Here is a 144,179-nt window from a genome sequence, read left to right as displayed (position 1 = left end):
CACAGTCAGCACAATAGCAGACCTGCAGACATCCACCCTAGTCACCACTTCTACAGCCACCACAACCACCGACACACCCACATGCAGCATATCTACCGTACCTGCAGTCACCACCCCAACAGACATCCAGCATTGCATTTCTGAGCACCTCCTCCCCCTTCCTCCCAAAACATATAAAAGCCCACACTCACCCACCCAGCAGACACCCACCACCTACAAGCATTCATCGAATACACTTGCACCCAAGACATTCACACCAACCCCTCTTACAACCATTCCCTCTCCCTCCACTCCCAAACCCTTTTGCCATGAACGCCTGCGTATGTCTAAAAAGCATTTCCTCTCTGAGTTTTCCATGTTCCCTACTCCTCTCCCACCCGTGATACCCCAAAAAGGTCTGTGTCCCTCCCCAAGTCCAGTCCTTCCACCTCCCCTGCACCCCCTGCTAGTACCCATACCCCTCCCCCTGCTAAGAAGTCGACCCCTCCCAAGCCCAAGGAACCCCCTCCCAAGCCCAAACTCAAAGAACCCCCCTCCCAAACCCCCTCCACTAACCCCCTATAGGAAGCTGGCCTGGTGCGTGGTGGGTACCTAAGGTACTAACACCTTATACCAGGTCCAGGCATCCCCTCTTAGTGAAATGTAGGCAGTGTCTAGAAGCCAAGCTCTCTAGAGGTAGCTGTGGATGAGCAGCCAAGGCTTATCTAGAAGACATGCAAAGCTCATGCAAAACCACTGTAGTCACACAGCACTTTCACACATGAAAGAAAACACTCAGTTGTACAAAAATAAAGGTACTTTATTTTTGGAACACAATACTACAAAATACTAGAAGGGCAACCATCCAATAGGAGGTAAGTAATACACTAAATATATACACTAGTAATCAGAAATAGGCATAGAAAAGGTTAGAAAACAGTGCAAATAGCAATAACCAATAGTGACCCTAGGGGGAGCCCAAACCATATACAAAAAAATGGAATACGAACACAGGACCCCCATCTAGGTAAATGGAATGTGTAGAGGGGAGCTGGGAGTACTAGAAAACCACAGAGGTAAGTAATACAGTACCCCCTAGCGACCAGGAAACCAGGAGTAAATCTCTGGAATTTCCCCAAACCACCCAAAAAGAGTAAAAGAAGAAAAAGAAGACACCCAGAGAAGACTGCAAGAAACCAGCAGTGGATTCCTTGGGAAGAAGACCTGTGGCGAGAGGGGACCAAGTCCAAGAGTCACAGTGGAGTCCAGCTGTACTTGCAGGAGTTGGTCGATGGTGATGAAGAACAGGTCAGCACTGCAGCCCTGGAGCAAGAGAAGAGTTCCTGATGGATGCAGAAGCTTTCCAACGCTGGAGTGAAGATTTCAGACGGGTATCGGCTCAGGAATTCCACGAACAAGCCTAGGAACAGGCAAACGACCCAGGAGGGGGAGTCACAGGGGACCCTCAGCGTCACAGAGAGTCCACAGGAGCAGAGGCAGCACCCACAGAAGTCCCACAGGACGGAGACACAGGAGTCGCAGAAGTAGCCCACGCAGCACTATAAAAACAAATCCCACACTGCCGGGGAACCATGCAGAAGGCTTTGCAGGAAGAAGTGCTGGGGGCTGGAGCTGCATGTAGCCTGAAGATCCCTTGTAGGAGGTGCCAACAAGCCTTGGCAGCTGCAAAAGACGTGGTGCACAGGGGTACTGTCCTGAGTGGGATGAGAAAGGCTTACCTCCACCAAAGTTGGACAGCTGGCAGAGAGGAACAAGAGGACAACTCCAGCCCACCACCCATGATGCAAGATTCACGCAGCTCAGGATGAGGGGAGATCCACGCGGCCAGTCGTTGTTTGCTGTAGGTGCTTGCGGTTGCAGGGGAGTGACTCCTTCACTTCAATGGAGATTCCTTCTTCTTCTTGTGCAGGCTGAAGAGTTGCTGCCTTCTGAGGATGCAGGGCTGGGGAAATGTTGCAAAGCTGGCAGGAGTCGTGGAAACAAAGTTGCAGAAGAGTCTTCTTCGTTCATTGCAGCGTTGTCAGTTCCTCTAGGGTCCAGTTGCAGTTCCAGTGGCCAGAAGTTAAGTGGAGATTGCAGAGGAATCCTGCTGGAGTCTTGCAAGCTGAATCTGAGATCCCACCCAAGAGAGAGACCTTAAATAGCCCTGAAAGGGGGATTGGTCACCTAGCCAGGTAAGCACCTATCAGGAGGGGGCTCTGATGTCACCTGTCTGGACTGGCCACTCAGATGCTCCCAGAGTTCCCTGCCAACGTTGGAACCAAGATGGCAGAACCCAGGGACCCTCAGGAGTAGTTCTGAGCACCACCCCGGGGGTGGTGATGGACAGGGTTGTGGTCACTCCCCTTTCCATTGTCCAGTTTCGTGCCAGAGCAGGGACTGGGGGTCCTTGAACCAGTGTGGACTGGTTTATGCATGGAGGACACCAAATGTGCCCTTCAAAGCATACCAGTGGCTTGGGGAGGCTACCACTCCCAAACCAGTCACACCTATTTCCAAAGGAAGAGGGTGTGACCTCCCTCTCTCACAGAAATCCTTTGTTTTGCCTTCCTGGGTAGAAACCTGTCTGAGGGGTGGCAGCAGCTTGGGCTGCCGGTAAAACCCTATAAGACTGGTGATAGCAATGCTGGGGGTCCTCTAAGGAGGCCTCCAGAGTGCATGGAACCATACTTCCAATACTTGCAACAGTATTGGGGTATGATTCTGACATGTTTGATACCAAACGTGTCCAGGTTCGGAGTTAATAATATGTAGCTGGACATAGGTAGTAACCTCTGTCGAGTACATGCGTAAAATGGCATCCCTGCACGCACAAAGTCCAGGAAAATGTATCTGGAGTTTGTGGGGCATCTCTGCTAGTGCAGGGATGCCCTCACACACAGGTGCCTGCACCCTGCCCTCTTGGCTGAGAGGGCCTACAATAGGGGTGACTTATAGTGATCTGGTTCAGTGACCTGTAGTGAAAATGGGTGCAGGCACTTGTTTCAAGCAGACCTGCAGAACCCTTTTCATGGGCTCCCTATGGGTGGCAGAATAACTGCTACAGCCCATAGGGATCCCCTGGAACCCCAATGCCCTAGGTACCTAGGTACTATATACTAGGGACTTTCATGGGTGTACCAGTATGCCTATTGTGGGAAGAAAAAGGTACAGTTACCAAGTTAGAAAGGAGAGAGCATAATCACTGGGGTCCTGGTCGGCAGGATCCTAGTGAACACAGTCAAACACACTGACAAACAGGCAAAAAATGTGGGTAATCATGCTAGGAAGAGGCTGCTTCCCTACACCCCCCAACCTCTGAGGTGCCTGCCTGCCTACTTAATGCCCCTACCCTGTGGAGGTCATTTGGCAATCCGTAGTCAGGTAGGGTCCCACAGAGGTGCCATTCGTGCCTTTGGCAATTTGGACATTGGACTGCCCTATGAGCTGATATTTGTACGTAGTTATTTATTTTCTTGCCATACAAATGCTTTTAATACATCTGGCCAAACTTGGTGTTGGCTTCGATGGTAACATACTTGTATAGCCTTTCTTTCTACATGGTTGTATTGAATTTGGCGCCTTTTGTTTGTTTGTGTGTGACATGTGTGTTTGTGTGGGTTGTGCTAGCTGTAGTGTCTGGCCTGCGTGTGTGTGGCCCTGGCTTTTGTGACTCTATGTGATGGCTGTGTACTGTGTGTAGGATATGGTTGTGTTTGGTACATTCATGTGTGTAGATAAATTGTTTGTGTTGAGATGTGTAATGGTGTTGTTGTGTGTTCTTGTATGGGTGTTATGTGTGCATGTGTGTGTGTATGGTGATGGATATGTTAGAAGCGTTGTGTGTTTTGTTAGCGTGATATGATGTATGCTTCGTTGTATGGCTGTGTGATTGTGTATATTGTATGTCAGGTGTTGTTACGTGTTGTAGTATGTATGTGGTGTCGTGTGGAGGTGTGTACTGAAAGCGCTAGATGAAGCATTCATGTAGTTTCAGTTGTGATGTCGTTGTGTGAATCGGTGCTGTTGTGTACGAATGTGCCGGTGCTGTGTATCTGCGAGTTGCTGTGTGTCTTGCACATGTGTTTTGGCTGTGGTGTGTGTAGTATGGGTGTGGGTGTGGGTGTGTGTCTGTAGGTGTGTGTATGTGCACATGGGTATGTGGTTACATGCATGTGTCGCCGTCGTCTGCCGCCCTGGATGTGAATGTTCTGTATGCGTGTGTACTTTGGCTTTTCCCTAGAGGTTCAGGTAGATGTGTATGCTCACAGTTGTCTTTGTCGCCGCTGCTGGTTCAGGAGTCGTTGTGCGAGCAGGAACAGTGGGGGGGACTTTCAGTCCGGGTTTCATGGTGGCTCCAGACTGGTATGTGTTCCTGAAGGTGAGTGTCTCCTTTTATAGAGTTGATTTCTACCAGGGTTTTCATGGTGGTTCTACCACAGCGGAAACCTTGGCGGTGTGCAATCTCGTAATGTGTCCGGCAAGAACATGCTCCCCACCAGCCTGAAGGTGTCTATCACCGTCCGTGGTGGCTTGACCACACTGGCGGTACTGGCAGTAGTTTGGCTGGCTTCTGTTGAGAAGACCACCATGCTCATAATTGGGCGGTCTTCTCCGCCAGCCCGTTGGCAGTACGACCGCCAATATGGCGGTCATGGAACCGCCAAAAATGTAATGACCCTCATTGTGTTTTCCCTCACTTAGTACCCCTACGAATCCACAATCCTTGCCTGTTTCCACTGCCTCTCATGCCCCTCCCATGCACCCTGCTTGTTGTATAATGTATTTAAACATAATATGCCAGACAATCTGAAGCTCACCCCCCCCAATCTTACTGACCAAGCTACGCCCTTGTTGATTATGTGTGATGTTTCGATGGCTTCTGTGGACCTCTGAGTGACATTCTGCTGCTAAATGGGTGACATTTCAAGTGACTCTTTCTAGCAAGTAAAACCAAGCAATGGGGCTGGTAACTGGATGCCACGCCACCAAGGCCACCTGCATGTAGGAGGCTGGACTGGCTTGTAGTGAGTACCAAGGGGTACTTACACCTTGCACCTGGCCCAGGTATCCCTTATTAGTGTATAGGGTGTCTAGCAGCTTAGGCTGATAGATAATGGTAGCTTAGCAGAGCAGCTTAAGCTGAACTAGGAGACGTGTGAAGCTACTACAGTACCACAAGTGTCACTTGCACAATATCATAAGAAAACACAATACACAGTTATACTAAAAATAAAGGTACTTTATTTTTATGACAATATGGCAAAGTATCTCGGAGTGTATCCTCAGAGTGAGGATAGCAAATATACACAAGTTATATGTACACAGTACTAAAAATATGCAGTATAGAATTAGAAAACAGTGCAAACAATGTATAGTTACAATAGGATGCAATGGAGACACATAGGGATAGGGGCAACACAAACCATATACTCCAAAAGTGAAATGCGAACCACGAATGGACCCCAAACCTATGTGACCTTGTAGAGGGTCGCTGGGACTATTAGAAAATAGTGAGGGTTAGAAAAATAGCCCACCCCAAGACCCTAAAAAGTGAGTGCAAAGTGCACTAAAGTTCCCCCAAGGACAAAGAAGTCGTGATAGAGGAATAATGCAGGAAAGACACAAACCAGCAATGCAACAACAATGGATTTCCAGTCGAGGGTACCTGTGGAACACGGGGACCAAGTCCAAAAGTCACAAGCAAGTCGGAGATGGGCAGATGCCCAGGAAATGCCAGCTGTGGGTGCAAAGAAGCTTCTACTGGACAGAAGAAGCTGAGGATTCTGCAGGAACAAAAAGGGCTAGAGACTTCCCCTTTGGTGGATGGATCCCGCTCGCCGTGAAAGTCGCGCAGAAGTGTTTTCCCGCCGAAAAAGCGCCAGCAAGCCTTGCTAGCTGCAAATCGTGCAGTTAGCGTTTTTGGATGCTGCTGTGGCCCAGGAGGGACCAGGAGGTCGCAAATTGGACCAGGAGGTAGAGGGGACGTCAAGCAAGACACAGAGCCCTCTTAGCAGCAGATAGCACCCGGAGAAGTGCCACAAACAGGCACTACGAGGATGCGTGAAACAGTGCTCACCCGAAGTTACACAAAGGAGTCGCCGGAGACCAACTTAGAAAGTTGTGCAATGCAGGTTAGAGTGCTGTGGACCCAGGCTTGGCTGTGCACAAAGGATTTCCACCGGAAGTGCACAGGGGCCGGAGTAGTTGCAAAAGTCATGGTTACCAGCAATGCAGTCTGGCGTGGGGAGGCAAGGACTTACCTCCACCAAACTTGGACTGAAGAGTCACTGGACTGTGGGAGTCACTTGGACAGAGTTGCTGGATTCAAGGGACCTCGCTCGTCGTGCTGAGAGGAGACCCAAGGGACCGGTAATGCAGCTTTTTGGTGCCTGCGATTGCAGGGGGAAGATTCCGTCGACCCACGGGAGATTTCTTCGGAGCTTCTAGTGCAGAGAGGAGGAAGACTACCCCCACAGCATGCACCACCAGGAAAACAGTCGAGAAGGCGACAGGATCAGCGTTACAGAGTTGCAGTAGTCATTTTAGCTACTTTGTTGCAGTTTTGCAGGCTTCCAGCGCGGTCAGCAGTCGATTCCTTGGCAGAAGGTGAAGAGAGAGATGCAGAGGAACTCTGATGAGCTCTTGCATTCGTTACCTAAAGTTTCCCCAGAGACAGAGACCCTAAATAGCCAGAAAAGAGGGTTTGGCTACCTAGGAGAGAGGATAGGCTAGCAACACCTGAAGGAGCCTATCAGAAGGAGTCTCTGACGTCACCTGGTGGCACTGGCCACTCAGAGCAGTCCAGTGTGCCAGCAGCACCTCTGTTTCCAAGATGGCAGAGGTCTGGAGCACACTGGAGGAGCTCTGGACACATCCCAGGGGAGGTGCAGGTCGGGGGAGTGGTCACTCCCCTTTTCTTTGTCCAGTTTCGTGCCAGAGCAGGGCTAAGGGGTCCCTGAACCGGTGTAGACTGGCTTATGCAGAAATGGGCACCAAATGTGCCCATGAAAGCATTTCCAGAGGCTGGGGGAGGCTACTCCTCCCCTGCCTTCACACCATTTTCCAAAGGGAGAGGGTGTAACACCCTCTCTCAGAGGAAGTCCTTTGTTCTGCCATCCTGGGACAAGCCTGGCTTGACCCCAGGAGGGCAGAAACCTGTCTGAGGGGTTGGCAGCAGCAGCAGCTGCAGTGAAACCCCAGGAAAGGCAGTTTGGCAGTACCAGGGTCTGTGCTACAGACCACTGGGATCATGGGATTGTGCCAACTATGCCAGGATGGCATAGAGGGGGCAATTCCATGATCATAGACATGTTACATGGCCATATTCGGAGTTACCATTGTGAAGCTACATATAGGTAGTGACCTATATGTAGTGCACGCGTGTAATGGTGTCCCCGCACTCACAAAGTCCGGGGAATTGGCCCTGAACAATGTGGGGGCACCTTGGCTAGTGCCAGGGTGCCCTCACACTAAGTAACTTTGCACCTAACCTTTACCAGGTAAAGGTTAGACATATAGGTGACTTATAAGTTACTTAAGTGCAGTGTAAAATGGCTGTGAAATAACGTGGACGTTATTTCACTCAGGCTGCAGTGGCAGGCCTGTGTAAGAATTGTCAGAGCTCCCTATGGGTGGCAAAAGAAATGCTGCAGCCCATAGGGATCTCCTGGAACCCCAATACCCTGGGTACCTCAGTACCATATACTAGGGAATTATAAGGGTGTTCCAGTAAGCCAATGTAAATTGGTAAAATTGGTCACTAGCCTGTTAGTGACAATTTGAAAGAAATGAGCGAGCATAACCACTGAGGTTCTGGTTAGCAGAGCCTCAGTGAGACAGTTAGGCACCACACAGGGAACACATACATATAGGCCACAAACTTATGAGCACTGGGGTCCTGACTAGCAGGGTCCCAGTGACACATAACAAACATACTGAAAACATAGGGTTTTCACTATGAGCACTGGGCCCTGGCTAGCAGGATCCCAGTGAGACAGTGAAAACACCCTGACATCCACTCACAAACAGGCCAAAAGTGGGGGTAACAAGGCTAGAAAGAGGCTACTTTCTCACACAACCCCCCCCCCCCCCAAACGAAGGACAATAAGGCTAACCTTGGCCAGTTGAGACTTTATTGTCTAAGTGGTGATAAGTAGAGAGTAGCTCTGCAATAGACTGGTTACTCCCTTTATCATCCACTATATGGTTACTTCCCTGTGGGGATGTAAACCACCCTGTTTGAAGTTTTTTAGCTAAGCAACAATGTGAAGATGTATTTTCAGAGTTTCTATCAGTAAGTTTTAGCTTAGAGCAGTGGGAATTGTCCACTGAACCTATTTGTAGTGATGGAAATGCCAGACAGGGATGCTGTCTCAATAAAGCCATAGCTGGGCAAACACTTTGTCCATATGGCTGGAAGAGAGAACAGGGATGCTGTTTCTCTTTAGTTGGAGCAGGGCAGGGATGCTGTCCTATGAGCTCCACACTATGGTAGGGATGCTGTCCTAAGTGTTGTGAGGCAGTGCAGGGTTTCTGCACTAAAGTTTCCCTGGGAGGGTTGGAGGGATGCTCCGTGTTAACTAAAATGGTGCTCTTTTTCTCACCAATGTTAGTTATCCCACAGAGAGGTACTTCTACCTCAGGGAGTACAGTTTTGCCAACTGATGAGTCCCTTGGAACAGGTGCCACCCCAGGAGAGGTTTCTCCCACCAGAGGAATGGTATCCTGAATGGTAGGGTGGTTAGGGGATACTGTGATACCCCTTTTACCTGTTGTTGGAGAGGGATCCTGAGTTTTCAGGCCTTCTCTCCTTTGCTTTTTCATTTCAGTAGAAATGAGAGGGAACAATTCCTCTGGGATGCCCAGCATGGCTGCATGGGCATAAAACTCTACATCAGCCCAACCTGAGGCCTCTAGGTCATTACCTAAGAGACAGTCTACAGGTAAGCTAGGTGATACCACCACCTGCTTAGGGCCAGTAACTCCACCCCAACTAAACTGAATCATAGCTAAGGGAAGAAACTTAGTGGAGTTATGGACATCAATAATTTTATACTGTTGTCCAATGATGTGTTGTTCAGGAGCCATTAGGTTTTCAGTCACCAAAGTGATACTGGCACCTGTGTCCCTGTAGGCCAAGGCCTCAACACCATTTATTGAAACTGTCTGCCTGTACTTATCCATTGTAAGGGGACAAGCAGCCAGTGTGGCAAGGCCAATGCCACTAGGTGTGACAGAAACTGTCTTGGGACTGACTACCCCAGTTTCTACTATGGACCCATAAGTGAACCCAACTACACCCTTAACTTGACTGTTGCCAGCAGTCCCACCACTAGTACCACAACTGCTAGGGGCACTAGAGCTTGATGTATTAGTGGTGGTAGGCTCAGGGGGTTTACCTGGACAGGACTTATCCCCTGGCCTATGGCCTCTATTTTTACACACAAAGCACCAAGGCTTTTTAAATTGTGTAGGTTGAGAAGAAGAGGAAAAATTTGTTTTATTCCCACCCCCTGAAGAGTGTTTAAGATTTGAAGTGGGATCTTTGGTTTTACCCTTATCCCCATGCTTATCTTGAGATTTTTCACCATCTTTCTTCTTATTGTTCTCTTTGTCACCCCCTGTATGAACTTTTCTGTTCACCCTTGTTCAGACCCATTTGTCTGCCTTCTTTCCCAATTCTTGGGGAGAGGTCAGATCAGAGTCCACCAAGTACTGGTGCAACAAATCAGACACACAATTATTAAGAATATGCTCTCTCAGGATCAAGTTATACAGGCTGTCATAATCAGTAACTTTACTGCCATGTAACCACCCCTCCAAGGCCTTCACTGAATGGTCAATGAAATCAACCCAGTCTTGTGAAGACTCCTTTTTGGTCTCTCTGAACTTTATCCTGTATTGTTCAGTGGTTAAGCCATAACCATCCAGGAGTGCATTCTTAAGAACTGTAAAATTATTGGCATCACTTTCTTTCACAGTAAGGAGCCTATCCCTACCTTTTCCACTAAATGATAGCCATAGGATAGCAGCCCACTGCCTTTGAGGGACATCCTGTACAACACAGGCCCTCTCAAGTGCAGCAAACCACTTGTTAATGTCATCCCCTCCTTATAAGGGGCAACTATCTTGTACAGATTCCTGGAATCATGCTCTTTTACAGGATGACTATGGGGAATACTGCTGCTGCCACCCTGGGTATCTAAACCCAACTTCTGTCTTTCCTTCTCTAGTTCTAAAGACTGTCTATCCAAATCTAGCTGTTGCTTTTTAAGCTTCAGTCTGGTTTGTTCCACTCTCAAGTTGTTGAGTTCCCTTTCTAACATTCTGTCATCAGGGTTGGTGGGAGGGACATTCCTAGACACAGAAGAATGATGAGAATGGACAGAAGAAGACCTGTCCCTTACAGAGGACACCCTAACAGCTTGGCTAACAGAAACATCACTTCTACTGTGGTGAGAATGAATGCTCTTGCTATGATGTGAGACAACACTATTTGTATGGTGTGACTCTTCATCATTACCAACTATGCTAGACTGTCTAGTAATGGGCAGGCTGGGAACTTTCTTTCCTGAATCCTTTCCTGGGGGAGTCCCTGGATCAGATTGGGAACCATTTGCTACTTTTTCAACAGATGTGGCCCCTTTGGCCTTATCTTGTTCTCTAAGCATATTAAGCAACAATTCCAAGGAAGGATTCTTCCCTGCACTCAAACCTCTCTCTACACAGAGACTCCTTGCTCCTTTCCAGCTAAGGTGGTCATATGCAAGTTTGGACAGATCAACATTTTGGCCTGTGCCAGACATTTTTAGAGAGAGTTAGAGTGATAGAAAAAGAGAAAAAAGTTTTCAGAACTTTTTAGAAAGACAGAAAAAAACTTTTTAAACTTTTAAAAACTTTTTGAAAGTTTAGAAGTACTTTTCAGCACTTTAGAAAAGAGTGAACAGAGGAAATGCAAAACTTTTTAGCTATGTGTACACACACTGAACTTGTTTTGTATATTTTTCTCTTATGAAAAGTACAATGACAAGATTGGTAAGTAGTCTCAAAGCACTTATCCCACCGCTGCAGAACCAATGTAGGAGGCTGGACTGGCTTGTAGTGAGTACCAAGGGGTACTTACACCTTGCACCAGGCCCAGGTATCCCTTATTAGTGTATAGGGTGTCTAGCAGCTTAGGCTGATAGATACTTGTAGCTTAGCAGAGCAGCTTAGGCTGAACTAGGAGACGTGTGAAGCTACTACAGTACCACAATTGTCACTTGCACAATATCATAAGAAAACACAATACACAGTTATACTAAAAATAAAGGTACTTTATTTTTATGACAATATGCCAAAGTATCTCAGAGTGTATCCTCAGAGTGAGGATAGCAAATATACACAAGTTATATGTACACAGTACTAAAAATATGCAGTATAGTCTTAGAAAACAGTGCAAACAATGTATAGTTACAATAGGATGCAATGGAGACACATAGGGATAGGGGCAACACAAACCATATACTCCAAAAGTGGAATGCGAACCACGAATGGACCCCAAACCTATGTGACCTTGTAGAGGGTCGCTGGGACTATTAGAAAATAGTGAGGGTTAGAAAAATAGCCCACCCCAAGACCCTGAAAAGTGAGTGCAAAGTGCACTAAAGTTCCCCCAAGGACAAAGAAGTCGTGATAGAGGAATAATGCAGGAAAGACACAAACCAGCAATGCAACAACAATGGATTTCCAGTCGAGGGTACCTGTGGAACAAGGGGACCAAGTCCAAAAGTCACAAGCAAGTCGGAGATGGGCAGATGCCCAGGAAATGCCAGCTGTGGGTGCAAAGAAGCTTCGACTGGACAGAAGAAGCTGAGGATTCTGCAGGAACGAAAAGGGCTAGAGACTTCCCCTTTGGTGGACGGATCCCTCTCGCTGTGGAAAGTTGCGCAGAAGTATTTTCCCGCCGAAAGAGTGCCAACAAGCCTTGCTAGCTGCAAATTGTGCAGTTAGCGTTTTTGGACACTGCTGTGGCCCAGGAGGGACCAGGAGGTCGCAAATTGGACCAGGAGGTAGAGGGGACGTCGAGCAAGACAAGGAGCCCTCTTAGCAGCAGATAGCACCCGGAGAAGTGCCAGAAACAGACACTACGAGGATGCATGAAACGGTGCTCACCCGAAGTTACACAAAGGAGTCCCACGTCGCCGGAGACCAACTTAGAAAGTCGTGCAATGCAGGTTAGAGTGCTGTGGACCCAGGCTTGGCTGTGCACAAAGGATTTCCGCCGGAAGTGCACAGGGGCCGGAGTAGTTGCAAAAGTCACGGTTACCAGCAATGCAGTCTGGCGTGGGGAGGCAAGGACTTACCTCTACCAAACTTGGACTGAAGAGTCACTGGACTGTGGGAGTCACTTGGACAGAGTTGCTGGATTCAAGGGACCTCGCTCGTTGTGCTGAGAGGAGACCCAAGGGACCGGTAATGCAGCTTTTTGGTGCCTGCGGTTGCAGGGGGAAGATTCCGTCGACCCACGGGAGATTTCTTCGGAGCTTCTAGTGCAGAGAGGAGGCAGACTACCCCCACAGCATGCACCACCAGGAAAACAGTCGAGAAGGCGACAGGATCAGCGTTACAGAGTTTCAGCAGTCGTCTTAGCTACTTTGTTGCAGTTTTGCAGGCTTCCAGCGCGGTCAGCAGTCGATTCCTTGGCAGAAGGTGAAGAGAGAGATGCAGAGGAACTCTGATGAGCTCTTGCATTCGTTACCTAAAGTTTCCCCAGAGACAGAGACCCTAAATAGCCAGAAAAGAGGGTTTGGCTACCTAGGAGAGGGGATAGGCTAGCAACACCTGAAGGAGCCTATCAGAAGGAGTCTCTGACGTCACCTGGTGGCACTGGCCACTCAGAGCAGTCCAGTGTGCCAGCAGCACCTCTGTTTCCAAGATGGCAGAGGTCTGGAGCACACTGGAGGAGCTCTGGACACCTCCCAGGGAAGGTGCAGGTCAGGGGAGGTGTCACTCCCCTTTCCTTTGTCCAGTTTCGCGCCAGAGCAGGGCTAAGGGGTCCCTGAACCGGTGTAGACTGGCTTATGCAGAAATGGGCACCAAATGTGCCCATGAAAGCATTTTCAGAGGCTGGGGGAGGCTACTCCTCCCCTGCCTTCACACCATTTTCCAAAGGGAGAGGGTGTAACACCCTCTCTCAGAGGAAATCCTTTGTTCTGCCTTCCTGGGCCAGGGCTGCCTGGACCCCAGGAGGGCAGAAACCTGTCTGAGGGGTTGGCAGCAGCAGCAGCTGCAGTGGAGACCCCGGAAAGGCAGTTTGGCAGTACCCGGGTTCTGTGCTAGAGACCCAGGGGGTCATGGAATTGTCTCCCCACAGTGTCAGGGTGCCCACACACTAAGTAACTTTGCGCCCAACCTTCACCAAGTGAAGGTTAGACATATAGGTGACTTATAAGTTACTTAAGTGCAGTGGTAAATGGCTGTGAAATAACGTGGACGTTATGTCACTCAGGCTGCACTGACAGGCCTGTGTAAGAATTGTGAGATCTCCCTATGGGTGGCAAAAGAAATGCTTCAGCCCATAGGTATCTCCTGGAACCCCAATACCCTGGGTACCTCAGTACCATATACTAGGGAATTATATGGGTGTTCCAGTATGCCAATGTGAATTGGTGAAATTGGTCACTAGCCTGTTAGTGACAATTTGGAAAGCAGAGAGAGCATAACCACTAAGGTTCTGGTTAGCAGAGCCTCAGTGAGACAGTTAGTCATCACACAGGGAGCACATACAGGGCACATACTTATGAGCACTGGGGCCCTGCCGTGCAGGGTCCCAGTGACACATAGACTAAAACAACATATATACAGTGAAATATGGGGGTAACATGCCAGGCAAGATGGTACTTTCCTACATCCGCCCACCCCGCTTCACACTTGGTAAAAGGGTGCAGTATGCTCTTGTGTACCTACAAACACATGGGCCACGTGGCCTTGTCCATGCCTGTTGTCATACCTGTCCGTTTCATGGTTTTAAAAACGGGCTATGTGACCCCCTCATTCTCACTATGTCTGATGCAGGAAGGAGTGGGGGCATACCGTGGCTTACAGTGAAGAAAGTCCGCCCATCCCACGCAAGAGCAACATTTAAAAATACCAGCCTTAAGACGCACATCTTCTGCAACTCAGACACAGTCCTAGAGAATGGAAAGTGAAGCTCTCTAATGCCCGACGTCTTCCAGGGGGCACAGCCCAGATCATTCTCACGGTTTGAATATTTATTACGTTCTTCATGTTCACAACACACATTTTTCTGGGTGTTGGCTTCCCATCTCGATTAGATTTTTGCTGCTCTAACAGAGGTTTGTACTTCTTGGAATGAAGAAAGGTTATGCGACTGCATTGACACAGTTGTCCTATGAAGCTTGGAAAGGTACACATCAATGATTATAAGTCCATGCTAATTTGGGGGGTAGCACAGCTATGTGTCTATGTTGGCGGGTAGAGTTTGAGACTTTGGGCTACTTTGGCGTGCAGTACTCCTAGGCAACTTTGGGGTGCAACGTGTCTATGTTGGCTAGCAGAAGCCGAGACTTTGTGCTGCTTTGGGGTGCAGTACAGACATGTGTCTATGTTGGTGGGCAGAGGTTCAGTCTCCGTGCTACTTTGGGGTACAGTACAGACACCTGTCTCCTTCCCTGAGGTCACCAGTGCACGGTGAGTGCTTCAGGGTACAGTACAGACACCTGTCTCCTTCCCTGAGATCATTAGTGCACCGTGAGTGCTTCAGGGTACAGTACAGACACCTGTCTCCTTCCCTGAGGTCATCAGTGCACGGTGAGTGCTTCAGCCTCCTTGCTCTCGCTGGGGCGAGTCTCTGTGCTACTTTGGGGTGCAGTACAGACACCTGTCTCCTTCCCTGAGGTCATCAGTGCACGGTGAGTGCTTCAGGGTACAGTACAGACACCTGTCTCCTTCCCTGAGGCCATCAGTGCACGGTGAGTGCTTCAGCCTCCTTGCTGTCATGGGTAAGTCTCCGTGCTACTTTGGGGTGCAGTACAGACACCTGTCTCCTTCCCTGAGGTCATCAGTGCACGGTGAGTGCTTCAGCCTCCTTGCTCTCACTGGGCCGAGTCTCCGTGCTACTTTGGGGTGCAGTACAGACACCTGTCTCCTTCCCTGAGGTCATCAGTGCACAGTGAGTGCTTCAGGATACAGTACAGCAGACACCTGTCTCCTTTCCTGAGGTCATCAGTGCACAGTGAGTGCTTCAGGGTACAGTACAGACACCTGTCTCCTTCCCTGAGGTCATCAGTGCACGGTGAGTGCTTCAGCCTCCTTGCTCTCACAGGGCGAGTCTCTGTGCTACTTTGGGGTGCAGTACAGACACCTGTCTCCTTCCCTGAGGTCATCAGTGCACGGTGAGTGCTTCAGGGTACAGTACAGACACCTGTCTCGTACCCTGCGGTCATCAGTGCACGGTTAGTGCTTCAGGGTGCAGTACAGACACCTGTCTCCTTCCCTGAGGTCATCAGTGCACAGTGAGTGCTTAAGCCTCCTTGCTCCCACTGGGGCGAGTCTCCGTGCTACTTTGGGGTACAGTACAGACACCTGTCTCCTTCCCTGAGATCATCAGTGCACAGTGAGTGCTTCAGCCTCCGTGCTCTCACTGGGGCGATTCTCCGTGCTACTTTGGGGTACAGTACAGACACCTGTCTCCTTCCCTGAGGTCATCAGTGCACAGTGAGTGCTTCAGCCTCCTTGATGTCACGGGTGAGTCTCCGTGCTACTTTGGGGTGCAGTACAGACACCTGTCTCCTTCCCTGAGGTCATCAGTGCACGGTGAGTGCTTCAGCCTCTTTGCTCTCACTGGGGCGAGTCTCCGTGCTACTTTGGGGTGCAGTACAGACACCTGTCTCCTTCCGTAAGTCATCAGTGCACAGTGAGTTCTTCAGGGTACAGTACAGACACCTCTCTCCTTCCCTGAGGTCATCAGTGCACGGTTAGTGCTTCAGGGTACAGTACAGACACCTGTCTCCTCCCCTGAGGTCATCAGTGCACGGTTAGTGCTTCAGGGTACAGTACAGACACCTACCTCCTTCCCTGAGGTCATCAGTGCACAATGAGTGCTCAGCCTTCTTGCTCTCACTGGGGCGAGTCTCCGTGCTACTTTGGGGTGCAGTACAGACACCTGTCTCCTTCCCTGAGGTCATCAGTGCACGGTGAGTGCTTCAGGGTGCAGTACAGACACCTGTCTCCTTCCCTGAAGTCACCAGTGCACCGTGAGTGCTTCAGGGTGCAGTACAGACACCTGTCTCCTTCCTGAGGTCATCAGTGCATGGTGAGTGCTTCAGGGTGCAGTACAGACACCTGTCTCCTTCCCTGAGGTCATCAGTGCACGGTGAGTGATTCAGCCTCCTTGCTCTCACTGGGGTGAGTCTCCCTGCTACTTTGGGGTACAGTACAGACACCTGTATCCTTCCCTGAGGTCATCAGTGCACGGTGAGTGCTTCAGGGTACAGTACAGACACCTGTCTCCTTCCCTGAGGTCATCAGTGCACGGTGAGTGCTTCAGGGTACAGTACAGACACCTGTCTCCTTCCCTGAGGTCATCAGTGCACGGTGAGTGCTTCAGCCTCCTTGCTGTCACGGGTGAGTCTCCGTGCTACTTTGGGGTACAGTACAGACACCTGTCTCCTTCCCTGAGGTCATCAGTGCACGGTGAGTGCTTCAGGGTACAGTACAGACACCTGTCTCCTTCCCTGAGGTCATCAGTGCACGATGAGTGCTTCAGTCTCCTTGCTCTCACTGGGGCGAGTCTCTGTGCTACTTTGGGGTGCAGTACAGACACCTGTCTCCTTCCCTGAGGTCATCAGTGCACAGTGAGTGCTTCAGGGTACAGTACAGACACCTGTCTCCTTCCCTGAGGTCATCAGTGCACGGTGAGTGCTTCAGCCTCCTTGCTCTCACTGGGACATTTGCTCCCCAGCGCCAGTACATAATTACCTAAACATTTAAGACACACAAAAGGTAGCTTTGCAAGTTTTGGGCATTATGCACATTAGGTTTAAGTCCTTTGACTGTCCCTATTGTTTTTAAATGTTTTTTGTAATTGGCAGCTTAAAATATACAAAGATTCACATGCAGGGACTCATCTTTGTTCTCCAAACACCGCAGTGGAGCAAAGCACCAGTGCATGCAGGCGCCAGCGACTCTCCGCCAAGTCTGCCTGAGAGCTGCCAGGGCCTCCTGAACAATGACGACTAACCTGAGCTCCGTGACATGTTCCACTCGGTGCCTGACTGCTCAGGTGACATGTTCCACTCGGCTCCTGACTGCTCAGGTGACATGTTCCACTCGGCGCCTGACTGCTCAGTGACATGTTCCACTCGGCGCCTGACTGCTCAGGTGACATGTTCCACTCGGCTCCTGACGGCTCAGTGACATGTTCCACTCGGCGCCTGACTGCTCAGGTGACATGTTCCACTCGGTGCCTGACTGCTCAGGTGACATGTTCCACTCGGCTCCTGACGGCTCAGTGACATGTTCCACTCGGCGCCTGACTGCTCAGGTGACATGTTCCACTCGGTGCCTGACTGCTCAGGTGACATGTTCCACTCGGCGCCTGACTGCTCAGGTGACATGTTCCACTCGGCTCCTGACTGCTCAGGTGACATGTTCCACTCGGCGCCTGACTGCTCAGTGACATGTTCCACTCGGCGCCTGACTGCTCAGGTGACATGTTCCACTCGGCTCCTGACGGCTCAGTGACATGTTCCACTCGGCGCCTGACTGCTCAGGTGACATGTTCCACTCGGTGCCTGACTGCTCAGGTGACATGTTCCACTCGGCTCCTGACGGCTCAGTGACATGTTCCACTCGGCTCCTGACTGCTCAGGTGACATGTTCCACTCGGTGCCTGACTGCTCATGGACAAGGGGTCACCTGCTGAAGAGCACAGCAGAGCAGATGAGTCATGACTCTGTGCACAGAAGCTATACGTGCATTGTCACGTGGGAGAGGCCCTCTCCTCTGTTTAACAAGCGCCTTCTGCAAATGACTGAAACTTTAAACTCGACAGCAGGTAGTGGCCACCAGACCTAAGAGACATGAAGTACTGCAGCTGTGAGGGGGCATGAAAGATAGGCCATTCACCGCACTTGCTGCCCACGTGCCTGCCTGCGTTTCCCTTCTCACACAGAGCCCATGTGGACTCCTGGTCTTAGGGCCTGATTTAGAGTTTGGCAGATGGGTTACTCATCACAACTGTGACACATCTCCCCTCCTCCTTGTTGTAAGTGTTTGCATCCTGCGGCACTTGTAATGAGGCAGACAGGATATCCGTCACACTTATGGCAGAGAACCTGTCCACAGACCCGAAATCGGGCCCGTAGTCTGGATCTGTGACATGGCATTTCTACCTCCTGCGGATTGGAAAAAGAGATGAATACTCGAGGAATGCCTCGCCAAATGAGAGTTCCTTTTTCTGAGCAGTGAGGAATTCTTTTGCACCCAGCAGTGTCTTTTCACTCAACCTACCTACCCTGGGCAGGACTAGGCGCGTGTACCTGCTGAGCGCCAGGACACCCTCGAGGGTGACATGGAGCTTTACAAATACACATAACAAGAACATTATACACTAATATTGCATCCAAAATACTGAAGACAAAAATGTCAAAAAGTATGTGACGTATAGATTTACTTCTTGAGAACTGGCAACTTGTGAAGCACCCAGGAGCTGATTATAAAAAAATAAGGTTTCGAAAGGTCTGAAGACCCATCTCTACTGATCAACCTACATCTAAAATTCATCCTTCTTTTGAGTCTTCTTTGAGACTTTGTTGTAATGCACCTAGGTTTGGTGAAGTGCTTTATACCAGTTGGAGCCTGTCCCATATCCGATGCATGGTCCTAGGTGTCCTTTTCAGGCTTATCCATCCTACCTACAGCTATCAACTGAAGTTCCACAAGCAGATGGCAGCGGGCGGCTTCCTTACCTTCATTCAGGAAAAGTGCAGCCTTCCAGTTAAAAGGGGAGACATTGTGATGTGTTTTTCAGAGATCTACTGCAGATATAACTTACATTAGAATCAAAGATTTAATAGATATCAAGAATGTTATATGATACATTGTGTACATTCGTCATTTTGCTGTGTATTATATATTAATATTAACCGCAGAGAATTCCTTTAAGTGACCCTGACACAGATTGCTGGCTCTCTGCGCTCTCACAAACCGGTCTTTGTTGCAGTCATGCCTCGCAGCACAAGGTAATAGTCAGAGGGGGTCCAAACTCACTGGCCCATCACCAACCCCACCACCATCCCAGACCGTGCGTCACAGCTGCAGTATTTTAGGTGCATGGTTCATTGCCCAGGAAACATTTTTGCATTGTGCTGAGGTTCATGTTGTTTCATTACCTCACTTGCGTGGGTAGGCGTAGTGCCCACAACACGACACGTCCCAAAACACAACATGGACACATCACATTGTTACACTTTTTACACTGAAAACAAATGCATTTTTTGCAAAGCGCCTAGCTGTGGATTTTGGGCTCTAGCTCAGCTGGCAGTTAGGATACCTAGCAAACCTGTACTTTTTTGAAAACTTGACACTTAGGGGAATCTAGAATGGCGTGACATGTGGGGCTTTCACCAGGTTCTGTCTCCCAGAATCCTTTGCAAACCTCCAAATTTTGCTAAAAAACACCTTTTCCGCACATTGATGGAAAGTTCTGGAATCTGAGGGGAGCCACAAGCTTCCTTCCACCCAGCATTTTCCCAGGTCCCCTGATAAAAATGTTACCTCACTGGTATGGGAAGGCCAAGTGCCCGCTCCTGGGAATATCCCAAAACGGATTGTGGCCATAATGATGACTAAGGAGAGTGTACTAATTAGTCCTGGGATCGGGAACCATTTAGGGAAATCTACCAAACCTAGACATTTCTGAAAGGTAGACATCAATGGCAGATATCGCTTGTGAGGATTCCCCAAAGTTATTTTCCCAAGAATGCCCTGCAGAGGTAAAACGTTGAATAAAAGCACAATTTTTCCTTGCATTTCTGTGATGTAAATACATGACTCTCTCTCTCTCTCTCTCTCTCTCTCTCCCTCTCTCTCTCTCTCTCTCTCCCTCTCTCTCTCTCTCCCTCTCTCTCCCCCTCTCTCTCTCTCCCTCTCTCTCTCTCCCTCTCCCTCTCCCTCTCTCTCTCTCTCTCTCTCTCTCTCTCCCTCTCTCTCTCTCTCCCTCTCTCTCTCCCTCTCTCTCTCTCTCCCTCTCTCTCTCCCTCTCTCTCTCCCTCTCCCTCTCTCTCTCTATATATATTTATATATTTATTGGAGGAGGCTGGCCTGGTTTGTGGTGGGTACCTAAGTTACTTACACCTTATACCAGGTCCAGTTATCCCTTATTAGTGAATTGTAGACAGTTTCTAGAAGCCAGGCTCTCTAGGGGTAGCTGCGGATGAGCAGCCAATGCCTAACTATGAGACATGCAAAGCTCATGCAATACCACTGTAGTCACACAGTACTCACACATTAAAGAAAATACTCAGGCCCTCATTATGACATTGGCGGTAAATGCCACTTACCCCCATGGTGACAGCCGCCAACATACCGCGGCAGCGGTGAATATCTGCCATATTAAGACACACACACACCAATCCGACAGAATACAGCCACATACACAAATCCGCCAGCCCAAAGGTCAGTGGAAAAGTGTCAGTTCCCAACACCCACACCGTTATGCCAACAAAACAACGACCATCACATTATGACCCACGAATCACCACGGCGGACATTCAACGGCGGTAAACCATTGGCAGTACATACCACCGCACTGAGAATGGATACCCACATACAAAACAACACTACATTGGCCAATATGAAAAACACACACTTGACACTCATACACACACCACTTCCACACACCCACAGCACTATAAAACACCCACCCACATTACCCACAACCCTTTACGAATACAATTTGTTGCCACAAAACTGACACCAAGACCACTGTGACAACTAGACACACACCACTTACACCCATACATCCCTCACGCATCTCACATCACACACCCCATCACATTACGCAACACACTCTCATCAACACACACCACACAACACTCATGTCCCCACAAAGGCACCCCCGTTTCACTGATGAGGAGTTAAGGGTCATGGTGTAGGAAATTGTCAGGGTAGAGCCACAGCTGTTCGGAGCACAGGTACAGCAGATATGCATTACCAGGAAGATGGAGCTATGGCAGAGAATTGTGGACAGGGTGAACGCCATGGGACAGCACCCAAGAACAAGGGACGACATCATGAAGAGGTGGAACTACCTACGGAGGAAGGTACATTCCATAGCAGCAAGGCAACAGCTCACCATACAGAGGACTGGCGGTGGACCCCACCTCCTCCCCCACAGCATGGGAGGAGCAAGTCTTGGCAATTCTGCATCCTGTGGGACTCGCTGGAGTAGTAAGAGGATTGGCTACTGGTAAGTCATCATTTACTACTTATCATCCCCCAAACCTGCCATCTCACACCCTCACCCTCACTCCCATCACTCCACACCATCCAACACACTGCACCTACACATATGACTAACCCCAATGCCAAGCCCTGCATGCCATACCAATGCACGGACAGCCCTCCCAGCCCTGCATTGACACCATCACCAAAGCATGCACAGCATAGGGGTAATAACAATCCCACAATACATCACCACACACAAGCAAAAGGTGGCAGGGCAACACCAGAGAAAGAGGGGAAGCAAGAGATGTACAATATGTCACACACATGAAGCATAACACATCACTTACATCCCCACAGGTACCCCAGCCAATGGCGGCGGAGAGGAGGTGCCATGACTATCCAGTCCCCCAACAGAAGATGCCCCCAGTGATGACAGTAACTCTGGACTTCAGGATCTGGATGACCTACCTGGCCCATCAGGGACCACTGCACAGCAAGTCACCCAAGCCCACTCGCAGTCCACCACAGAACCTCTCCTTCAGTATCCAACACCACAGAACCCACCCAGTGTATCAACACCTCTGTCCCCAAGACATGTCAATCAGCAGTGTGCCCACCTGTACAGGGACCCCAGGCCACACTCATACCCAAGACCATCAGGGATCAGTGGCAGTCAGTGGTAGTGGGCACACCATTCAGGGGACAGAGGCACAGGCCATAAGGGACACTGGGAGGACTGCTGTATGCCAGGGGCAGGACAGGACCAGGGAACCGACTCTCCAGGAGGCACTATCCAAGATCCTAGGAGCCTACCAACATTCCCAGGACACGATGGGCCAGATCCTTGACAAGGTGCAGGAGAACAGGCGGCTGTAGGAGCGACAATATCAGGGGATCAGGGAGGACTTGCAGGCCATCAACACCACCCTGATCTCCATAGCAGGGGTGCTGGCAGACATGGCCAACATCATGAGGGAGGCAACAGCACACCAGCGGGCCCCAACCACTAGCCAGTCCATTGACCAGCCCTCCACCTCCGCTGCAGCTACTGGGCAGGAGGCCTGCCACAGGCCACCAGCACCCCTCCCCCTGCAAAAGGTGAACCACCCCACAAACGTTCCCTGCAAACCAGACAGAAACCAGAGACACTTGCCAAGACCCCCCCCCAGGAAATGAGACTCTCCTGATTGTCCCCCTTGTGTCCTAATCAGTCACCTTGTCCACTTTGAACTGCTGTTGCTCCCCTTCCTATGGCCCCTTAGACACTCCACCTGTGCTACAAACAGACTGGGACCATACCCTGGACTTTCCTCCATCATCACCCCCTTTCCTTGCACTTTCCCCTCAATTTATTAGCACTACAATACGCACCCTTGAACACATAGGGGGTAATTACAACATTGGCGGTAAAAGCCGCTTACCGCCGTGCAGAAGACTGCCAACACACTGCTGCGGCTGCGGAACTCCACCACAGTCATTATGACCCACAGCTCGGAATCCGCCAAAATCCAGACACCCACACAAGTCCGCCACACCAAAGGTCAGTGATAAACTGGCGATAACAAAACCTCCACCGTCACGCCAACAGGAATACGCCCACACTATCACGACCCACGAATCCACGCGGTGGTCTTTCAACCGCGGTATTCCATTGGCGGTACACACCGCCACACTCAAAATACACACACATTTACAAAACACAACCACATTGGACATTTCCAAATACACACACCTGATACACATACACACACCACTCCCACACACCCAATACAATATAAAACACACACCCACATCACCCACAAACCCTTACGACCACAATTGTGACAGAAGGCCAGAGAGAGACCACCAGAAAGAACAATAGCATCCACAGGCACCCTACACCATCACTCACACAACATGCACGCACCTCACACAACACACCTCTAAATATCACCCCACACATCACCCACACCACCCCATGGCCCTGCAAAGACACCCCAGGTTCTCTGAGGAGGAGCTCAGGGTCATGGTGGAGGAAATCATCCAGGTAGAGCCACAGCTATTCGGATCACAGGTGCAGCACACCACCATAGCTAGGAAGATGTAGCTATGGCGCAGAATCGTGGACAGGGTCAACGCAGTGGGACAGTACCCAAGAACTAGAGATGACATCAGGAAGAGGTGGAACGACCTACGGGGGAAGGTGCGTTCTGTGGTCTCAAGACACCACATCGCGGTATAGAGGACTGGCGGCAGACCCCCACCTCCTCCCCCAGAACTAACAACATGGGAGGAGCAGGTCTTGGCTATACTGCATCCTGAGGGCCTCGCAGGAGTAGCTGGAGGAATGGACTCTGGTAAGTCAAATCTTTCATTACTTCATCCCCCACCCACCTGCATGCTATCACATACCCCCACCCTCGCCCTTACCCCCACTCCTCACGTATGTACCAATATCACAAACCATACATCCCAAACCCAAGCCCTGCATGTAACACCAAAGCATGGACACCCATCACCAAACCATGGCCACTGCACATACCCATACACCCCCCTAAACCATTATCACAAAGGTCCTACACAAGAATGCAAGCACTGGGGTACAGGGTCACCCACCCAGTGCACACCATGGCACACACCAATGCAATAATTATGCCTTTACACCCCTACAGGACCCCTACCCAACGTCACCGAACAGGAGGGTCCAGACATGTCCACTCCACCCACAGAAGAGGCCCACAGTGATGACAGCAGCTCTGTCCAACTGGATCTAGATGACCAGCCCGCCCCATCTGGGACCGCGGGACAGTCAGTTCCCCTCACACTGGCACAGGCCACCACAGGGACTCCCCCCACTGGAAACACCAGCACAGCACCCACCCAGCGGGCCCATACCTCTGTCCCCAGGACACGTCAATCAGCAGTGTGTCCACCACTACAGGGAACCCAGGCTAACCCACCACCCTAACAACACCAGGGACCTGGGGGCAGTGGCAGTGAGCACATGGTTCAGGGGACAGAGGCCCAGGGAAACAGGGGAACTGGGAGGGCTGCTGTGCGACAGGGGGAGGACAGGCCCAGGGAACCCACTCTCCACGAGTCCCTCTCCAACATCACGGGAGCCTATCACCATTCCCAGGAGACGATGGCAACAGTACTGGCCAAGTTTCAGGAGACCCAGCGGCTGCAGGAGGAACAGTATTTGGGGTTCAGGGAGGAACTCAAATCCATCAATTCCACCCTGGGCACCATTGTAGGGGTGCTGAAGGAACTCGTCAACACCAGGAGGGACACTGTGCACAACAAGGGGCCCCTGACACTAGCCTGGACGATGAACTGCCCACCACCTCCGCCGGTGGTAGTGGACAGGAAACACCGCCACAGGACCACCACACCAGCACCCCACCCCCTGCAGATGGAGAACCACCCCGCAAGCGGTCCCTGAGATGTCTACTTGAGCCCCCTCGCCGACATCGTACGCAAGCACGACATCATCATCACCTCCTACGCCGACGACACCCAACTTATACTCTCCCTCACCAAGGACCCCGCCAGCGCCAAGACCAACCTACAAGAGGGCATGAAGGACGTCGCAGATTGGATGAGGCTCAGCCGCCTAAAGCTGAACTCTGCCAAAACGGAAGTCCTCATCCTCGGCAACACCCCGTCCGCTTGGGACGACTCCTGGTGGTCCACGGCCCTCGGCACCGCACCGACCCCCGCAGACCACGCCCGCAACCTCGGCTTCATCTTGGACCCTCTTCTCACCATGACCAAGCAAGTCAATGCCGTGTCCTCCGCCTGCTTCCTCACCCTCCGCATGCTCCGCAAGATCTTCCGCTGGTTCCCCTCCGACACTAGAAAAACCGTGACCCACGCCCTCGTCACGAGCCGCCTGGACTACGGCAACACCCTCTATGCTGGGACCACCGCCAAACTCCAAAAACGCCTGCAACGTATTCAAAACGCCTCGGCCCGCCTCATCCTCGACGTACCCCGCAACAGCCACATCTCCGCACACCTGAGGCACCTGCATTGGCTCCCAGTCAGCAAAAGGATCACCTTCCGACTTCTCACCCACGCACACAAAGACCTCCACAACAAGGGACCGGAATACCTCAACCGTCGCCTCAGCTTCTATGCCCCCACCCGTCTCCTCCGTTCCTCTGGCCTCGCGCTCGCTGCCGTCCCTTGCATCCGCCGCTCCACGGCGGGTGGGAGGTCCTTCTCCTTCCCGGCAGCCAAGACCTGGAACACCCTCCCCACCAGCCTCAGGACCACCCAGGACCACTCCGCATTCCGGAGACTCCTCAAAACCTGGCTTTTCGAGCAGCAGTAACCCCCCCTTCCCCCTAGCGCCTTGAGACCCGCACGGGTGAGTAGCGCGCTTTATAAATGTTAATGATTTGATTTGATTTGAGATCCAGGACAAAGACAGAGAACAATGCCAAGACCCCCGCCAAGAAATTACACCGCCCTGATTGTCATCCTTCTGTCCCACTTTGTCACCCTGTCCATCCTTAAACTGCCCCAGCTCCACTTCCTCTGCCCCTTTGGACAATGCATCTGTGAGACTAATAGACTGGACTCTGCCATGGACATTCCTCCACTATCACCCCTGACCATTTTACAACCCCCTCCACTATTTAGCACTTAAATAAACACCCTTAAATCACAAAACTATCTGGAGTCAGTCTGTGCTTACGAAAATGCGTATTTGCAATAACTGTGGAAAAATGCTATATCCATTGTATTGTCAACATACCTATGTCACACAGTTCTAGTCCATGAGGAAACAAAGCAGATGCCACACAGTGGGACCCACATCTGTGAAATCGAAAGGGAAAGTGACAACTCAGGGTCCATACACTGTGCGAAAATGACAGACAGATGAGAGGTAGAAGTATCAAACAGATGTAGCAGGCAGTGTTGTCTTCTTACCTGTGTCTCACTGGAAGTATTGTTGGATCACCATGTTCCTGTTGTCTATGTCCTCTTCTTCTGCTTCCTCGTCTTCACTGTCCACAGGCTCCACAGCTGCCACAACACCTCCACCTGGACCATCCTCCTGCAGAAAAAGCACCTGTCGTCGCAAAGCCAAGTTGTGAAGCATACAGCAGGCCACGATGATCTGGCACACCTTCTTTGGTGAGTAGAATAGGGAACCACCTGTCATATGAAGGCACCTGAACCTGGCCTTCAGGAGGCTGAAGGTCCTCTCTATAATCCTCCTAGTTTGACCATGTGCCTCATTGTAGCGTTCCTCTGCCCTTGTCCTGGGATTCCTCACTGGGGTCAGTAGCCATGACAGGTTGGGATAACCAGAGTCACCTGCAAATATCAAGGGACAACTGTTAGACACACACTAACTCTTAGGGACATCCCCAGACCCAGACACCTAGTCACACTGTATTGGGTCCATGTCCTCACCTAATAGCCACACACAGTGCATTTGGAGTTGCCCCATCACATAAGGGATGCTGCTATTCCTCAGAATGTAAGCGACATGCACTGAGCCAGGAAATTTGGCATTCACATGGGAGATGTACTAGTCTGCCAAACACACCATCTGCACATTCATCAAATGGTAACTCTTCCGGTTTCTGTACACCTGTTCACTCCTGCGAGGAGGGGCCAAGGCCACATGTGTCCCATCAATGGCACCTATGATGTTAGGGGTATGTCCCAGGGCATAGAAGTCACCTTTCACTATAGGCAAATCCTCCACCTGAGACAAAACGATGTAGCTCTGCATGTGTTTCAGCAGGGCAGACACCACTCTGGCCAACACGTTGGAAAACATAGGCTGGGACATCCCTGATGCTATGGCCACTGTTGTTTGAAAAGACCCACTTGCCAGGAAATGGAGTACTGACAGGACCTGCACTAGAGGAGGGATTCCTGTGGGATGGCGGATAGCTGACATCAGGTCTGGCTCCAACTGGGCAAACAGTTCCTGGATTGTGGCACGATCAAGTCTGTAGGTGATGATCACATGTCACTCCTCCATTGTCGACAGGTCCACCAGCGGTCTGTACACCGGAGGATGCCGCCATCTCCTCACCTGCCCCAGCGGACGTGCTCTATGGAGGAGAACAGCGAGCAGAGAGTCAACCAACACTGAGGTACGTAAACACAACTTTATATGAAAATTGTCAAAATCGAATGTATGTAATCAAGGCCTATATATGTGTGACGCATTTAAAATTAATGCCATGTGGCCCCCTGAAATGGCGGCTGCCTGGCCTGTAAGGTGGGACAAGGGGATATGAGGTATTTGCGCTGGTGATGTACACCGTCGCCGTAGGCGGTCGAAGACCGCAGCACAAACATGCATTGGTTAACATTGGACCCTATGGGTCCCAGGAGCCAATGACGATGTACGCTGGCGGTGACAGTACGTACAGCCACGGACGTGACCGCCATTTTCTCTCTGTTCAATCAGTTGATACCTGATCTTCGACAGGAGAGGACCTACACTGCAAGAGCTGCTTTGACCTCAGTCTGGAAGAGACAATGGCTTGTGTGTCTGGGGAAAGGGCCCCTGCCTTCAGCACGGGGGAGTTGGAGAAACTAGTGGATGGGGTCCTCCCCCAGTACACGGTACTCTGCGGTCCTCCAGACAAACAGGTGAGTACACTCTGAGCATGCTGTATGGGCAATAGCTTTTTGGAGTGGTGTGGATGAAAAATGGGGGGGGAGAATGAGGCGTGCGAAATGGCAAGGGTAGGGATGCGGGCCAATGACTGTGAGGGTGCGGGCGCTTATATCTTTTCCTTTTCCCCTGTACTATTCGTGTAGGTCAGCACCCACCAGAAGAAGGATATTTCGCGTGCCATCGCCAAGGAAGTCCGGACCCTGGGGGTCTACCACAGAAGGAGCACCCACTGCTGGAAAAGATGGGAGGACATTCGCCACTGGAGCAAGAAGACGGCAGAGGCCCAGCTGGGGATGGCCTCCCAACGTGGGAGGGATGCCCGTCGCACCATAACCCCTCTGATGTTCCGGATCCTGGCGGTGGCGTACCCGGAGTTGGATGGGCGCTTGAGGGCATCACAGCAGCCACAAGGGGGTGAGTACATGCACATTCAGCTGATTCAGCGCGCAATGGAGGTGTCTGGGTGGGGGAGGTGGGCTGTGGGTTCCACTAGGCCAGGGCGAGTTTAGTAGGCAGGGTCCCTTCTTAAGGCAGGTCCTGTGGCACCCCACCCCACTTGTGTACAGTGCCAAGCACACCTAGTCAGGCCCCTGTGTCATCCATGTGTGCTGATGTCGTCCATAGCCTTGTAGGCCATTTCCCAGGGATTGAACAGTGGAGGCCAAGTGCGCGGCGTAGTGCAGGGGGCTTCTGTGTCTGTCGTGTCCGCCAACGGTAGCAGTAATGCATGTACTCAGCATGTCTTTCTTCTGTCGTTCCCCCCCTTTTTGTGGTCTCCCTGTTCTTGTGTGCATTAGCATCATCAGGCGGAGGAGCAGTGGCACCGGAGCAGGAAGGAGCTGCATCCCACACGGCCCTGGAGGGTGAGACAACGGAGTCAGAAGCCACCAGTGGGACAGAGGGCGAGGGGAGCTCCACGGCAGGTACAGGAGCTGAGACCAGCGATACGGACTCCTCCTCTGATGGGAGCTTCCTTGCGGTGGCAGCCCCTCTGTGCCCCTCGCATCTACAGGTACAGCCGCCACCCCCCCTACCAGCACCGCCCTCCCAGCAGCCCCTCAGCGTTTGCCCTGTGGCCGCTCACCCAGGAGGGTGGGCATCACCTTCGCCCCGGGCACCTCAGCCCCTGCCCCTGTCACCCCCGCTGCCCTCAGTGAGGAGGCCATTGACCTCCTCAGGTCCCTCACTGTTGGGCAGTCTACCATTTTGAATGCCATCCAGGGTGTAGAGAGGCAGTTGCAACAAACCAATGCATACCTGGAGGGCATTCATTCTGGTCAGGCAGCCCATCAGCGAGCTTTTCAGACTCTGGCCTCTGCACTGATGGCAGCCATTGTCCCTGTCTCTAGCCTCCCCCCTCCAACTTCCTCCACCCAGACCCAAACCCCTGTACCTCAGCCTATCCCAAGCACACCCTCAGACCAGCATACACACACCTCAACACACAAGGGAAGCTCAGGAAAACATAAGCACCACACATCCCACAGGCACTCACGCAAGCATCATACACATGCAGACATACCAACAGCCGCTGCCTCCACTGTGTCCCCCTCCTCCTCGTCTCCCTCCTCCCTCCCAGTCTTGTCTCCACTCACACCTGCATGCACTACATCGTCAGCGACTACCTCCATCACCAGCACACCCACCACCACACCCCGCTCACGTGCAGTCACCACCCCCACTACCATTCACACATCCCCTGTGTCCTCTCCCAGTGTGTCTGTGACCCACCTCCCAAGGTACACAAACGCAGCCACACACCCACCCAACAGCCATCCACCTCACGACCGCCTCCAGCCCATGCACCTTCACCCAAAGTCTCCAAACGTACACCTCCTACAACTACTACCACTTCCTCCACTCCCAAACCCCCTCTATCTACCCGTCCCAGTGTGTCCAAAAAACGTTTCCTGGCCAACCTTGACCTCTTCCCCTCACCTCCCCTATCCCTTCAGTCTCCTAAAGCCCGCCTCTCCAGGTCCCAACCCAGCGCCTCAGCCACAACATCAGCGGGAGCAGTGGTGCCCGTAGTGACCGGCTTCTGGAGTGTGCCAGGCAGCAGGGCAGCCAGTGTGCCAAGGAGCCAGAGCACGGACAGTCCCCCACCTCAAAAACACCAAAAGTTGGCCAGTGCCCGACGGGAGAGAGGAAAAAAATCTTCAAACAAAGCCGCTCCCAGGGGTACAGGTGGGAGTGTGGATCCAGCTGCACCACCATCCAAGGTAGGGAAGGGGCACACTAAAACTGGCAAGTCTGGGAAAACCTGCACAGCGGACAAGACCGCCACAAGCACCGCTGCCAAGGACACCGCCGCCACCAGACCGCTGCCAAGGACACCGCTGCCAAGGACACCGCCGCCACCAGCACCGCTGCCAAGGACACCGCCGCCACCAGCACCGCTGAACAGGACACCGCCACCACCAGCACCGCTGCCAAGGACACCGCCGCCACCAGCACTGCTGCCAAGGACACCGCCACCACCAGCACCGCTGAACAGGACACCGCCGCCACCAGCACCGCAGGCCACTGAGCGCCAAAGATTCCAACGCTACTGAGGCCGCCACGAGCGGGTGAAGCATTCTGGGCACCAAGCCCCCTCCAGAACCAGTGGAGAATGAAATCCACTACCTCTGTCCTTGGCAGGGTAAAGCACTCTGGGCACAAAGCCCCCTCCAGAACCAGTGGAGAGATACATCCACTACCTCTGTCCTTGGCAGGATGACGCACTCTGGGCACAAAGCCCCCTCCAGAACCAGTGGAGAAAGACATCCACTACCTCTGTCCTTGGCAGGATGAAGCACCCTGGGCACAAAGCCCCCTCCAGAACCAGTGGAGAATGACATCCACCACCTCAGTCCTCGGCAGGATGAAGCACTCTGGGCACAAAGCCCCCTCTAGAACCAGTGGAAAATGACGTCCACTAACTCAGTCCTCGGCAGGATGAAGCACTCTGGGCACAAAGCCCCCTCCAGAACCAGTGGAGAGATACATCCACTACCTCTGTCCTTGGCAGGATGAAGCACTCTGGGCACAAAGCCCCCTCCAGAACCAGTGGAGAATGACATCCACTACCTCTGTCCTTGGTAGGATGAAGCACTCTGGGCACAAAGCCCCCTCCAGAACCAGTGGAGACTGTTATACACTTGAGAGACTGTGGCTTTGCACTCCCCAGGATAAAGCAGTGGACAACCCACCCACTGTAGAGACTTGAGAGACTGTAGCTTTGCACTCCCCAGGATGCAGCAGTGGGCAAACCACCCATTGTAGAGACTTGAGAGACTGTGGCTTTGCACTCCCCAGGATGCAGCAGTGGGCAAACCACCCACTGTAGAGACTTGAGAGACTGTGGTTTTGCACTCACCAGGATAAAGCAGTGGGCAAACCACCCACTGTAGAGACTTGAGAGACTGCAGCTTTGCACTCCCCAGGAAGCAGCAGTGGGCAAACCACCCACTGTAGAGACTTGAGAGACTGTGGCTTTGCACTCCCCATGATACATCAATGGGCATGGAGCCCCCTCGTGGATCTGGCGTTGTGCACACATCCGGCTGAGGTGCCCCCTCCTCCCTTCCCCCTGAGGTGCCTGTATTATTTCTATCCGATGCCCCAGCAGTGTTCTCTCCATCTTGTTTGGGTATCTTGTGTGGGCCTCCCCCATGCATTTTGGGCCCAGTGGCCCACGGACTATGATGGTGGAATCCCTTGGACTTGTATTCTTGGTGTATATATTTGTTTATAGTGTGAATATCTTTATATATGTATATATTTTTGATTCATGTCTTTGAATATATTACAATCATTCAACTCATTTCCCTTTGTCCTTGCATTCTTCCAGGGGGATTGGGAGGGTGTAACTGTACTGTATCATGATGTATTAGTGTGTGTGTTGTAGTGGGTGAGGGTGGGGGTGGGGGTGTTGCGTGTTGCGTGTGAGTGTCACTCTCTTTTCCCTCCTCCCTCCTCTGTGTCGTAGGTGCAGTACTCACTGTGGTCTTCGCCGCCGGCGTTTGTGCTCCTGGTAGAGGAGCAGGAAGACAAAGGCAGGGAGAATCTGAAGTTCTGGTTCCATGGTGTCCTGGTTCCTCATGGGGTGTGTAGAGGTGAGCGTTTTCCCTTCCAAGTCCTGTTTCCACTGTGTTTTTGTTTGCGGTGAATCCACCCCGGAAAAGGTGGCGGATTGGACTGTTGTAATTCTGTGGGCAGTACATTGTCCTCCGCCTGTCTGTTGGCAGTTACCGCCGCGGTGTTTGTTTGTACTGCCTTGGCGGTCGGAGTGTTAAAGTGGCTGTCTATGTTGGCGGTTTCCGCCATGGTCGTGATTCCAATTTTTTCTCCGCCGGCCTGTTGGCGGTTTTACCGCCGCTTTAACACCGACCGCCAGGGTTGTAATGACCACCATAGTTTTTTTTATGTAGTGCAAATGTATATTTATGGAAACAGTCACATCTAGTGCAAATGAACTGTACCCTGTGAGAGCATAGAAATAATGACCTGTAGCTGGCTTTAGTCAGCACATGGTACACAGTTGTTATATCACCAACATCTGTAAAATGATAAACCATAGGTGACAGTAAGTTGAGATAATAAGGAAGTTAATGCCATCATGCTTCAGCCACACAGAATACACCAATAGGCATAAAAATGTGCAGCTGCACTGTCTTACCTGTGTGTCATTGGAAGTACTGACGGATAACTTATGTTCTGTTGTCCTCATCCTCATCCTCAGCCTCTTCATCCTCAATGTCATCAGGGTCTACTGCTGCCACAGGGGCATCTCCAGTCTCCTCCTCCTGCAGAAAAGGTACATGGCGTCTGAGGGCCAGGTTGTGCAACATGCAGCATGCCACTACTATCTGGCAGACCTTCTCGGGTGAATAGCACAGGGAACCACCTGTCAGATAGAGGCACCTGAACCTGGCCTTCAGGAGGCCGAAGGTACATTCTATTATCCGCCCGGTTCACCCATGTGCCTCATTATAACGTTCTTCTGCCCTGGTATTCCTCATAGGGGTCAGCAGCCATGACAGGTTTGGGTAACCAGAGTCACCTGCAAATATTGAGGGACAACATTTAGCCACACAATATCCTATATTTCCAACACCATAGGCATACACCAACATATACTTGGTGGGAACCATTACTCACCTATTAGCCACATCCTGTGCCTCTGTAGTTGGGACATCACATTTGGGATGCTGCTATTCCTCAGCACAAAGGCACCATGCACCGATCCTTGATACTTAGCATTGACGTGGGCGATGTACTGGTCCACCAAGCACACCATCTGCACATTCATGAAGTGGAAACTCTTACGATTCCTGTACACCTGTTTATTCTGGCTGGTTTTTTTTTATTTTTTCTTCTATGTTAGTAGTAGACACTGGGGTTAAGAAGGCTATTGGTGTGGTGTTTAGCACAATAGATATTGTAAAGGCTACATATCCCAGAATGCCATCCATGAGGATGAGTATAAACAGTGCATAAAATGGATTGATGAATTACCGTGATCAAGATCGGGAAGGTCGAAACTTTTTGGTGTTAGTTTGTTGGGGGTCTTTTCATGTAATAAAAGAAGTCTGACGGAATCCTGTGAGTGCTGCATCTTTGACTTAACTGTTAAACTGGTGTGAAGAAAAAAAAAAAAAATATATATATACACACTATCTGGGCTATCAAATCATCACACAAAACCGTATAGGCAAGAGAGGAGGTGGACTAGCAATAATATTCAAACAAGCAATACATCTCAGTAAAACAGACAACATTTCCATGCAAGGTTGTGAAGCCCTCCTCACCAGATGCCACCCTACTCCAACTTCCTCCTGTAACTTTCTCCTCCTTTACAGACCTCCACCTAACAACTCAACATTCCTAGACACTTTTCTAGATACAGTCTCAAACCTTATTACATTATTCTCAAACCTGTGCATTCTTGGGGGCCTAAATATTTAAATATACAAACCCAATATGCCCCATCCAAAAGCTATCACCACTGGCCTAGTGGCATTGAACCTCCATCAGATTGTTCACAATCCCACACACATCCCTGGACACATCATAGATGTCATTTTTTGCTAAGCCTGAACTAGTTACCGTTAATAGCATCACGCAGTCATCTGGTTAGGCCACCATTTGACATAAAACACCACAAATCCACACACCCCACAACTACTTACATACATGCACCTATCGACCATGGAGCAAACTCAATTTTGATGAGTTAGAAACACAACTAACAGTCAACACAGATCTAGATACAATTAATTATGTTAGAAAACATTATGAGTGGCTACAGGAAGCTTTTGACATCCTAATGCCACTCAGAAAAACTAAACAGAACAAAAGAAAACCAACACCTTGGAGAAACACAGAACTTAAAAAGGTAAAGCAACAAATCAGAAGGTTGCAGCGGACCTGGCTCAAAACAAACAACAGTCAAGACAAACTGCAGTTACACAAACTTAACAAAATATACAAATCATCAATCAAAAAAGCTAAAAAAGCTACTACTCAGACATAATACAAAATGCTAAATCTGCAACCAAAGAATTTGATAAAATTCTCAATTAATTTCGAAAACCTAAATGCATGGAAGGAAGTCAACCCACTACTCAAGATTTCACAAACAAACTTGCAACTCATTACACAACCAAGGCAGACACAGTGGACCCCTATTTAAAACAGACAAAAACCATCAGCACCAACCCCTTTCCTAAAATCCCCTCTAAGAATAAACCAACCCACCCTCTATAGTCCTTCAAACAAATATCATGAGGTGAATTTATGGATTTGGTCAAAGCAAGCAGGCCTTCCGGTTGCCTTTCTGACCCTTGTCCACCACACATCTTCAAGAACATTCTTTTATCTACTTCTGCTGCCACACCTGTAAGAAGAATCATCAACAACTCTTTAACTACAATAACATTTTCTGAAGACCTGAAAAAGGCATACATATGTCCTTTATTAAAGAAAACAAACCTAGACCCCCAGGACTCAAACAACTACAGACCAATCACAAATGGACCTTTCCTGGACAAACTGATAGAAAGAGCAGCATTCGCCCGGATGTCACAATTCATTGAAGACAATTCCATACTTTCAGACTACCAAACTGGATTCCGCTCAGGAAGAGGCACTGAATCGGCAATCATAGCAATCTAGGATGATCTTAAAAACACAGGTGACCGAAATGGAGTTGCTGCACTACTTCTCTTGGACCTCTCAGCTGCCTTTGATATTGTTGACCATGACACCCTAATTCAAAGACTCCAAGAAACCGGCATAGAAGGAACTACTATTGACTGGATTACATGCTACCTTCAAAACAGAACTAATATTATCTATTCTCATCCCTTCTCGTCCACGTTATTTCACAGCCATTTACCACTGCACTTAAGTAACTTATAAGTCACCTATATGTCTAACCTTTACCTGGTAAAGGTTGGGTGCTAAGTTACTTAGTGTGTGGGCACCCTGGCACTAGCCAAGGTGCTCCCACATTGTTCAGGGCAAATTCCCCGGACTTTGTGAGTGCGGGGACACCATTACACGCGTGCACTATACATATGTCACGACATATGTATAGCGTCACAATGGTAACTCCGAACATGGCCATGTAATATGTCTAAGATCATGGAAATGTCACCCCAATGCCATTCTGGCATTGGGGAGACAATTCCATGATCCCCCGAGTCTCTAGCTCAGACCCGGGTACTGCCAAACTACCTTTCCCGGGGTTTCACTGCAGCTGCTGCTGCTGCCAACCCCTCAGACAGGTTTCTGCCCTCCTGGGGTGCAGCCAGGCATGGCCCAGGAAGGCAGAACAAAGGACTTTCTCAGAGAGAGGGTGTTACACCCTCTCCCTTTGGAAAAAGGTGTCAGGGCTGGGGAGGAGTAGCCTTCCCCTGCCTCTGGAAATGCTTTGATGGGCACAGATGGTGCCCATCTCTGCATAAGCCAGTCTGCACTGGTTCAGGGATCCCTCAGCCCTGCTCTGGCGCGAAACTGGACAAAGGAAAGGGGAGTGACCACTCCCCTGACCTGCACCTCCCCTGGGAGGTGCCCAGAGCTCCTCCAGTGTGCTCCAGACCTCTGCCATCTTGGAAACAGAGGTGCTGCTGGCACACTGGACTGCTCTGAGTGGCCAGTGCCAGCAGGTGACGTCAGAGACTCCTTCTGATAGGCTCCTTCAGGTGTTGCTAGCCTATCCTCTCTCCTAAGTAGCCAAACCTCCTTTTCTGGCTATTTAGGGTCTCTGCTTTGGGGAATTCCTTAGATAACAAATGCAAGAGCTCATCAGAGTTCCTCTGCATCTCTCTCTTCACCTTCTTCCAAGGAACCGACTGCTGACCACGCTGGAAGCCTGCAAAACTGCAACAAAGTAGCAAAGACGACTACTGCGTCCTTGTAACGCTGATCCTGCCGCCTTCTCGACTGTTTTCCTGGTGGTGCATGCTGTGGGGGTAGTCTGCCTCCTCTCTGCACTAGAAGCTCCGAAGAAATCTCCCGTGGGTCGACAGAATCGTCCCCCTGCAACCGCAGGCACCAAAGAACTGCATCACCGGTCCTCTGGGTCTCCTCTCAGCATGACGAGCAAGGTCCCTTGAACTCAGCAACTCTGTCCAAGTGACTCCCACAGTCCAGTGACTCTTCAGTCCAAGTTTGGTGGAGGTAAGTCCTTGCCTCCCCACGCTAGACTGCATTGCTGGGAACTGCGTGTTTTGCAGCTACTCCGGCTCCTGTGCACTCTCCGAGGATTTCCTTTGTGCACAGCCAAGCCTGGGTCCCCGGCACTCTAACCTGCATTGCACAACCTCCTGAGTTGTCCTCCGGCGTCGTGGGACTCTCTTGTGCAACTTCGGGTGAGCACCGATTCACTCCACTTCGTAGTGCCTGTTCCAGCACTTCTGCGGGTGCTGCTTGCTTCTGAGTGGACTCTTTGTCTTGCTGGACGCCCCCTCTGTCTCCTCACAGAATTGGCGACATCCTGGTCCCTCCTGGGCCACAGCAGCATCCAAAAACCCTAGCGCGAGCTTTGCAGCTAGCAAGGCTTGTTTGCTGTCTTTCTGTGGGAAAACACTTCTGCACGACTCTTCACGACGTGGGACATCCATCCTCCAAAGGGGAAGTTTCTAGCCCTTGTCGTTCTTGCAGAATCCTCAGCTTCTACCATCTGGTGGCAGCTTATTTGCACCCACAGCTGGCATTTCCTAGGCATCTGCCCACTCCCGACTTGATCGTGACTTTTGGACTTGGTCCCCTTATTCCACAGGTAGTCTCGTCTGGAAATCCATCGTTGTTGCATTGCTGGTGTTGGCCTTTCCTGCAGAATTCCCCTATCACGACTTCTGTGCTCTTTTGGGAACTTAGGTGCACTTTGCACCCACTTTTCAGGGTCTTGGGGTGGGCTATTTTTCTAACCCTCACTGTTTCTTTACAGTCCGAGCGACCCTCTAGAAGGTCACATAGGTTTGGGGTCCATTCGTGGTTCGCATTCCACTTCTAGAGTATATGGTTTGTGTTGCCCCTATCCCTATGTGCCCCCATTGCATTCTATTGTGACTATACGTTGTTTGCACTGTTTTCTAATGCTATTACTGCATATTTTGGTATTGTGTACATATATCTTGTGTATATTTGCTATCCTCATACTGAGGGTACTCACTGAGATACTTTGGCATATTGTCATAAAAATAAAGTACCTTTATTTTTAGTATATCTGTGTATTGTGTTTTCTTATGATATTGGGCATATGACACTAGTGATACTGAAGGAGCTTCACTCGTCTCCTAGTTCAGCCTAAGCTGCTCTGCTAAGCTACCTTTTCTATCAGCCTAAGCTGCTAGACACCCCTATACACTAATAAGGGATACCTGGGCCTGGTGCAAGGTGTAAGTACCCCTTGGTACTCACTACAAGCCAGTCCAGCCTCCTACACCCTTGACATCAGTAAGTGTGACATCAGCTATCTCTGCAAGGAGCTTGTGTGACAAGAAGTGCATCAATCCAGAAAATGGATAGCAGGAGTGTCCCAGGTATGACAAGCAATGTTCACAAGACATGCCCTGCGAAGTCCATCTCAGGGAATAAGTCCTGCCACTGCCATGGTTTAAGTCTCTGACCTCCCTTCTATGGGGGGAACTGTAAATTGACTATCTGTACCCTGGGAATCATCATCTACACTTACCCAGACTAATGCACTGCCTGGTAGTCAGTAACACCTGTAATCTTCTGTCCATTGCTTCCCATGGGAAAAGTCTGGTTGGCCACTTATACTGGATTCTCTCCTCCAGGACTTGTGAGAGACTGAAGCTGCACACACCTTTCAGCCCAGCCATTTGACTCTGCCCTGGCCTTGCTGGTGCCTGGAACTGCTTAGAAGCTGCCATTCCCTGAAGCTCCTTGGTGTGCATTGGAGTACAGTTCATTGGTGTACCATTTGTGTTACAGTGCTGAGTACCCCTGAAACTGCTCTTTGTTTCCACAGTGTTGCTCCTGCTTGTTCCAGTCAAACTCTGCTCCCTGTTTTTCTGCCTTGTTCATGTTTGTTCCTGACATAGCCTGCTTCCTGTTAGCCAGACCGGTTCCAGTTTTTGCGTCACACAGAGCTGTTCCCTGTGCCTACATGTGCCTCATAGTTGATTTCCATGCCCTGCGTTTCCTCTTGGGGTATTGTGTCTGATAAGTCTACGATCAGTCCTCAACTGTATGGAATAGTTAAAGACATTTTTTTTGTACTGGCACATGTTTTCCAGTGGGCGAATCCAGCCCCCATCCTTTGTCTGGTTTTGCATGTATTCATTAGTGCCAAACAGTGACAGTGTGCATGTTTGTGCCCTGACGGTCCAGACACAGATTCACTTCTGCCGCCACCTTTCGATGGGGCTTGTGTGGTGACTAGCTGGGGGATTAATCTGCACGGAGGCACTGGTGTTCCCTGTTGCTGTGGGAAGTTCAGAGCCCTACCCTGTGTACAAATGTAGTGATGGAACCTGCATGTTTGTCCATTACTGATCTGTAACATATTTGTCCACACCAAGGTTGCTCTGTCTTTACTCTTCTGTATTTTCTGCTGTACCATAGCTGACCTATCCCCTTGTATGCCTTTAGCTGATCTTCGGCTTTAGGTCAAATCTGCTTTGAAAGATACTCTGTGAACTCAAGGGTTGGCTTCACAGACTCCTGACTAGACCTGCACGAAACCGTAGAACCATGGAGGCCAATACTGACACAGGGTACACATGGCCACACACTTTAACTGGACACTTTTGTGCAATGAACCTCTGAAAATATGTGAACACATGCAGCCTGGGCTGCTGGTCCACCACAGCCACAGGAGGAATATAGGCCATTTACATTAGTCAAACTGTGGGGCACATAACAATGTTATGATTGGAATTGAGGCTCTGTGTCGCAAACACTGTACCTACCAAACATGTTGAAATGCCAGACTCATGGGTAGTATACACACAAGTGACCATGAAGTGGTAAACAACAATTCGAGACATGTGAGGGGTAACATATCCGACATAGCGCTCATCAGCCATCCTTGATCTTCCCTGTCTATTGTTTGTTGTGAGAAATATATTGTCCCCAAAGTCAGGCAACTACACACAGCAAAAGAGTCAACACATATTACAAACATATATCATGACTGTTGTACCTCATTGATTGGCATCTGATGGTGATACCCATTTGTAACACTTTCATACATGAACATTATGCCAAATGTATTGCATTCCGTTCCAACAGAAGTACACAAATAGTTTTAACAGTCAATTCACACACAAAACACACAGGCCATGATTCATATTTTTGTATCATAGCCTTGCTGTCCTCTATTGATGCAACACCTGCGCAAACAAAAAAATTCAATTTTAATTTCAAAGTTTGTGCTGCTGTTGCGTCAGTTAAGAAAGCTAATCCTGCACAACAATATTAGTAATGTGGGCACTAGAACACACACTGCAGATCATACCATCCTATCTTTGTCTAGTTATAGGCTACATGCATGTTAAAATATGAAAAATGACCCAAACACAGTTTGAGTCAGAAATTTTTACGCAAACGCTCAAATTACATCAATGGGTCCCTAGCGTTAACTCCACAAGCGCACCCCAGGCATGCAGCTATCCATTGAAAATGTATTGATCCATGAATGCGTGGGATTTTGACACCTATATGTCAGAAATATTGACGTAAACAACATAAGCATCAACAAATTACACGCAAGACAGAAAACGGGCCGTAAACTAGAAAGGAATTGATGTAATAGGATATCCTGATTACAGAAATGGGAGAGTGGGTGTACTTTCACTTTCACTTTGCAGTCTGTGATTTTTCTAGACTGTGTGGCTGTGTGTTGGTTTGCTCTTCAGTGAATTTTGTAATTGTGTCTCCTATGTAGTCTATCTTTTGTCTTTTGGTGTTTAGTAACTGTATTTTGTACCTGTGTAAGTGTTTTTGTGTCTTTTATTGTTGTTAGATTTGTATTTGTACGGTTGGGGGTCTGTTTGTGGGTAGGATTAGTTGGGGTAGTTTGGGTCTTTATTTGGGTATATAAGTTTCCTTTTTTCTACCCCCCTTCCCTGTTTTTTCCCTATTTACTGTAAGAAATTGTGTTTTGTATTATGTTGGGAAAGGCACGGCTGGGACGCATGGGTGAGGAGGAGCTTGGGGCATTTGTGTGGCTGGTGTGCCACCTCCTCCCCATGATGTTGGAGGCTGGGGGCTGTGTGATACAGGAGTATCACATGGAGGCAAGACAGCTGAGGTGGGCAAAGGTGCTGTTCCACATGAGGAGGATATTTAACACCGCACGGAATGAGCACCAGCTGAAGCATCACTGGGCTGACCTGGTGACCCGAGAGCAGGACCTGCTGGACCACCTGGATGTGGTGATTGGTGGTCCTGTTGGTGAGTATCACATTGACAAATGTGTACAGTTGAATGCTCCGGAGTGACAGTAGCAGATGTCGTGACATGCTGCATGCAATGTCTGTGGGCATGTGGAGCACAAGTTGAACAAACTGTAGGTGTACCAGGAATATGATGTATTACACATGGTAATACATGGTAACAACGCAGTCCACAGTTTAGTTGAGCCATGTCCGAACAGTATTCAGGGCCATATGTAAGTTCACTGATTCCTTCTGTTTACGTCAGGACAAATAATCATTCACATGGATAAACCCAAATGGCCCAATCTGCAACCAGATTCCACAATCACAAAACAGGGTCTTCTAGTGGCATTTAGGAGTAGGCGTTGAAATCCTATCATTGAGTCGCAGGCCCCTAGGACATCTTTTTCTTGGGCACAGTTGCCGGGACTGAGCTATTGCAGTTACCATCTGTGTCACATTGGTGCCAACCCGTTTTCAAAAGGGAAAGGGTCAGCATGGGATCCCTCCTCTTTGTGAATGCATGGCCACAAACAATTTCTGAGCATGAAGTTGTGCAAGGGACCACTGACTGCTTCCATAATTCTATTTTAGTGATGAAATAGGTTGTTAAATTACTTTCTGTACACCCCTGCTGAAATATAGCTGCATTTCAACAAATGTAAACATCTCAATATGAAGGCAGTCACAGACATGGTGGTCTGCTGAGCTCAGAAGGCCAGCATTCCTGTGAGTGTCACCATTCCCAAGGGGTTTCCAAAATGAGACCTACCTCATCATGCTTGAAGAGGTAGGTCATTTGCTACCCCATTTTACATTTGCAAACTATGTCATTTCGGGTGTTCTAGCTCTGATTATCCAACTTGCTAATTGCTAGTTGCTGAGTCTTGCAATGTGTGATTCACAATACCTGATATGGGTACAAATGGCCCTGAGTGACACATTTCAGGTGCAATGACTACACCTGTGCCCATGCATTCTGTCAACGATGATCAACTAAGACACTGTCAGCATACATTATTTTGCGGTTTTGGAACATCAAAGTGGCCAATCCATGTTTAGCGCTACATTGTCATCATTTCACACACAGGATCCCTGCCATCATGTTGTCATAGGGGGCATATACGCCTTAGGGGACACTGCCAATGGGGCATATGTAACCTACATACAACACTGGCACACCTATTATGGACCACTGAAAGCACGATAATTCCGATAACCTACATGTCCATCACACAGCTACTCATTGTCCCTTGATGCACAAGCCACAATACCTGAGTCACTTGTATTGCAGTGCACCAGGAACGTGGCATTGCAATTGACACTCAATAACAAATGATGAAATGGAGTACCATCTGAAATGGATTAGCTACGTTTAGCACCACATGATTGTTAGGGCCAGTGCATGTGTACATATGTGTGTCTATCACTCACTGAAGTTACAGTGTCAATGCAAGTTTGCAGTAGTATGTCTGTTGGAGTGTCTACATGCCTGATGTGCAGCTCTATCATATAAAATTTCACACAATGTGATTTGTTGTTCCCACGTTTGTACAGTGATCAGACATTGAGGACATTGAGCGTATATCTCCCTTCCATGTTTTACAGGTGGACTAGCACCCTACACCATTGGTAAAGTGGCTCGAATCGAGGACCCAGACATATCCAGTAAGTGTGAAAATGTTTGTCCTGTGTTGTGATTGCAGCTGTTGTGTGATTGACTCTTGTGTGTTGGACTCATTGCAAGATATGATGAGCAGCCACGTGATCTGATATGTGACTTGACTGGAGGTTGACATAGTGTTCCATGGAAGAGTTAGACATTCACTGGCAGAGAGTCATATATTGGGAGTCTAGTGCTGCGCAATAGGCATGGGCAGGTGAAGAAGGTGATTTGTAGCCACATGTATGCCCACATTTGACGTGGAGGTGGTCCAGTGTCATAATGTAGTCAGCAAGTCATACCCTAATTCACCCAAAACAGTGATGCATCATTTTAACGCACAAAATTGCCCATTCCTGGGATGTACTGAACATGTAGGACTGTATGGGTGACTGTCCCCCAGCATCTAGCCTCACATGTTGTACTCCATTTACGTACAACGTAGATGTTATGTAATAGGCGTGCATGCAGGTCAAGGCCAGATGTGTGCTTGCATCAATGTGGGTGATTTAGGAAATGTGTCAGTGTGATCTGATATTGATGGTTGTCCACAAATGGTAACATGAATGTAGAGGTGAATGACTCAGTCTTAGTTGGCAGGCCTCCTTACATGTGTTCCACTCACTAAATCCATGTACAGATGGACAAAGCTTAGTGGTTGTCCTTGACGGTTGAAAATATGTATTGCATGCCCATCCCCCCTGAGGCTCAGGGTTAGGTGGAGACAATATATGTAGCTACGTGTGATGGTCACATTGTATATGACAGACATGTAGTTCAAGCATGCATGTGGGCCTAACTATACCGACCCCTTATGATTAGCAACTGCATACCATCCTGACAGTTCCATATACAAATCACAGGTCTTGTGGGCCTTGAAGTTTATCCAGATGATAGGGATTCGTGGGTCTGGCACATGTTGAGTACTTGCTGTATTTGCAATGTGATCAATTGCACTACATATATGCACAGATCAGTTAATTTGGTACACACCTTGTTGTGCATTGCTGTGCTGTTAGATAGTTGATGGGTAGGCTGTGTTGGCATGTCATTCCTCAGGGACATTCTATCATCTGTACTGTAATTTGGACTGCATGTGCAATTTGTGAGGAAGTGTTAGATTATCATCTGTATATGCATCACACAATGATGACACTAATGTTTGCCTGTCTCCTATTTACAGGCACATCCTTGACCTGGAGGCTGGGTATCGAATGATGGCAAGAAGCTATCGTTGGGAAAGAGCCACAGGAGCATGGCGAGTGTAGGAGGCTGGCCTGGCTTGTAGTGGGTACCAGAGTCCAATTATCCCTTATTAGTGAAGAAGAGGTGTTTCTAGCAGTTTAGGCTGATAGAAGGTAGCTATGGCAAAGCAGCTTAGGCTGAACTAGGAGACATGTAAAGCTCCTACTATACCACTGGTGTCATATGCACAATATCATAAGAAAATACAATACACAGAAGTACTAAAAATAAAGGTACTTTATTTTTATGACAATATGCCAAAAGTATCTCAGTGAGTACCCTCAGTATGAGGATAAGAAATTCACACAAGATATATATACACAAACTAAAATTATGCACATAATAGCAAAACGAAGTAATGCAAGCAATGTAAAATTACAGCAGATTGCAATAGGAGCACATAGGTTTAGGGGCAACACAAACCATATACTCCAAAAGTGGAATGCGAACCAAGAATGGACCCCAAACCTATGTGAGCTTGTAGAGGGTCGCTGGGACTGTAAGAAAACAGTGAGGGTTAGAAAAATAGCCCCCCCTAAGACCCTGAAGTCGTGATAGGGGGTTTCTGCAGGAAGAACAAGCACCAGCAATGCAACAATAGTGGATTTCCGCCGGACCTGAGTACCTGTAAGACAAGGGGACCAAGTCCAATAGTCGCAACAGTGTCAAGAGTGGGCAGGAGCCCAGGAAATGCCAGCTGGGGGTGCAAGGAAGCTGCCACCTGTTGGAAGAAGCTTGGAGTTCTGCAAGAAAGAAGAGGACTAGGAACTTCCCCTTTGGAGGATGGAGGTCCCATGTTGCGCTGAAGCTTGCAGAGGTGTTCCCACGTAGATAGACCACAAACAAGCCTTGCTAGCTGCAAAGGTCACGGTTAGGGTTTTTGGATGTTGCTGTGGCCCAGGAGGGACCAGAATGTCGTCACTTGGATGAGGAGACAGAGGGGGCGCCCAGCAACGTAGGGAGCTCTCACAGAAGCAAGCAGCACCCACAGAAGTACCTGAACAGGCACTTAGAAGAAAAGTGAACTGGAGTCCACCCAAAGTCACAAAAGGGAGTCCCACGACGCCGGAGGACAACTCAGAAGGTTGTGCACTGCAAGTTAGAGTGTCGGGGACCCAGGCTTGGCTGTGCACGAAGGAAATCCTGGAAGAGTGCACAGGAGCCGGAACAGCTGCAAATCACGTGGTACCCAGCAATGCAGTTTAGCGTGGGGAGGCAAGGACTTACCTCCACCAAACTTGGACTGAAGAGTCACTGGACTGTGGGAGTCACTTGGACAGAGTTGCTGAGTTCCAGGGACCATGCTCGTTGTGCTGAGAGGGGACCCAGAGGACCGGTGATGTAGTCTTTTGTTGCCTGCGGTTGCAGGGGGAAGATTCCGTTGACCCACGGGAGATTCCTTCAGAGCTCCTGGTGCAGAGAGGAGGCAGGCTACCCCCAGAGCATGCACCACCTGGAAACAGTTGAGAAAGCCGGCAGGATGAAGCGATACAAGGTTGCTAGTAGTCGTCTTGCTACTTTGTTGCAGTTTTGCAAGCGTCCTGAGCAGTCAGTGGTCGATCCTTTGGCAGAAGGTGAAGAGGGAGATCCAGAGGAACTCTGGTGAGCTCTTGCATTCGTTATCTGAAGAATTCCCCAAAGCAGAGACCCTAAATAGCCAGAAAAGGACATTTGGCTACCTAGGAAGGAGGATTGGCTACCAAGAGAGGTAGGAACCTATCTGAAGGAGCCTCTGACATCACCTGCTGGCACTGGCCACTCAGAGCAGTCCAGTGTGCCACAGACACCTCTGTTTCCAAGATGGCAGAGGTCTGGGACACACTGGAGGAGCTCTGGGCACCTCCCCTGGGAGATGCAGGTCAAGGGAGTGGTCACTCCCCTTTCCTTTGTCCAGTTTCGCGCCAGAACAGGGCTGGGGATCCCTAAACTGGTGTAGACTGGCTTATGCAGAGATGGGCACCATCTGTGCCCATCAAAGCATTTCCAGAGGCTGGGGGAGGCTACTCCTCCCCAGCCTTCACACCTATTTCCAAAGGGAGAGGGTGTTACACCCTCTCTCAGAGGAAATCCTTTGTTCTGCCTTTCCGGGCCAGGGCTGCCTGGACCCCAGGAGGGCAGAAACCTGTCTGAGGGGTTGGCAGCAGCAGCAGCTGCAGTGGAGACCCCGGAAAGGTAGTTTGGCAGTACCCGGGTTCTGTGCTAGAGACCCGGGGGATCATGGAATTGTCCCCCCAATGGCAAAATGGCATTGGGGTGACAATTCCATGATCTTAGACATGTTACATGGCCATGTTCGGAGTTACCATTCTAAAGCTGTACATAGGTACAGTGTACAGTGCACGCGTGTAATGGTGTCCCCGCACTCACAAAGTCCGGGGAACTAAGTAACTTTTCACCCAACCTTCACTAGGTAAATGGACGTTATTTCGCTCAGGCTGCACTGGCAGGCCTGTGTAAGAATTGTCAGAGCTCCCTATGGGTGGCAAAAAAAATGTTGCAGCCCAAAGGGATCTCCTGGAACCCCAATACCATGGGTACCTCTGTACCATATACTAGGGAATTATATGGGTGTACCAGTATGCCAATGTGAATTGGTAAATTTAGTCACTAGCCTGTTAGTGACAAATTTGGAAAGCAGAGAGAGCATAACCACTGAAGTTCTGGTTAGCAGAGCCTCAGTGAGACAGTTAGGCATCACATAGGGAACACATACAGGGCACATACTTATGAGCACTGGGGCCCTGCCTGGCAGGGTCCCAGTGACACATAGACTAAAACAACATATATACAGTGAAATACGGGGTAACATGCCAGGCAAGATTGTACTTTCCTACAGCGAGCTTTTAACGAAGGGGGCCCAGCATTGGCCACTACAGGTGCCGCCACCACCCCGACTGCAGGCACAGTGGACACCAGTATCTCTGCCACACCTGCTGCACCCTCAACATCTGCAGCACAAGGCACAACTGCTGCACCATCTATGCCACCACACCCAACCACGGCACCAGCACCTGCAGTTGCTACATCCAATACGACACAAACCACCACAGCAGGTGGTATGGACATGGCCGCATTGCGCCAGCTACAACATGACATGCGTAGGGTCATAAGGCAAATGGACAGTCTCCAGCAAGAGGTGGCCCGCAACAGCAGAAGACTCAAGTCTATTAAAAAAACTCTGAGGAGGGCAAACCTCTGAGTCCAGTTCTGCCTCACCCCTAATTCCGTCCCCTCCCTCCACTTTCTTTATACTGTTTTTTACTGGGTTTAGGGGGTTAAATGATAGGTTAGAGTAGGTTGTTAGGTTAGATAGGATAGGTAGATTGGGGGGAGTTATATTACTTCATGTTAGTTTGTGGGTGGGTGGGTGGGGGTTGATGTTGGGGTTTATGTGTATTCCAGAAAAAAACAAAATTAAAAATTAAAAATACAAAAAAATATATATTTGTTTAGTATTAGTTAGTATCTGTTTAGGTTAGTATATGTTGTCCTACATGAGTCCTGTCATATAAGGGGGCTGGGGGAATGATGTTTAGAGTGTTTAGTTACATGTGGTAAGTAATTTTAGCATAGGGTAGTTAAGGCCAGTTGTGGGTAATGCATAGTTAGGACAGTTTAGGTTAGGATAGGTGTGTGACATAGTTTACGTTTTCTTTCATACTTGTGTAATAAAGTTTTAGGTACTCCTTTACGGTATGTATGATATGCTTGGGGATCTGGGCCTTTGCATGAGTGTACAGTGGCATATTTGTGTTTGCCTGTGTGTTCCATCCTGCATCCACATCCCATTCTTGACATGTTTATTCCCAATTCCAAATGAGCTGTCACATTGGCAGCTACAATGAAGCTACAGATCTATGTATCTGCCATCCATTGAACCCACCACTCAAGGTGACTATGGTTCCCATGTATTGGAGAGGTAGGTGTGATTTTAAAGCTGTCATCGTTTGGGTCCTGTGTTGGAATCTTGGGCACTGTGGAACGTCTGCCTGCAGCCTGATGTTCATGTGAACCCTGATAAACTGAGTGGTGTCATAATCATATGAAGTTCAGTGTACAAAAATCACACCTATGAGTTTTCTCATTGTACTCCCAGGTGACGTTATTGTCCAAACACTCTTACACATCCATTCCTGCTGTATGTTGTGGTTGTGGGATTTAAGTTTATAGTCATATGTCACATCCACAATGACTGTCTTGTAGGGGATGTGGGCAGCATTGAGTTTCATCTTGTAGGTACCTTGGACCTGACATATTCAATCTTTACACAGCATTATACTGTTTGTGGTGCTTTAACTTCAGAAATGAGCCACAAGCAGCGCAGATTATTGTAAAATCCAGACCCTTGTGCATAGATATCAGCCCACATTCTTTCTACGTTCTTGTATTGACATTCTGTGGCCATTGACATGTTACATGCATCAGTAGATGTGTCACATTACACAGAGACAAAAGGGTTGTGTAGGTGCTGTTTATTTGAAAGTGCTGTAGTGCAATATTTATATAGTCCAGGTTTGTAAGTCCATTGGTGTGACGCCTTCTATTGTGATGCAACATAAGTACAATGTTGAAGGACATGTCATTGGACATGCTGCGATGGAGTGTCATTCAGTGCAGAGGAACATGAATTGCCAATTGGGTAGTGAAAGACAATTGCAGTCCATAGTGGTAAGGTAAACAGTGTGTTGGAGAACAGTGCATGTTACTATCTGTAGCACGATTGGCATGTTGTCAAGCACAGGACATAGGAAAATCACTGCCCATGTGGCATGGGCTAGTGCTACTGGGTACTCCTACGTGTGAAGGTGACCTTTTCCATGTCTTCATCTTCTGATGTGTGTGTTGTCTCCTCTGCCCTTGGTGGTGGTGGTGGTGGGTTTGTGGGGGCAACACATACATCCGTGTTTGGAGAAGTGGACTCTAAATTCCCGGTAGCTGCTAACTGTGTAACTATTCAGGGCATTACTGCAGCAAGGAGGAGCTGCTCCTCAGCTGTGTTTTAGCTGGCAGGTCGTACTATTGGGGTGGTTCCTCTGGGATGGCTGCTAAATCTGTGCTCCTCCTTGCGACTAAAGGTAGGGTCTGGAGGGTTCCCAGGACATCTTGGAGGGTTTTCTGGCTAATGGTTGTCAGCTTGTCATCCATGTCACCAGGGTAGTCCAGGAGAGCCATCGTCCTCTGCACTGAGATATTGTACAATTAGTGTGTTTGTGTTGTGGCAGTTGTAATGTGACGTCACTGACTTCCTATTGGTGGAACATTGGGTTCCTGTTCATTGTTCCTGTCATTAATATTTGCATTCTCACAGGCCTATGCCCCACTTGCATGTCACATGTAGTGTGGGCAGTTTGGGGAATTGTCTGCGTCACGTCCTCTAGGTGTAGGTTCAGTGCAAATTGTGTCCTGCCTCCTTCTTGTCCTACTCAACCTTCCCTCTACTACCATTAGCATGGTGAGGCCTTGCACTGGCTGTGGATTTTCTGATGCCACTTGCAGCACACATAACAATATGGCCCTGACCCAGTCTATGATATTTCACATACAGCTATACGTTGCTGAAACCAAGCACATACCATATATTGCATTGACATGACACGATACAGGTGTCAGCACTGGTAGTGTGTCATGTTGATGTTTGCGAATGTGTGCTACATTGCATTGCGCTGAAGGGCCTGGCAGTGTTTCATTGCCACTTATGACTGTGTGGGTGTGTTCCACTAGCTACACACATATGTCCTACCCCTCAATGCTGTTGTCTTGGCAGTGTGACAGTTGGGAGGTTGCAAGGTGGCATTGCAGCTATTATAACACAGGCAAGGGATAGACCCTGGGATGGGCAGCATGGGTATGACATTGCTGCTGTGTACTTCATAATGTAAATAACAATACCTGATGTTTATTGAGCCTATAGACATGAACATTTGACATGAGTTACACTTGGTTAGGAATTCAAGGGGATTGATCACGTAGTCATCCTGAACCCTCATTTTGAGTGTGTTTATGCCATGGCACCTAACTGGCATTTCCTAATTGACCAGCACACACAGCACAGGTAGTAGTGGCAAATGTTGTCAATGGTAAATGCCGCTTGAGGCAATGGCGTGAGACTGGGCATTGTCCCCTAGTTCACATTCTGACAATACCAGCTATCTTGTGACAGCAGCCCAGTTTTGCATTCTAGACTACCCTCCTGGAGTGGCTTTGCCTTTCCAGCAGCCTTGGCATGGCGGTGTACCCCCATGCAAAGGTTGTTGGTGTTGTGCCCCTGCACAGCCCATGCACCCATGCTGTGCCCCTTTGCCCTTTCCACTGCTTGACTTCCATTGTTGACATGTATTGTTTAGTAGGTATGTACCCCCCCCCGCTTGCAATTAACATTTAGGCAATTACCCTGCATATGTGTTGTTTCCTGGTAGTCTGCGCTGTCCTGTACTGCAATTCCTGTGACGATCTCTGGGATGACGGCTGCAACCATCTCCTCCATTTCGTCCAGGGTCTCTTGCGGTGCTGGACTCCCACCTCCAGTCTGCAGTGCTGCCTCTCTGTTCCTAGCCATTTTCTCCTTTGTCCTGCGCTTGCAGTCATGCCAGCGTTTCTTGCACTCAGTGAGAGTTCTCCTGACCTCTGCCGCACTGTTTATCTTGTCGACAATTTGTTGCCAAATTCCCTCTCTACTCCCAATTGGCAATTTAGAGGTAACGAAAGGTTGATGCTGGTGCTCTGTCACCTCTCTGGCCAGTATTTCATGCTCCTCTGCGCTGAAACAAAACTTCCTTTTCTTCTTGTCTCTCCCCTGCGTCTTGTCTGTGACCTCCTGGGTGGTTCCTGGTAGACTGAGGTCTCCCTGGGGTCTCTCCTGGCTTCTGGGATCCATTTTGGTGCTCCTTTGCACCGTTTGCTGCGTTTGCGCCACTTTTTTACACTATTGCAGTGGAAAATGGCGCATATCCGGTTTGCGATGTTTTCTGTGTCGCAAACCGGATTAGAGTCATTTTCCCTGCGTTAACGTCATTTTGCTTTACGACGCGGCGCAATGGTTAGCGTAAAAAAAAAAAGACTCTAACCAGTTCTTAGCGCCACCGTGCATCAAAGTATAAATTGACGCATGGGTGGCGCTAAGAAATGGCGTTAGCCCGCGTTAAAGTTTTTGACACAAAACTGCATTAACACAGTTTTGCGTCAAAAAGTATAAATATGGCCCAGACTCTTTAAACCTGTTTAACAAATGTATATTTACTCACAATTAAATATGTACATGTATGTGAATATATATATATATATATATATATGTGTGTAAGTATAAATAAAAATAAATAAAATACAATCTATAAATTAAATTCAAATTATAAATAAGTAAATTAAAGCAAAAAAATAAATAATAATTAATAAATGCATTAAAGAAAAATAATGATAAAAAAGTATATATATATATATATATATATATATATATATATATATATAAAAAATTATAAATAAATGAAAATAATATTAATTTACTCTCTTGTAAGCTTTACTTTGTCTACCCATCACCATATGACATGTCTCTATCCCAAACCCATTCTACTACTTTAATCTCCCAAAAAAATCCCTCCTCTTCCACATCTAGCTCACCCAAACCTCAGTTTACTACCATGATCTCCCCAACAACCCTACTAAATTCTCCCTCATGTATCTCACCTTTGACTCATCCAAAACCCCTCCTGCTACTATGACCTCATTAACCCTTTCCACAGACTCTTCCCTCCTCCATCTCTCCTTTACCCATCCCAAGCCTCATCCTATTACTATAAACTCCCAATTCACACTTCTGGATTCTTCCCTCCTCTATCCCTCCATTACTCTAGTCAATCCAACTAATAAACTAAAATATCCTCTGCTCAAATTAACTCATAAAAGTACTAAAACTGAACTCATATTTCCTTATACTAATCCACCACTAATTCCTCTTGGGTTCCGGAGTAGCGTGCTATTCGCCGAAAAGCGATTTGACGCCTCGTCAGTGGTAGGAAGCGCTATATAAATACTATTACAACTCAATACAATATATATAAATATAAATGTTTTATATATATATATATATATATATATATATATATTATATATATAAAATGTATGTTATACTTACCTCTACTTTTTACCATGCATATGCCTTTACCAACTATGGCTTTACTACCAAATTTTCGTGGTAAAGACATGCATGCTAAAAGCATATGCGTGGTAAAAACATTTTGTGGTAAGTGCATGCGTGGTAATGACCACGCATTGTACTTCCCGCGTTGTAAAGGCATGAGGTGTTCCATCATACATAATTCAGGACCCCACAAGCTGCAACAAAAAAACAAGATGCCTTCTGCAACATTGTATCTCCGGCTCCTTCCAGCAACTGCAACATTTCCCTGGTCGTGCTCCTCTGAGGACAGCCCGTCCTCAGCCTACATCAGAAGAAAGAAGGAATCTCCCTTGGAGGGAAGGAGTCACTCTCCTGCTTCGGCAGGCACCAACTGCGACAACAACGGGCTATGTGGATCCCCTCTCCTGCTGAGTTGCGTGGATCCTGCATCACAGGTGGTAGACTGAAGTGGTCCTGACGGTCCTCTCTTCCAACTGTCCAACCTGGGTCAAGGTATGTCCTTGCCTGCCCACGCAGTATAGTACCCCCATGCACCACATCCTTTGCAGCTGCCAAGGCTTGTTGGCATGCTTCCTCCAAGTTCTTCAGGCACCCTGAAGCGCCAGCCCCCAGCACTCCTTCCTGTGACGCACAGCTCCCTGAGTGATTCTCCGGTGGCATGGGAGCCTTTCTCGTAGTGCTGCATGGGTCTCTTCTGCTACTCTCCTGTCCCCGTCCTGTGGGACTCCTGTGGGTGCTGCCTGAGCTTCTGTGGGCTCTCTGCGTTGCTGAGGGTCCCCTCAGACTTATCCAGGGTAGAGACAACCATGGTCCTTCCTGGTCCCCGGCAGCTCTACTTTCCGCTAACCCTGAGTTTTGTGTGTGCCAAGGCATGTTGGCGGAACCCGAAGACGCAAACCCGACTGCAATTCTCCTTCCATTATGGGACATCACCTGCATCCTACAGGAACCAAACTTCGTCTTCTTGGGTGTAGTGCTGACTCTTCTTCTTCCCCGTGGTTCATCTTTTGCACCTTCATCCTGGTGGGTAGGGGCTCCTGCCTTTCCTGGACCCTGCTGTGCTTCTTGGACTTGGTCCAAGAAGCACAGCAGGGACCTTCTTCCACAGGTCTTCTTGTCCAGGAATCCACTGTTGGTGTCTTGCAGTCTCTTGTGGGTTTTGCATTCTTCTTCTTTACTTCTCCATGTGTGTTCTGGGAAACTTACTGTGATTTACTCCTGTTTTTGCTGGTCACTGGCGTGGGTTGGGGTACTTACCTTTGGGCATTCCTAGTACTCCCAGCTCCCCTCTACACACTACACTTACCTAGGTGAGGGACCAACCTTCACATTCAATTATTAGTATATTGTTTGTTCTCCCAGTAGGCCTATTTCTTCCTATTGTGATTTTCACTAATTGCACTGTTTTCTAACTGTTTTTATGCCTATTTCTACATACTAGTGTGTATAACTTGTGTATTACTTACCTCCTAAGGGAGTATAGCCTTTATGGTATTTTTGGTGTTTGTGTCACCAAAATAAATTACATTTATTTTTGTAACACGGTGTGTTTTCTTTCGGGTGTGTAAGTACTCAGACCCTGATTTATACTTTTTGTGCGCCGCATTAGCATCATGTTTGTACGCAAAAGCGGTGCAAATTTACAAAATACAATTGTATTTTGTAAGTTTGCGCTACTTTTCTGTCAAAACATGACGCTAATGCGGCGCATAAAAAGTATAAATCAGGGCCTTAGTGTGAATACAGTGGTATTGCTTGAACTTTTTATGTCTCCTAGATAAGCCTTGGCTGCTCATCCACAGCTACCTGTAGAGAGCCTGGCTTCTAGACACTGCCCACACTACACTAATAAAAGATACCTGGTATAAGGTGTAAGTACCATAGGTACCCACCACACACCAGGCCAGCCTCCTACAGTCAGCCGCCACATCTGGGAATTCATTAGGGGCTACCTTCTCTGAGGTCACCAGCTGACATCTGACTGTTGTCATGCTGGCTCCAGTGTCTCTCTAGCATCCACCCTCCGCCCGCTGATGGTGATCCCCCAAGATACCTTCTTATGGTCTAGTGTTGACCCAGCAGTCCGCCTCCTTAGCAAGCTCCTTGGGGTCAGAGAGCTTACTATCAATCAAATGTTGGTGCAGATCTGCATACCAAAGATTTAACTTGTGCTCTTTTGCAATCAAATTGTACAGCCCTTGATAATCCTTTAGTTAACAACCCTTCACCCAACCTTTCAGTGCCTTGCTAAAGGAATCCGCACAAGTCACCCAGGTACGTTGGGCCAGTTTTGAACTTTCCCTGCTCTTCTGTCTGTAATTTCTGGTGTCAGACCATACTTCCTGACAAGGGCCACCTTCACAGGGGTGGGAATATCTCATCCTGTCTCACGCATCTAGGGCCACTACGGTCTCCCTTCCCTCGCAAGGGATATGTCTCCACATAATGCCCCCCCAACCCTTCTCAGGGATCTTGTGCATCTGTAAAGCAATCTCATAAGCCTTAAACCACTTGTCAGTTTTGTCTCCCAACACAAAGTCAGGCACCAGACCTTTTGGAATATGGACCCTCCTGTCTCCAGAGGGCACTGAAGAAATGCTGCCACCTCTGACCTGCTTTTGGTCAGGAGATCGCTCCCCCACGTCCGCAGCACCACCAAGCTGTGCCCTTGTCCTTGACCCTGCACATGCTGCCGCTCGCGTGTTCGAGGCCCTCCTCCACCCGCAGGCATCCGCCTACGCCTCATCCCTGGTGTCTAGTGGGCTCTGGTAAGCGTCACTAGACTTGTGCTTTGTGCCGTTATTGTGACTCGTTTTCTGTGCCTTAAATTATTGTGCAGTTCATGTTATTGTGACTCGTTTTCTGTGCCTTGAATTATAGTGCCGTTCATGTTATTGTGACTCGTTTTCTGTGCCTTGAATTATTGTGCCGTTCATGTTATTGTGACTCGTTTTCTGTGCCTGACTCAGTATGCCGTTCATTCCTCAGTTTACCTTCTGTGCCTTTTTTCTGTTTTTTTCTGCCGCTTTTTGCCCCTTGTGCGCTCCCCTTGCCGGCTCTTTCTGAGCAGCTTTTTCCCCGCCGCTGCCTCCCTGTGGCCCACCCCCCTCGCGCCCCCATTCGCCGCTCCCTCCCGCCTCCCAGCTGCGCCTCCCTCCCCTTCCCTTCTTAATGGCGGTCGCCGTGCATCCGCACCTGGACCGCACCCAGCGCCACCGCCCCCCCGGTCCGCGAGACCCCTGCACCCCTAGATGCCGCTGCGCGGCCGACCAACTCAACGCCTTCAATCCCGGCTGCATCACAGCATGCTTCCAGTCCTCACCAAGGAATACCAATGGACCCTTCTCATGCCGCAGCTGCAAATTCACCTGCAACAGAACAACAAAACCAACCAAGACTGAAACTAACCACCTCCACTGCATACTCCTCAACACCCGCTCTGCACGCAAGCACGCTATCGAGCTCTGGGACTTGCTCGACTCCACCGCCCCAGACGTAGCCTTCCTGACCGAAACCTGGTGGAACGACTCCTCGGTGCCCGACATCGCAATAGCCATCCCGGACGGCTACAAGATCATCCGTAGGGACCGCAACAACGGAATCGTAGGAGGAATAGCCATCGCCCACAAATTCACCTTCAAGGTCGACACCCACACTGACGACTCCCTTAAGACCGCCGAACACCTACACTTCTGCATCCACACCGACCCCAACACCACTCTCAGAGGAACGCTCATCTACAGACCCCCCGGACCACGAGCACCATTCAGCGAATCCCTCGCCGACCTCACCAGCACCCACGCACTCACCTCAATAGATTACATCCTCCTCGGGACCTACATTTCCACCTGGAGAACAACAACGACACCAACTCCACTACTCTGATCGACAACCTCACCAACCACGACCTCAGACAACTCGTCAACACACCAACCCACATCGCCAGCCACACGCTTGATCCCATCTTCTCCTCAAGCGCCCACGTCACCTTCAACCATACCACCGTACTCCACTGGACCGACCACCACTGCATCCACTTCACTTACAAGAAACATACCGAGCACCATCGCACCCAACAACCACCCCGCCGATGCTGGAGCAAAGTTACGGAAGACCAGCTTACCAACACCCTCACCCAGAACCCACCCCCAACCCCACCGACCCAGACACCGCCGCCTACAACCTCACTCTGTGGATCAACGACTGAGCCAACACCCTCGGCCACTCAAGAAATCCACCAACAACCAAGCCAGTAGAAAAGCCACCTGGTTCACCGACGAGCTCCTAAACTCCAAACGCGACTGCCAGAAACTAAAAAAGGAATGGCTCCTCAAACGCACACCTGACAGCCTCACAGCCCACAAGGACGCCACCCACAAGCACCACCAACTCATCAGACAAGCCAAACGATCCCACTTCAAAGTCCGCCTGGACAACAACGCACATGACAGCAAAGAGCTCTTCAGCATCGTGAAAGAACTCTCCAACCCCAGCGCCAACGTCAAAGACATCCCTCCATCCCAAGAACTCTGCAACGCACTGTCCACCTTCTTCCACCAGAAGATCACCGACATCCACAACAGCTTCAACGCCACTCCCACGCCATACCCCTGCCCGAACACTCCATTTGTGCAAACCGCCTGACCTCCTGGACCAACGTAAATGACACAGAGACACGCAAGATCATGAACTCCATCTACTCAGGATCTCTGTCAGACCCCTGCCCCCACCACGTATACAACAAAGCCGACTCCACCATCGTCCCCCAACTACGGAAGGTCATCAGCATCTCCTTCGAAACAGCGACATTCCCGGGAAAATGGAAACACGCCGAAATCCGCGCCCTCCTCAAGAAGCCCAAAGCAAACCCCAACGACCTCAGGAACTTCCGACCCATCTCCCTACTCCCTTTCCCAGCAAAGGTGATTGAAAAAATCGTCAACACACAACTAACCAGCCACCTCGAAGACAACAACATCCTAGACCCCTCCCAGTCCGGCTTCAGATGAAACCACAGCACTGAGACCGCCCTTCTCGCCGCCACAGACGACATCAGACGCCAAATGGACAACGGCTAAACATCAACCCTCATCCTCCTGGACCTATCTGCCGCCTTCGACACAGTCTGCCACTGCACTATGAAATCACGTCCCACAAAACTGGAATTTAAGGAAAAGCCCTCGACTGGATCATCTCATTCCTCTCCGGCAGAACCCAGAGAGTCCGCCTCCCCCCCCTTCCGCTCCGAAGCCACCGACATCATCTGCGGCATCCCCCAAGGCTCATCCCTCAGCCCGACGCTGTTCATGCATGGCCATGTCGAACACAGCATTCATCCCAGGACGGTTGTGGTTTCCGGATCAGTACATCCTTTATATAATAAAAACACACTGCATTGGAAGCACAGCTTAGACGCAATGTCTAGATGTTAGAAGCTGTCTCCTGAATAGCCAACACAAGCACCAGGATTTTGTGTGAGGAGCTCCTAGCCTTACACAGAATGTTCTGATCACATTTTGAGAAAAGGCTAACTAAAACTAGCAACTTGTACATCATACAAGCAAAGTGTGTAACATATCACTGCTAAAAGCAATGCAGCTAAAACATGTACATGTAAAATATGAAATGAAGCTAAAAACGAGAGCCCATGAAGGTCAAAGAGGGCCTCACTGTAGTGCAATTTGTACAGTTATAGAAAGCTGTCTATTATGCAGTGCGTTTAAAGTATGACATTCTTCTACTAAGTTTTGAAATCTCCCAGAAATATGTTTTTGGGAGATAGCACATGAAGGAAAACAGGCTTTTTGCAGGTTTCCCCCCACTTTTTCCCCATTTGGACTACTAGCTGCTGTTTTTTTACTCTGCCAGTGTTCTGAAGCCTGCTAACCAGGCCCCAGTGCAAGTGCTCCCTCCCTAAACATAATGCACATGAATTGGTAACCTCAATTAGCAAAGACTTTAACCCCCTTAAAGGTCCCTGGTAAATGGTACCAGTGGGTCCCAGGGCATGGGAGTTAAGAGTCGCCAGGGCCTGAAGCACTGTTTGTGCCACCCGAGTGACCCAAGTAAACATATGACAGCAGGCATGCCATTGCAGACCACATGGACAGTGCAAACTGTTCACACTCGACTTTGCCCTCAACAGGAGGGGCAAAGCAAATGCACTATTTTAATATATATTAGTCATCCCTAAGGTAGGGCTACTGAGCCCAGGAGGCAGGTTGCATTAGATTAAGGTTGTGGTCATATAAGTGCAAGCGTATATGTTCCTTTACTGCCCCTTTTATTAGAAGCTACCATATGTGATCAGGGGGCCATAGGATAACATGGACTGGCACCTTTGTATCTCGATTATGGCTCCACTGAAATATGGCATATTTTGTATCAAACATCTTGTCTTTTTCAACCTGATGTGTTGGCCATGTCATATTTAATGTGACAGGAACCCAGGTGGCCACCCTAAAGTTTGCCCATCTGATTGTCCCAGCCTTTCGTGTGCCCTGGCTGACAGCCTATAGCCATTGCCGCTGAGACAGGATTGTGACTTCCTGCCAGTAGGTATGAACACTCCCAGGAGTCAGAAACAAAACTCTGCCTGGGAAGGAGGTGACACCTCGCTCCCTAGCAGGATGGCTAGTGATGTGGCACATTAAGGTGGTGAACTTCAAAGGCTGCACCAATTCTGATGATTCAAGCAAGCCGTCCCAAGAGGAGGCCCGTCACCCCTCTCCCCAGGCATATTTGCACATGGGGAGGCAGAAAAAATTAAATAGTCAAGAGGTGAACATCCGTAGAAGGCTAGCCACACACCTAGGGTTTGGCTACCTAGGCTGTACAGCCGAGGAGGGGGTCCTGACATCTTTGGAGTAGCAGAACAGAGGCTTCTGGGTAGGAAAAAGTGCCACACTCCACCAGATGTGGTCAACTGAGGGGCGGGTTAGCCATTTGGACTAGTAGTCCATTGGCCACTAGCCCTCACACCCCTAACACCCTATATTCAGGATTTAAGAGGCACCCCTGCCACCAGAACCTCAGAGCTGATGAGCTGTGCTTGTGACAACAGGACCTTCACAAACCAAGGACGCCTTAAAGTGTACCTGTGATAACGCTCCTGGAACTGCACTGCAACAACTCTTCCTGGACCAGAGACCGGCTCCCCAGGAACCTCTTTGCAACCTAAAGTCAGCTCCAGAACTTCCTAGAACTCCGGATACTTCTTCCCTGCAGCCCACAGGAAAAAACACAGACTGGACCAAAGAATCACTGGCCATTGGGCCCGCTGAGGGATCACCCAAAACCAGATGATCTGGTGCATTGTGGGAGATGTAGTCCTGACCCCCACAAAGTTTCAGATGGCTACCGCAATTCCCCGGACCTCGGGACACTGAAGTATCCATCCACTCCATTTGCTGCAACCAAGTATTGTTGGTGGCCAGCTCTGCTACCACTGACTTTACTCGATACTCTGACTCGAGGGTACTCTGGAACATCTTCAACCCCTTGCTTCCGTGACCCCAGTGTAGAGATTTGCCATCCCCTTCCTCACGAGCAACTTCAAAGCAGCAAATTCAGCACCCGCCGCAGCACACATAGAAGTAACATATCCCCATGATTGATTGTTTATGTGCAGGGAAGGACACCTTCCTGCACATAAACAATCATTCCCTTCAGCGCAGGCTCCCTTGCACTATGGTGCAAGGGGGCCTGCATTGGTGCTAGGCAACTAAGTTTAGCGCCCGCGCTAGGGGAAACACAGGGGTGTGCGGTATTATTGTAAATACGGCGCATCCCTGCAAATCTGAAGTGACGCAGTGCAGCACTGCCAGTTTCAGAGCAGAGCCGTGCTGCGCCACTTTCTTGTACATCTGGCCCTGCGTGCCCTGACCTTGTCCTACGGCCATCCTCACCTTAGCCCCAGGGGTTCCAGTGAGCTCCAACAGCAAGTGACTGCCATGAGGTTCTTTTTCCATTGACCACAATATTAACGTTTTTCAGTATTTAAATGCACTGTTTTATTTTTGCTTCAAAAATACATACTCCGAATATACTCATCCAATTATCTTCGTTTCAGTGTCTACAATTCTATGAAAATCTGCTCTGTTTTTATAAATCATTGTCAGATTTCTTTTGAGTTGTGTCATTTACTTATTGTCCATGTTTGAACTTCAAAAAGCTTAACTGAAGTTCCTCTAAGTAAAGCCTGACTTCTCTGTGCCACTCTACCAGGACTGAACAAGGGATTTATTGGTGCGAATCCAAATGACTCGGTTTGGGGTATTTTAAAGTACTGCATAGTGAGACTGTTAGAAATGGGGTCTTTGGTTGGCAGTTAGGTTACCCCCTGTCCAAGCAAGGACCCTCACTCTAGTCAGGGTAAGTCACACACAATCCAAATTATCCTCTGCCCACCCTCTGTTAGCTTGGCACGGAGCAGTCAGGCTTAACTTAGAAGGCAATGTGTAAAGTATTTGTGCAATAAACCATACAATACCACAATATAACACCACAGAAATGCACCACACAGTGTTTAGAAAAATATATAATATTTAGCTGGATAAATGCAGGTCAAAAACGATGAAAGATCAAATAAGCAAATGTAGGGATATCACTGAAAGTGCTATCAAGTGTCTTTAGAGTTAAAATATTACTGTAAAAGCAATAAAAAGTGTCTTAAGTTCTCCTAGAAACAACAAGTGTCTCTTGCAGGGCAAAGTACCTGGTTTGCGTTGAAAAATCCTCGCAACGGACCGCAGAGGTGGAGATGCGTGGAAAACGGTGAGTGTGTGGCGGTTTCGCCCCTTCGCACATGGGCTTGCGTTGTTATTTTCCACGCAGGGAAGACGTTGTGTCAATTTCTGGCGCGCTGACTTGGATCCTCTTTGGGTTGCAGGGTTTTCAGACGCCCTGGGGACGATGTGTGGAATCCTGGGCTTGCGAAGCCAAGTAACAGGGGCTGCGTAGATTCCGGTAGGCTATGCTTGGAATTTTCCTCTGCGTGGCAGGCGCTGAGTCGATTCCTCTCAGGAAGTCAGGCGGTGTCGTTCTGAGTCGGCTTGCGTCGATCCAGTAGGGCTGTGCATCAAAGTTCCAGTCGAGTCGCTGGCGCTGCATCGATCTACTGTCGCGAAGTTGGGCTGCGTCGTTCCAGACTCGGCGTGCAGTGAATTTTTCACCGCAAGCAGGCTGTGCATCGTTCTTGGCAGGCGGTGCATCGAATTTTAGCTGCACAGGGATTTCAGCTGCAGGAGAGAAGTCTTTTTCAGAGCACTGTGTACTGGAAGCAGTGCTTAATTTGAAGCAGTGCTTGCAGGTTGGGCCATTTTATACTTATTTTTGGGGGCCAGCATTTATTTTCTCAACAGACTGATCCAGAGCAAGAGAGAGGAAAACACAAAAGTGGAAAAGGAGGGAGAGAACGGTGACACAGATAGAAAGTATGGATGAAGGAGTGCACGCATCAGCTGAGGAGCCAGAGCGCGTCTGGTGATGGGGTAAAGAGGTCTGGGCTGGAATCAGGACTAGTCGGCCTTGGTATTTGGCAATCTGACCTTTGCTGGTGCTGACGGCAGGCTTGCAGGCACATTTACAAACTAGCACTGCCTGGGAGGGTATGTTTCCAGTACAAATCCTATGCCAGACAGTGCACACTCACCTCTGCACCTTGCTGTGGGGCTGCTCTTCACGCAAGGCAGCTTCCTATGGAACCAGGCCAGTGGCTGATAGCCGCTCCAGGCCAATGTCAGCAGATATGGCTCTGCACAGTGTTTTTTCAATTGTGTATCACAGCTTAGACAATGTGGTTACTGTGTTCAGTGAAAAATACGTAAATCTTAATGTAAAAGGAAGGGTTTATTGAAAGGAACTATACAAAAAAGATTGTGCACTAACTAAACAAAAATATTTTTAAACAAATAACATTGCAACATGCACAAATTCAAATCTTCCAGCACGAAATCCATATTTACATAATACTAAATACAGGTTTAACTTCTTGATTCTTGAATAAACTAGTGATGAATGAAATGTGAAGTCTGCTTTTCAAATGTTGAATGTTAGAATCAGTTGACGTAGAACCATGTCATTGAACCATGTCACAGAACCATGTTATAGAACCATGGCAAAGAAACCATGTCATAGAACTATGTCGTAGAAACATGGTGTACGACCTTGTCGTGGAACCATGCCATAGAACCATGGCATAGAGCCATGCCGTGGACCCATGTCGTAGAACCATGCTGTAGAACCATGCTGTAGAACCATGGCATAGAGCCAGGTCACAGATCCATGCCATATGACCATGTCGTAGAACAATGTTGTAGAACCATGGCGTACGACCTTGTCGCAGAACCATGGCATAGAGCCATGTCGTGGACCCATGTCGTAGAACCATGCTGTAGAACCTTGGCGTACGACCTTGTCGTAGACCCATGGCATAGAGCCATGTCGTGGACCCATGTCGTACAACCATGCTGTATAACCATGGCGTACGACCTTGTCGTGGACCCATGTCGTAGAACCATGGCATAGAGCCATGCCGTAGAACAATGCTGGAGAACCATGGCGTTGAACTGGATCAAGAGATTCGGTCTATCAGCACCTTTCAGGTTTGCTCTCTCTACTTCAGCTACTTCTGAATTTTTTGATCGAAGATCGGCATTCTTGTCTCTCTTTTTCCACTTCCCATTCAGGATTGAAAGACTGAAAAAGTAACAACGTCATTAGGCAAAAAAAGTTTAGAGTAAAAGTCTTCGAGAGCAACAATCTTTGATGCACTGAAAAGAAAAATGATATTTGATCTAAGTGTGAGTGATATAGCTATGTGAGTCTGATAACGTTCTGCAACTTTATGCTGACATAAATATAACGTTGAATTAGTGCCTCGAACCCAACACTTTAAACAAAAGGGATTCATTTGAGAAAACACGTTTAAGGGGGGCCTGTGGCAACATCTTAGCTGGGGTCAGCCCATTTCGTTTATTACTTTCTTCCCAACTCAGGGCACTTAGGCTCTATCTCACAAGGAATGTGGGAGGGAATCTCATGTCCCTCATCTCTGCAAATTCAAAGCAGAACAACATGAATAATATGCTAATACTGAGGAATATACTGGCAGGTGACAAACGCATGGGACACAGTGAGATGCTGGTCATGGGACACAGTGAGATGCTGGTCATGGGACACAGGGAGATGCTGGTTCTTGTCACTGGATGGGATCCCGGTACTCTGCCACGGGGCAAGGCCGGGCATCTCCTAACCCTACAGAAAATATTGAAATTGTAGTGTAATGGAAAATTGTAGAGGTCATTAAATCCTAAAGTAAGAGCCCCACTCCTCAGCATTGCTGGTGGTAGACATAGGCCCTCATTACAACCCTGACGGTTGGTGTAAAAGTGGCGGTAATACCGCCAACAGGCCAGAGGTAATGACTGCCAAATTATGACCATGGCGGTGTTATCTCCGATAGACAGCCAATGTACCACACCGACCGCCAGGGCGGAACCAACAGCCACCACGGCGGTACCCGCCTACAGCCAGGCGGAAGTCAATGTTCCACCCGCCATATTAAGACACACGATTCCACCACCTTTTCCGGGGTGGTACCAAAGACATCAAAAACCTGGCGGAAACTGAGCTCAGAAGGGAAAGAACTCACAATTGGAGACACAGGGAACAACCACGCCGCCATGGAGCCCGAGCTGCATATCTTTCCCATGGTCTTCTACGTACTGCTCCACCATGAACACCAACGACGGCGAAGACGACAACAGTGAGTACAGCCGCCTAGCACACAAGGGAGGAAGGGAGGAAAAAGAGAGTGACACACACACACACAATACCCCCCTCCCCCAACACCATACACACAATCAGCTGCATTAATGAAAACATGTTTACCCCGTACCTCGAATGAATAATGCAAGGGCAAAACGCTTTAGAAAAAGTGAATGTAATGAGAGCAACACATCAAGATCAATAATATACATATGTACATATGAAGGGACACAGCCCAGTCCACAATGTCCGTTGTCCACATGGCCACAGGCCAAAATCCAAGGCCACACATGGCACCTGCCTCAACACAGAGAGAACACTGCAGGGGCATCAGTTTGGAAATAGCCAGGCACCTCAGGGGGACGGGGGCACCTCAGCCAGCAGATGGAACAACACCACTGGTCTGGAGGGGGCAACATGCCCTGTGCTTGATCCTGGGGAGTGCAAGGCCACAGTCTTTCAAGTAGGTGACTTGCCCACATGCTCTGGAGGGGGCAACATGCCCTGTGCTTGGTCCTGGGGAGTGCAAGGCTACAGTCTCTCAAGTAGGTGACTTGCCCACATGCTCTGGAGGGGGCATCGTGCCCTGTGCTCTTGATCCTGGGGAAGCTGGGGTTGGTGGGTTTCTTCCCCACGGGTTCTGGAGGGGACATCGTGCCCTGTGCTCTTGATCCTGGGGAGGCTGGGGTTGGTGGGTGTCGCACAGCAGCCCATGGAGGCAGGACTACGTACCGTCCACCGGCGGTGACAGCTGCTCAGTGGTGGTGGTGCTGTTGCTGCAGCCGCTGGTGGGGGGAAGCTCCTGCCCATCCCCTGCAGCCTCGGACGGCTGCTCAGTGGTGGTTGGTGGTGGGGGCTCCATCACAGTTCCAGCCCCAGGCCCCTTGCTCTTCCTGCCTGCTGGTGCAGGCTCCTTGCTCTTCCTGGCAACAGCTGGGGCACAGCTCCTTCACCCTCAGGATCTGTGCCCTGGCTCCTTTCCCACCATAAGTGGGTATGGTGACGACTGGGCCCATGGACTGGGTGGCAGAGGTGCTTGGCTGGGTTTTTGCCAATGTGGCCAGACGTGCAGGACAAGGGGGGAGGGGTAGGGAAGAGGTGAATGGTGGATAGGAAAAGTTTTTTAGGGACATTGGGGCGGGAAGAGGGAGAAGGTTTGGGAGTGGAGGAAGAGGGAGTCGTTGTAGGAGGTGTCTCTCTGTTGATGTTGGGTGCAGATGCATGGGTTGGATGCTGTTGTGAGGTGGATGGCTGTTAGGTGTCTGAGTACTTGCATTTGTGTACCTTGGGAGGGGGAGCGACAGACACAGTGGGAGAGGACACAGGGGATGTGTGCATGGCTGTTGTGGAGGTGTCTGCCAGTGAGGTGTGTGTTCTGCTAGGTGTGGCGGTGATGCTAGTAGTGGATGATGGTGTAGTGCATGCAGGTGTGAGTGTAGATGGAACTGGGAGGGAGGTGGCGAAGGAGGGGGACACAGTGGAAATAGTGTATGTTGGTATGTCTGCATCTGGATGGTGTTTGTGTGAGTGCCTGTGGGATGAAGTGTGGTGCTTGTGTTTGCCAGAACCACTCTTGTGTGTTGTCTTGTGTGAATGCTTGTCTACCTGTGTGTTTGGGATAGGTTGGGGTTGAGGAGATTGCGATTGGGAAAAGGAGGTTGGAGGGGGAGGGTGGAAACAAGACGATGACTGCCATCAGAGAGGAGGCCAGAGCCTGGATTGATCTCTGTTGGGCCGCCAAGCCAGTGTGGATGCCCTCCAGGAATGCATTAGTCTGTTGCATCTGGGCTGCCAGCCCTGGATGGCAATCACAATGGTTGCCTGCCCTACAGAGATGAATCTCAGGAGGTCAATAGCCTCCTCACTCAGGGCAGCAGGGGTGACTGGGGCAGGGCCTGAGGTGCCTGGGGCGAAGGAGATGCCCACCCTCCTGGGTGAGCGGGCATGGGCATCTCGATGAGGGGCTGCTGGGAGGGCGGTGCTGGTGCGGGGGTGGCGGCTGTACCTGTAGCTGGGGTGGTCACAGAGGTGTCCGCCACCACCAGGGAGCTTCCATCGGAGGAGGTATCTGTGTCAGACTGGTCCTCTCCAGTCCCCACTGTGTTTTTTTCCTCTCCCTCTGTCCCACTGGTGCCCTCACCGTCGGTGGACTCTGCCTCCTGGGTCCAGTGGGATGCAGCTCCCTCCATTGCCGGTGCCTCTGCTCCTCCGACAGATGATGCTAATGCACATAGGGACAGGGTGACAAAACAAGAAGGGGGGGAAGATACCAAGGAAACACTTGGTCAATCGCTACACCAACATCACTGTTGGCGTCCACAGCACCCTCACACACAGGGAACAGCCCTACGCAATATGCATTGCACTACCAGTGATATTGCTAGCCACCAAGGCATGGGGAGGGGCACACACCGCCAAATCCAGCACACCTGGGACCTACGCAGCCCTGACCAGTAGTGGATGCCTACAAGCTAGGTAGCAGGACTATCCCTTCAAAACCCTAGCCACCAGGGGACCTAAGCCGTATTGTCAGGCTTGGCCTAGGGGCACTCACTGACACACATCCACCACCCGGATACGACCCCACCAGGCGTTAGTAGTAATGATGGGCACTGTACTCACCCCCTTGTGGCTGCTGTGATACTCTCAAGCACCAATCCAGCTCTGGGTAGGCCACTGTCAGTATGCCGGCCATCAGGGGGGTCAGTGTTCGACGGGCACCCCTTCCTCATTGGGAGGCCATCCCCAGATGGGCCTCTGACGTCTTCCGTGTCAGGTGTCTCAGGTCCTCCCACCATTTCCGACAGTGGGTGCTCCGCCTGGCGTAGACGCCTAGGGTCTGCACGTCCTCCGCGATGCCACACCATATACCCTTCTTTTGATGGGCGCTGACCTGCAGAGGCAATACAGACAGGAAAATAGTATGGGATAGTGTGTGGCTAAATGTTGACCCTCAATATTTGCAGGTGACTCTTGTTACCCCAACCTATCTGGCTGTTGACCCCTGTGAGGAATGCCAGGACAAGGACAGAAGAACGTTACAATGAGGCACATGGGCGAATCAGAAGGATTATAGAACGGACCTTTGGCCTCCTGAAGGCCAGGTTCAGGTGCCTCCATCTAACAGGTGGATCCCTGTGCTACTCACCCAAGAAGGTCTGCCAGATAATAGTGGCATGCTGCATGTTGCACAACCTTGCCCTGACACGCCATGTGCCTTTTCTGCAGGAGGAGGAGGCTGGAGATGCCCATGTGGCAGCAGTGGACCCTCTGAACAGTGAGGATAAGGATGCAGAGGATGAGGATGAGGACAACAGAACAGCAGTCATCAGAAAGTACTTCCAATGACACACAGGTAAGACAGTGTTACTTCACATTTCATATAGTTATATTTAATTTCTATGGCACTGGCATGCTGTTTTTTCCCACTTCTATGCCCACTTACTGTACCCTGTGGCAATTCAGTTTACAGGTGTTGGTGCCTCACAATAGTTTCTGGTGTGATCACTGCAGCCAGCTACAGGTCATTAACATATGCTCATTTACTGTACAGTTGAATTGCATTGTTTGAACCTGGTTAAATGAATACATATTTGAAAAATGTGACATACTCCATATGTCTATTTTTGTCCAAGGGTGTTTATTAAAGTGCTAAGTAAAAGAGGGGCATGTGCAATGGGATGGGGTGATGATGGAGGAAAGTCCAGGGTATTGTTCCAGTCTATTTGTAGCACAGATACATTGTTCAAGGGGACATAGGAAGGGGAGCAATGGCGGTTCAAGGTGGACAGGGTGATTGAGTGGGACACAAGGGTAACAAGGGTGACAATCAGGAAGGTCTCATTTCCTGGCAGGGGTCTTGGCATGTGTCTTTGGTTTCAGTCTGGATCACAGGGAACATTTGCGGGGTGGTTCTCGTTCTGCAGGGGGAGGGGTGCTGGTGGCCTGTTGGTCCTGTGGCGGGGCCTTCTGGCTCCTAGCGGCAGCGGAGATGCAAGGCTGTTCAGATATCTGGCTAGTGGCAGGGGGCCGCTGTTGTGTGACTCCCTCATAATGTTGGCCATGTCTGCCAGCACCCCTGCTATGGAGATCAGGGTGTTGTTGATAGCCTGCAAGTCCTCCCTGATTCCCTGGCACTGTCCCTTCTGCAGCGCCCTGTTCTCCTGCAAAATGTCCAGGATCTGGCTCACTGTGTCCTGGTAATGTTGATATGCTCCCAGGATCTCTGCAAGTGCCTCCTGGAGTCGGTTCCCTGGGCCTGTCCTCTCCCTGGTGCACAGCACTCTTCCCAGTTTCCCTGTTGTCCTGTGCCTCTGTGACCTGAAACGTGTGCTCACTGCCACTGACCCCAGGTCCCTGATTGTCTTGGGTATGAGGTGTGCCCTGGGGTCCCTGTAGAGGTGAACACACTGCTGATTGACGTGTCCTGGGGACAGAGGTATTTGTACGCTGGGTGGGTACTATGATGTTTCCTGATGGGGGAGGCTCTGTGGTGGTGTGTGACTGGGCCTGAGTAACCGGCTGTCAAGAGGTCCCTGATGAGCCAGGTTGGTCATCCAGATTCTGAAGTCCAGAGTTGCTGTCATCACTGTGGGTCTCTTCTGTGGAAGGGCTAAATATTGCTGGCACCTCCTCTCCGCTGACATTGGCTGGGGTACCTGTGGATTGTAAATCCTGTGTTATTGTTTCTGTGCCTGACTTATTGTGCATCCATGGCTTGCCCTCTTTGGTTGTATTTGCCCTGTCAGTTTTCACTTATGTACGTTGGTATGTGGTGGGATAGCTGATTCTCTCTAGTGTGCATGCTTTAGTGATAGGTGTCCATGCAGGTCTGTGAGTGGTGTCCATGCATTGGTATGGCATGCAGGGCTTGGCAAGGGGATGAGTGTGATATGATGGCGGGGTGTGTGGGAAGTGGTAGAATGATGGGAGTAAGGGTGAGGGTGGGGGTATGTGATGGCATTCAGGTAGGGGGGTAGTAGTAGTATAGAGTTGACTTACACGAGTCCAGTCCTCCTCCTACTCCGGCCAGGCCCTCAGGAGGACTTGCTCCTCCCATGTTGTTAGTTGTTGGGGAGGAGATGGGGGTCCACCGCCAGTCCTCTGTACAGTGAGTTGGTGTCTTGCTGCAATGGAACGTACCTTCCTCCGTAGGTTATTCCACCTCTTCCTGATGTCATCCCAGGTTCTTGGGTGCTGTCCCACGGTGTTGACTCTGTCCACGATTCTCCGCCATAGCTCCATCTTCCTAGCTATAGATATCTGCTGCACCTGTGCTCCAAAAAGCTGTGGCTCTACCCTGATGATTTCCTCCACCATGACCCTGAGCTCCCCCTCTCAGAATCAGGGGTGTCTCTGTGGTGCCATGGGTGTTGTGTGAGGTGTGTAAGTGAGGGTGTGTAGGGTGATGTGCTGGGGTGTGTGATGTGGGGTGCGTGGGTGGTGTATAGGTGTAGGTAGGGTGTGTATCTGGTTTTGGCTGTGGTCCTGGTGTCAGTATCATTCCAATGGTTTGTAGTTGTAAAGAGTTGTGGGTAATGTGGGTGTGTGTTTTATAGTAGTGCAGTGTATGTATGGGTGCCAGGTGTGTGTTGTTTGAATTCTCCAATGTGGTGTTGTTTTGTTTGAGTGTGTGCATTTTGAGCGCAGTGGTATGTACCGCCAATGGTTTACCGCCATTGAATGTCCGCCGCAGTGATTCGTGTGTCATAATGTGGTGGGCGTTGTTCTGTTGGCGTAACGGTATGGGTTTTGATGTCTCCAGTTTATCACTGACCCTTGGACTGGCGGAATTCTGTATGTGGCTGAATAGTGACGGATTGGTGTGTGTGTGTCATAATATGGTAAATGGATATCCGCCACGGCGGTAAGTTGGCGGCAGTCAGCGTGGTGGTAAGTGGGATTTACCCCCAATGTCATAATGAGGGCCATAATGTTTTTATAATGAAGCTGGTGGAGGCTTTCCCACTGGGTATGAGATCTGTCGCTGGCATCACAATATGGCGGTTCAGTCAGAGAAGCATGGACAAGAGTTGTGCCGTTTCCTTTGCAATTTGGTTTAAATCCACCATTTAGTGCTTAAATTGTAATTCATGAAGCTCTTCTTCCTCAGGGTGGTTTCCCTATGCCTTTTAAAACGCGTGCCTCAAGGGAAAATGACCTCCTCTAGGAATCTTGAATTTCGTCACTGTCATATATTGATCTAGTGTTTAATACCAACATTGTTATTTGCCACAAAGGATATATTTACTGAATGAATAGGTTAATACAAAACTGCTGTTAGCTGTGAAGTGATCGCTGTTGAAAACCAGTCGCAACGTCTTTCCATAAGAGGTGATGTTTGTGCGGGATTGTTTGCAGTACACGCCCAGTAGAGCAGACAACGGTTTTGCATCATCATAGATTTTGAGAGAGTGGTCATGCAGTTTGGACACCAGTGTCAGTGATACCTGTTTGCAATGGGAACAAAAGATTAGGAGGTTTAACCAAAAGGGGAGAAACAGATACTGTTCAGTCTAAAATACTGGAGGAAACTGAAGTGGTCTAAGGAGCAAATGACATGTAATGTGAAATAAGAAACTGGGAGGCAGTTATCCTGTGCCAAGTTTGTCCTGGTCTAGATCATAATCTTTACTCCAAAATGTCAACTTACACAAATGTCAGCCCCAAAACTGTTGCTGACATCAGATATGTATCACTCTACCAAGATGTCAACATGGTTAATTTGGTTTTCCTACTCCACTCCCAGCCTACTGCGGAAAGATACCAGGTCAACATTTTATTATGTTTTTATTAGGCATGTATGTGTGTGTCAGCATTTATTTAGTCAACATGTTGAAGTTGAGATTTCTCCCTGTTGAAATGTTGTAGGTATAATCATTTCTGTCATGTACCAAACAGGTAAGTTTTGAGCCTTCTTCAGCACTTTCTGGAGTTCACCTTGTAGAAGGCTGGCTCTCTATGTAGTGTGCAAAACCAGGCACACTATACTGGGGGTCCAGGCAACCACACATTGATTTCCAGAGGTAAAAAGTAGACCACCTAATGCTCCAATTTTTAAGGTAGCTGGTCAAACAGTTAGGCTAATCCAGGAGATGTGCTAAGAATTTGCTGTACTCACAAATCCAATCATACACCACACACACTCAATGAATACCTTGAGACCAGAATTTATAACAATACTTCAGACTTTTATATACATTTTAATACCAAGATCTTTAAGATACGTTAAGTACTTTTTGAGTTATGGCTTTTCCAAGTTTTAATAAAGTTAGTCTTTCTGTGCGTAATTACGCACCATGGGGTCAATAGGCAGTCACTTATAAAAATGCATTATAAATTGTACAGTTGAGTTAACAGTCTCTTCTTTTGCAGGGTGGTCGAAGTAGTCAGTGGGCACACTGTGTCAGCTGGAGAGCCTCGGGCGGCTCCCGGTTCCGGCGGGAGCAGCAATGGAAAGTCTCTTGGCGCAGGCACAGGGCCACCTGGAGGGGCCACTTGGAAAAGAAGCTGGTTTGCAGATTTAAAGGTGGTGCCTTGGGGTTCCCTTGGGCTGTTGAGGTCACAAGGGGTTAGGGATCTGGGGCACACGGCAGATCCCTCGCTGCATGAAGTATCCCTCACTTGTTTGCAGGTTCCTTTGGTTTCTTGAGTGGTGCCTCCACTCACAAGGAAGATCTCGGGCTGTTTATGAAGCCTGGACGTCCTCAGGGTCTTCTGAGGTCGGTCCAGTGGTCAGCTTCTCTGCAGCGGTGATTGTCGGGACTCTGGTGCAGCAAGGATGGGTCTTGGAGCCTTTTCTGGTGCAGCAGATCCTCTGTTCTCATCCCGTCGGGTTCTATGGTGCTGTCTTCTTTTCTTCCAGATAAATCTAAATTCTTGGTCTAGCGGAGCCTATTAAATACTGAATTTAGTGGGCGTTTTAGGGGGAACCTTGTAGTGTTCAATGGGACACTTACCCTTGGGTGGCTAGACCCACTACAACAACCACTTCCTATGGGAAGGGTCACTTCACTAAACCTATTTGGATATTTTCCTGGCATCCAACATAGTGGAAAATGAAATGGGGGGTCTACCTCGCCTGCAAGCCCCTTAGGGGTGGTGCATGCTCAGTGAGAACCCTCCTCCTACCCTTTGTGTGATTGCCCACCTGTGCTCCCGCCATAAGTGGGGGTTGACAAAGGGGGAAGCCATCTGCTTCTAGCATCATACCTGGGGGCTCGCGTTTCAATGGCAGTAGCCCTTTGAAGTTCACCACCAGGACAGTGCACATTCCTGAGGGAGGGGGTGTTAGCTCCTCCACCCAGGAAGGGCATTGCTTTACAAACCAGAGATCCATGGCTCTCCTCCAGGTTTGTATATTGGTTGTCTGGAAGTGGCAGGCTGCATGGAACCAGTCAGCAACTATGCCAGTTAGATTAGCTTTTGCAGGTGGCACCTCTACATTGACCCCCTGGGTACTTTTGGCGTTAAATCCATTACTGGTACCAGCTTGGATTTGTCATCCTGAGCTGTTTGATACCAAACAACCCAGGGTGCAGAGTGGCCATCATGTAACTGGGGAACTCGTGTTTGACCAGTGTCCAGTACATGCACTTAAAATGGCTGCTCTGTTCACTCACTATGTCCCAGGTTTGGCAAGGTCATACTGGGGGCATATTGCTCATGCAGCTATGCTCTCACATATAGTATGGTACACCCTGCCTTAGGGATGTAAGGCCTACCAGAGGGGTGACTTACCCATATCATACACAGTATAGGGTGGACAGGGCACACAGGGAGTGTGCCATGTCAAGTTTACCTTTTTAGGTTTGCCCCAGTATACTCAGCCTGCACTGGCAGTGCTGGGTGCATTTGGGTGCAGGGCCCTAGAGGGTGGCACAATCAGTGCTGCTACCCTCAGGGGCCTACTCATACTATCCCATGCCCTGGGTACTGGGTACCCATTTACTAGGGTCTTACAGTGATATGCAAGAGGGTATCCAATTGTGCCAAGCATCACAGCAGATTTAGGGAAAGAGATCTGGCCCAGGGAACCTGGTTAGCAGGGGCCCTGGGCACTACAACTTCTAGGACACATCAACATCAGGCAAAAAGTGGGGGCTAACCATGCAAAAAGAGGCCTCCTCTCACACACCTAAAGAGAGAGAGATGAACTGGAAGAGAGTCAAAACATGTTTCTGATGATTCTACAAAAAGTCTATAGTTACTCCTCTCCATTGAATCTTGGAATCTACCCAGGGTTCCATGCTTCTTTATTCATAATTTAAAGAGCACACTGTGCCTGAAGGGTCATTGTTTTCGACTTTACATGGGTGCACCTTTGTGCAAGGACAAAGTTATGTTTCTTTGATAAGCTTTAATAAGAGTAAACCACGTGCCAGCAACTGATTTTCCCTGATGGCTTGGATGGTACTCAGTTCAGCATGAATAGAACGAGCTAATCATATGCTTAAGGTTTTTGCTGCAGAAATGACAAAAGGCTTTGTTGCTTGTGTTCCTCGTCAGAGATGGCACTGTGCTAATCCAATACTTGAAATCTATGGCAGAAAGAGAGACATATGAGGTGGACATATGTAGAGTGCTGTGGGATTGAAGAGTGCTAAATATAAAGGAGCTACTTTCCACCTAAAACTTGGAACCTACCCAGGCTTCCTAAACTCTTATTGTGCAAAGTGGATAGTGTGTGCTGTGATATTCAACATTGTGTTACACCACGTCATGCAATGCTTCAGTGTCACATTGTGCATGGTTGCTAAGGTTTTACACACTATAGAAACCAATGCAAATTTCCTTTTGCCTCTTGTTAAAAGAAAAGCAAAAAACCTTTCCAAACATTTAGGCCCTCATTACAACATTGGCGGCAAAAGCCGCTTACCGCTGTGCATTACATTATGACCCACTGCTAGGAATCAGCCAAAATTTAGACACCCACACAAGTCCGCCACACCAAAGGTCAGTGATAAACTGGCGATAACAAAACCTCCACCGTCACGCCAACAGAAATATGCTCACACTATCACGACCCATGAATCCACGCGGCGGTCTTTCAACCGCGGTATTCCATTGGCGGTACACATGCTTTTATGCTTTGCTTTGAAGCTATGCTATAATATAATCACATATATTTGCTGTGTACATTGCAACTGAGAAGTACTTTGATATATTTTGCTTTCATTGCTGCGAATACTTTTGAACGTGTGCTTCCAATCTACTAATTTCGTCTCTCAGGAACTTGTGGGTGGGGATTTAATAACAATAAATGTCTTCTTTAAACTCAGAAGTGCATTCCAGAGAGGTTCTGTAAGCTCGGTTATGAGATAAGAGGGAAAGCAGAACACCTCCCAATGTGGGAGGGGTGCCCGTCGCACCATGACCCCCCTGATGTTCAGGATCCTGGCAGTGGCGTACCCGGAGTTGGATGGGCACTTGAGGGCATCACAGCAGCCACAAGGGGGTGTGTACACTCTCATTCAGCTGATTCAGCACACAGTGGAGGTGTCTGGGTCGGGGAGGTGGGCTGTGGGTTTCCCTAGGCCAGGGCGAGTGTGCTAGTTAGGTCCCCTTCTTCTGGCAGACCCTGTGGCACCCCACCCCACCTGTGTGTAGTGCCAACTACACCTAGTCAGGCTCCTGTGACATCCATGTGTGCAGATGTCGGCCATTGTCTTGTAGGCCATGTCCCAGGGATTGAATAGTGGACCCCAAGTGCGCAGCGTAGTGCGGGGGGGCTTCTGTGACTGTTGTGTCCGCCAACGGTAGCGGTAACACATGCACTCAACATGTCTTTCTTCTGTCTTTCCCGCCTTTTTGTGGTCTCCCTGTTCTTGTGTGCATTAGCATCATTAGGCGGAGGAGCAGTGGCACCGGACCAGGAGGGAGCTGCATCCCACATGGCCCTGGAGGGCGACACTACGGATTCTGAATTCATCAGTGGGACGGAGGGTGAGGTGAGCTCCACGGCGGGGACAGGAGCTGACACCAGTGACTCGCCCTCTGATGGGAGCTCCCTTGTGGTGGCAGCCACATCTGTGCCCCCCGCATCTACAGGTACAGCCGCCACCCCCCCTACCAGCACCGCCCTCCCAGCAGACCCTCAGCCTTTGTCCCGTGCCTGCTCACCCAGGAGGGTGGGCATCACCTTTGCCCCAGGCACCTCAGGCCCTGCCCCAGTCACCCCTGCTGCCCTCAGTGAGGAGGCCATTGACCTCCTCAGGTCCCTCACTGTTGGGCAGTCTACCATTTTGTATGCCATCCAGGGTGTAGAGAGGCAGTTACAACAAACCAATGCATTCTTGGAGGGCGTTAATTCTGGTCAGGCAGCCCTTCAGCGAGCATTTCAGACTCTGGCCTCAGCACTGATGGCAGCCATTGTCCCTGCCTCTAGCCTCCCCCCTCCAACTTCCTCCACCCAGACCCAATCCCCTGTACCTCAGCCTATCCCAAGCACACCATCAGACCACCATGCACACACTACAACACACAAAGGAAGCTCAGGCAAACATAAGCACCACACATCCCACAGGCACTCACGCAAGCATCACACACATGCAGACACACCATCATCCACTGCCTCCACTGTGTCCCCCTCCTCCTCGTCTCCCTCCTCCCTCCCAGTCTCGTCTCCCCTCACACCTGCATGCACTACATCTACAGTCACTACTTCCATCACCAGCACACCCACCACCACACCACGCTCACGTGCAGTCACCACCCCCACTACCATTCACACGTCCCCTGTGCCCTCTCCCAGTGTGTCTGTGATGCCACCTCCCAAGGTACACAAACGCAGGCACACACCCACCCAACAGCCATCCACCTCACAACAGCCTCCAGCGCATGCACCTTCACCCAAAGTCACCAAACGTACACCTCCTACAACCACAACCTCTTCCTCCACTCCCAAAACCCCCTCCAGCTACCCGTCCCAGTGTTCCCAAGAAACTTTTCCTGTCCACCCTTGACCTCTTTCCCTCACCTCCCCCACCCCGTCAGTCTCCTAGGGCCTGACTCTCCAGGTCCCAACCTAGCACCTCAGCAACAACATCTCCGGGACCAGTGGTGCCAGTAGTCACCGGATTCTGGAGTGCACCAGGCAGCAAGGCAGCCAGTGTGGCACAGAACCACAGCACAGACAGTCCCCCACCTGTCAAGCATCAAAAGTTGGCCAGTGCCCAGCGGGAGAGGGGGAAGACTCCAGCCACCAAAGCCGCTCCCAGGGGAACAGGTGGGAGTGTGGAGTCAGCTGCGACACCTTCCAAGGTGGGGAAGGGGCACAAGAAACTCAGCAAGTCTGGGAAGAGCAGCACGGCGAAATCAGCCCCGCTGCCCAGGAGGCCACCGCCATCAGTCCCGCTGCCCAGGAGGCCACCGCCATCAGCCCCGCTACCCAGGAGGCCAACGCCATCAGCCCCGCTGCCCAGGAGGCCACCACCATCAGCCCGCTGCCCAGGAGGCAACGGCCATCAGCCCCGCTGGGCCAGTAAGGACCGCCAGCACCAGCCCCACTGGGCCAGAAAAGACCGCCAGCACCAGCCCCGCTGGGCCAGACAGAACCGCCATCAGCCCCGCTGGGCCAGAAAGGACCGCCAGCACCAGCCCCGCTGGGCCAGAAAGGACCACTAGCACCAGCCCCGCTGGGTCAGACAGGACCGTCAGCACCAGCCCTGCTGGGCCCGAAAGGACCGCCAGCACCAGAAAGGACCACCAGCCCCAGCCCCGCTGGGCCAGACAGGACCGCCAGCACCAGTCCCGCTGGGCCAGAAAGGACCGCCAGCCCCTCTGGGCCAGAAAGGACCGCCAGCACCAGTTCCGCTGGGCCAGACAGGAACGTCAGCAGCTAAGTCGCTACCAAGGACACCACCGCCACAAGCACCCCCTGAACAGGACACCTCCGCCACAAGCACCGCTGAACAGGACACCTCCTCCACAAGCACCGCTGAACAGGACACTGCCGCCACAAGCACTGCTGAACAGGACACCGCCGCAACAAGCACCGCTGGCCCATGAGTGCCAAGGGCACTGACGCTACTGAGTCCGCCACGAGCAGGATGAAGCACTCTGGGCATAAAGCCCCCTCCAGAACCAGTGGAGATTTACACCCACTACCTCTCTCTTTGGCAGGATGAAGCACTCTGGGCACAAAGCCCCCTCCAGAACCAGTGGAGATTTACATCCACTACCTCTGTCCTTGGCAGGATGAAGCACTCTGGGCACAAAGCCCCCTCCAGAACCAGTGGAGAAAGGCATCAACTACCTCTGTCCTTGGCAGAATTAAGCACTCTGGGGACAAAGCCCTGTGAGAAAGTAGCCTCTTTCTAGCCTTGTTACCCCCACTTTTGGCCTGTTTGTGAGTGTATGTCAGGGTGTTTTCACTGTCTCACTGGGATCCTGCTAGCCAGGGCCCAGTGCTCATAGTGAAAACCCTATGTTTTCAGTATGTTTGTTATGTGTCACTGGGACCCTGCTAGTCAGAACCCCAGTGCTCATAAGTTTGTGGCCTATATGTATGTGTTCCCTGTGTAGTGCCTAAACTGTCTCACTGAGGCTCTGCTAACCAGAACCTCAGTGGTTATGCTCTCTCATTTCTTTCAAATTGTCACTAACAGGCTAGTGACCAATTTTACCAATTTACATTGGCTTTCTGGAACACCCTTATAATTCCCTAGTATATGGTACTGAGGTACCCAGGGTATTGGGGTTCCAGGAGATCCCTATGGGCTGCAGCATTTCTTTTGCCACCCATAGGGAGCTCTGACAATTCTTACACAGGCCTGCCACTGCAGCCTGAGTGAAATAACGTCCACGTTATTTCACAGCCATTTTACACTGCACTTAAGTAACTTATAAGTCACCTATATGTCTAACCTTTACCTGGTAAAGTTTAGGTGCAAAGTTACTTAGTGTGAGGGCACCCTGGCACTAGCCAAGGTGCCCCCACATTGTTCAGGGCCAATTCCCCGAACTTTGTGAGTGCGGGGACACCATTACACGCGTGCACTACATATAGGTCACTACCTATATGTAGCTTCACAATGGTAAATCCGAATATAGCCATGTAACATGTCTAAGATTCTGGAATTGCCCCCTCTATGCCATCCTGGCATTATTGGTACAATTCCATGATCCCAGTGGTCTGTAGCACAGACCCTGGTACTGCCAAACTGCCTTTCCTGGGGTTTCACTGCAGCTGCTGCTGCTGCCAACCCCTCAGACAGGCTTCTGCCCCCCTGGGGTCAAGCCAGGCTTGTCCCAGGATGGCAGAACAAAGGACTTCCTCTGAGAGAGGGTGTTACACCCTCTCCCTTTGGAAAATGGTGTGAAGGCAGGGGAGGAGTAGCCTCCCCCAGCCTCTGGAAATGCTTTCTTGGGCACAGATGTGCCCAATTCTGCATAAGCCAGTCTACACCGGTTCAGGGACCCCTTAGCCCTGCTCTGGCGCGAAACTGGACAAAGGAAAGGGGAGTGACCACTCCCCTGACCTGCACCTCCCCTGGGAGGTGTCCAGAGCTCCTCCAGTGTGCTCCAGACCTCTGCCATCTTGGAAACAGAGGTGCTGCTGGCACACTGGACGGCTCTGAGTGGCCAGTGCCACCAGGCGACGTCAGAGACTCCTTCTGATAGGCTCCTTCAGGTGTTAGTAGCCTATCCTCTCTCCTAGGTAGCCAAACCCTCTTTTCTGGCTATTTAGGGTCTCTGTCTCTGGGGAAACTTTAGATAACGAATGCAAGAGCTCATCAGAGTTCCTCTGCATCTCTCTCTTCACCTTCTGCCAAGGAATCGACTGCTGACCGCGCTGGAAGCCTGCAAACCTGCAACATAGTAGCAAAGACGACTACTGCAACTCTGTAACGCTGATCCTGCCGCCTTCTCGACTGTTTTCCTGCTTGTGCATGCTGTGGGGGTAGTCTGCCTCCTCTCTGCACCAGAAGCTCCGAAGAAATCTCCTGTGGGTCGACGGAATCTTCCCCCTGCAACCGCAGGCACCAAAAAGCTGCATTACCGGTCCCTTGGGTCTCCTCTCAGCACGACGAGCGAGGTCCCTTGAATCCAGCAACTCTGTCCAAGTGACTCCCACAGTCCAGTGACTCATCAGTCCAAGTTTGGTGGAGGTAAGTCCTTGCCTCCCCACTCCAGACTGTATTGTTGGTAACCGCGACTTTTGCAACTTCTCTGGCCCCTGTGCACTTCCAGCGGAAATCCTTTGTGCACAGCCAAGCCTGGGTCCACGGCACTCTAACCTGCATTGCACGACTTTCTAAGTTGGTCTCCGGCGATGTGGGACTCCTTTGTGCAACTTCAGCAAGCACCGTTTCATGCATCCTTGTAGTGCCTGTTTCTGGCACTTCTCTGGGTGCTACCTGCTGCTGATAGGGCTCCTTGTCTTGCTCGACGTCACCTCTTCCTCCTGGTCCAATTTGCGACCTCCTGGTCCCTCCTGGGCCACAGCAGCGTCCAAAAACGCTAACCGCACAATTTGCAGCTAGCAAGGCTTGTTGGCGTTCTTTCGGCGGAAAAACACTTCTGCACAACTCTCCACGGCGAGAGAGATCCGTCCACCAAAGGGGAAGTCTCTAGCCCTTTTCGTTCCTGCAGAAACCTTTGCTTCTTCTGTCCAGTAGAAGCTGCTTTGCACCCACAGCTGGCATTTCCTGGGCATTTGCCCATCTCCGACTTGCTTGTGACTTTTGGACTTGGTCCCCTTGTTCCACAGGTACCCTAGATTGGAAATCCATCGGTGTTGCATTGTTGGTTTGTGTCTTTCCTGCATTATTCCTCTATCACGACTTCTTTGTCTTCTGGGGAACTTTAGTGCACTTTGCACTCACTTTTCAGGGTCTTGGGGAGGGCTAATTTTCTAACTCTCACTATTTTCTAATAGTCCCAGCGACCCTCTACAAGGTCACATAGGTTTGGGGTCCATTCGTGGTTCGCATTCCACTTTTGGAGTATATGTTTTGTGTTGCCCCTATCCCTATGTGTCTCCATTGCATCCTATTGTAACTATACATTGTTTGCTCTGTTTTCTAAGACTATACTGCATATTTTTAGTACTCTGTACATATAATTTGTGTATATTTGCTATCCTCACTCTGAGGGTACACTCTAAGATACTTTGGCATATTGTCATAAAAATAAAGTACCTTTATTTTTAGTATAACTGTGTATTGTGTTTTCTTGTGGTATTGTGCAAGTGACACTTGTGGTACTGTAGTAGCTTCACACGTCTCCTAGTTCAGCCTAAGCTGCTCTGCTAAGCTACCATTATCTATCAGCCTAAGCTGCTAGACACCCTATACACTAAATAAGCCAGTCCAGCCTCCTACAAGCCCCCTCCAGAACCAGTGGAGATTTACATCCACTACCTCTGTCTTTGGCAGGATGAAGCACTCTGGGCACAATGCCCCCTCCAGAACCAGTGGAGAAAGGCATCCACTACCTCTGTCCTTGGCAGGATGAAGCACTCGGGGCACAAAGCCCCCTCCAGAACCAGTGGAGAAAGGCATCCACTACCTCTGTCCTTGGCAGGTTGAAGCACTCAGGGCACAAAGCCCCCTCCAGAACCAGTGGAGACTGTTATCCACTTGAGAGACTGTGGCTTTGCACTCCCCAGGATTGCACAGTGGGCAAACCATTCACTGTAGAGGCTTGAGAGACTGTGGCTTTGCACTCCCCAGGATTGAACCGTGGGCATGGGGCTCCCTCGTGGATTTGGCATCGTCCACTCAAACGGCTGAGGTGCCCCCCCTTTTCCTTCCCCCTGAGGTGCCTTTTTTATTTCTATCTGATGCCCCTGCAGTGTTCTCGCCGTCATGTTCGGGTACTGAATGTGGGCCTCGCCCATGCAGTGTGGGTCCAGTGTTCCACGGACTTCAATGGAGCAATACCTGGACTACTATTCTTGATGTATATGTATTTGTTTATAGTGTATATATATATATTTTTGCGTACTGGATATTAATAGATTACGATGGTTACAGTAATTTCCCTTTGTCTTAGCATTCTTCTGGGGGGGTTGGGGGGTGTAACTGTAATGTATCATGCTGTATTAGTGTGTGTGTTGTCGTGGGTGAGGGTGAGGGTGGGGGTGTTGCGTGTGTGTGTCCCTGTTTTTTCCTTCCCCCCTCCCCTGTGTCGTAGGTGCAGTACTCATTGTGGTCTTCGCCGCCAGCGTTCGTGCTCCTGGTAGAGGAGCAAGAAGATAAGGGCAGGGAATATGTGAAGCTCTGGTTCCATGGCGTCCTGGTTCCTCATGGGGTGTATAGAGGTGCGCGTTTTCCCTTCGAAGTCCTGTTTCCGCCATGTTTTTGTTTGCGGTGAATCCGCCCCCGAAAAGGTGGCGGATTGGTAGGTTGTGATACTGTGGGTGGTACATTGTCTCCCGCCTGTCTGTTGGCAGTGACCGCCGCGCTGCTTGTTTGTACCGCCATGGCGGTCGGAGTGTTAAAGTGGCTGTCTTCGTTGGCGGTTTCCGCCACAGTCGTGATTCCATTTTTTTTTCCGCCGGACTGTTGGCGGTCTTACCACTGCTTTAACACCGACCGCCAGGGTTGTAATGACCCCCTTAATGTTTAAAAGCCTTCAGCTTTAAAGACAAAAGAACAAGCCATAACACTTTAGTTAATAAACACAACCAATAGGAAAGGATTTTTAGGTCACAGCTGTCAAACAGTCCCCCTGCTTTCAGTACCCAAAGAGTGGGCTTTGGCCATCCTATGACCAACCTATTTTAGCCACAGGCTTGAGACTTTGTTCTTCATGGTTTGGGTCGGGTCAGTGGTGTATTGAACTCTGACCTAATGCTACTGGATGCTCAGGTGTATCCTCTGACTTCCACTCGAGTGCTTGCATTGAACTGGGTAAGAGACCACCTCCCACCTATAGCCCTCACTGTCTGCCGGCTCCCTCCCTTGCAATTAGCGTCTCATCCAAAATATGCACCCCAGGATATCTGGCACCATGAGAGCAAACAGCCAGGAATGGGGATGCACATCAAGAGATGGGCAAAGGCAGCAGTTACCTAATGAAAAACTGTGGATATCTTTAAAGTTACAACAATTCCTTCACTTACTGGGCAGACCTCAGAGTATTTAGGGGTTGATGAGAGAGTTACCGCTTCCCAGCAGAATCAGTATTAATTTTATAGACCTCAAAATGTTACAGATCCAGAAATCTTTAAGCTATTTGACCACCAGACAGCCTTGTTGAGCTGTTAATCTGCTACGTGGTTGGCAGAAGCGCATTAGATATCTCATGATAGCATGGTGATGTGTGCACCACAGAACCAACAGATCTGTTGACTTCTTATCCCATGAGGATTCTGGGGGTTATTACAACTTTGGAGGAGGTGTTAATCCGTCCCAAAAGTGACGGTAAAGTGGCGGATATACCACCAGCCGTATTACGAGTTCCATAGGATATAATGGACTTTTTGGGACGGATTAACACCTCCTCCAAAGTTGTAATAACCCCCTCTGTGTCAGTCTACGAGGACAGGTCCAGAGCAGATCTAATCCTATGCGCATACAATACTTTTGAATGCAATATTTCCAAGTGGAACTCGTTTATAAGTCATTGCTTATCTCGTACAGCTAGACTGATCCACCCCCTCGCGGACCTGCATTCGCCAGCCCTGCATTACCTAGACGAGAGAATTGTAATATGGCTACTAACCACGTCAACCAAACTAATTTACTGGATTTAGCAGAAGGCTGCTGAGCTCCCGACCTTTGTCTACAGGTTACAACATGACCTCAGCAGGTAGTGCATTACCCTTTGCTTTACTCAATCAGCTTGTAGTAAACAGAGTAAGAAATGGGGTATGTGTTAATGCCCTTGGCTATGATGGGCATCTTTGTAAAAGCTAGTAGCATTTGGGCAGCCTGGCTCTCAGTGCAAAACCCAGAGAGATGAATTCAGTCAGTAAAGACAATGGACATTGTTTCTTTGAGTCCTGCACATCAAGGGTGGGTTAGCGTGTCCTCGGGTAGGACAGGTAGGATTTACATGGAAGTGCTATGGCAAAGAATGTTGAATGTGTGCATGAAGGTCCACCTAACAGGGTTAGATATGTTCTGGTACCTGTCATTAGCGGTACTGCCATCGGCTGCAAGTCTGCCTCCTCGCCTCCCCCTCTTCCAAGAGCAATTGTTGACTCTCCCATTTCAGCAATTCAAAGACTCACAGACCTTAGAAGAATCTCATTGGGTTTTCTTCCTGGTGTCTACCTGCCACTTTGGCTTCAGATATTAGCAGGCTGACTTAGTGTAAGGGTACAACAGAGCTCTCTATATACTTCTTATTCCATTTTACAAAGCAGCCCTTGGACCAGCTCCCAAATCCACCCACCACTCTGCTTGGCTCCAGGAAAGTCCCTTTCATGGTGGTCACAAGGATCAACGCACTTACTAAAATGTGCCCTCACTGAACTTGATGAACTAAACCCTTCATCAAAGTGCATGTCTTTAGACCCCACGCGTTGTGACAAAGCAATAACACACTAACACGGTGTGAGCACAAGGTATGGAAAACAACAACCTCTAATTCTAGAGTCCTTGATTTCTTTAACCTGTAGTACAGTGAGAGCAGCAGAGCACAAATCGCATGCCAGAAGAGTTCATTCAGTGTGGGGAGGCAATGCAGGATGCCTTAATAATGGCCAGACCCTTTTACTGTTACACATCATCCACAATCAATCAATCAATCAATCATGGTATTTATAAAGCGCGCTATGTACCCGTCAGGGTTTCGAGGCGCTGAGGGGGGGGGGGGGGGGCGCTGCTGGATTAGCGGTCGAAGAGCCAGGTCTTGAGGAGCCTTCTGAATGTGAGGAGGTCCTGGGTCTGGCGAAGAGATGTGGGGAGAGAGTTCCAGGTCTTGGCGGCGAGGAAGGAGAAGGATCTGCCACCGGATGTCTTGCGCTGGATTCGGGGTACGATGGCGAGGGCGAGGTTGGCGGATCGGAGTTGACGTGTTGGCGTGTAGAAGTTGAGTCTGGTGTTGAGGTAGGAGGGTCCGGTGTTGTGAAGTGCCTTGTGAGCGTGGGTCAGGAGTTTGAAGGTTATCCTCTTGTCTACCGGGAGCCAGTGGAGTTCCTTTAGGTGAGGGGAGATGTGACTTCGGCGAGGTATGTTGAGGATCAGTCGGGCGGAGGCATTTTGGATACGTTGGAGGCGTTTGATGTCTTTGGTTGGTATGCCTGTGTAGAGTGCGTTGCCGTAGTCAAGTCTGCTGCTGACGAGGGCCTGGGTCACCGTCTTTCTGGTTTCTGTTGGAATCCACTTGAAGATTCTGCGGAGCATTCGAAGGGTGTTGAAACAGGAGGAGGAGACGGCGCTGACCTGTTTGGACATGGTGAGGGCGGAGTCCAGGATGAAGCCGAGGTTTCTTGCGTGGCTGGCAGGGGTGGGTGGGAGTCCGAGGACGGAGGGCCACCATGAGTCATTCCAGGCCGAGGGAGTGCGTCCGAGGATGAGGACTTCCGTCTTGTCGGAGTTGAGTTTCAGGCGGCTGTTGTTCATCCAATCGGCGATGGATTTTAGTCCCTCGTGGAGGTTTGTTTTGGCGGTGAGCGGGTCTTTGGTCAGGGAGAGGACGAGCTGGGTATCGTCGGCGTAGGAGATGATGCTGAGGTGGTGTTGGCGGGCCAGATGAGCGAGGGGGGCCATGTAGACGTTGAACAACGTGGGACTGAGGGAGGATCCTTGGGGGACGCCGCAGATGAGGTTGGTGGCTTTGGAGCGGAAAGGGGAGAGACGGACTCTCTGCGTTCTGTCGGAGAGGAAGGATGAGATCCAGTGGAGGGCTTTATCTTGGATGCCGGCTTCTTGGAGGCGGGTCAGTAGGGTGCGGTGGCAGACGGTGTCAAAAGCGGCTGATAGGTCGAGGAGGATGAGGGCTGAGGTTTCGCCGTTGTCCATTTGATGTCTGATGTCATCTGTGGCGGCGAGGAGGGCAGTCTCAGTGCTGTGGTTTCGTCTGAATCCGGATTGTGAGGGGTCCAGGATGGAATTGTCTTCGAGGAAGTGGGTGAGCTGAGTGTTGACGATCTTCTCGATGACTTTCGCTGGAAAAGGGAGGAGAGAGATCGGACGGAAGTTTTTGAGGTCGTTGGGGTCAGCCTTGGGTTTTTTGAGGAGGGGTTGGATTTCTGCGTGTTTCCAGCTGTCCGGGAAGGTGGCAGAAGTGAGGGATAGGTTGATGATCTTGCGGAGTTCGGGGGCGATGGTGGCGTTGGCTGAGTTGAAAATATGGTGGGGGCAGGGGTCCGTGGGGGAGCCTGAGTGGATGGTGTTCATGGTTGCTATGGTTTCTGCCTCGTCCACGTGGGTCCAGGCGGTGAGGCGGCAGTCGCGGGAGGAGACGTCAGGGGTGAGGTCTGGCGGTGGACCGGTGATGAAGCTGTCGTGGATGGTGGTGATTTTCTGGTGGAAGAAGGTGGAGAGATCGTCGCAGAGTTTCTGGGAGGGCGGGATGTCGTTGGAGTTGGCTTTCGGATTGGAGAGTTCCTTCACGATGCCGAAGAGTTCTTTGCAGTCGTGGGCGTTGTTGTTGATGCGTTCGGTGAAGTGGGCGCGCTTGGCGGTGCGGATCCGTTGGTGGTGTTCGCGGTTGGCGTTTTTGAGGGCGGCGAGGTTGTCGGGTGTGCGTTCTTGGATCCATTTCTTTTTGAGCTTCTGGCAGTTGCTTTTGGAGGTGGTGAGATCGTCTGTGAACCAGGCTGGTTTTTTCTTTCCTTGGATGGTGGTGGGTTTCTTGAGAGGGGCAAGGGTGTTGGTGCAGTCGAGGATCCATTGATGGAGGTTGATGGCGGCTGTGCTCGGGTCGATTGCGTCGGGTGGAGGGTTGTTGCTGAGGGTGCTGGTCAGTTGTTCTTGGGTGACTTTGCCCCAGCGGCGGTGGGGAGGTAGCTGGATGCGGTGTTGCTCTGTGGTTTTCTTATAGGTGAAATGGACACAGTGATGGTCAGTCCAGTGGAGTTCGGAGGTGTGGTTGAAGGAAATGTGGTTGCTAGAGGTGAAGAGGGGGTCAAGGGTGTGACCGGCGATGTGGGTAGGTGTGTTGACTAGCTGTCGGAGACCGAGGTTGAGGAGGTTGGAGGTCAGTGACGCGGTGTTGACGTCGTTGGCATTTTCCAGATGGTAGTTCAGATCTCCCAGGAGGATGTAATCCGGGGAAGCGAGGGCGTGGGTGCTTGCAAGGTCGGCGATGGTGTCGTTGAAGGGGGCTCTTGGTCCTGGTGGGCGGTAAATGAGGGTTCCTCTGAGGGTCGTGTTGGGGTCCGTGTGGATCTGGAAGTGGAGGTGTTCTGCTGTCCTGAGGGTGTCGTCCGAGTGGGTGTGGATTTTGAGGGTAGCTTTGTGAGCGATGGCTATTCCGCCGCCGATTCCGTTGGTTCGATCTCTTCTGGTGATTTTGTAGCCGTCCGGTATGGCGATGGCGATGTCCGGAGACGAGGAGTCTTTCCACCAGGTTTCGGTCAGGAAAGCCACGTCAGGAGCAGTGGTGTCGAGCAAATCCCAGAGCTCGTTGGCGTGTTTTCGTGCGGAGCGGGTGTTGATGAGGATGCAGTTCAGGTGGTTGGGGTTGGATGTTTTCGTAGTTGGAATGGTCGTTCTGGTGCAGGAGAAGTTGCAGGTACGGCAGGAAAAAGGTCCTTTCGTGTGCTTCGGGGATGCCCGGTAGCATTCAGTGGAGGGGCTGGGGTTGAAGGCGCGGAGTTCGTTGATCGAGTAGCGGATGCGGGGGGCGCGAGGGCCAGGGAGTGTGGCGCTGGGCGCGGTCCAGGCGCGGACGGGCGCAGACGGGCTTGCCTCTGGCGCGCCTCTGGCGCGCCAGCGGGGCGCCCGCTGCGCGCGTCCGCGCAGCCATTAAGAAGGGAGGGGGGAGGGAGGAGCAGCTGGGAGGCGGGAGGCGGGAGGGAGCGGCAAATGGGGGCGCGAGGGGGGCGGGGCCGCAGGGAGGCAGCGGCAGGGAACGAGGAGCGCACAAGGGGCAGAAACACTGAAAAACGAGCAAAATACGAGCAGATACAGTAAGAAAAATCACACAAACAGAAAAACAGTATGGCACAATTTACGATCGGGGAGACGGCAATCAGGGGGGCACAAAGGGGGCAGAAGCGCCGGCGGCGAGGCGCTGAAAAAGCGAGAAAACTGAAAAAACACTTACGGGACGGCGGAAGCGGCATACGGGTCAAGCGAAGCTAGTCAGAGCCCACTAGACCCCAGGGATGAGGCGCAGGAGGATGCCTGCGGGTGGAGGAGGGCCTCGAACACGCAAACAGCAGCGTGGTCAGGGGACAGAGGCAGGAGGCAGCAGGTTGGTGCTGCGGTCGTGGGGGGCGAGCTCAGGACCTGAAACAGGTCAGAGGTCGCTCACTCGCGACGCGCAGCGCCAGCCATTAAGAAGGGAGGGGGGAGGGAGGAGCAGCTGGGAGGCGGGAGGCGGGAGGGAGCGGCAAATGGGGGTGCGAGGGGGGCGGGGCCGCAGGGAGGCAGCGGCAGGGAACGAGGAGCGCACAAGGGGCAGAAACACTGAAAAACGAGCAAAATACGAGCAGATACAATAAGAAAAATCACACAAACAGAAAAACAGTATGGCACAATTTACGATCGGGGAGACGGCAATCAGGGGGGCACAAAGGGGGCAGAAGCGCCGGCGGCGAGGCGCTGAAAAAGCGAGAAAACTGAAAAAACACTTACGGGACGGCGGAAGCGGCACACGGGTCAAGCGAAGCTAGTCAGAGCCCACTAGACCCCAGGGATGAGGCGCAGGAGGATGCCTGCGGGTGGAGGAGGGCCTCGAACACGCAAACAGCAGCGTGGTCAGGGGACAGAGGCAGGAGGCAGCAGGTTGGTGATGCGGTCGTGGGGGGCGAGCTCAGGACCTGAAACAGGTCAGAGGTCGCTCACTCGCGACGCGCAGCACCAGCCATTAAGAAGGGAGGGGGGAGGGAGGAGCAGCTGGGAGGCGGGAGGCGGGAGGGAGCGGCAAATGGGGGCGCGAGGGGGGCGGGGCCGCAGGGAGGCAGCGGCAGGGAACGAGGAGCGCACAAGGGGCAGAAACACTGAAAAACGAGCAAAATACGAGCAGATACAATAAGAAAAATCACACAAACAGAAAAACAGTATGGCACAATTTACGATCGAGGAGACGGCAATCAGGGGGGCACAAAGGGGGCAGAAGCGCCGGCGGCGAGGCGCTGAAAAAGCGAGAAAACTGAAAAAACACTTACGGGACGGCGGAAGCGGCACACGGGTCAAGCGAAGCTAGTCAGAGCCCACTAGACCCCAGGGATGAGGCGCAGGAGGATGCCTGCGGGTGGAGGAGGGCCTCGAACACGCAAACAGCAGCGTGGTCAGGGGACAGAGGCAGGAGGCAGCAGGTTGGTGCTGCGGTCGTGGGGGGCGAGCTCAGGACCTGAAACAGGTCAGAGGTCGCTCACTCGCGACGCGCAGCGCCAGCCATTAAGAAGGGAGGGGGGAGGGAGGAGCAGCTGGGAGGCGGGAGGCGGGAGGGAGCGGCAAATGGGGGCGCGAGGGGGGCGGGGCCGCAGGGAGGCAGCGGCAGGGAACGAGGAGCGCACAAGGGGCAGAAACACTGAAAAACGAGCAAAATACGAGCAGATACAATAAGAAAAATCACACAAACAGAAAAACAGTATGGCACAATTTACGATCGGGGAGACGGCAATCAGGGGGGCACAAAGGGGGCAGAAGCGCCGGCAGCGAGGCGCTGAAAAAGCGAGAAAACTGAAAAAACACTTACGGGACGGCGGAAGCGGCACACGGGTCAAGCGAAGCTAGTCAGAGCCCACTAGACCCCAGGGATGAGGCGCAGGAGGATGCCTGCGGGTGGAGGAGGGCCTCGAACACGCAAACAGCAGCGTGGTCAGGGGACAGAGGCAGGAGGCAGCAGGTTGGTGCTGCGGTCGTGGGGGGCGAGCTCAGGACCTGAAACAGGTCAGAGGTCGCTCACTCGCGACGCGCAGCGCCAGCCATTAAGAAGGGAGGGGGGAGGGAGGAGCAGCTGGGAGGCGGGAGGCGGGAGGGAGCGGCAAATGGGGGCGCGAGGGGGGCGGGGCCGCAGGGAGGCAGCGGCAGGGAACGAGGAGCGCACAAGGGGCAGAAACACTGAAAAACGAGCAAAATACGAGCAGATACAATAAGAAAAATCACACAAACAGAAAAACAGTATGGCACAATTTACGATCGGGGAGACGGCAATCAGGGGGGCACAAAGGGGGCAGAAGCGCCGGCGGCGAGGCGCTGAAAAAGCGAGAAAACTGAAAAAACACTTACGGGACGGCGGAAGCGGCACACGGGTCAAGCGAAGCTAGTCAGAGCCCACTAGACCCCAGGGATGAGGCGCAGGAGGATGCCTGCGGGTGGAGGAGGGCCTCGAACACGCAAACAGCAGCGTGGTCAGGGGACAGAGGCAGGAGGCAGCAGGTTGGTGCTGCGGTCGTGGGGGGCGAGCTCAGGACCTGAAACAGGTCAGAGGTCGCTCACTCGCGACGCGCAGCGCCAGCCATTAAGAAGGGAGGGGGGAGGGAGGAGCAGCTGGGAGGCGGGAGGCGGGAGGGACCGGCAAATGGGGGCGCGAGGGGGGCGGGGCCGCAGGGAGGCAGCGGCAGGGAACGAGGAGCGCACAAGGGGCAGAAACACTGAAAAACGAGCAAAATACGAGCAGATACAATAAGAAAAATCACACAAACAGAAAAACAGTATGGCACAATTTACGATCGGGGAGACGGCAATCAGGGGGGCACAAAGGGGGCAGAAGCGCCGGCGGCGAGGCGCTGAAAAAGCGAGAAAACTGAAAAAACACTTACGGGATGGCGGAAGCGGCACACGGGTCAAGCGAAGCTAGTCAGAGCCCACTAGACCCCAGGGATGAGGCGCAGGAGGATGCCTGCGGGTGGAGGAGGGCCTCGAACACGCAAACAGCAGCGTGGTCAGGGGACAGAGGCAGGAGGCAGCAGGTTGGTGCTGCGGTCGTGGGGGGCGAGGGCTCTCCCAATGCACCTCTCTTCTGGTCTGAAGTACGCAGCGATGTCACAGATGTAGAACACGTGATGCACCTCTCTTCAGGTCTGCACTACGCTGCGATGTCACAGATGTAGAACCCATGATGCACCTCTCTTCTGGTCTGAAGTACGCACCGATGTCACAAGTGTAGAACCTATGATGCACCTCTCTTCTGGTCTGCACTACGCCCCGATGTCACAGATGTAGAGCCCATGATGTACCTCTCTTCTGGTCTACACTACGCAGCAATGTCACAGTTGTAGAACCCATGATGCACCTCTCTTCTGGTCTGCACTACTCCCCCTCTCACAGATGTAGAACCCATGATGTACCCCTCTTCTGGTCTAAACTATGCACCAATGTCATAGGTGTAGAACCCATGATGCACCTCTCTTCTGGCTTACACTACGCAGCGATGTCACAGATGTGGAACCCATGATGCACCTCTCTATTGGTCTGCACTATGCAGCGAAGTCACAGGTGTAGAACCCATGATGCACCTCTCTTCTGGTCTGCACTACCCCCCCTCACAGATGTAGAACCCATGATGTACCTCTCTTCAGGTCTGCACTACGCAGCGATGTCACAGCACTTTCAAGACTGACACATTTTGTAAATACACATGTGGTGACCATAAAAGCTGCTTTTCCAATTGGAAGTCTTTGCGCGCTTCATGTATGTGGAAAGAGGACTGAATGTGGCTAGGAGCATGGGAATTACCCTCACTGGAGCAGCAATTGAGCCAGAAGCACCGGTGAAGCTGGATTCACGTGGGTTTTTAGAGTACTCCTGCCCCCATGGCTGTCACCCATAGTCACCTTGTACCCTAGTGGCGCCACGACTGTCCAGCTGCAGGCTGGTGATGGAGGGCCCCTGTTCGGGTAGTTTGGAGATGTTGTGGTTCCACTTGTGGAAGTATACTTGCCTTGGCAGTTCCTGCAAAGAATAGAAAGTTAAATAACGATAAGGGTGCTTCATCTCCAGTACAATCCCCAACCTCAACCCAAAACCTATAGCACTTTCCACAGAGAATCAGCATCATTTTGCCCACAACACCCTTCACAGTTTCCATCAAGCTACAGGGTAACCAGAACCATCTGTGCTTACCACTGACAGAATCAGCATCATATATAGTACAATCCCACCCCAGGGGTCACCGTGCTAAACCGCGACCAGCGCCACTTATGCTCGCTCTTCACTGACGCAAGGAGCATCATTTTCTGCACCATCCACATCAGTAGCCAATCCCACCGGTGGTTAGAAATAGCAAAATAAGCATCATCTTCATTACAATCCCTATTACAGCTGCCACTAACCTCTGTCATCAATCTACACCCTAACACGCATCTGGGGTGCTTGCTGCTGACACAAGTGGTGTCATCTCCAAAACAACAACCATCAGAAGAATCACCAGTCTACTCCATTAGCAGCAGCCCCTCTGCTTACCACAGACACAACTAGCGCTATCTAGGCCACAATCCCCATCACTCCTGTCATCAACTTACTGCACTTTCCAAAGACACAACCAGGACCATATCCACCACAATCCCATCACAGCAGTCACCAATCAACTCTGTAACCAGTACCAAATATGCTTTTCACTAACACAATCATAGTCATCTACAACATCATCTCTGCCACATCATGCGTCACCACACTAAACTGTACCTGTAGTGCCATTAGTTTCAGCTAACACAACCACCATCTCCACCACAAGACCCATTGAATATTTCACCAATCTTCACTGGAGCTGTGCTTACCACTGACACACTAGGCATCATCTCCAACACAAGACACTTCACAGCTGCCACAAATCCACAACATACCCAACACCATCTGTACTTACCACAGACACAATCCGTGTCATCTCCAATACAAACATTGCCACAAGTGTCTAAACAGTAACCAGCAGCACCTGTGCCTACCTCTGACACAACCAGTGTCATGTCCACCACATGTCACAGGAGTTTAAACAGTAACCAATAACGCAGTGTTTTCCACTGCCACAACAAGCATTAAATCCACCAGAAGACAAGTCAAAGCAGTCACCAACCTACATTGTAAAAAAGCATTGGCTGCACTTGCCACTGATTCAAGCAGCGTAACCTACACCACAATCCTCACTGCCAAAGTTACAAACCTGTGCTGTAGCTGTCACGATCTCTGCTTAGCACGAACACTGCAGTCACATCTTCACCCAAATACCCTTCACAAGCAGTTACTAGTCCACACCTCAGCACCACTCACTGCAAGTACCACCTACACAACTAGCATCATGATCACAAAAACCCTGTTACAGCTGCTGTCATAAAAGTTTGAATTAAAAATTGTTTTCTTTAAAAAAAGTGCTTGCACTAGACTTGTGTTTTTTAAATTTACTTGGAGTAGAGAAGAAAGATATTTCTTTTCCCACTTGTTTGTACTTTAGGGAGCGTGGACACCTGTATCCTCCCCGCCACCATGCCTACTACATTTTTCCTTAGCCTTCCTCCTCTTCAAGGTCCTTTGCTTTTTATATTTTCATCCATACACCTCATCCCCTTCCATTAATCATTACCAAACTCTCTGAGTAGGGATCCCCATCACCACAGGTTTCCTAAAGCACATACACTAGATGATAGGCGCCCAAGCTCACTACGAGAGATACCACAGAAGGCGGACTGTCCCAGCATATCATGCCAAAGTTCCTAGAGGAAGGACTGATTGGGCATCTCAGTTAGGGCTCTCCCTGTAAATCGGGAAGGATGCCCTAGAGGAAGGGCAGGTCCAAGGACTGTCCTAGCACATCATGAATAATTCCCTGTAGAACAGCTGTCCCATCATCTCAGGACAGAGCCTCCTGAGGAACAGCGGTTGTAGCATCTCAAGAGAGACATTTTAGACGAAGGGCTGCTGCAACATCTCAGGACAGATATCCTATAGGAAGGCATCTCCACATTATGGAAGAGACATTGTACATGGAGATGTTCCCCCATTCCACAAAAGATTCTGTAGAGATATCGAGCAGTGCATATCAAGCATCTCAGGACAGACACTGTAGATGAAGAGTAACTGGAGCAAGCAAGACAGACAAGTGGTCCCAGTAGCCATAGGAGACATTCTTGATAAGGATCTCTCAGCACTAAAGAGGAGACACACTTGAGGGAGGGAGGGTAGTCCCGCCACCTCAAAACACTCTCAAGACAATGGGCAGTTAAAGTGGACAGTTTCCTCCTCTAGGAGAGACACCCCAGAGGAATACTTCAAGTACCAGTAGAGAGACATCATAGAAGGGGTAACAGTGACATGCTACAAAACAATTGGCCATTATGATTGGGTGACATATTCCAGCAAAGAAGGAGTGCAGAGCCAATGGGTTCCAGTGACTGTCTGGCACCACCCATGAGAATGTACAGGTTCACGCAAGATATATTTCAGATTTGATGGCTACAGCTTAGCACCGAGTGACTTCAAGAGACTAATAAGAAGCCCACCCATAGCAACACTTTTGATTAATAAAGCAATAGACCTCTTAACACCAAATGAATATGGTCTGATGGAGGACCTGCTCCATAATGAGAGAGTGTAGACTCACCTGTGCTATAAGTGCCATGGAAACTGTTTAATGCACTTGGACTACTGTAGACAAACTCCAACAGCACGGTGTTCCCTGAGGCCAAGAGTGAGAGTCCTTTCCCCTGCTCACAGGTGTTGTCCAGTATGACACGTGAGGTCTTGCTGTTTCCATCATAAACCCGCAGGTAGTTGGACTTACAGTCCACAGAGGGTGTGATATTAAAGTCACTGAGCCACAGAAAAACCTGAGAGGGGGAAATAATCATTATTCATTTCATTAAGCTCATCTGGCCTCTATTTCTTTAACTTTCATACAAGTTCCCTGAATAATGTGCAATATTCCTTTTTATCATTTTGCTTGAGGGAACTTGACAGTGTAGTTAGGGCAGCTCTGCAATTTTCGAGACATGACAGAGTGTGTACCTGGTTGCAGTCTTGTTACCAACAGATTCAGATGTCTGCCGTAGACAGGACTGTGCAGAACGGAGTGCGCATAGGTTCAGCTCCTTGCTCATGACTATGTGACTCTGTTTCCTGTCTCAGTTTCCAAGTGGATAGCTTTCCTCCCTGTTGCTGTGCTTGTCCATCACTCTCCAACGCCCTCCCAACTCTGTTTTCCCACTAAACAAACATGCTGCTGTTCCGACACAGAGCACAGTCAGTTTCTTTGTCCCCTCCATTGCTTTTCTTCCCTCCTTTGCCTTTCCTCTTGTCTTTCTCCCCGTTCGCCTTCCTCTACTGGCCTCTGTCCCAATACCGCTTCCCACAGCTCACCATCCATCGCAATTGACGTTGCCATGCCACCTTCAAAATATAGAAAATGTTACGTTTCCATACATTCAAGATGGCCATCATATTTATTACATTAAATGCAACATGATATCCACCATGAAGTATGGAATCTAACATTTGTATAATTTCAAGATGGCAACCACATTAAGAACACAAATGATAGCCATTTTGAAAGTATGGAAAGTAAGATTCTCTTCCAGAAGATCCTCATCAATGGTCATAAGCACTGAATATTCCTGCCCACCATGTGCGGGGACCCCAGAGCACATATTAAATATATATATATATATATATATATATATATATATATATATATATATATACATATATATATATATGTAGCAGAAAAAATGTATGTAGTAATTTATATGGAAAATGTCACTTACCCAGTGTACATCTGTTTGTGGCATATAGTGCTGCAGATTCACATGCTACGCACTGCATCTACCATCTAGTGTTGGGCTCAGAGAGTTACAAGTTGTTTTTCTTCTAAGAAGTTTTTTCGGAGTCATGGGATCGAGTGACTCCTCCTCTCGTTCATACTGCGCATGGGCATCGACTCCGTTGTGAGACTGTTTTCCCACAAAAGGGTGTAGGAAGGAGTGCAAGAGTGTAAATGTACTATAAAAGTAATAAGTAAAATAGATGTCCATGCAAATATAAATGCATATACATATGTACAAATAAAAGGCAACAACTACAGGCTTCCGGGGAGGAGGAAGGGTGCTTGTGAATCTGCAGCACTACATGCCACGAACAGATGTACACTGGGTAAGTGGCATTTTCCGTTTGATGGCATGTGTAGCTGCAGATAAAAATGCTATGCGTAGACTAAACAGCAGTTTGCTCCCCAAAATAATGTGGTGGCTAGCCTGTAGGAGTTGAAGTTGTTTGAAACAATGTTTTTAGTACAGCTTGTCCAGCATTGGACTGTTGCTTTGAAAGTACATCTACAGAGTAATGGTTTGTAAATGTATGTGGTGTAGACCATATGGAAGCTGTGCATATGTCCGCCATTGGTATGTTTCCTAAGAATGCCATAGAAGCACCTTTTTTCCTAGTGGAATGTGCTTTAGGTGTTGTTAAAAGTTGTCATTTTGCCTTAATGTAGCATGTTTGAATACATTTAACACTCCATCTGGCTTATCCTTGTTTAGAGATAGGATTACCTTTATGTGGTTGTTGAAAAGCAACAAAAAGCTGTTTAGTTTTATTAAACTCTTTTGTTCTATCCACATAATACATTAGAGCTCTTTTAAGATCAAGAGTGTGGAGGGCTCTTTCTGCAGTTGAATCTGGCTGTGGGAAGAAGACTGGCAATTCCACGGTTTGGTTTATATGAAAAGGTGATACAACCTTTGGCAACAATTTTGGATTAGTTCTAAGTACAGCTTTATGTTTGTGTACTTGGAAAAAAGGTTCTTCAAGAGTGAATGCTTGTATTTCACTAACTCTTCTTAATGAAGTAATCACTACTAGGAAAGCAACTTTCCAAGTTAGAAATTGAATCTCACAGGAATGCATGGGTTCAGAAGGTCGACCTATTAGTCATGTGAGTATAGTATTGAGATTCCAAGCAGGAACTTGTGGCGATCTAGGTGGAATGATACGTTTTAGTCCTTCCATGAAGGCTTTGATACCTGGAGCTCCAAAGAGAGAGGTATGTTGTATAGTCTGAAAATATGCTGATATGGCAGTAAGATGCATCTTAATAGATGGGAAAGCTAAATTTGACTTTTGAAAATGAAGTAGGTAGCATACAATGGGCCTGATTACAACTTTGGAGGAGGTGTTAATCCGTCCCAAAAGTGACGGTAAAGTGACGGATATACCACCAGCTGTATTACAAGTCCATTATATCCTATAGAACTCGTAATACGGCTGGTGGTATATCCGTCACATTTGGGACGGATTAACACCTCCTCCAAAGTTGTAATCAGGTCCAATATCTTGTATTGATGCTGTAAATCGGTGAGTATTTTTAGATTGTCAGTAATAAACAACTCGTTCCCACTTGTTAACATAGCATTGCCTAGTTGTATGCTTCTGTGCTTGTTTGACAACTTCCATACGTTCTAATGGAAGTTTTAGGTATCGCAATTATATGACTTCAGGAGACAAATAGCTACGTTGAGAGCATTGGGATTGGGATGTCTGATTTGTCCCTTGGTTTGTGTTAGCAAATCCGGTCTGTTTGGAAGTTTGTAGTGAGGTACTACTGACAGGTCTAGGAGTGTTGTGTACCAATATTGTCATGCCCACGTGGGGGCTATGAGAATCATGGTAAGAGAGGTTTGACACATTTTGTTGACCAGAAATGGAAGTAGTGGGAGAGGGGAAAAAGCGTAAGCAAATATTACGAACCATTTGATCCACAGAGCGTGGCCCTTGGATAGAGGGTGTGGGTGTCTGGATGCAAGGTTTTGGCATTTTGCGTTTTTGCTTGTTGCGAATAGGTCTATTTCTGGTGTCCCCCACTTTTGAAAGTACTGTTGAAGTACCTGAGAGTGAATCTCCCATTTGTGTATCTGTTGGTGTGTTCTGCTTAGGAGATCCGCTAGCTGATTGTGTATTCCTGGAATGTATTCTGCTAGTAGATGAATGTGATTGGGAATTGCCCATTTCCATATTGTTTGGGCTAGAAGGGACAGTTGAGATGAGTGTGTCCCGCCTTGTTTCTTTAGATAATACATGGCTGTCATATTGTCTGTTTTTATCAAGACAGTTTTGTGTTTGAGAAGTGGTTGAAACACTTTTACGGCAAGCAATACAGCTAATAATTCTAAATGGTTTATGTGATAATTTAGCTGTTTTGAATCCCAATCCCCTTGTATGGTAAGGTTGTTGAGATGAGCTCCCCAACCTTTCATTGATGCATCTGTTGTTAATGTGGCCTGAGGCACAGGGTCTTGAAATGACCCCCCCTTCATTAAATTGCTGAGATTCCACCACTGAAGGGACTTGTGCATTTGGTGGTCTAACACCACTACATCCTGCAATTGACCCTGTGCTTGAGACCATTGTTGTGAGAGGCACTGTTGTAGTGTTCTCATGTTTAGTCCTGCATGCGGTACTATTGCTATGCAGGATGCCATCATTCCCAATAGTCTCATGATAAATCTTACAGTGTATTGTTGATTTGGCTGCATTTGTAGTATGAGATTTTGGAAAGCTTGTATCCTTTGTGTATTTGCATAGGCTAAGGTTTTTGTGTATTGAGAATAGCACCTAGGTAAGGCTGCACCTGTGCTGGTTGAAGATAGGATTTTTGGTAATTGAGAGTGAACCTTAATGTATGTAGGGTTTCGGTTGTGTATTGAGTGTGTTGTTGACATTGTATAAAATTGTTTGATTTTATTAGCCAATCATCTAGATAAGGAAAGACATGTATGTGTTGTCTTCTTAGGTAAGCTGCTACTACTGCTAGACATGTTGTGAATACCCTTGGAGCAGTTGTTATGCCGAATGGCAGAACTTTGAATTGGTGATGCTTTCCGGCTATCACAAACCTTAAGTATCTTCTGTGATCTGGATGGATGGGCATATGGAAATACGCATCTTTGCTAATGCGGTCATGTAATCTTGTTTTTGTAGTAATGGAATGACGTCCTGTGGAGTTACCATGTGAAAGTGTTCTGACAGGATATATAGATTTAGTGGTCTGCGATCTAGAATGGGTCTGAGAGTGCCATCCTTTTTGGGAATGAGGAAGTATAGTGGTCATACCCCTGTTCAGTGTTGAGATTTTGGAACTAATTCTATTGCCTCTTTTAGTAGTAGCGATTGTGCTTCTTGTTGTAACAGAACATTGTGTTCTGGGGACAACCTGTGACAACGAGGAGGAATATTTGGAGGGGTCGAAATCAATTCTAGGCAATAGCCATTGCGGGTAATTGAGAGCACCCATTGGTCTGTGGTGATATTTTGCGAATGGAAGTGGAATTGCTGTAGTCTGCCCCCCACAAGAGATGTGTGAGGCTGTGGACTGCTTATGAAGTCACTGTTTTGAAGGGGCAGTGACATTTTTTGAGGCCTGGAATTTGCCTCTGGCTCTGAAGTGTTGGCCTCTATAAGAGCCTCTACACCCCCTCTCTGGTACTGCTGTTGTCGCCCTTCTTTAGACCGGGAGGTAGAAGCCTCCGTAGCTTGGGGCTTGAATCCTCCTCTAAATTGTTGCTTATGAAAGGAGCCTCTATAAGATGTTGTGTATAAGGCTCTCCCATTGCTTTGGCAGTGTCTGAGTCTTTCCTACATGTTTCTATTGTGGTGTCAACCTCAGGACCAAATAGGTGTTTTTTATCGAAGGGCATATTCAGTACTGCCTGCTGTATTTCTGGTTTGAATCCAGAGGAAGGTAACCATGCATGTCTGCGTATGGTGATAGCAGTATTCACACTTCTAGCTGCTGTATCTGCAGCATCAAGGGCCGACCTTATCTGGTTATGACTTATGGCCTGACCTTCCTCAACAATTTGTTGGGACCTTTTCTGATGCTCTTTTGGCAGGTGTTGTAATAGCTCCAGCATCTCATCCCAGCGAGCTCTATCATACCTTGCTAGCAAGGCTTATGAGTTTGTAATTTGCCATTGGTTAGCTGCTTGTGTAGCTACCCTCTTGCCAGCAGCATCACATTTCCTGCTTTCTTTGTCAGGGGGAGGGGCATCCCCTGACGACTGACTAGTGGCCCTTTTTCTGGTGGCACTGACAACCACTGAGTCTGGAGGTACCTGATGGGTAATGTAGGCTGGGTTTGTAGGTGCAGGCTTATATTTCTTATCAACGTGTGGTGTTAAAACCCTAGCTTTAACTGGCTCATTAAATATCTCATCTGCATGTTTGATCATGCCAGGTAGCATTGGGGGGCACTGGTAACGTGATGGGTGGAGGATAAGGTGTTGAAAAGGAAATCGTCTTCCAGAGGCTCACTGTGCATAAGTACCCTGTGGTATGCTGCTGACCTAGAGATGACCTGTGTGTACGCAGTAGTTTCATCTGGTGGGGAAGGCTTGGAAGGATATGAGTCTGGGTCATTAGCAGGTATGGGATCTGGATCATACAGATCCCAAGGATCCACCGTATCACCATGAGAATAAGTCTGTGAGTGGGTTGGTGAAGGCAAAGGTCGTGGGCTAGTGGGTGGTGGTGAAAAAGAAAGTTGTGGTGAATGAGGGGGAGAAGTATGCAGAGGTAATGGCTTCTCCTTCCATTTAAAAATCTTTGCTGGTGGTGGAGAAGTATCTAGATGTTCCTGAAAAGCCAACTTTCTTTTAGTCTGTGGAGGAGGTGCAGTAATGATTTTGCCAGTGTCTTTATGGATATGGATCCTTGATTGTCTCTCATCCATGATTGCAAGAATGAGTTGAATTTCAGTGTCCTCCAGAATATATTCTGATGGTTTTGATAATTTAGAGGGCTGTTCATCATATGGCTTGGAGCTCTGCTTTAGATGGCTCGAAAGTCCTTGTTCCTCTGTGTAAAAATACTTTTTCAGCTCTGAAGTTTGCTTTTTTTTGGGGCCTGAAAATACAGCCTGTTGTTTCGGCTCCGAGGCAGGACGTCGAGGTTTTCACCCCGAAGAGTGTGGATGCCTAATCGATTCGGAAGTTGAGCTTTTGGTGGTTTTGCTTGACTCTGGTATCGAAATAGGTGTGGCCTTTTTCGGCACCGAACCCGAAGGTCAGTCGTCGAGTATTTTCCTACGGGTCGAACCATGGCTCTCTTGCAGTGGTGAGCCCAAGGCCTTCGAGGACTTTTTTGGAGTGGGTGTATGGGCAGTCGTACTCTTGTTCTAGCCAGCAGTGATGATTTAGCTATCTTCCTCCGAGTCTTCTTCGGAGTCGGTGTCCTGAATGGAAACTGCCGTCTGCGCCTGTTCTTCCTCAAGTGTGTCGATATACTCAGTACTTTTCAATACTATCTCCAATCTCCTGGCTCTCCAGTCACATAGCGTCTTCTTGGATCGGAACGATCGACAGGCTTCACAATCCTCTTCTCTGTGAGCGGGAGAGAGACACAGATTACATACCAGGTGTTGATCTGTGTATGGAAATTTTGCGTAGCAGCGAGGACAGAATTGGAATGGAGTCCGATCCATCAGGCTTCGATGCGGTATGCCCGAACAGGCTTAAGATGGACGCTCATTCCCAGAAGAGCGAAAATTGTTTTTCAACGGTACTAGCGGCTTGACTATAGATGAAAAGCGCAATCGAAACAATACAGACGGTGAAATTAAGTTATCTAGAGTTTATGATTAAAAATCTCAGAACGAGAGGAAACACATCCCGACAACGGAAAGAAAACAATCTAACAAAGGAGTCGATGCCCATGCGCAGTATGAAGGAGAGGAAGAGTCACTCAATACTGTGACTCCGAAAAGACTTCTTAGAAGAAAAACAACTTGTAACATTCCAAGCCCATCACTAGATGGCGGAAGCAATGCATAGCATGTGTTTCTGCAGCTACACATGCCATCAAACATATATATATACATATATATATATATATATATATATATATATATATATATATATATATATATATATATATATATATATATATATATATAAATGCAACCCCCATTAAAGGATAAAAATGACCAATTTACATTGAGTTTTTCTTTGCTAAAACTCCTACCAGTCTAACGCATTTCTGTAAGTCAGAAAAAGAGAGAGAGCATAAATGGCCTTTATTGAAGAGAAAAATGCAAGATAATACAAATGCATTGTTAGCTAATAGGCTGCTTTAAAAGCATAAGAAGAAAACACTGACACCATGCCTTTAAGACCTCCAGGACCTCCTGTATCCCATCATGCCCCAAAGGCAACAGTTAGGTCCGTTCTTTTTCCGCTCCTTCAGTGAGGATCCTGGAGCACTGAGCCCTCTCAGTTTCTGCCTTTTGTCAAAAATTACTTTATGAAAGTATTTTTTCTCTGCTTCATTCTATGTCTTTTTCCACCTAGAGTGCAAATTAATTATTATCTGACAGGAATTTCCATTTTTCCCTGTCAAAAAGGCCTTTTCTTTTCGTCACGTGCCCTGCCTGTGATAAAAAGAAGGCATAGACTGATCCCCACTCAGTCTGTATGTTATGTCTCCCTAATACTCATCTACCTCAACCGCGCCACCATTGCCAAAAACTCTCGAAAACAACTTTAAAAGATAGAGAGAAAATATATCTGCCTGGTCTTCAGGAGAGTTAAAAAGCCGAAACAGTAGGGGGACCTCTTTCATCTTCCTCCATGACACCTGCCTCCCTTCACTAAGCACCATCCAGAGGCAGATCTCTTGGCAGGTAAGAAAAAAGGAGAACAATATCAACATCTAGAGGAAGGAAAATACTTATGTGTTCTCCTTTGAGATTGACGTTGAGAGTGCCCCCATCCCCATCGATGATGAAGCGGTGATGACCGAAGTCAAGGGACCCTACAACAGAACAGTCTCCATTGACATCGACACAATATCACTAGCCGACTAAGCCCACATCGCCAAGGGACGTCCCTTCCTCATTTAACCGATCGCTAGATCTCAACACAGGAAAAGTCTCAGTTGATGGCAGGTCTCCACTGAAAGATGTTGAAGCAAGAACACCAGGCATATACTCCATCGATGGCTGACCATCACTGTTCAACGTCGAGGCATGGTACGTTGAAGACTCCATCAACTGTGCCCCATCTTCACTCTACGTCGAGCAACACTTCACCAAGACAGTCTCCGTCGGCCGCAACCAGGAGCAGTTCGACATCGAGATAGGCATCTAAGTCGATTGCAACCAGATGCCATTTGACATTGAGCCACACGTCTGTCTGCGGCAACTAGGTGCCATTCAACATTGAGGCAAATATCTCTTTTGACAGCAACCAGGCGCCGCTCAACGTTGAGGCACACATCGCTGTCGTCTGTACCCAGGTGCCGCTCGACGGAAAGACAGACTGCTCTGTCAGTGGCAACTAGGTGGCCATCAATGTCGAGACAGACATCTCCTAGGTAATATCCGTTGATGGCATTGAGGCCTCACTTACCGCCTAGGCATCGTGAAACAACCACAAAACCACTTTTGACTACATCACTTTGTTGCTGAACATCGAGGCAGCATTTACCCGCAGACAGACCTACGTTACATTTCCAGCCTACTAGTCCAGTTTCTATCTCTTCAGGTGATTCCTCCCACTCCTCTGCATGCAGCCAAAGACTCGAAATTGTCAAAAACTGGTCTGTTCCACAGAGTGCGGATTCACAGTACTCAAGGACATATTTCCCTTCACGGTCCCCACTGCGAACACCATCTCCGAAGCCGACTCCGTGCCCCAAGACTCCTCTAGCCCATTTGGCAGAGGCAAGCTCTCTTGGATCCCCAACAAGATCCAGGTTCCCTAGAGAGACAACTCCTCCGTGCAGAGCCAGTTCACAGACAAGAAGTAGATCGCAACACAGGTCCAAAACAAGATCCTCTACGTCTGTCCGAAGGTCTTGAAGGTCTTGATCTTGCCACACAAATGTAGATCCCCTATATGGGCTACATCCCCAGGATCTTCAAAGAGGGATTACTCACCAACACTTAAGGTCACTCCAACAATAAAAGTATCTATAATAGACGATTTAAATACATTTAATGAGGTGTTCGTTAGAGGAGCTGCTAAGCTGAACATTGATGTTCCAGCGCCAGTTACAATCTCATCGGGTATCTTTGAGACTTTACATCATAGGTGTAGGACGCTGGTACTCTATATAGTGAAGCACACTGCGCAGGGAGTCCAGGGGGTCCCCAAAGATGGGTAGAGGCAGTAATAGATAGGTCTCGAGCTCTATCTGTAGTAGTGTGGTTAAGCAGCTAGGATCATCAGGGAATCGTGTTAAGCATTTGTTGCACTCACAGAAGCAATAAATGAGACACACACATAAAGAATAAATCCAACACCAATTTAGAAACATATCAGTTGCTTTTATATATGCTTTGAACCACAGAACTTCGTTATAAGGTCAGCAGCTTTCAGATTAAAAATACTTTACTGCTTCACAAATCGACAACAGTGCAATTTTCAGAGTCTTCAGTGATAGACTATGGAGGAAAACAAAGATACAGTTTTGCAGGTAAGTACACGACTTAAGGTCCTAGTCTTCAGGGGTTTAGGCTAGCACTGGGCAAGGTTTAGGTTGGTGTCCAAGGTGCACCCACAGCGGCACAGTGGCGGCTGTGTGTGCAGGTTAAAGTTGAGGTTTGTGCCCAATACTAGTCAATAGAGGCTAGGGAGGGGCCAAAGTTGACATGCTACTCACAGATAAGTACCAGCAGGGGCAGAGATCAGTCTCCAGAGGTGGAGGCGAGCACTAGTGGGGCCAGAAGTCAGCACCAAACTTACACCCTCGGCGGCACAGGGGAGGCTGTGTGCAGAGTGCTAACACAGTGTTGGGCAACCAATGCTTGCCAATAGAGACGGGGTATCTGCTCCAGCGCTGCTCACAGGTGAGTACAGCAAGGTCAGAGGTCGATCTCCTGGTGTTGAGGTAAGTGCAAGGGAGGTCACAGGGTAGCACCAAACCTATACACTGAGCGGCTCAGGGGCGACCAGGTGCAGAGTGCCAACACAGCATCGGGTGCTCTTTGTATTTCTATGGATGAGATGGATTCCAGAAGCGGGCTGCAGGCTATAGCCAGGAGGCCGGGAGGAGTCAACCCACAACTGCCCAAGTAAGCTGAGATGCCAGGAGTTCTAGGGGCACTGTCAGTTGTCCCCAGAACTCCTCCGGGGCTCCCGGTGCAGGGGTGTCTTTGGACATCAGATTCAACTCACCAGGCAGGTCGCGTGGAGGGATCCCTCAGATTCAGGCTGTAGGTGTCACTGGGGAGTCTGGCAGGGGTCAGCCCTTGGTGGTCTCTTGGCCGAAAGTGCCAGGGGATCTTCATAGGACAGGTGGGCCACTTGTGGGGTGCAGTAGTCACTTCTGGTGTCAGGTTTTGCGGTTCCACAGTCAAGCTTCCTTTTCTTTGAAGATGGTCCGCTGTCCACAGGAGTTCTTGGTCTTTCTTGAAGGCAGGCAGTCCTCACAAGACTTTGGAGGTCACTGGGCTGCAGGACAGTCATCTTCTATGTGCAGGTTTTCTTGAAGGCTGCAGAAAGGCCAGTACAGCTTGGGCCAAGTCAGTTGATGTCTTCAGTTTTCTCTGTTGGCGACGGGCCCAGTTCTTCTGAGGTTGTAGGAATCTGATTCAAGGGTTTGGTGGTACAGAATTTAGGGGCGCTACAGGGAGTGCCAGGTGGTAGCCAATGGGCTACTCACCTTCAGGGTGACTACATTCGTACTATGCCTACCTCCTTTTGGAAGTGGCATCGCCCTAACCCTATCGGCCTAATTCCTTCCACACAAGATGGAGGAATTTTAAAAGTAGTGTCCACTTCAGCTTGTCCACCCAAAAGGGTGGGACTGGCACGCCTCCTAATTTACCTAATTTTCCCGCCAGACCTGCCACCAAAAGTGGGGTCAGGAACTGGGGGTCAGCCTCCCCCACATTTGGAGAGGCCTGGGGCTCATTTCAAAGGTGGGCAGGACTTTGAAGTTCCCTGCCCTGGAATGTCCATCCTGCCCGGGAGAGGAGGTCACACCCCTGCCCAGAGCAGGCTTTTGTTCTGAGCCCTCAAGAGCACTGGCTCTCACCTCACGGGCCAGAACTTTGCCAAAGGTGGCTGTACTGGTTCTGACCAGTCAGTGCCCACATTAGGAGTTGGTAGATTTTGCAGGGAGCACCTCTAAGGTGCCCTCTTAGTGTCCAAATGAATAAATCCATCACTGGCTTTAATGAGGGTTTATTAATACAAGATGTTTGATACCAAACATCCCTATCCTCAGTGAAGCCATCATATAGCTGGGGAATTCGTAATGACCACTGTCCAGCATATGCATTTGAAATGGCTTCACTATTCACTGGGTATGTCTGAGAATTGACACTACATCCAGTCACCCTGCATGCCACAAACCCACTAACAGGCCCACATCCCTCCCCCTGTTCACAGCCACCTACCCCTGCAAGGAATCACAATGCCACTACTGCATCTACAATGCACCCCCATATCCCATGCAAAATGTTAGGGCAACCCCACAATAAGTCCCTGCATGGCCCGACAGACACTCAAACGTGCACTCAGACCCAGATATGGCACTGATCAAGGCCCCCACAAAGAAGTGACTTTGCCCTGAACTGTCTTCCAAGTTTGCCACTGTGCCACCATCCTCGCCCGCCAATAGCAACTTAACAACTTGCAAGGGACATATGGACCAATACCCACTGCCACCAATCGCTGAGCCCATGTACCCAGTATGGACATCCACCATGAGCCCACTCCCCATCACTGTACACTGCACCAATGCAATTGTGACACCAAATAAAACACATTTACACCAATTCTTATGTCCCCTGTCATTATGAAGATTCAATTGTAATTGTGGATGCATTTGCCAGTCAATTCCATATTCATACCTTTATTGCAGGAATGGTACCCCACGCACAACATCATCTGGAGTAAACCAAAATGTACACCATGTTTTTTTCCATGGCACATGCCACTGTATTCTTCAGGTAACAGTGTTGATGACTACAGACACCACATCCCCAAACAAATGAGTCAGACAAACATTATGCAGTGCAGACAACATCATCAGTGAACAATACCTCATAGTCACTGGAAGTATAGTTGGATCAGCTGGTTCCTGGAGTGGACATCTTCCTCCTCTTCATCCTCACCATCACTCTCATCCAATCTCAGAGGCAGCAGGTCTGGACGTACAGCATCATCCTCCTCTAGTAGGGGGATAGCTCTCCTCACAGCCACGTTGTGCAGCAGGCAGCAGGCCACCACTATTCTACACACCTTCTCAGGGCCATAGCACAGGGATACCCCAGAGAGATGGAGGCAACCAAATCTAACCTTCAGAAGACCTATAGTGTGCTCTATCACCCTCCTAGTACGTCCACGGGCCTCATTGTAATTCCTCTCTGCATCTGTCCTGGGATTTCTTACAGGTGTTAGGAGCCATTGCAAGTTGGGGTAGCCAGAATCACCTGCAAAAGTGGGCGAAACAGGACTGTAACAAACTGCCATTACTTGCATATAGTACACTGTTCCACACAAAAGTAAAAGCTATAAGCACGGCACCCAGGTAGGTCCCGGACTAGAAACAGGCAATACTACAACATAGCATACCTGTTTCTGGACAAGCGCTTTCCTATGGAGCCCAGTCCTAAATAAGGGATGGGTGACTTGTTGACTAAGACTGACCACAACGAGCAGTTGATATAAGTAAGTGACCTGTTATCTTTCATTTACTTTAATCGAGTCTAGGCACTTTTTCCAGGAGAAATTATATTTTGTTAGTCCTGAAGAAGCGTCACTGGACCCTTTGTGGCCACCTAGACGCAAAACATGTCGACCTTCTATTAGAGGAATTTGAAGAGGTTTTCATCTTCCTAGCTGAGTCTGAGTGCGGGCGAGCATTATTTCCTCCAGCACTCCCCGTCTTTATTTTTAATCTTGGCACGGACCTTTCTTTCCTGAATTATTAAATGTGATGGCTATGGTTCAGAGCCAATTTTATCCACTTTTTCTTTTCCCCTGCACACATCTTTAGTTTGTGTCCCTTGTAGGCACGCTCACCATTGGAAATATGTTCCTCGGTTAAGTGCCACCCCTTCCCCTTTTGAAAGGGTGGCCCATCAGACATAGCAGTCCCGGTCTGATGTGGAGCTTTGCCCAGTGATGAAGCTTGACATCCTACAGGACGTGTGAGGGCTGCTTTGCTCCAGATTTTTTCTGCTTCCCTGTGGATTAGTTATGTTTCTTTACTTTTTTGTGGAACAGTGTACTGTATTAATATTATTAGTCTTACTAGGGAGAGTGTACACTGGACCAATAATCTCCCTTTTCCCTCTTGTCTTATTTACATTACTTGCATACATCCTGGCTGTCAGCTATGTCCTGATCCAGTGTCATACACACTCACCTATGAGCCATCCTCTGTGCCCTTGTAGTTGTTCCTTCATGTGTGGGACACTGCTGTTTCTCAGGACAAAGGAATCATGAACTGATCCTGGAAACATGGCATTTACATGTGAAATGTACTGGTCAGCAGTACACACCAATTGTATATTCATTGAGTGGATTTCTTTCTGTTCCTGTACACCTGTGCATTCACACTTTGGGGGTATAGGAGCTATGTGGGTACCATCGATGGCACCTATCACATGGGGAATGTTAGCGAAGGCATAGAATTCAGACTTGATGGCAGGGAGTTTAGCCGTTTGCGGAAACTTTACATATTTCTGAAAGTGTTGTACAAATGCATCCAGGAATTTGGACAGAACAAGGCTAAACATTGGATGTGAGAGCCCTGCACCCATGCCCACTGTCACCTGAAATGAGCCCGTAGCCAAGAAATGGAGTATAGAGAGAACTTCCACTTCAGTAGAGGTGACATGCTTATTCCGATTACCCGGTCTCAGTACAGGATCCAGTAAAGCACATAGGTCATAGATTGTTGCACGATTGATTCTGTAGGTGACAATGATGTGACCTTCCACCATGGTTTTCAAATCAACAAGAGGTCTGTACACAGATGGGGCCCTCCCTCGCCACGTGGGTCTGTACCTATGGGAAGGAGAGAACACATATGAGGGACACACATACACATGCAAAACATGTTGTGTATGAATAACTGCTGTACAATACTTTGGTTACACACACAAGAGATGTATGATGTACAACTTTTGGGATATATATGCAGTGATACCTCTGGACGGATGTGAGGAATAGACACTCATGTGTGCAGGCAACAAAGGGCTGTGACCTGAAGGTCCTGAATGGGGCCCCTGACCAGGAAATATGTACGTGGTGCTAGCAAAATGGCAGCCTCCTGCCATCCAGATACGAGGGAGTGGAAGTGACCTCATTCCGCTGGCGGTAGTTGTCATGGCAGAAGGCGGTGTTCCCCACCGTGCACCCATTCATTGCTTTACATGGTTGTCAATGGGGAACCTGGGCCTATCATGATCGCCGCCGGCGGTGACGGTGCACACCGCCGCAGAGTGTACGCCATGTCGTCACCCCAATTTCACTTGACTCCCGGATCCTGTGCATGAAAGTACTCCACTGAGTGTGCTGCGGTGTCCTGACTCTAGTTACTCAAATGGCACGAGTCACAGCGGAACGGTACCCCAGCCTTCACCATGGAGGAGCTGGAAAAGCTGGTGGACGGGGCCCTACCCCTGTATGCCAAGTTATATGGGCAACCAGAGGAGCAGGTGAGTTGGTGGTTGCCTTGCATGGATGTGTGTGATGGTGGCGGATGCCTGTATGAATGTGTGGTCGATATGTAAATGCCCAGATGTAGATTGTGTGGCAAGTACTGTGAGTGAGGTGGTAAAATGATCCTGTGAAGTGTCCGTCCCATAGGGGATGATATGTCAGCTGTATCAAATGGGCATATCCTGACGTCTGTTATTCTTCTCTGTGTGTCCCATACACATCAGCGCCCATCAGAAGAGGGGACTCTGGCAGGCCATCGCCAGGGAGGTGCCGACCCTGGGGGTCTACAACCAGTGGAGCACCCACTGCAGGAAGCGGTGGGAGGACCTGCGGTGCTGGGCCAGGAAGACCTGTGAGGCCCAGCTGGGGAAGGCCTCCCAACAAGGAAGGGGTGCTTGTCGGACCCTGACCTCCCTAATGAGCCGTATTCTGGCGGTGGCATATCTGGGTTTGGATGGGCGCTTGAAGGCAGCACAGCAGCCACAAGGGATTGAGTACCCAAACCATTTCATACCACTTTGATGGATGTGTTTGGGTGCTGTAGTATGTATGCTGTCTAGTGACAGGCACTCTGACAGGTGTCTTCCTGCAGTCCTACCGCCATGGACATGGAAATGATTAGGGGCAGGTCTAACAGTTCATCAGGTCCGTCTGTCATGTGTGAAATGTGTTATATTCTGGGGTAGTGGCCACTAGTCAGGGGCATAGTTATGACTTTTGTTGTAGGTGCTGAGTGTAGGTGTGTAGGCTGGATGGGAGTGTGTGTGCACCAAGTATGTACATCCATTTAGGTATTTACAGATTTCTCTCATGTTTGGTCTCCCCACCACTGTGCTCTTTTGTTCTTTGTGTACATCAGCATCATCTGGCGAGGGAGCAATGGCACCAGGAAGTGGGGATGCAGCGGCCCACGGTTCCAAGGAGGCAGAGTCTACCGAAGCCAAGGGGACCAGTGGGTTGGATGGCGAGGAGAGTACCACGGGGGAGGCAATACCACTGGAGGTAGTGACTGTGATACCTCCTTCAATGGAAGCTCCCTGGTGGTGGCGGACCCTAGTGGGCCCACCCATTCTGTGTCATCGTCCGCCACCCCCCATACCATCACCGCCCTCCCAGTTGCTCCACACCCAGTTTTCCGTGCCAGCTCACCCAGAAGGGTGGGCGTCTCCTTTGCCCCAGGCACCCCATCCCCTGCCCCAGTCAGCCCTGCTGCCCTAACGGAGGAGGCTATTGACCTCCTGAGGACTGTCTCTGTAGGGCAGACAACCATTGTGAATGCCATCCAGGGGATAGCATTCCAGATGCTGCAATGCAATGCATACCTGGAAGGCATTCATGGTGCCATGTCTGGCCTACAGAGATCTTTTCAGGCTATGGCCTCCTCTTTGATGGCAGCCAGTGTCCCTGGTCTTTCCGTCCCCCCTCCAACCACCTCTACCCCTTCCAGCACCCCACTCCCTTCACCCATCCCAAGCACACGTTCAGACAGCCATGCACACACCTCAACACACAAGAAGCACACAGAGAAACACAAGCACCACAAATCCCACCACAGGCATACACACAGCCAACATACAAAGGCATGTTGGCAACATCCACTTCCCCCAGTGTGTCCACCTCTCCCGCCTCCCTGTCTGTCACCTCAACATGCACACCCACAAGCACTGCACCCTCAGTCACTGCTGCTGGCCCCATTCTTGCAGTCACCACAGCATTAGACATCCAGCCATGCACCCCAGACACCACACCTGCACTCACCACAACGACTTTGACTGACACATGCAGCACACTCACCAGACCTGCAGACACCCAGACAACATCCATTTACACTGGAAGCCTGTCTTGTCCCACTGTGTCCACCCCTCCTCCTCCCAAGACACTCAAACGTTCCCAAACACCCACTCAACACACATCCACCACACCTCACCATACTGTACAGGCTCCTGCATCCACTTCGAGCACACCTACACCAGTTACAAGCACTCCCTCTACCTTCACTCCCACACATTCCTCCATGTCCACCCCAACTGCCCCTAAAAAACGTTTCCTGTCCCGTGTTGGCCTGTTCGAACCCACTGGCCCACCCCGTCTCGTCCCTCCTCGTCTAAGTCCACCCCAGTCTGCCCTTTCCATTCCCATGCCCCTTCTCCAGAAAGGAAGAAGCCCTGTGCTGCCCCAGGTCCATCTGCCACCTCCTGGTCCAAGCCTGAGGGTCCCTAGACTGGTGGAAACCAGTTTATGCAAGAAGGGCACCAAATATGCCTTTCAAAGCAAACCGGTGGCTTGGGGAGGCTATCCCTCCCAAGCCTTGTAACACCTATTTCCAAGGGACAGGGTGTTACCTCCCTCTGCCACAGGAAATCCTTTGTTCTGCCTTCCCCTGTCTGAGCTGGTCAGGCAGCAGGAGGGCGGAAACCCGTCTGAGGGGTGGCAGCAGCGCGGGCTGCCTGGAAAACTCCAGAAGGCTGGTAGGAGCAATAGTGGGGGTCCTCTAAGAAGCCCCAGAGAGCATGGAATCATACAACCAACACTGGCAAGAGTATTGGGGTATGATTCCAATATGTTTGATATCAAACATGCCCAGGTTCGGAGTTACCGTTATGTAGCTGGACACAGGTAGTGACCTATGTCCAGTACACGTGAAAAATGGCTCCCCGCACTTACAAAGTCCAGTGCAATGGAACTAGGGTGCATAGGGTCCAGGCAGGGGTGTCGTTACACACAGGGACCTGCACCATGCCCTCTGGGCTAGGGAGGCCTACCATGGGTATGACTTACAGTGACCTGGTGCAGTGACCTGTGGCAAAAGGGTGCATGCACCTTTTCAAGCAGGCTGCAATGGCCGGCGCGGAGACACATTTTGCAGGGGCTTCCATGGGTGGTGCATTACAAGCTGCAGCCCATGGGGAAACCCGGGTGCCCAAATCCGTGGGTACCTAAGTACCTAAGTACCATATACTAGGAACTTATATGGGGGCACCAGTATGCCAAAGTCCTAGGCAACCAAATTTAGAGGGAGAAGGCACAATCACTGGGGCCCTGGTTAGCAGGATCCCAGTGAAAACAGTCTAAGCATACTGATAGCAGACAAAAAGTGGGGGTAACCATGCCAAAAAGAGGGTAATTTCCGACAAGGCCCATTCTAGACTTACGTCTGCTCAACTAATACATATGCAAAGAAAAGTTCCAAATGCTTGCTCTCCACCAGATATACCCCCATCTTCCTCCAAGATGCCAAGCAAGCAATGAGTTCTCACTTCCCCCGTCCCCGTTACCCACTCCGGAGGGGTGCAACATTACCAATGACAAATGGGTCTTAAATATTGTAGAGCATGGATACTCACTTCACTTCCAGTGTCTCCTTCGGCTGTTCTACTTTCAATAACATCATGCCACCAGTAGAAGCTACTCCATATCGAAGCATCATGCCACCAGTAGAAGCTACTTCATATCGAAGTCTCCACTCTTCTTCGCAAGAATGCAATCCATTCTCTCAGAAGGGAATAGGAGTATACTCACGGTATGTCCTCGTAAAGAAAAGAGGCCCAAAGGTAGAATTCAGGCATATTTTAGGCTTACGGCTGCTCAAAGGAATGGAAGGAAAAGTTCCAAACGTTTGCTCTCCACCAGATATAACCTCAGCTTCATCAGTGGGATTGGATGTGTTCCATTGATCTCCAGGATGCCTACTTCCACATGTGAATAGCCAGGAACCGTCGGAATTCCTGAGGTTCAAAGTGGCATCCAAACATTACCAGTACAAGGTGCTTCCATTTGGCCTGAAATCAGCACCCCACATATTCCCAAAATGCATGGCTGCCATTGCAGGAGCCTTACAAAGGAAAGGCATTTTCGACCGATGACTAGTAAAAAGCTCCTCTCCAGATCAGATGAGAAAACACTACCAGATCTGGTTCAACACCCTTCAAACTTTAGTTCTACAGATCAATGTAAAAAAAAATCAATCTGGGTTCCAACTCAACAACATACACTACCTAGGTGCGACTCTGGACACAAAAGTCACTAGAGTGTGTCCTTCAGATGAGAGACTATACTCAATACCTCAGAAGTGTACCAACCTCCTTCACACTCCACATCCGTCGGCCAGGCAGATGACGTCTCTTCTGGGATCAATGGTGTCATGTGTCTTTATTGTTCCCAATGCCAGATGGCACATGCAACCATTGCAGCAGAATCTGGAGGATTAATGGAATCAATTCACAGACAATTGGAACACCAAGCTAACCCTGTTTCCGGTTGCAGAAGCATCACTACTGTGGTGGTCTCATCGATGAAATCTGCTGATCGGCATCCCTTTTCACCAGGACTCTCCCCCACAAACAATCATAACAGATGTGTCTCTCTAGGGCTGGGGTGCTCACATGGGTTCCTTACTGACGCAGGGGCTGCGGTCAGCCATGAAACAACAATACCACATCAACATTCTGGAGCTTGGGCAGTACATCTAACCCCCAAGCCTTCTTACCCATTCGTTCAAACTGGCTCTCTACTGATCCAAATGGACAACATGACCACAATGCACTAGCTAAACAAGCAGAGGGGCATGAGCTCCCCCCTCTATCCCTGAAAGCGCAGGCCATCTGGAACTGGCTCATAAAGAGGAAGTTGACCATCTCAGCGATTTACATGCCCGGAGTTCAGAACACACAGGCGGACTCTTTAAGCTGAACCTTTGCTGAATCACACAACTGGATTCTGCACAATGACGTCATACGGGATATTTTTTAGGAATTGGGGCATCCACAAATAGACCTGCTTGCTGACGAAAACAACAAAAAAAGCACAAACTTGGCATTTTGGTTCTACCAACCAGAAACCAAGTGGAATGCCCTTTTGATAGACTGCTCCGGGATATTTAATTATGCGTTTCCTCTCATTCCCCTGATCCCAACAGTCATACACGTTGTAGAGAGCCAGGACCAGAATGATCCTGATAGCTCCAGAATGGCACCACCAGTGGTGGTACCCGGATCTCCTCCTTCATAATGACCACACAAGAGGCTTCCATACTGATCAGATCGCCTCTTCAAGCTCAGAGGAAAGATTTTTCACCCCAACCTTCCCTCTCTGAGCTTGACAGCATGGCTCCTGAATCCTTCAGTATGGACATTTAGGTCTCTCGCGGGAATGCATGAACATTCTTTAGGAGTCCAGAAGACCATAGATCACATGTGGTGTGCTAAAAATAATTTCCTTCTAGTCCTACGGCAGGAGGAGGTACTATTGCCTTACCTGCTCCATGTAGCAAAATCTGGTCTACAGTTTGCCTCTATCAGGGTACATCTTGCAGCAATTACTGCGTACAGGAAGTCCCCTACATAAATGTCATTCTTCCAAATGACTGTAGTAAAGGACTTTTAGAGGGACTGAAGAAAGTGTTTCCACCTGTTTGTTCTCCCTCTCCTCCTTGGAAACTGAATGTGATGCTTTTGAACCTCATGGGCTGAGCCTATACATAAAGGATCCCTACAGCACCTTACCTGGAAAACTGCTTTTCTTGTGGCTATACCTTTGACATAGAGGGTCAGTGAGAACCAGGATCTCTGTGGCAAGAAACCTTACACAATGTTCCATGCTCCAAGGTGGTAATGAGAACTCATTCAAGTTTTCTTCCCAAGGTGGTGTCTGATTTCCACATTACCAAGGTGATTTCACTCCCTACATTCTTTCCTAACCCTTCTATACCAGCGGAAAGAGCACTGCATTTATTAGATCTTAAAAGAGTGTTGAAATTGTATTTGGGCAACAATGGCCCTATGAGGACAGGCATCACCTCCTCTAAGCAGGCTATTTGTAGATGGATAGTGTCTTGTATTCTGTTCACCTACCAATTGGCCAACATGGAGTTACCTGCCAGACCCAAAGCTCACCCTACAAGGAGCAAGGTGACAACAGAAGCCCCAGTAAGGAATGTTCCATCTCCGAAATCTGCAAAGCTGCTACTTAGAGATCGGTTCATACTACAAGGCAGTTCTGTCTACATTCAGACACTAAGGGCCCCATTATGAGTCTGATGGTCACTTGACCGCCAGACTTACGGATGGCGGTCGGACTGCCGTCAATGCTGCAGTCTGAGTGCCATATTAGGACCATGGCGGTCGGGCCACGGTGGGAACGCCAGGTTTGATCCTGGCGATCTGGCGGTAGGTGCGGTCCTAATCCACCAGGGCAGCGCTGCACTTAGCATGGGTAGTGCAGGGGCCCCCTGGCCAGCACCATCGCAATTTCACTGTCTGCTTTGCAGACAGTGAACATTGCAAGGTTTCTGTGCACCCTGCATCCTACAGCATTGCAAGCCGGAGACAATGCTGTAGGATGTTTCCCACTAGGCAAGCAAGCGGAAACCTTAGTTTCCACCTGCTGGCCTAGCGGGAAACTCTTATTGGACCTGGCAGAGAGGTAGCCAGTTTGGTGGCAACCTACCCGTTGGAAGTTCAACGGACGGTGAAAACCGTCCGCTGAACTCGTAACGAGGCCCTAAGACAGGCACCCAAGTAGGGCCCGCCTCCAGGAGGAATCTATTCCAATGATGATGACGGTTGCTTGTGCTTGCTCTTGATTCATCTTCAGGGGTGTGGGTTGGGCTTGCTACTCTATTCAGTGCTTACAACTATTGATGAGGATCCCCTGGAAGAGAAGGATAAATTACTCACCTGTAATCCTAGTTCTCTTTCAGGAGAATCCTCATTAATGTAACCTTTTCACATTTTCAAGACGCCCACCACGTTACAACATGTTGAACACATTGAAAGTATGAAACAAATTCAAGGTGGCCAGTCACTGCTATTGGCTTTCATAATCCCATTGTATTTTAAAAGCATCCAGCATTGGCAAAAACAATGGAGGTAATCACAAATCTTTGGCAAAGTGAGACCAGTTGGTTTGCCATGACATGTTTACGAAGCCTCCATGATCTCCCAGATTCAGGCCTGTTTGGCGGCTGGGTGCAGCACTGAGGTTCTGAAGATTACATCTTCGATGAGGCCCTGCAGGTCAGCTTGCCAGTCTGAGTTCACTGATGGTTTAAGTGCGCATCATTGGCAGTTATAAATTCCCCGCACAATGTCTGCATTTCCAGTGTTTGGAAGTCTAGATACCTTGGGACGTTGAAGCCACAACTGTCTATTCAGATTTTACTTTTCAAAACTAGTCTACAAATGCAGGCAAGGTACCAGCTCTCCATTGTCGTGACTGTAAGCCGTCCTTATTTCACAATACTTGTCACTGAGTGTAATGCAAATATGGATGTTCCTTTAGTGGTAATATGTGATGAATTAACTTGTATGCCATGTATCCAATGTAGCACCCACCTTCCACTAATCTTTGCTTTGGCTCCAACAAAATATTATTATGCCCTGCTGTATGATCATGTGCAGTCCTTCTTAGAGGAGAGCTACTGATGCAACATAAATAAAAATTGAATACTAAGAAAATATTTGTAAAATGAAATAGCAAATGTGAGTGAGAGGGTGTGGCGGGACGGTTTTAGCTGCGATCTCGAAGCCGGGGGAGCCGGGTTTGAGTATCGGCATTGGCGAAGGCTCTCCATCCTGTAATTCTGGGCAAATCTCTTACTCTCCCCGTGCCTAGGCTCTCACGGGTGATTTGCTCCAATGTACTAATCCTGGATGATTATTAATTTAGAATATTTCCCATGCTATAGCAAACACTGGTGCCATAGAAGATGAATCTGTTACCTATAATGTTGAATACACAGTTTGTCAGCAGCTGCGGCCTATATGCTGGGTAGACAAAATATGCTGATTTGTAGGAAAGGCGTGGGGAGATGCATGCCTGCTGGATTGTGGGTAGGGGGCTACATTTCTACACATGATCTGGAGCTGCCGGATCATTGAGAGGTACTGGAGGAGGGTAACAAGGAAGCTGGAGGCAGTGCTGGGATTTATGTTAACTAAAAGTGAAAGCATCCCCAATCCCAAGTGAGCCTACTACACAGTAACCTGGGGGCTGTAGGTGCTGGAGGATGGTTGGGCATAAGGAAATAGACAAAACTACTGGATCCACAAGACCCTCCTTTTCCGGTCCTAAGTCCAAGTTCTAGCTGCCTTGGACGGGATCAGAATGTGATGTTTTCCCTCTCTGGAGGCCTAGCAGTTCACGGCTAGTATTTGGTTGAGATGGTGGCCTACTGAGGAAGGGTGGAGGGCTGAAGTACCAGGAGCTCAGTTTTCAACATTTCTGCAAACCGTAGTCCGTAACCCCCTTGCCCCATGCCATCCATAGGCACTTCGGAGAATAACTGAGTCTGGGCTTTGTTATGGCTCCTTATCCCACTGGCCACTATCTATTTTTGTTTCATTTCTAGCCAGTTGAACGTCTCCCTGGTCCATGGGCTAATGAATAAATTACAATAACTATTGTGCATTGAGTAAACCTTATTAGCTGGAACAGTAAACGTCACCTGATTTCCTGGAAGCCGGATCAGCCATATACAGCTGCTCGCGCCCCGGGGCAGAGATGTGCTTGGGGTGAAGCTAATGGTTCCACTTGGGCTCATGAGCACTGTCCTGCAGAGACCTGGAAGAGGAAGGGTTCACTTGGTACAGAGCAACCAACTCACACGGTCTGAATCTGCGCGCGCTTGTGCAAGGTTGTATCCCAAGTGCCCATATTAACCTCGGCAAACCACTGTGCGTGTGATTGTAGCCATTCACAGTAGGTCGCAAATTGCGACCTGCCTGCTGCATATTAAATATTAATAAGGTAGGTCCATTGCGACCCAGTGGCAATCCATAACAGTGTTAAACACACTGTAATACATTTTGCGATTTCCTGATATTGAATCGCTAAAATTCGCTATTAGGAAATTGCAATCCTACGATTTGATACGCCTGGCCCAAAGAGAAGCTGATTACACGAGAAGGCACATACAGTCTGTATGATGAAGGTAAATGTAGGATGTAGAAAAAAATGTGACTTCATTTGGCAAGAAACAGAGCGCGACTGGCCAAAAGACGTGATGCACATCAAACCTGTGAAGGCTGATGGTTAAACACCGAGCGCCATATATATGAGCCTCTTGCACCCCCATTGAATCACGTTTTGTGACTCAACGGCGGTGCAAACCGTTCAATCACATCTATGAGGCCACGCAAACCCACTGTGCGTGGCTTCGAATGGCCTCATAGAAATTGAGTAAGGCAAGGCAGCGCAAATCGCTGCGTTGCCATACTCTGCGTTAGAGAGGTGTTCCATGGGCGTTACAGTGAGTGTTCCCACATAACACCATGGACTTTGACGCATCCCCAGATTTACAACGTCATGTAACCCTGGGAATGCATCAAAACCTTACGCCTCTCCGTAGGAGGTGCACCGAGCAGAAATAGTTTCATTTCTCCTTGTTTTTTGGTCTTTCTGCAGCACACATGGAAAGAGGAAAAAACCTCCCAGGATTGTTTTTGTGCAGGAAGGACCCTCTTCCTGCACAAAAGCAATCCTGAATACAACACAGACACCCTTGCACCATGGTGCGAGGGTGCGTGTGTTGGCACCAGGGCAGTGGGAAAGGGCAGGTAGGCACCATATCGCTTAGATACAGCGCATTCCTGCCCTTTCCCTTTGAGCAGCGCAGCAAGGTCCTGCGTCAAAAGCCCATTAATCTGGGCCTGCGTTCCCAACCAAGCGCTGGTGCAAAGATGTCTTTGGTAAGGGAGGGCTCCTGCTAGGGAGGCCATAGTCATAGGACAGACAGCATGAGAAGGCGCCCGCACCACCACAGCTTCAGCCGCCAGGTACACAACGCCACTCACCGCAGCTGTAGAGCGCGTTGATCTTGGCCACGTCCAGGTTGCTTATTCCAGCCAGTGGCCAAAAGTCAAAGTAAACATTGCAGAGGAGCCCTGACGGAGTCTTGCATGTCAAATCTGAGGACCCACCCAAGAGGAGACCCTAAATAGCCCTGGACGTGGGATTGGTCATCTAGCAAGGTGACCACTTATCAGGAGGGAGCTGTGACGTCACCTGTCTGACCTGGCCACTCAGATGCTCCTAGAGGCCTCAGCCTACCTTGGTTTCAAGATGGCAGTATCCAGCGGCCACCTGGAGGAGCTGTGGGCACCAGCCCTGGGGTGGTGATGGACAGGGAAGTGGGTTCTTCCCTTTACATTGTCCAGTTTTGCGCCAGAGTCGGGACTGGAGGTCCTTGAACCAGTGCAGACTGCTTTATGCAAGGAGGGAACCAAATGTGCCCTTCAAAGCATACCGGTGGCTTGGGGAGGCTACCCCTCCCCAGCCTGTAACACCTGTTTCCAAAGGGAGAGGGTGTTATCTCCCTTTCCCAAAGGAAACCCTTTGTTCTGCCTTCCTGTGCTTGTACTGATCAAGCATCAGGAGGGCAGAAACCCGTCTGACGGGTGGCAGCAGCATGGGCTGCCTAGAAAACCCAAGAAATCTGGTTGGAGCAATACTGGGGGTCATGATAGGAGCTCCCAGAGTGCATGGAATCATACAACCAATGCTGGGAACAGTTTTGGGGTATGAATTCAACATGTGTGATACAAAACATGCCCAGGTTCTGAGTTATCATTATGTAGTTGGACATAGATAATGACCTATGTCCAGTACACGCGTAAACTGGCGTCCCCACACTGACGAAGTCCAGGAAAAAGGAGCTGGAGTTTGTGGGGGCACCTCTGCTCATGTAGGGGTGCCCTCACACACAGGTACCTGCACCCTGCCTTCTGGGCTAGGAGGGTCTACCATAGGGTAGAGCGACCTGGTGCAGTGACCTGAAGTGAAAGGGGGCATGCACCTTTTCACGCAGGCTGCAATGGCAGGCCTGCAAACACATTATACATGGGCTCCCATGGGTGGCGTAATATATGCTGCAGCCCATGGGAGACCCTTGATGCCCCAATGCCCTGGATACCTGGGTACCATATACTAGGGAGTTATATCGGGGCACAGGTATGCCAAATGTGAGGTGTGTAAAGTTCCAGCAACCAAATTTAGAGGGAGAGAGCACAGTCACTGGGGTCCTGGTTAGCAGAATCCCAGTGAGCACAGACAAAACATACTGACATCAGGCAAAAAGTGGGGGTAACCATGCCAAAAAGAAAGAGGGTTCTTTCCCACAGACAGGCTTTAAAAAATGATGCTAGAATGGTGCAGTGAAATCTAGTAAATTTCACTGTGCCATTCTTATGGGCCTCCCTGAAGGGGAACGCCCCCTCGCTTACATTATACCTGCTGCAGGTATAGGGTGGTGCAAAGGCTTACAAAGCATTGATCCACTTTGTAAATATGGCCCAGGGCGAGGCCTGTTTAGTGCCTTGTAGCATAAATACGTAATGCGCCACAGCGCCACGAAGGGGCACTAGGGGTTGTAAATATGCCCTGAAGTCTGTTAAGGACTCATCTACCAATCAAACTCTAGCTATTGTAGAAAATAGATAAAGCAGTCTAGAAGACGTTCATAATTTAATTATACTCAGCTCTGAGTGACTCACTGACTCACTCGCCAGCCGCCTGCGACATGGGCAGTAAGCGCGTCTGCATTGCTGTGCTGAGAGGGGGAAGCACTCCTCTAGGTCACAGCTAGGCGCTGTAATTTATTGTAAGCTTGCCCGGTGCTGGAGGTCGTTGTGGTCCATCCGGCGCTACAGCCCGGCAAGTGGCACAGCACAGTCTAGTGAGTGGCTGGTAGTTGTGCTCCTCACCCTCGCACTGGAGTCAGTCAGTGCACCAGTGACCCAGCTGGAAAGAGCAGATCACAGATTGCGGGACTCACAGTACCGGCGCAGGCAGCTCAGGATGGAGCCTGATAGCTGCAGTTACCACTTGTACATCTTGTGTCTCACTGGCCTGACCCTCAGCATCCTTACTCGAGGGAGGGAGAGCCGGGTCAGCCACGGGGATGCGCGCAGCAGTTCTCAGTGCCAGGATTGTGCGCCACAGCAACCACCGAGCGCAGCGGCAGTGGGGCCAACTTTACAAGAGAAACTCTGCGGCGCCAGCTGCTCGTCCTGCCTCGGGAGCCGGACCTGCCTAGTGACACATGATGTGCAGCCAAACGCTGGATGCCATTGGGCGCACTGACTCCAGCCGGTTCCACTGACGCCAGTGATAGCGCCACACGGTGTCCTCGGGAACTTGCGGCCCCGCTCTGTGCAGCTGAGCTCTACCAGCTGAGCCGACAGCCCCGAGCCTTCCAGCGGCAGCGCCCACCGCGCACCGCCACGCGCACCGCCACGCGCACCGCCACCGCCCACCGCCCATCGCGCACCGCCACCGCGCACCGCCACCGCCCACCGCGCACCGCCCACCGCGCACCGCCACCGCCCACCGCCACCGCCCAGTGCGCACCGCCACCGCCCATCGCGCACCGCCACCGCGCACCGCCACTGCGCACCGCCACCGCCCACCGCGCACCGCCACCGCGCACCGCCCACCGCCACGCGCACCGCCACCGCCCACCACCCACCGCCACCGCCCACCGCCACCACCCACCGCGCACCGCCACCGCCCACCGCCCATCGCGCACCGCCACCGCGCACCGCCACTGCCACCGCCCACCGGCCACCGCGCACTGCCACGCGCACCGCCACCGCCCACCGCCACCGCCCACCGCGCACCGCCCACCGCGCACCGCCACGCGCACCGCCACCGCCCACCGCCCATCGCGCACCGCCACCGCGCACCGCCACCGCCCACCGCGCACCGCCCACCGCGCACCGCCACCGCCCACCGCCACCGCCCAGCGCGCACCGCCACCGCCCATCGCGCACCGCCACTGCGCACCGCCACCGCCCACCGCGCACCGCCACCGCGCACCGCCCACCGCCACGCGCACCGCCACCGCCCACCACCCACCGCCACCGCCCACCGCCACCACCCACCGCGCACCGCCACCGCCCACCGCCACCGCCCATCGCGCACCGCCACCGCGCACCGCCACCGCCCACCGCCACCGCCCAGTGCGCACCACCACCGCCCATCGCGCACCGCCACTGCGCACCGCCACCGCCCACCGCGCACCGCCACCGCGCACCGCCCACCGCCACGCGCACCGCCACCGCCCACCACCCACCGCCACCGCCCACCGCCACCACCCACCGCGCACCGCCACCGCGCACTGCCACGCGCACCGCCACCGCCCACCGCCACCGCCCACCGCGCACCGCCCGCCGCGCACCGCCACGCGCACCGCCACCGCCCACCGCCCATCGCGCACCGCCACCGCGCACCGCCACCGCCCACCGCGCACCGCCCACCGCGCACCGCCACCGCCCACCGCCAACGCCCAGCGCGCACCGCCACCGCCCATCGCGCACCGCCACTGCGCACCGCCACCGCCCACCGCGCACCGCCACCGCGCACCGCCCACCGCCACGCGCACCGCCACCGCCCACCACCCACCGCCACCGCCCACCGCCACCACCCACCGCGCACCGCCACCGCCCACCGCCACCGCCCATCGCGCACCGCCACCGCGCACCGCCACTGCCACCGCCCACCGGCCACCGCGCACTGCCACGCGCACCGCCACCGCCCACCGCCACCGCCCACCGCGCACCGCCCACCGCGCACCGCCACGCGCACCGCCACCGCCCACCGCCACCGCCCAGCGCGCACCGCCACCGCCCATCGCGCACCGCCACTGCGCACCGCCACCGCCCACCGCGCACCGCCACCACGCACCGCCCACCGCCACGCGCACCGCCACCGCCCACCACCCACCGCCACCGCCCACCGCCACCACCCACCGCGCACCGCCACCGCCCACCGCCACCGCCCATCGCGCACCGCCACCGCGCACCGCCACTGCCACCGCCCACCGGCCACCGCGCACTGCCACGCGCACCGCCACCCGCCCACCGCCACCGCCCATCGCGCACTGCCCACCGCGCACCGCCACGCGCACCGCCACGCGCACCGCCACCGCCCACCGCCACCGCCCACCGTGCACCGCCACCGCCCACCGCCCATCGCGCACCGCCACCGCGCACCGTCAACGCCCACCGTCAACGCCCACCGCGCACCGCCACGCGCACCGCCCACCGCGCACCGCCACTGCCCACCGCCACAGCGCACCGCCCACCGCACACCGCGCACCGCCACCGCCCACCGCAGCCTGTATGATGTCAGCCTGGCAGCTGAGCCGACAGCCCCGGGCCTCCAGCAGCAGCGCCCACCGCCACCGCGCACCGCCACCGCCACCGCCACCGCGCACCGCAGCCTGTACGATGCCAGCCTGGCAGCTGAGCCGACAGCCCCGAGCCTTCCAGCGGCAGCGCCCACCGTCACCACCCACCGCGCACCGCCACCGCCCACCGCCACCCGCCCATCGCGCACCGCCACCGTGCACCGCCACTGCCACCGCCCACCGGCCACCGCGCACTGCCACGCGCACCGCCACCGCCCACCGCCACCGCCCATTGCGCACTGCCCACCGCGCACCGCCACGCGCACCGCCACGCGCACCGCCACCGCCCACCGCCACCGCCCACCGTGCACCGCCACCGCCCACCGCCCATCGCGCACCGCCACCGCGCACCGTCAACGCCCACCGTCAACGCCCACTGCGCACCGCCACGCGCACCGCCCACCGCGCACCGCCACTGCCCACCGCCACAGCGCACCGCCCACCGCACACCGCGCACCGCCACCGCCCACCGCAGCCTGTATGATGTCAGCCTGGCAGCTGAGCCGACAGCCCCGGGCCTCCAGCAGCAGCGCCCACCGCCACCGCCCACCGCCACCGCCACCGCCCACCGCGCACCGCAGCCTGTACGATGCCAGCCTGGCAGCTGAGCCGACAGCCCCGAGCCTTCCAGCGGCAGCGCCCACCGTGCACCGCCACCGCCCACCGCCCCCGCCACCACCCACCGCCACTGCCACTGCAGCCTGTATGATGTCAGCCTGACAGCTGAGCCGACAGCCCCGAGCCTTCCAGCGGCAGCGCCCACCGCGCACCGCGCACCGCGCACCGCCACCGCGCACCGCCACCGCCCACCGCGCACCGCCACCGCCCACCGCCACCGCCACCGCCCACCGCCCACCGTGCACCGCCACCGCCCACCGCCACCGCGCACCGCCACCGCCACCGGGCACCGGGCACTGCAGCCTGTATGATGTCGGCCTGGCAGCTGAGGAAGCGCTACAGTGCATTTCAGTGCGGTGATGCGGACCATCGCACTGAAATGCGTTAGTCTCACGCCGGATGTGTGGTCCTTGGCAGGGCTGGAGTAGGGTCTGGGCTGAAGACAAGCTCACAAGCAAGGGTGAAGGGGAATGATGGCCAAGGTGATGCTAACAATCTTCACCTGCTCGTTGGCCTCTGGCGAAGAAAGTTCAAAATAAAACTCCTTCAGGGGAGTAAATGCATCCAAGTTTGCCTTTGGTACCCGGTACAGCATTTCCTGCCTCTGATCAGGGTTCACCATGGCAGGATCAGGCACCGTAAGTGAAGAGGGCGTTAACAAGAACAGCCTTATGCGGTTTCCGTAGTTCACACACAGTGCTATCCCCATATCCATTCACCAGGAAATAAGAGATGGTTAATTTGATAAATTGTGACAAAGGGTCAATCCTTTGGTTTTCTGTGTGTGTGTTTGTGTGTGTGTGTCCTGCAACCGTTCACTGTCAAAAGGTGAATGGTATTGCTTCACATGCATCCAATGTGAAAATGCTACGAAACTTGTAGATCTTTTAAAATGCAGTGGAAATTCGGGCATTCTATGACGCAATAATGTCACACTTTCATTTCTAGCCATATATACGTCAAAACAAGCATAAAGGCTTTCATTTTTCAGCATCTACAGCCTGATCTATCTTCTTCTACCTAATTTCCTAAACTGAGGAACATGAACATTTCTAAGCATCATCAGTGTCCAACTATTTCTTACCACCTCACAAACAGGCATCGACCCACAGCTTAAGGTGATGTTCATTTGGAATTCCAAGACCTGGACCCTATTCCTTGATATCCAGAAGCGTCCATGGGGATTTACCTTGGTCGACGTATTGCCACATGATGTTGATGTAGGTGTCTCGGTCCTTCCGGGTATGCTCGTGGTAGAGGCCCAGGTTGTGCATAAGTTCATGCTGTATGGTCCCCTGCTTCAAGCAGCTCCCCGCATCCAGCGATGTGGTTTGCGCTCCCCCTTGCTTTCCATAAGTAGACCAACACCTGGGGATGGGAGAAGCATACCAAAATATAGAGTAACCTACACAGATCATCGGCGCAAAAACCTTCGAAGAAATTCTGATATCTAGTGGTGTCAGGGTGACTTTTTTGCAGCATGAAATAAGACAACTGTTACAGCACAGACATCAACAACTGAAACCTTTCTTCTGCATGATACCCTCTCACTGCTATTCTGGACTAAAGGATATGACATGTCCTGTAATTCCTTTATGTTGTAAAAGGTTCTACAGCAGCCATAGAATCCAATTATTTCAGCAAGAAATCAGAAATATATTGTATATCCGTGGGTGGCGTGGGATGATGGGAGGAAGCGTTTCCCACAAAGGGCTCCCTCCCAAGTACAGCTCTGAACATGTACAGAAACAGGGGGGATAAATGCTGGAAGGACCCAGAGAAGGTCCTACACTTCGAAAAGAGAGACAAAAAACACTGTCACACTCTCGAGTGTACTCTTGCAGCTATAAAGGAAACTATTTGGAGATTGTGCTGACTTGTTTGAGTTATAAGACTGGAAATGTACGATTCTCCTCCTAAACCAATGCCCATAATGAAAGCCTTTGAGGATTTCCTCTTCAAGTCTTTCTGTTTTTTTGTGGTTGAGAAAATGTTCCAATAGGACTATGCACCCCAGTCTTTCTCTTTGACTGACGGCAGAGTAGGAGGCTGTCTCAGTTAATGGTGTACACCTATAGTGTGGCACCCTATACTGCGTCCAGGCAACCCTTAGTGATGGTGAATAGGTGCCCAGATAGCAGAAGCTCTCTAGGGGTAGCTGAGGCGAGCAGCTAAATCTGATCCAGGAGGAATGTAAAGCACTTGCACTGCCACAGTATTCAGACAGTAACTCACCCACAAGAAAGAACCACACAAGTGTTGCAAAAATAAAGGCTACTTTATTACAGCATTCCTACTAGACTAGCAGTGGTACATCTCCCCTTGGCGATCCTTACACACAATATATACATCAAATAATCAGCAGAACAGGGCCCTACTGGAAGGCCAATCCTATGAGGGGAGGCTAAACCCTACATCACAAATGGTGGACTGTGAAGCCGTGGCACCAACCAAGGTTGGTGTAGTAGTTAGCTAGGAGCTGGGGCAGCTAGGAACACCAGAGGTAAGTACAGTAAGTGACTCCTGCAACCAGGAGTAAGGTAGTTGCACAGAGATCTTTGTAGAGTCTTGCTTCACAAATCTGAGGACCCACCCACCAGGGAGCCCTTAAATAACTCTAAAAGGGGGTTAATCACTCTCTGCAGTGACCTACGTATCAGAGGGGGTCAGGGACGTCACCTGCCTGACCTATCCAACCAGATGCTCTGAGGGGCCTCTGCCCATCTCATTTTCAAGATGGCAGAATCAAGTGGCCACCTGGAAGAGCTCAGGGCACCTCCCTAGGGGAGGAGCTGGACAGGGGGGTGGTCACTCCCCTGTGCTTTGTGTAGTTTTGCACCAGAGTGGGAACCGGGGCTTTCTGAACTGGTGCAAACTAGGTTATGCAAGGAGGGCAACAAATGTGCACTTCAAAGAAGTCTGGTGGTGCTCGGAGGCCACCCCAGCCCCTAGACAGCTAATGCACACTTACCAGCAGGAGGGCAGAACAGAGTCTGGGTCAGCAGAAGCACGGTCAGGCAGCTGGACCCCATAAGGCTGCACAGGCAGAACTGGGGGATCCCCTAAGGAACCTCCAGAGTACATGGTATCATGCAACTAACAGTGAAATCGGTTTAATTGTATTGTCCCAGCATGTTCTGATAGCAAACATTCCCAGGTTCCGAGTGGCCATTATGTAGTTGGTCCACCCATGTTGACCAGTGCCCACTACATACCTTAGGATGGCTTTCCCGCACTTACAGATAGTCCAGATATTGTTCTGTAGCGGTACCTTGCTCATGCAGGGGAACCCTCACACGTAGAGACATGCACCCTGCCCCTGGCCTGAAGGGCCTACAAAAGGGTGACTTATACTGTCTAAGTGCAGTGGTTAGGTTTGGCAGTGAAAGGGCACATGCACCCTTTCACCCAGGCTACAATGGCAGGCCTGCAGGCACAGTTTGCATGGGCTCCTATGGGTGGCATTATACATGCTGCAGCCCACAGGGGCCACCTGGTATACCAATGCTCTGGGTACCTAGCTACCATATACTAGGAACTTACATGGGTGTATCAGTATGCCACTTATGGGTGTAAAACAATCAACTAAATTTAGGGGCGAGAGCACTGCCACTGGGGTCCTAGTTAGCAGGATCTCTGTGAACTACAGTCTACGCTCACTGACATCAGACAAAAAGTGGAGCTAAGAATGCCAGAAAGATGGCACTTCCCTACTGCAGACATCTTTGAAGCCCACTATTTAGTCCTTTCTCTATTTCTGTGGCTGAGAATCTGAATATAACCTTCTTAACAATCATTGTGCGGTGGGTGATTTGTATATGCTTTCACGTCAGTCGCTGGGAGCAGACAGACACGGAGCTGGGCTGTGTTGGTTCTTCTCGCCGCTGTGTTTCTGTGTGCCTCCTCGCTGTCACTTGCCTTGGTCGCTCATCTCTGGAAACCTGACAACATGGTCCATTTTGGAGGAAGATGCTTGTGGGTCTTCTTTATCTAGAGCTGGAATCAGTCTTTCCAGACTATTTCCTAATTGTTGCTGTTGCTCTTGAACTGTGCTGTTCATTGTTCTCTTGACGGTCTTTGCTCCCGGCTTGAATGCCGATGCAATGGCGGGATGTCAATGAAAGGGAACTGGCAGCTCAGCCGACACACACCTTGCTCCAAGTGGGCTGGTCTTCATGTAACCCGCTTGTTGGCCGATACCTGTTTAATACTGCATACCCTAAGTAAAGAAGCCTTTACTGGAAGAGCCTTGCCTTGAAAGCCATGGACGTGGACGTCACTGGGACACAATACGCTGTCTTTCTGTTTTGTATTCATATTCTTTGCGGGGCAATTTGAGTCAGCTAGCAACTCTTTCTGAGAAATTTTCAAAATTCCAAATTCTTTCTCTAACTCTAAAGTCTGTATCCCCAGTGCTGAAGGGTTCACAAGCAGTTGAATCCTGCAGCCAAAACTGAATGAACTGTATTCATGCGAGTTTCAGCGTCTCTAAGGAGCACCAAGCTAGACAGCGCAAAGTCTGGAGTTACACGGATGCTCACACTAGTATAAATTCAGTTTATTCAATTTTGGCTGCAGGATTGAACAGTTTGTGAACCCTTCAGCACAGCTGGTGCTCTCAAGCAATTGTTGATGACAGCATTGGAACTTTAATTGCCAACTCAGATCCTGACATGCCAACAGCTTGACAAGGCCCAAGTGGACGCCTATCTCCCCAAACAAGCCAGATAGAGATTGCCACAGGTTTCTACAGGTTTCTTGGGAAGCTAAACTAAACCATGACCTCCAACTTCGACAATTCTGACCCTAAATATTTTCAGCATTTTTTGCTATGAGTTTTTGAACTACCATGGGGGCTTTCTTGTTTTCACCCTCTCTGTCCTGAAGATGGTCTTGTGGATGAATACGCTTTGAGACCAAAATGTCGACATATTACCTATCTTTCTGTGGAACAATTTGCAACACCTATTGGAGTTGTTTTGTTATGTTCATCAGACATACATTCCTGAGATACATCCAGAAAGTGAGCTCCCACTACATTGACATATGGTAACAAATGTTTAATTATTGTTGCAATAAACTAAACAATGTTGATGTACTTGAAACTTTGTCGGAAGACAACCCCCGGATTGGACCTTTTTGGACTTTTCCGCTTGATTTTGTGCAGCTTTTGTTACATTCTATACTTTGTTCTAAATCAATGATACTCAAAGTACAGCCCAAGGGGGGGGCACTGGCGGCCCACTTGACATTTACATGCGGCCCTCCCTGGTGAATAGCAGCAACGGCTACTGTTTACTTACTGAGCACTAATAATCAGAAACAAATCTTAAATAAACGTGCAAGCCTTAATTTGCAGGTTAATTCAAGTTATGAAGTAACTAAGGCGGAGTCCTGCACCACTTAACTTTCAGAACGCTTTTATTTTTGAAGACTTCTTGCAACAAATGTGTAGGAATAGGATTAAGTTCCTTCAAAATTCAAAAAAGTGTATTTTATTAGCATGCAGAAGCGTTTACCATACCACTGCATTGAGAGTCTTTTTTAAGTGATAGTTTTCAAACATAAATTTAGAAACATTCATGCTTCCCCACCCCACCCTGACAACAGTGCCAATGGTGAACTTAGAGGAAAATCAGTAATTATGTGCACCCCTTGGATGGCCTGGGTTGCCAATATATGTGGGCAGTACTATAATCAAACACAGCAGAGGGTTTTGTACAATGCACATTCTGAACGTATGTATTTCGAGTAATCCGGGATTCATCATTGTGCAATTCAGCCACTAGATGTACTTGTGTAGCTTCTGCTACGACCACCTTATACAATCCCTGACCCACCGGGCCCCCATTCCACCACACTGTTGGCATCAGTACAGCCCTAGGTCACACAACAGACCATGCATTATGGCCGTGGGCAGATGTTTGTGAGTTAAAGATGTAAATGATAGACATCATCAAATAATAGCAAATCTTATAATAATTGCTTAATAATATTCCTTGTTGGCACTCTTACAGGTTTAACTTTCTAAAAGCTGCATTTTCAGAATTACAATTTCAAATCCAATTTAACCATAAGTTAGGATTTTAAATTGTGATTCCAGAGACACCAAACTTGAAGAGATGATCTCTTCCCACTTGGAAATTACTCATATAAAATGTAATAAGGTAACTCCAATATTAACCGATGGGAGAGATAGGCCTTTAAGTACTGAAAAATATAGCAGTACATGTACCATCTTGCCCTCTCGGCTGTCCAGGGCCTACCCTAGGGGTAACATGTATGAAAAGGGAAGGTCTGGGCCTGTCAAAATGTTTATTTTGCCAGGTTGAAATGGCAGTGTAAACCTGCACACACAGGTTCTGCAATGGCAGGCCTGAGACATGTTTAAACTTTGCTTAAGTGGGTGACACAATCAGTGCTACAGGCCCACTAAAAGCATTTAACTTACAGGCCCTGGGCACATGCAGTGCCATATACTAGAAATGTATAAGTCAATTGAATAGGCCAATTGGGTATAAGCCAGTTTAAGCAGAGAGCACAAGCACTTTAGCACTTGTTAGCAGTGGTAAAGTGTACAGAGTCCTAAGGCCAGCAAAAACATGATGTCTGAAGGCAAAAAGTTTAGGTGAACCACACAAGGATGCCAGGTCTAACACGCCCCTTCTACTGCAAGGCCTTTCTGAGGTTGGCTTAGGTGGGACTGACTGGGAATGGTTAAGATCTTTTCTTCAGGGGAGGAAAGAAGAAGTGTTGCTTGCTCCCTGTCTGTCAGCAATCAGCAAGGAAGCTTGTCTATGGGGTGCCTCAGGGCTCTTTGAGCCCCACACTATTCAACAGATTTCTGGCTCACTTGGCCAAATCATACAACCTTAAAATATCTCATATGCTGACAACACTCAGGTGCTCTCGAGAATCCATCCTTCTTCTTCTATCACAACGTAGCCGTTTGAAGCCTGTCTTTCTGCTACTCTACATTGGTTTGGAAACAGCCAACTGCTATGTAATGTAGACATAACTAAGATCCTCCTGTTTGGCCATATGAAAGAGGAATGGCTGCTTAATTGCTGGCATAGGGACTTACTGTTCCTAGGCCCTTCATCACTAGCCAGGAATCTGGGCACAAAAATATATGACAAGTGATCTTTTTTACTTCGGATCACTTCAGTTGTTGCCACGTGTTCTTCTTTACTCAGATCCCTCAGGAACTGCCTGGACTTCCTGCCCCTGAAGACATGTAAGACAGTGGTTTATGCGCTTGTGACCTCGAGATTGGACTACGCTAAAAGCTTGTATCCTGGCATCTCTGACAAAAAACTTCAGTTGGTTCAAAATGCGTCTGTTCATTTAATCTTTGATGCCCCTCAGGAGCATTCGTATTGCTCAGCATCTTCAAGGGCTACACTGATTACCTGCTAAAAAGAGGATTCTCTTCAAAACTCTCACAATTTTACACCGGGTAATCTAAGGGTGGGGTCTGCAGTAACTGATTAGAAGAACTAGGCACTATCTGCCCTCCAGATCCTTGCGCTTGCCCTTAGTTTTGCTAGTCACCATCCCGAGATTCCTTCAGGACAGGTCCATTCTTTTATGGTTTGGGCCTGTGGCAAATGGAACCGGATTCTCCTTTCTCTCTAAATCTCTCATGAACTGTCTTTTAAATAAAGCTCTTTTCTCAGCACATTAGCACGTCTTTTCACTATCCTTACTACAGACTACTGTGCCCAGACACTTTGGATCAGCCGTGCACTCACAAATCCCTCGCATTCATTCATCTGAGGCTCAGTGTGTGTCCTCCTAAACTTTCCTTCCATTGACCCTTGCACTGCAGCCGAGAACAACAGAAGACTTCTGTGCCTTTCATAGAGGAGGCTTAGGGCCTGATTACGACCTTGGCGGATGGGATACTCAGCCACAAACGTGACAGATATCCCGCCCCCCATTTTAAAAGTGCCGTAGGATATAATGGAACTTGTAATACGGCGGACGGGATATCTGTCACGTTTGTGATGGAGTATCCCATCCGCCAAGGTTGTAATCAGGCCCTCAGTGTCCGCAGCACAACACCATGAAGCACCATCGACACCAGGCACCTACCCTTTTTCAGAGACGATGTTCAAGTAGTCTCTTTCCGTGAGGCGAGGGACAAAGGTCACGCAGGTCATGGTTGCGATCTCCTGCATGGCGGCGGACACCTTGGCCTTCTGAGCTTCACCTGGGTGGGGCAGGATGAAAGATAAACATCATGTCTGGCTATGGGGAAAGCTTCCATAGGACGCTGACCTGGAGAAAGAACATGTACCATAAACACCATCGAGGACGTAGGGGACCCTGACGAGTCCGTCGCTGGAGTGGGGCCAAAGGCGTTGGCTGTCCAGACAGGTGATGGCATTACGGCCTTGTATGGCAAGAATATCGCCGTCCATCAGTGGGACGTCGGCATCTGAAGGTATGAAAGAACAGACAATCCATCAGCATCTGAGACATTTCATGAGAAACTTCCAGTAAACATGTAAGGAGGGGAGGGTGAGGCGCAGGCCTCCAGGTCCTCCCTCCCCCCAAGGCCCATTCACAAGTAGAAAACAATAGTTTGTTCTTTACGTAATTAATAAAATAACACAGGACTGCAGCCTCGCTATTAAAGCCTAATTGTGCAGCTTTTGTGTCTAGTGTGGTATGTTTTGTGCTAGTATTATTTTATTATTTTTATACTTTAACACTGTCTAGTTAGTACCAGTTTAAAACCAAAATACATCAATAGGTAAATGAAAGATGATTTGTCAACCTCAGCGAAGGGCCTCCCACTGCACAGCAACATCTGTCACTGAGTTTCTAGGAACCTTTGATCCATTTGAGATAGAAGCAATATTTTTGTTAAAATCTACAAATTATGCAACAGATGATGGATTAAGTGGTAAATGCGTAACCATGCGGAACAGCGGCGGCTGCAGAATTGCATAATCCTAGTGGCCCTTCTTATAGCACTATATGAAGCAAAAAGACACTGACAATGGAGAAGTTTGACTTGCCTTAAAAATAAAACGCTTGCCAAGATTCACTATTACAACACTGGAAGAGAGTGGCAAGGACCAGTGCAAGTGTCTATTCTGGAAAGAAAAGCACTGGCAGCAATGCCAGGCAGCACTGGCACCTGCTGCTGCTGCCCTGCCTGCTCTCAACAGGGAAGAGGCAGAGGGAGGAGAGTGAAAGGAGGGTGAGGATCAGAGAAGAGGGGGAGACAGAGAAGGGTGAGATGGGGAGGATAGTGAAAGGAGGGTGAGGATCAGAGAAGAGGTGAAACAGAGAAGGGTGAGGTGGAGGGAGGATAGTGAAAGGAGGGTGAGGAACAGAGAAGCAGGGAGACAGAGAAGGGGGAGGGGGAGGGAGGATAGTGAAAGGAGGGTGAGGAACAGAGAAGCGGGGAGACAGAGAAGGGTGATGGGGAGGGAGGATAGTGAAAGGAGGGTGAGCATCAGAGAAGTGGGGAGACAAAGAAGGGTGAGGTGGAGGAAGGATAGTGAAAGGAGGGTGAGGATCCGAGAAGCGGGGAGACAGAGAAGGGTGAGGTGGAGGGAGGATAGTGAAAGGAGGGTGAAGGACAGAGAATTGGGGAGACAGAGAAGGGTGAGGTGGAGGGAGGATAGTGAAAGGAGGGTGAAGGACAGATAAGCGGGGGAGACAGAGAAGGGTGAGGTGGGGGGAGGATAGTGAAAGGAGAGTGAAGGACAGAGAAGCGGGGAGACAGAGAAGGGTGAGGTGGAGGGAGGGGACAGTGAAGCAGAGGGATGGGAGTGCAACAGAGAGGAGGCAGAAGGGAGGATAGTGAAAGGAGGGTGAGGAACAGAGAAGAGGGGGAGACAGAGAAGGGTGAGGTGGGGGGAGGATAGTGAAATGAAGGTGAGGATCAGAGAAGGGGGGAGACAGAGAAGGGTGAGGTGGAGGGAGGATAGTGAAAGGAGGGTGAGGATCAGAGAAGCGGGGCAAACAGGGAAGGGTGAGGTGGAGGGAGGGGACAGTGAAGCAGAGGGATGGGAGTGTGTAGGAGGCTGGCCTGGCTTGTAGTGGGTCCAGTTATCCCTTATTAGTAGATTAGTAGTGTTCTAGCAGCTTAGGCTGATAGAGGTAGCTATAGCAGAGCAGCTTCGGCTGAACTAGGAGACATGCAGAGCTCCTACTATACCACTTATATCATATAGGTACTATATCATAAGAAAGACAATACTCAGAGTTACCAAAAATAAAGGTACTTTATTTTAGTGACAATGTACCAAAAATATCTCAGAAGATATACTCCCTTAGGAGGTAAGTAGGATACACAAAATATACACACAAACCAAAATCAGTTAAGTAAAACAGTCAGAAAGTAGTGCAAACACTGTAGAATACAATATGATGCAATAGGCCTAGGGGCAACACAAACCATATACTAAGAAAGTGGAATGCAAACCACAAATGGACCCCTAGGCTAGTGTAGTGTGCAAAGGGTCGCTGGGAGTGTAAGAAAACACTAAGGGTGTCCAAGATACCCCACCCCAAGACCCTGAAAAGTAGGAGTAAAGTACTACTTTTTCCTCAGAAATACACTAAACTCGCGATAAAGGATTTTGCAAAGACCACAACAGACTGCAAAGCACTGAAGACAGATTCCTGGACCTGAGGACCTGCAAAGGAAGGAGACCAAGTCCAAGAGTTGCAAAAGTGTCCAGGGGGGGCAGGAGCCCACTAAACCCTGGATGAAGGTGCAAAATGGCTGTCTCCGGATAGAACAAGCTAAAGATTCTGCAACAACGAAAGGTGCTAGGAACTTTTCCTTCATGCAGAAGATGTCCCATGGAGTGCTGGAGGATGCAGAGTTGTTTCTTTAGCAAAAGGCTGCAAACAAGCCTTGCTAGAAGCAAGAGTCGCAGTTGAAGAAAAAGGGTTCTGCCTGGGCCCAGCAAGGACCAGGATGTCACCACTTGGGAGAGGAGACAGAGGAGGCCCTCAGCAAAGTAGAGAGCCCACACACAAGAAAGTAGCACCTGCAGAAGTCCTTGAACACGGGTTCAAGAAGTCTGAACATGATGGTCATCTCAACACTGCAAAAGAGGGTTCCACGAAGCCGGAGATCAACTCAGGGAGCTGAGCAATGCATGACAGAGTGCTGGGGACCTAGGCTTGGCTGTGCACAAAGGATTTTGTCGAAATGTGCACAGAAGCCCTTGTAGCTGCAATTCATGATGTGCACAGGATTACTATCTGGAGAGGGGAGGCAAGCACTTACCTCCTCCAAATTTGGACAGTTGGACCACTGGACAGTCTGGGTCACTTGGGTCCACCACCTGTGTTCCAGGGGCCACCTGAGAGGGGTTCCAGAGTACCGGTGACGCTGAAGTTTGGTGCCTGCTGAAGCAGGGAGAGGATTCCGTCGACCCACAGGAGATTTCTTTGTGGCTCCCAGTGCAGGATGAAGGCAGGCAGCCCCCAAAGCATGCACCACAAGGAAACAGTCAAGAAAGCCGGCAGGATTAGGCGCTACAATGTCGCTGGTAGTCTTCATGCTACTTTGTTGCAGTTTTGCAGGCGTCCTGGAGCAGTCAGCAGTTGATCCTGGGCAGACGTCCAAGAGAGAGGTGCAGAGGAACTCTGGTGAATTCTTGCAAGTCATTATCTGAGGAAAAGACCACAGGAGAGACCCTAAATAGCCCTCGGAGGAGGATTGGCCACCTAGTCAGGTAAGCACCTATCTGGAGGTGTCTCTGACATCACCTGCTGGCACTAGCCACTCAGAGGCCTCCAGAGTGCCCTCACACCTCTGGATCTAAGATGGCAGAGGTCTGGGACACACTGCAGGAGCTCTGGGCACTACCCCTGGGGTGGTGATGGACAGGGGAGGGGTCACTCCCCTTTCCTTTGTCCAGTTTCGCGCCAGAGCAGGGACTGGGGGTACCCTGAACCGGTGTAGACTGGCTTATGCAAGGAGGGCACCATCTGTGCCCTTCAAAGCATTTCCAGAGGCTGGGAGAGGCTACCCCTCCCCAGCATTTAACACCTACTTCCAAAGGGAGAGGGTGTAACACCCTCTCTCAGAGGAAATTCTTTGGTCTGCCTTTCTGGGACTGGGCTGCCCAGACTCCAGGAGGGCAGAACCCTGTCTGTGGGGTGGCAGTAGCATTAGCTGCAGAGAAAACCTCAGAGAGCTGGTTTGGCAGTACCCAGGGTCCATAGTGGAGCCCCGGGGATGCATGGAATTGGCACCCCAATCCCAGATTTGGCATGGGGGCACAATTCCATGATCTTAGACATGTTACATGGCCATATTCGGAGTTACCATTGTGAAGCTACATATAGGTATTAACCTATATGTAGTGCACAAGTGTAATGGCATCTCCGCACTCACAAAGTACGGGGAAATGGCCCTGAACTATGTGGGGGCACCATTGCTAGAGCAAGGGTGCCCTCACACTTAGTAACTTTGCACCTAACCTTCAGCAAGTGAAGGTTAGACATATAGATGACTTATAAGTTACTTAAGTGCAGTGAAAATGGATGTGAAATAATCTGTGCGTTATTTCACTCAGGCTGCAGTGGCAGTCCTGTGTAATATTGGTCTGAGCTCCCCATGGGTGGCAAAAGAAATGCTGCAGCCCATAGGGATCTCCTGGAACCCCAATACCCTGGGTACCTAGGTGCCATATACTAGGGAATTATAAGGGTGTTCCAGTGTGCCAATTGAAATTGGTAAAAGTGGTCACTAGCCTATAGTGACAAATTTAAAGGCAGAGAGAGCATATGCACTAAGGTTCTTGTTAGCAGAGCCTCAGTGACACAGTTAGTCACTACACAGTTACACACATTCAGGCCACAAACTATGAGCACTGGGGCCCTGGCTAGCAGGATTCAAGTGAGACAGGCAAAAACAAACTTACATACATGTAAAAATGGGGGTAACATGCCTGGCAAGATGGTACTTTACTACACAACCACCCCCCAAAATGAGGGACAAAAAGGCTAACCTTGCCCAGATAAGTCTTCATTGTCTAAGTGGAAATATCTGGAGAGTCCATCTGCATTGGATTGGGTACTCCCAGGTCTATGTTCCACTGTATAGTCCATTTCCTGTAGGGAGATGGACCACCTCAACAATTTAGTGTTTTCACCTTTCATTTCTTTAAGCCATAATAGAGGTTTGTGGTCTGTCTGAACAATAAAGTGAGTACCAAAGAGGTATGGTCTCAACTTTTTCAGGGCCCAGACCATAGCAAAGGCCTCCCTCTCTATGGCAGACCAATGCTTTTCTCTAGGGGCCAACCTCCTGCTGATTAAAGCAACAGGTTGATCCTGGCCCTCAGTGTTAAGCTGTGACAGACCTGCCCCTAATTCAGAAGCATCAGTCTGGACTATCAATTTTTTGGTGTAACAAGGGCTTTTTAGGACAGGTGCCGAGCACATGGCCTGTCTGAGCTCCTCAAAAGCCTTTTGACAGCTAGCTGTGCATAACACCTTTTAAGGCATCTTTCTGTATGTGAGGTGCAGCTATGGTGCCATAGTTTTTAATGAACCTCCTATAGTACTTTGTGAGGCCTAAGAAGGCTCTCACCTGGGTTTGAGTTGTAGGGGGAGCCCATTCCATAATGGTTTGGATCTTCCCCTTCAGTGGTGCAATCTATTCCCCACCTACCAGGTGGCCCAGATAAACCACTTTTCCCTGCCCTATCGGGCACTTTGATGTCTTGATAGTGAGGCTTGCGTTTTGCAGGGCCTCCAAAACTTTCCACAGGTGGACCAGGTGGTCATCCCAGGCGGAGCTAAAGACAGCTATATCATCTAGATATGCTGCACTAAGGGCTTCCAATCCTTGGAGGACTGTGTTCATAAACCTCTACAAAGTGGCAGGTGCATTTTTCAATCCAAAGGGCATAACAGTGAACTGATAGTGCCCTCTAATGGTTGAAAACTTAATCTGCCAATACCCTGCAGTTAAGTCAAAGTGCTTAGATACTTGTCAAACTGTTACGAAAGGGGATTTTAAGAGAGTAGGGCGCTCACCAATAATTTCATTTAAAGTATCCTATGGATGGTGCTATCCAAGGTTGTTCCCCAAAACACCCTTCAATTGGGAAGCCCTAAGGCTGTCCCTAAATATATTGTTCAAAGGAAGCACTCAAGCCCTTATAAAATTGAGTCATTACATATCAAATTCAAAACCAGAAGGTCCATTAATCCATTCGCAAAAGTCTTCTTCTTCTTTAATCTTTCGTTTTAGCAACCACAGCCAAGCCAACACGTGTTTCGTCAGGGTACTTATCTTCCCATAGACTTCATCAAGGCTTCTCTCAGCTGTTAACAATTTATAATATCCAATCAATGTAATATTTGAAATATTAAGGAATCCAAAACATACTTAATTTTCTTATTTTTAACTTACACCCAGTGATATATCAAAGCCTTATATATGGTGGAAATCTATTACACAGTGTGTTATCCTATATACTAGTAATAGTTACATTATTCTTTTTATGCTTGTAAGTAGAGCCAAATGCACTCATGAGTGGCACTTTCAACACCAGAAACACCAAGGTGTGTTCAATTAGTTGAACTCGAATAAATAAGTTTGCTAATATTACCTGATGTAATAGGTTTCGTTTTTGTATTTTAAGTTGTATTTAAGTTATCTGTAAGTACAAATATAATGCACATGAGAAAGATGCAAACTCTTTCTTCTTTATTTATTTTTTATTCTTTAGATCTTTATTTATACAACATAAAGTATTATATGTATCTGTTACTATACTTACACTACAATATTGCAATTTAATGTTGTGTGTTCTATATATAAATGTCTCCTTCTTCCTTCTAAAAGAAAGAAAGAAAAAGACCCCTTAAGTAATGACCAAAAGTAAGAATATATATCGCTTCATTATATAATGTCACCCTCTCAAAATATAGAACTACCTCTGGTTTAAAGTGTCGTATGCCCCATCGCGCCATCCTCGGTATATGTAAAGTAAACAGTAGCATAATATCGGGGCCCATAACTGGGACAATGTTCTCCAATCCTAATTTTTAGTGGGCGGATGGTCCTTCCTATGTATATGCGATTACATTTACAAATCAACATATAAATGACGTAGCTCGTATTACAATTTATAAATGTTTGAATTGGGTATCTCCTATTACTAGTCATTCCTCCAAACTCTCTTTGTCCCTGGCATGCCCATCTACACACGTTACAGTTACCACATTTAAAAAAACCTCTATGTTCCTGATCTCACCAACTCATGTTGGTATGTACACTAGGATAACTGGGACATAAAATGTTGCTAAGAGTTTTACCTTTACGGTAGACAACAGCTGGCCTTTTATCAAGGTACTCCTTAAGAGTAACGTCTTGCATTAGAATATGCCAGTACTTCTTCATACATTTTAGTAGTAATAAGGAACTGTCTGTATAATTGACAATTATCTTCATTTGTTGTTCCTGTGGCTTTCTTTTTAGTTTGTCTTTGAGTGTACTGTCTCGAGTTACATTTCGTATCCTGCGTATAGAGTCATCCACAATTTTATTTGGATAACCTCTGACTCTAAACCTTTTTCTTATATCTTCTATGCATGCTTCAAAATATTCATCCAAACTACAGTTCCTCCTCGCACGAATCATTTCTCCAAATGGTATTCCACTAATTTGACTAGCTGGATGAGCACTTGTAGCATGTAGTAGTGAATTACATGACGTAGATTTTCTAAATAATTTACTTTCAATCTTATTCTCCTTTATGAAAAGTTCTACATCGAGAAATTCAATGTTAGTAAGACTATAATGGTAAGTAAATTTCATATTTACACTGCTACTATTTAAATAGTTGCAAAATGCATGTAAAGTTGTCAAGGTGCCTGTCCATAGTAAAAGACAATCGTCTATATATCTCCCCCAATAAAGGATGTATGTATGCCATTCCGATGCTCCAGGTCCCCATAACCACGTTTCTTCAAACCATCCCATATATAAATTTGCATATGATGGCGAAAACTTAGATCCCATAGCGACACCTTGTTTCTGTCAAAACCAATCGAAAAGAAAGAAATTAATTTGTAAAATAATATCCATTATTTCAATCAACATCTTGGTATGTTCTGATGGACTCGCCGATCTTTTGCCCAATATATGGGTTATAGCTTGTAATCCTGAATCATGTTTAATATTAGTAGATAGAGCTTCCACATCCAGGGTCACCAGGTAAGTATCAGGTTCCCATACTATATCACTCAACATGCCCAGAAGGTGTTTTGTATCCCGACTATATGAAGGCATATTATATACAAAGGGCTGTAAAAATATGTCAACAAATTCTGCTAGTCTTTCAGTGGGACCTCCTATCCCAGAAACAATAGGCCTCCCTGGTGGAAAAGCAAGATTCTTATGTATTTCTGTAAAGTATAAATACATGGAAACTTCGGACGATTTACTTGTAAGTATTTATATTCATCTATGTCTATAATCCCTTTTTCAAACTACTCACGAAGTCTCTGGTTAATGAAATTAACTAAACAATATATGGGATTCGTTTTTACTTTCTCAAAGTATATCTCATTATGAAGTTGTGTGTAAATTTCATTTGCATATTCATGTCTGTTAAGGATAACTACATTGCCCCCCTTATCAGCTCTTCTGATTACTATATCCCTACCTGTCCGGAGGGATTCTAATGCCTGGTATTGGCCATAATCTAGATTGTAGTCTCTTTTATGTTTCTTATCTGATAAGAATTTATTATTCAAGTCTTCATTCACTATTTTTTAGAATACTTCTATGTTACTGTCTATAGACACCCTAGCTGTCCAAGTTTATATCTGCTTCAAATCACTGCTTACATGAGTATCCGCAGCGATATCTAAGTCTTGTAGGACCCTAGACATGATGGTAGGAGATTCTTCTTGATCTGTAATTGATAAAATTGCCGCTGTATCCCTAATGTCTTGTATGGACAGTGTACACATAACTCTAGTTTGTTGTTGACCTATCTCAATGTCAGGGTTTATAAGGTTTATCTCAAAGTGTTTCTTTAATTGCTTAGATACTTGGCAGAAGCCAGTGTATCTATCGGCTCATCCGCCCTGGGTATAGGGTGAGCATCAGTTTTGGTTACTTGATTGAGACTTCTATAGTCCACACAAAACCTCATTTCCTTTTTACCATCTTTACTGTGAGGTTTGGGGACAAGCACCACTGGGCTAGCCCAGGGACTTTCAGAAGGTTCAATCACTCCCAGATCTAACATTTTCTATACCTCTTGTTTAATGCAATCTCTGACAAGGTCAGGCTACCTATAAATCTTACTTTTGACAGGTAGACTGTCTCCAATGTCGATTATGTGCTCACACCAGGTTGTTGTACCTGGGATCAGTGAGAAGAGGTCAGAGAACTGATCCAAGAGATTTATTCAGTTGTCCTCCTGCTCAGCAGTAAGGCAATCTGCAAGCATAAATCCCTCCACTAAGCCATCAGCTTCAGTGGTGAAGAAGAGGTCACGGAGAGGGTCACTATTTTCTTCCTGTCCCTCATCAGTGGCTATGAGCAGGGTTAAGTCAGCCCTGTCATAATGAGGTATCAGGTGATTGATATGAAGTACCCTAAGGGGACTTCTGGCAGTGCCCAGGTCTACCAAATAGGTGACCTCACCTTTTTTCTCCACAATGACATGGGCTCCACTCCATTTATACTGGAGTGGTCTTGGGGCCACAGGCTCCTATACCCACACCTTTTGTACTGGGTGGTACTGGGTCAGGACAGCCATCTGGCCATGCCATTGCTTTTGGAGCTCTTGGCTGGCCTGAAGGTTTTTACTGGCCTTTTTCATGTACTCTGCCATTCTATCCCAGATCTTAGGCCAAGTACATAATCCACTCCTTTCTGGGGTACCTCCCTATAAGCAAAAAGGAGGCATGGCAACAGGACATCCCATTTCCTTCTGAGTTTTTCAGGGAGTCCCATGATCTTGCCTTTGAGAGTTTTATTAAACCTCTCAACCAGACCATTTGTCTGTGGATGATAAGGAGTAGTGAACTTGTAAGTTACACCACACTCCTTCCACATTGCTTTGAGGTATGCAGACATGAAGTTACTACCTCTGTCTGACACCACTTCCTTAGGGAAACCCATTCTGGAATATATTCCCAGGAGGGCTTTTGCCACTGCAGGAGCTGTAGTGGTCCTTAAGGGAATAACTTCAGGATACCTAGTGGCATGGTTCACTACCACAAGGATAAACCTATTGCCTGAAGCTGTTGGAGGGTCAAGGGGGGCAACAATGTCAACCCCTACCCTCTGAAAGGGCACCCCAACCACTGGAAGTGGAATTAAGGGGGCCTTAGGTGTGCCATCAGTCTTGCCACTGGCTTGGCAGGTCACACAGGAATGACAAAACACCTTGGTGTCCTCTGACATATAAGGCCAGTGAAGCAATGGAACAGGTCTGTCCCAAGTTGTACTCTGGCCCAAATGCCCAGCCAAAGGATTATCATGAGCCAAAGTCAGAAGAAACTCCCTATACTTCAAAGGGATGACCAATCTCTTGGCAGCTCCAGGTTTAGGGTCCTTTGACTCAGTGTAGAGGAGGTTATCTTCCCAATAGACTTTATGGCTATCAGTGATATCCCCATTTTGCTGTTTGACAGCTTGCTGTCTTAAACCCTCTAGTGTGGGACAGATCTGCTGTACCACACTTAGGGGTTCATTACAACATTGGTGGTAAAAGCCGCTTACCGCCACGGTCATTATGACCCACAGCTCGGAATCCGCCAAAATCCAGACACCAACACAAGTCCGCCACACCAAAGGTCAGTGATAAACTGGCGATAACAAAACCTCCACCATCACGCCAACAGGAATACGCCCACACTATCACGACCCACGAATCCACGCGGCGGTCTTTTAACCGCAGTATTCCATTGGCGGTACACACTGCTGCGCTCAAAATACACACACATTTACAAAACACATCCACATTGGACAATTCGAAATATGCACACCTGATACACATACACACACCACTCCCACACATTGAATACAATATAAAACACACACCCACATCACCCACAAAACCTTACGACCAGAATTGCGACAGAAGGCCAGAGAGAGACACCACCAGAAAGAACAATAGCATCCACAGGCACCCTACACCATCACTCACACAACATCCAAGCACCTCACACAACACACCTCTAAATATCACCCCACACATCACAACACACACCACCCCATACATCACCCACACCTCCCCATGGCACCGCAAAGACACCCCAGGTTCTCTGAGGAGGAGCTCAGGGTCATGGTGGAAGAAATCATCTGGGTAGAGCGACAGCTATTCGGATCACAAGTGCAGCAAACCACCATAGCTAGGAAGATGGAGCTATGGCGAAGAATCGTGGACAGGGTCAACGCAGTGGAACAGCACCCAAGAACACAGGATGAAATCAGGAAGAGGTGGAACGACCTACAGGGGAAGGTGCGTTCCGTGGTCTCAAGACACCACCTTACGGTTCAGAGGACTGGCGGCGGACCCCCACCTCCTCCCCCAGAAATGGGAGGAGCAGGTCTTGGCTATACTGCATCCTCAGGGCCTCGCAGGAGTAGCTGGAGGAATGGACTCTGGTAAGGCAAATCTTTACTACCTTATCCCCCCACCCCACCTGCATGCCATCACATACCCCCACCCTCGCCCTCACCCCCATCACTCCAACTCCTCACATATGTCCCAATATCACAAACCACACATCCCAAACCCAAGCCCTGCATGTAACACCAAAGCATGGACACCCATCACCAAAGCATGGCCACCAAAGCATGGCCACTGCACATACCCATACACCCCCTAACCCATTATCACACAAGGTCCTACACAGGAATGCAAGCACTGGGGTACAGGGTCACCCACCCATTGCACACCATGGCACACACAGATGCAATAATCATGCCTTTACACCCCTGCACAGCACCCACCCAGCAGGCCAATCCCTCTGTCCCCAGGACACGTCAATCAGCAGTGTGTCCACCACTACAGGGAACCCAGGCTAACCCACCACCCCAACAACACCAGGGACCTGGGGCAGTGGCAGTGGGAACACCGTTCAGGGGACAGAGGCCCAGGAACACAGGGGAACTAGGAGGGCTGCTGTGCGACAGGGGGAGGACAGGCCCAGCGAACCCACTCTCCACGAGGCCCTCTCCAACATCCTGGGAGCCTACCACCATTCCCAGGAGACGGTACTGGCCAAGTTTTAGGAGACCCAGCGGCTGCAGGAGGAACAGTAGCTGGGCATCAGGGAGGAACTAAAATCCATCAATCCCACCCTGGGCACCATTGTAGGGGTGCTGAAGGAACTCGTCAACACCAGGAGGGACACTGGCACAACAAGGGGCCCCTGACACTAGCCTGGACGATGAACTGCCCACCACCTCCGCCGACGCTAGTGGACAGGAGGCACTGCCACAGGACCACGACACCAGCGCCCCACCCCCTGCAGATGTAGAACCACCCCGCAAGTGGTCCCTGAGATCCAGGACAAAGACAGAGAACAATGCCAAGACCCCGCCAAGAAATGAGACCACCCTGATTTGTCATCCTTCTGTCCCACTTTGTCACCCTGTCCATACTTAAACTGCCCCAGCTCCACTTCCTATGCCCCTTTGGACAATACACCTGTGAGACTAATACACTGGACTCTGCCATGGTCATTCCTCCACCATCACCCTTGACCATTTAACAACCCCCTCCACTATTTAGCACTTAAATAAACACCCTTAAATCACAAAACAATCTGGAGTCAGTCTGTGCTTTCACAATTGTGTATTTGCAATAACTGAGGGAAATAGCAATGTCCACTGTATTGTCAACATACCTATGTCACACCGCTCTAGGCCATGCGGAAACAAAGCAGATGTCATACAGTGGGA

This window comes from Pleurodeles waltl, chromosome 4_1, assembly GCF_031143425.1.
Source record: "Pleurodeles waltl isolate 20211129_DDA chromosome 4_1, aPleWal1.hap1.20221129, whole genome shotgun sequence".
Lineage (NCBI taxonomy): Eukaryota > Metazoa > Chordata > Amphibia > Caudata > Salamandridae > Pleurodeles > Pleurodeles waltl.
The sequence above is the reverse complement of the archived record's forward strand: the minus strand, read 5'-3'. Positions refer to the sequence as shown.